The sequence below is a fragment of the Crocodylus siamensis genome, chromosome 1 (assembly GCF_052110815.1).
Source record: "Crocodylus siamensis isolate JL-2025a chromosome 1, ASM5211081v1, whole genome shotgun sequence".
In the NCBI taxonomy this organism is placed as follows: Eukaryota; Metazoa; Chordata; order Crocodylia; family Crocodylidae; genus Crocodylus; species Crocodylus siamensis.
Genome location: NC_143395.1, coordinates 227,016,534 through 227,160,712, shown reverse-complemented (window position 1 = coordinate 227,160,712; position 144,179 = coordinate 227,016,534). Strand labels below are relative to the sequence as shown.

Below are 144,179 nucleotides of genomic sequence, written 5' to 3'. Positions count from 1 at the left end.
CTCGCCTCCAGCGTGCCCACCTCACCCCACCTCTTAGTATCATCAGCAGATTTGGACAGTGTGCTTTCCACACCCACATCCAATTTGCTGATAAAGTTATTGAATGGTACAGGTCCCAGGACCAAGCCCTGGGGGACTCCACTGCCCACATCCCTCCAGGTCAAAAATGACATGTCCACCACCACTGTCTGGGTGCAACCATCTAGCCAATTTGCCACTCATCTGACTGTGTAGGCATTGATGCCACAATCACCTAGTTTTTTTGAGAGAATGTGTTTGGAAACCATGTCAAAGGCCTTCTTAAAGTCCAAGAAGACGACATCCATGTCAATGCCCTAGTGCAGGGACTTTGTGACCTGATCATAAAAGGAAACCAGGTTAGTCAGGCAGGATCTGCCCTCAATGAACCCATGATGGTTGCCCCTGAGCATTACCTCCCCTGCTGGACCCTTGCATATGTGTTCCTTGATAATTTTCTTAAAGGTCTTCCCAAGGACTGAGGTGAGACTGACTGGCTTATAATTGCCAGGGTCCTTCTTCCTCCTCTTCTTGTAAATGGGGACCACGCTGGCCCTTTTCCAATCCTCTGGTATGTGGCCAGAGCCTCACGAGCACTCGTACAGCAATGCCAGGGACCCTGCTATGACCCTTGCCAATTCCCTCAGCATCCTAGGGTGAAGAGCATCTGGACCTGCTGACTTAAACACGTCCAGCCTCTCCAAAATTTTCCTAAGTTGTCTGTGACCCTAGACATGGCAGTACCTCCCCTGGGTCTGTCCATAGTCCTAGTGGGGGAGGTGTCCCAGTCCCTGTTCAGAAATATGGAGGCAAATAATTCATTAAAGAGGTCAGCTTTTTCATTTGCTGCAATCACTGGATTGCCAAGCCTGTCCTGTAGGGGCCCTACGTTACCTGGTGCCACCTTCTTACTCGCTATGTATTTGAAAAAGGGCATTTTGTTATCCCTAATACTGGTCGCTAGCCCTAGTTCCATCTCTGCCTTTGTCTTCCTAACAGCCTCCCTGCAGTCATAAGCAATGGAGGTGTAATCCTCCTTGGCGATAGGCCCTTGCTTCCACAGCTTATACACCTTTTTTGCCCTCAGGCATTCCTGGATGCCTTTGCTGAGCCATGGGGGCTTTTTTCATACTCCTGCCCACCTTGGTACGCAATAGGACTGACTCCCTTTGTGCCCGGAGGATTGTCTCCTTGTAGAACAACCACCCATCTTGGACTCCTATCTCATTGAAGCTCCGAGACCCCAATACCTCTCCTACTAATCTTCTTAGCTCATTGAAGTCAGCCCTCCTGAAGTTAAGGACGTTTTCCTTACTGCTTGCTTTCATCACTCTGCACTGAATAGTAAATTCCATCAGACAATGATCACTGTTGCCCAGGTGGTCGAGTACGCACACCAGGTCCCCACCAGGTTGTTGCCTGTGGCAAGGACCAAGTCCAACAAGGCATTTCCCCTGGTGGGAAATGTACCTACTGGGTTAGGTGGAGGTCTTGTATCCTGGCTAGGAACTTATGTGAGCAGTTGGACCTAGCTGACTGTTCCTCCCAGCAGATGTCTAGGTAGTTTAGGTCACCCATGACAACCACATCCCTTGCCTTTACAGCCTCCGTGAGCTGATCTGAGAATTCCAAGTCCAGCTCATCCCCCTGGTGAGGTGGTCTGTAGTAAATACCCACTATCAAGTCCCTTTCCCCATAAACCTCTTGCATTCTTACCCAGAGTGCCTCAGTTTGCTCCTCCTCTGACCCCTTGCTGATCATTGAGGATGTGTATTGCTTTTTGACGTAGAGTGCTACACCCCCACCCCCACATTTTTCCCTGGTTTGTTTTGCCTGTGCAGCCTGTAGCCCCCAGTGTCCAGTGCCCATTTGTGGGTAGAATCTCACCAGGTCTCCATGAGCCCCACTAGGTCTGGGTTTTTGCTAGCTAGCAGGAGGGTGAGTTCCTTCTCTTATTCCCCATGCTTTGAGAATTTGTGTAAAGGCATTTGAGGCCTCCTGTGGGTGCACGTGCCACCCCCTTGTTCCTAAGCCTGCCCTGGCCCCTATCACTTACCTGGGTACTACCTGCATGAAGGTTCACAGAACTTACTTAGCTGAAGATTCTTAGTAGTTCTATATTCTTAGGCAGATAGGATATGACATTTTCTTACCATTGATTTTTTTATTTAAGGCCTGATCCTAAATCTCTTTACCAGTGGTATAGTAATACAGCCAGGTGCCCAGGGCACAGTGCCAGCAGTGACTTGAAGTTTCCACCGTGCCATCAGGACAATTGTAATAGTTTTGGGGTTTTTTTATACCTAGTTGCCTTGGTCACCACACCCTAGTTATGCCACTGGTCTTTACACTATCTCCGCATTAGACTCACTCTGGTAGTTTCGATTTGCTATCTGTAAACTGCAGTTTTTAAGCATGGCTGATTTTAAATTAACCTCCAATGAACCTGAAATAAATATCTCCTAATTGCTTAGGCTCATTTCTGCAAGATGTTTAAGAATGTGTCTAACTTTTAAGCATGTAAGTCATCTTGTTAACATCAATGGGCATCGTTCCGGGTTGAAACCCATGCTCAGATCTAAAGGACAAAGGGACTTGGTGCTATGGAAGAGAACTCTCATGCTTCAGCCATGGCATTGTCCAGGAGAGATGCCCCTAAGAACAGCCTGTCCTGCTTACGTGTTACAAACACAACATGCACTGGTGAAGCTGCTTCTCCAGCATCCCAGCAGCTGCTCTCAAGCACATCAGAGATTGAAGTCCCAAGAGTGACTGTAGAGGAGATGTCCCTGGAGCAGCTTCAGCAGTCTATTTCTGGGTTGGAAGTGGACAAGTGGGGTGTGGCTGACAACCTGGCTGCTCAGGCACATGGGGAACATTGTTCCCACATTGAAGTGTCTTGGCACTGCAGTTCAATCCAATTCCCTCACTACCTTTACAATGCATTGATGGATTCAGCATCTCAGAAGAAGATGCACAAAAAACAATGTACTAGGGATTTGCCTAATGTAGCAACAAGAAATACTGATTTTTTTTTAATTGCTCAAAAGAAGCAGTCTCATATCCCACCCCTCTTGGTAGTAAGAGATGCTTCCTGGTCTTGGGATTCTGAGCATAGAACCATTTCCTGGAGGTCAATCCTGAAGTCTGGTTCTTTCAGAAAATAAGATATGGGTGAGAGGTATCATTCTTTCTTTCAAAACCTGTCTGGAGATGGTGGTAGAAGGGCCTGTCCCTCACTCCACTTAACTGGTATGTCAGAAGTTAGATCACTCAGACAAGATAAGGGAGATCTGGGATCCACTCCCTACTTTGTATGAGTGGATTCAAACCCACATCTCTGATTCTTTAGGATAGTATGCTATCCTTGTGGGAAGGTGTCTAACCACCTTATAAGCAAACACTCTCTGATTATTTATGTTTGGTAAAGGGGACTTCCACCTCTATCTCATCATCTTGGTCTTTCACTCTGGTGGAAGTCAGTGGCTTACATCTTAAATAGGCTCTGAACAGGTTCAAGGAAGGTAGGACAAGAAACGACTAGCTTGTGGATCCTGGCAGAGCTTAAGTATAGCAGCTTAGCAGTGCCGTACTCACAAGTGAAACTTTAAGCAATTGGGAATGTTAATGTTTAAGACAACTGGGACACCACCTATGACTGGGCCACAGGTATAGACAGCTATACCCTATACAGGAGAGATCATGTAGAAAACGGGTGGGAGTGTAGCCCTCTATGTCAAGGAAAGCTACATGTCCCTGCAAGCTGACATTGGCACCCATGGAGGATGACTGGAGACCCTCTGGGTTAAAATATGTGGGGAACGTGGCACAGGGGACACAATGTGTCTACTAAAGACCTCCTAATCAGGAAGAAGAGCTTGACCAGGAATTCGCCAGGGAATTGACTGAGGCCGCATGCTCCAGGACCATGGTTGTCATGGGTGACTTCAATTACTCGGACATCTCATGGGAGGACCACTCAGCAAAATCCGAGCCATCGCAAAGTTTCCTCTCATGCGTGGATGACCTCTACCTGACTCAAGAAGTCTATGGGCCAACAACTCACTGCTCAACCTGGTACTGGCTACTGGGGATGACCTAATCGGCAACCTAACGATTGATGGGAAGATGGGTAACAGCGACCACGAGCTGATCACCTTCACCATCTGCCGTAAAGCTGGCAAGTCAGTCAGCAACATGGAAGTCCTTGACTTCAGAAAAGCCGACTTTGACAAGCTCAGGAGGCTTGTCAGTCAGGCCCTAAGGGACCATGACCCCAGGGAGATTGGAGTTCAAGAAGGGTGGTTGCTCCTCAAGGGAGCGATCCTCAATGCACAAGCTAAGTCTATTACATCTTGAAGGAAAGGCAGCCCCCCTGGCGCTCCAGGGACCTAGAAGACCTCCTAAGGCTAAAAAGAAAAGCCTACAAAGAATGGAGGATGAGATTCATCTCCAAGGAGGATTATTCTGCACTGGTCCGGTCCTGCAGGGAGCAAACCAGGAAAGCCAAAGCTGCAACTGAACTCCAACTAGCTTCAAGCATCAAGGACAATAAAAAATCCTTTTTCAGATATGTGGGGAGCCGGAGGAAAAGCAAGGGCAACATTGGACCCCTACTGAACCAGATGGGGTAACTGACAACTGACACCCAGGAAAAAGCCAATCTATTATATGGGTACTTTGCATCAGTCTTTCATCAGTCCCATGGGACGCCCATGCCTGCTACAGGACAGAGAGGTCTGGTTGGGGGAGATGCCCTGCCCTCCATAAATGCTGACCTCATGAAGAAATATCTTGAGAAGCTGGATACCTTCAAGTCAGCCAGCCCTGACAATCTACACCCCAGGGTACTCAGGGAGCTGGCGAGCATCGTAGCCCAGCCCCTGGCACGGATCTTTAAAAATTCCTGGCACTCTGGTGTAGTGCCCAAAGACTGGAAGAAGGCCAATGCGGTGCCTATCTTCAAGAAAGGGAGGAAAGTGGATCCGGCAAACTACAGACCCATCAGCCTGACTTCGATCCCTGGGAAGATCTTAGAAAAGTTTATTAAACAGGACATCCTTAAAGAACTGGCTGACGCCAACATCCTAAGGGATAGCCAGCACGGGTTTGTTGGGGGTAGGTCTTGCTTGACCAATTTCATTTCCTTCTATGACCAGGTGACCTATCACCTGGACAAGGGAGAAGAGATTGATGTCATATCTTGACTTCAAAAAAGTCTTTGATCTGGTATCCCATGATCACCTCTCAGAGAAACTGGCCAATTGTGGCCTTGGATCTACCATGATCCACTGGCTGGGAAATTAGCTCCGTGGTCGGACCCAGGGGGGTGTAATTGATGGCAGTCACTCATCATGGTGTCCAAGGCTCTATCCTTGGATCCATACTGTTCAACATCTTCATTAATGATGTGGACATTGAAGTCAGGAGCGGACTGGCCAAGTTTGCTGATGACACCAAACTTTGGGGCAAAGCATCCACGCCAGAAGACAGGCGAGTGATCCAGGCTGACTTGGACAGGCTCAGCAAATGGTCGGACGAGAACCTGATGATGTTTAACACTGAAAAAATGCAAGGTTCTCCACCTTTGTTACCAGATTTGCCCACTACTTTGGGGTGTGCTCATTTTATTAGGGCTAGGGTCTTGGTAATTCTATTAATGTGCTGCTTGTGTTACCAGTGTTTCTATACGGAGCTGTATCTCTCCCCCTGCAAGCCCTCACCCCCAATGGAGCTATCTTGCAGGACTCAGTTCAGTGGGGCTGGGTTCTTCCAGTCCCCAAATCAGTCATTCACACAAACACACACAGATTAATGTGACATACCTGACCTGGCTGGGTTGATCAGCATGGACAGGCTGACACCCTCATATGCCAAGAATCAGCTCATCAGAGCAACAATAACCACAGTCAGACACAAGCACACAGTTAAACAGAATACCTCTGAATCCGGCTGGGTGTCCACAAGACACCCTCATGGGCCAGCATTCAGTTCATTAGGGCACATCTGAGCCAAACTGGGTCAATCAGCCTGTATAAGCTGATCCTTTTATGTGTTTCAAACTCAGCACGTCCCAATCTTTTAGCCTCTTAATGAGCAGACCCCACAGTATTTTTGGGCTTCACAGGGATCTTTAGCTTAGGTAAAAGGAGCGTTGCTGCAGAGCAAGTAGGGGAAAGAGAAGTAAAGAAGGAAAAATATACCCAATTACCACCAGCTTGACTATAAAAGTTATTTATTGCTAAGTAGATGAAATAGATATTGACACTAGTAGTAATAGACATGCAAAGGAAAAACAAACAAAAACAGTCACAGTGTACCCTGGTTTCACTAAGTATTTGGAGAAACTTAGCTCAAGCTTAACTAATACAGTTCAAGTTCAGAAATCTATGCTTAGAGAGAGAGAAGGGAAAAGAGAGAGCTGGGATCTCATCAGTCCAAGGCACTCAGTTGCAAAGCTGACAGGTCAAAGTTTTCAGCACAATCCTTGAAGGGAGATGATCTGCCTCCTTCAGCCTCTCCAGAAGAAAGCGAGTGGTGTCAGCACACACACTGCTGCTTCTTTTACAGATTTTTATACCCCCAATTCAGCTTCTTTTCAAGCATTCTCAATAGTGTAAATCAAATTGTTCTCTCTATTGACAAGGGGTTATCTGGGTGGAACATCTCAGGAACTTGATTGATACTCAGGAAACACCTACTTAGGAGCCAGCTTGACATTCCTATGGATAGCAGATATACTTGATGGGATATTTCCTGGTGTCTTCAGAAACAATAGATTGCAGCATCAGGGTTTTGGATTTTTACTTGCTGTGAACAAGCCTCAGCTTAGCATGACTTTTCCAGATCTTACTATAGTCTTTTAATGGACTTAAGGCACTTATTGGAGTGTTCATAACCTGTTGTGGAGAGGACTTCCACCAGTCGTCTTGGGAAAAGTATGACAACACTTGTGGACAGGGCTCCAACGGGCTGCACGCTGTGATGAACCCTGTACCATTGTTCAAATGTTATCCATACCCCCTCTGACTCGGTCTATTGCCTCAGCATTTCCTAACCCAGCAACCGAGTTTTAGCCAATTAAGTTTACATAGGCCTCCCATAGTGGGACCGGGGAATGTACGGCCTGAGATGCCTAGTAAACTTACTTTTGCTTAGAGGTGTGGGGGGGGAGGGGAGGAAAAGTCCTTTGTAAATCCAGATTAGAACTGGTCTGATAAATGCTGAACTGTGTGTGACAGTTGATTAGCATTTGGAATACAGATTTCCCATCATGCAGTGCTCCCCTGCTTCGCTGATCCCAGAATTCACTGGTCTCTGCTTCAGGCTTTCTGTTCTCCATCTCTCATGTAAATGAATGGTCATCTGGTCCGATCTCAGGTGAAAATGAGACCTAGGGCAGTTGTTTCACTTTTGTCACCCTTATCTGGAGGGTTTTAGGTGCGTCTCTCACTGCTTCTTAATCAGTTTCTGTTTAGGTAGAGGAGGGGGACGATTCTTTGTGAGTCAGACAGTCTGTGTCCTGTGGCAGGGTTCCCCAAGAAAATAGAGCTGACAGGTAACACCTTGGGAAGAAAAACCTGCAGCATCCTTATAGGCTCAGCAGTGCTACGCTGGCTAGCACTATGGAAGAAAGGGACTTGGGGTTCATCATTGACCACAAGATGAATGTGAGCCTGCAATGCAATGCTGTGGCTACTAAAGCGAGCAAAACATTGGCTTGCATCCATAGATGCTTCTCAAGCAAATCCCAGGACATCATTCTCCCCTTCTACTCGGCCTTGGTGAGGCCACAGCTGGAGTACTGCGTCCAGTTTTGGGCTTCGCAATTCAAAAAGGATGTGGAGAAGCTTGAGAGAGTCCAGAGAAGAGCCACGTGCATGATCAGAGGTCAGGAAAAGAGACCACTATGACAACAGGCTGAGAGCCATGGGACTCTTTAGCCTGGAAAAGTGCAGGCTCAGGGGTGATCTGATAGCCCCCTATAAGTTTATCAGGGGTGACCACCAGGATCTGGGGGAGCGTTTGTTCACTAGAGCATCCCAAGGGATGACGAAGTCAAATGGTCATAAACTACTGTGAGACCATTTCAGGCTGGACATAAGGAAGAATTTCTTTGCTGTCCAATCCCCCAAGGTCTGGAACAGCCTGCCATCGGAGGTGGTTCAAGCACCTACACTGAACACCTTCAAAAGCAAATTGGATGCTCATCTTGCTGGGATCCTATGACCCCAGCTGACTTCCTGCCCTTTGGATGGGGGCTGGACTTGATGATCTTCCGAGGTCCCTTCCAGCCCTAATGTCTATGAAATCTATGAGGCTGCACACTCTTGGTGCATGGCTGTCATGGAAGACTTCAAGTACCTGGACATCTCATAGGAAGAGCACTCGGCCAAATCTGAATGGTCACAAAGCTTCATCACGCGCATGGACGAGCTCTACCTGACTCAATAAGTCTATGGACTGAAAAGAGGTAAAGTGCTGCTGGATCTGGTACTGGACAAAGGGGGTGATCTATTCTGTGACCTAAGAATTGAAGGAAAGCTGGGAGACAGTGACCATGAACTGATCACTTTTACTATCCATTGCAAAGGTGGCAAGTCAGTCAGCAATGCGGAAGTCTTTGACTTTAGGAATGTTGACTTTGACAAGGTCAGGAAGAGGGTGAATTTATACCCCACATTGGTGCTGATCTTGTAAAGGAACACCTTGAGAGATCTTCAAGTCACTTGGTCCTGATGGTTTGCACTTAAGGAGCTGGCAGGCATCGTAGCGCAGTCACTAGCAAGGATATTTAAGTACTCATGCTGCTCAGGCGAAGTATCCGAAGATTGGAAGAAGGCTAGTGTGGTTCCTATCTTCAAGAAAGGGAGGCAAGTAGATCTGGGAAACTACAGGCCAATCAACTTAACCTCACACTCTGGAAAGATTTGGGGAAAAATTATTAAAGAGACCATTCTAGAAAAGTTGGCTGAAGGCAATATCCTGAGGGATACCCAGCATGGGTTTGTAGCAGGTAGGTCTTGCCTGACCAATCTCATTTCTTTCTATGACCAGAGGACATATCACCTGCACAAGGGAGAAGAGATTGATGTCATATATCTGGACTTTTGAAAACCCTTTGATCTGCTGTCCCATGATATCATCATGTAAAAATTGGCCAACTGCAGCCTCAGTTACATCACATTTCGACGGCTGAGGAACTGGCTCCAAGGTCGGGCCCAGGGAGTGGTTGTCAATGGAAGTGAATCATCATGGAGCTCCATGACCAGTGGTGTCCTCCAAGGCTCCATCCTTGGACCTATACTCTTCAATGTCTTTATTAACATTGTGGACGCTGTTGTCAGAAGCGTACTGGCCAAGTCCGCTGATGACACTAAACTTTGAGGGAGAGTGTCCACACCTGAGGATAGGCTGATGATCCAGGCTGACCCTGATAGGCTTAAAAGGTGGACTGATAAAAATCTGATGGCATTCAATATGGATAAATGCAAAGTACTCCATCTCAGGGGAAGGGGGCAACCCGCATCACACTTACAGGTTCAGCAGTGCTGTGTTTGCTAGCACTGCAGCTGAAAGGGACTTGTGGGGTGATGATTGGCCACAAGATGAACATCAGCCACCAATGTGATGTTGCAGCGGGTAAGCACGCAAAACTCGGGCTTGCATCCATAGATGCTTCTCAAGCAAATCTCAAGATATCATCCTCCTGACGTACTCAGCCTTGGTGAGGCCGCAGCTGGAGTATTGCATCCAATTCTGGGCTCCATGATTCAAGAAGGATGTGGAGAAGCTTTAGAGACTCCAGTGCAGAGCCACACGCATGATCAGAAGGCAACAGAATAGGCCTTATGAAGAGAGGCTGAGAGCCATAGGACTGTTCAGCCTGGAAAAGCACAGGCTCAGGGGTGACCTGGTGGCAGCCTATGTAAGGGGTGTGCATCAGGTTCTGGGGGAAAGCCTGTTCACTAGAGCACCCCAAGGGTTGACAAGGTCCAATGGTCATGAACTCCTCCAAGACTGTTTTAGGCTGAACATAAGGAAAAACTTCTTTACTGTCCGAGCCCCCAAGGCCTGAAATAGACTCCCTCCAGAGTTGGTGCAAGAACCTACTTGGACTCTTTTAAGAAACGTTTGATGCTTATCTTGCTGGGATCCTTTGATCCTAGCTGACTTCCTGCCCCTGCAGCAGGGGGCTGGACTCTATGATCTTCCAAGGTCCCTTCCTGCCCTAATGTCTATGAAGTCCATGAAACAACTTTGTCATTTAGTGATGTCAGATAACAGGTGAGCAGGGGTTTTTAGAAGCTAAACTTTGCACACTCACATACCTAAATCCTGCTGTAGGCAACTAAGTTCTTTTGTGGTTCTTGGCATACTTTAGTCCTTATAGATATGGGCCTTTGTTGCACTGGGTAATTGGGAATGTCAAGATTTAATGTGGAAACTTCAACTCTGATCTCATGAGATTCTGCCTATTGTATTCCAGCAGAGAAAACAGAAGATGCAGAACAATCCTGTCTCATGTATAATGATGTTATTTAGCATGCGATCCAGCAGCTTATACTATCCAGTGCAGATATTTTCAGCTGAAATAAGTACATAAGACTTGCCATCTCCTGGCACAACTGTTAGAATGTTATTTCTGCTAAAAAATAAGTTCTGTGCCACACAGATATTTCATCGGTCACAGATGAGATCCATAAAAGTAGAAAACTTTTCTCTACTGAGAGTTTGTTCTAGATAAAAATGAGAAGAGAGTGCATTTTTCACCCTAATCTTTCATTCCTAAAAGTTTTTGACATATTAACATATACAGTTCTTGATTTATTTTATATTACAGAATGTCAAATAACATGAATTACCTGACAGTTGATTTAAAGTATAATTTCATGCAGTAAAGGAGATGTTGCTATTATAAATGCCATGGCTCTATTCTTCAAGTATGTTGGTATGTAATTAGTGCAATATTATATAAATAGAAAATTATTAATAATGGTACTATTAACTATTAATCTTAGTGATGTTCTGTTCCAGAAGTGGCTGCATTTCAGCTCTGGGTTAAATACAGTTTATGCACTGTGCAAAAATCTACTTTCTAAAGCACATTGGAAGCATTTTGAAAGAAATGCACTGCATAAATGTTGGAGTCATATTTAAATATAAGGAGTAGTAATAGTACTTGAAATGAATGCATGTATTTTAACGGACAGTGGTCTTATTGCAAAATAACAATAACAAGTTATTTAAATATAGCACCAGTTAAATGTCAGGCATTTGCTGTTAATTATTTCGCTTCATCCCACCGGAGCATCAAGCAGCTGCCTTACAAGACAGCTAGCTACTTTTCAGAAGTAAAGAAGCTCTAGTGAATTAACTGTTAAATGCCTGGATTTGTGAAAATGTGAATTATCTTGTCAGAGAGCGGGAAGTATCTGTTTTCTGGTTAAGAGTAATGTAGGAAGTGATAGACACTATACTGGATCATAAAAACCTATAGGGAAAACTCCAGTTTCTTGACTCTGTTTTCAGTTTACAGTGTCATCTGTAAACCAGATAAAGAAATGTTCTTCTCTGTACTCATAAAGAACAATATAAACTGTGATAATCCTGTAGTTTTTGTTTGTTTGTTTGTTTGTTTGTTTTTTGGGGGGTGTTCTGTTTTCTTTTACTTTCTGCATATTCAAAGTTGATCCCAGTTTCCCAGAATGGAGATAACATCACGAGTGAGTTATTTATGTCATGGTAAGGTTGCAAGGCTTTATTAGCCAAGTTTTCTGCAGATGAACAGTAGAATAGAAACAGAAGTTAACTATAGATAGTCAGTTCTTTGGGATAAAGACCATCCTTTTTTCCTCTGTTTGTCCAGTTCCTAGAGCGTTCACCAGAGCGCCCCAAGGGATGACGAGGTCGAACGGTCACAAACTCCTGCAAGACTGTTTCAGGCTGGACATAAGGAAAAATTTCTTTACTGTCCGAGCCCCCGAGGTCTGGAACAGTCTGCCAGCAGAGGTGGTTCAAGCACCTACATTGAACACCTTCAAGAGTAAATTGGATGCTTATCTTGCTGGGATCCTATGACCCCAGCTGACTTCCTGCCCTTTGGGCAGGGGGCTGGACTCGATGATCTCCCGAGGTCCCTTCCAGCCCTAATGTCTATGAAATCTATGAAATCACAATGGTATCATGGTCCATGGCTATACTAATTCTTTGTGTTGCAATATTAATAATTATACTATTATTTGAAATCCCTGGGAAGCTTCATATCAGAAATGCATATTAGTGCCTGTAGCTATTTTTTATTTTTGGTAAGCCTTGTGTAGTTTGCTACTCAGCAAATAGAAATATTTTATAATTCATTGATGGATGGTTTCATTAGACCTATTCTTCTTTTCCCTGCCCTGTTTATGCTGCATAGTAACACAGGTAAGAGGGAGAAAGGTCAGGACTTAATTATATCAGCTACTTTCCCTATACTGCTGGATCTATTTACAGTAATAGGCACCCTTACGCCCTCACTGTTCCTCTCCTCCAATAGTAGTATGGACATAGGTTTTACTCTTTTTTTTCTTTTTTTTATTTTTATCTTAAATCTCATTCTAGTGGGTGTTCCATGGAATAGCTGAAGAACAACTTGCTTGCTGGGGTATCTAGATTTTGGTACCATGGTAGACCTACCAGTTTCAAAATCCAGAAAGCAAGTAAAGGCCTGAAATGTATTCCTTTTTAGAGGTTATCAGGATAAATTCTGAATTATGATTTATGACTTTTGAGTATTTGGGATCAGCAATACTGCACCAGAGAAGGCATGGGGTGTGGGTTGGGGGGAGGGGGGCAGCTTCTGCCACTGTGACTATCCCAGGAAGGCATGAAAGGGGTGGCCCTGGATCTGCGTGTGGAGTGATGCAGGGTGACCTGCTGCTGTGGGTGCAGGCTGGGGTCAGGGCTGTGCCCGTTTCTTCCTGGAGGTGGGGCTGGGTCTAGCTGTACTCAGGGCAGGCAGCGGTGATGCTGGGTGGGGGGCTACAGCGAATTTTGGGGTGGCTGCAGCCCCTCCCATAGCCCCTTCCCAGAGCTACCGCTTCCCACCCCAAGCACAGCCTGGTCCAGCCCCTGCCAGGAAGAACCCACTGCAGCTCTGGCCCCAGACTGCACTGCAGACCCTGCCCCATGTGCAGATCCAGGGGCACACTCCCCCCATGACCTCCTGGGGTGCATGCTGTGGTGGGAGCTGTCCCCCCCACACCTCCCAGATGAGCCATGGCTCTTTACTGTGCCCTGCCCCACCTTGGCTGGGCAGCACCTGCCCCTTCCCCAGCCCCACTCCCTCCCTCACCATGGGGACCTCAATCTGCCCTCCCCCATGCCCTTTCCTTTACCAGCCGGACCCAGCTGCTTTCCACACTGCCAGGCTGTGCTCCTGGCTCCCTGTGTGCTGCAGCACAGCTGCGTGCATGCACGCAGCAATCATTGTCCACATTAGACAAAAAAAGCCAATTGGTAATACTCTTTAGTTTCCTCATATCAGTACTAATCAGTATGGGACCAATGTATCATTGTACCTCTAATAATAATGAGAAAAGTATGCTAAAGCTACCAAGTGTCTAATACCTGGACTACTGTTTTAGTTCATTATACCAGTCCATTAGTCCTTACAAGTGGGAAGTTTGTGATGAATAACATCACTACAATCCCAAAGCACAGATGCACAACACTATGTGTGCTCTGTGGTGGGTTGATGGGGCACTTCAATTAAAACTGCTCTAATCTGCTTTAAAAGTGATCACGCTGGCCTGGGCTTCAAATGGTGTTGGGAGCACTTTTAACTAAAGCTTGTTTGACTAGCTTTAGTTAAAGTGCCCCCACCACCATTTTGGAGACTGGGAATACAAAATACACATTACGTAGAGGCTGCTGGAGCATGCTAATTAGCGCACTCTAGCAGACTCACTTAATCAAGTCTGCTCCAATAGCACACATTGGAACAGGCATCTGGCAGGTTTATATGTGCCCTATATCTTTCTTCTGAACATCTGCAACAGGAAGTAGGATGGGGGGAAGGCGGGGGCAGGGGAGGCTTCTCAAATAACAGCAAAGAGTTAGTTGGTGCAAAGCTAATTAAATGTTAAAATCAATCCAAGGCTAGAAATGTGAGTCATTATCTGCCATACTAAGATCTTTTGTATTTTTTTATTTAACAACTTTTATGAATGAAAAAATAAAGAGAGCCTCTGGCTGTGAAATTTAAATCTGGGCATGAATCCAAACTTCCAAAAGATCTGGAGTTTTCTGATCTGAGGTTTTGGTTTGCACTATGAGATGTTTTGTCACTGAGTATGAATTGGAACTTTCATCAAATACTGGTTTCTTAGTAGTTGAGATCTTTTCCTTGGAATGCACTCTTCAAAAAAACAAACACAAGTAAAGGAATATTTTATGAAAACCCATAAAAGGCTTGTGGCCAAAACAAAGCACTGAGAATTCACAGCCTTTAGATTATATTCCTGTCTTTATTACCACCTTTTTGTCACATTAAGCAGTCATTTATATTTTCTGTATGTCTGTTCTGTGTAATGGGGCTGATATTATTCATCCTACCTAAAAGAACAAGTAGGAAAAAGTTTTCAGTAGCCCTTGCGATGCAATGATTCTGAGCATTATAGAGACATTTTTTAAAAATAATTTTTAAAAAGAAAAAAGGAAAGTGTATACCTGTAACAGGGAAAGAGGGGGCCAAAGGAGAAAAGTCAGCAAATTCCCCGTAAGGCCTGAACTTTTGTAGGCCAGGGGGGAGGATTACCTGATGCAAAGAAAGACCCTACCAGTGCAGCCAGAGTGGAGGAGATCTCAGCTGCCAAGGGAGGCATCCAGCTGAACAGGAGAAAGCAAGTGGATGGCTGTCGATGGGAGCAGAGACTCTTGGAGGGGAAACACCATGCCCTGGGCTGCAAACCTGCCCTTGACAAGCCCAGCTTGCAGTCAGCTGGCAACAGAATGCAGCTGTGGGACAGGAGAAAGCAATTAGCTATACTTTGGCCGGGGAAGCAGGAAACCTGGTTAGCTTATCAAGCAAGAATAGCTGATTGGGATATGAACACTCTTCAGGAGAGTAGTGAAGGGAGATAAGGGTGAATGCATGACTGACTGGAAGGGCTGCTGCCTGGGAAGAGAAACCTCTGTTGGTGGGGTTGGAAGGAGCAAGTACATGGGAAGCACTAAGGACTTTTGCTTCATGCATAGGCAGGGCCCTGGGAAAGGGGTTATACAGAGAACTATAAACTGAAAGCTGTTTATGTTAAACCTGGAAAAGCCCTAGGGGAATGAGTACACCCAAGAGGTTGGAGAACTGTTTATGTTAGCCCAAGGAGGCCTTGGGGCATGGATGCACCCCGAGGACTAAGCAGTGTTTATGAGAGCCTGATATGGGTCTGCTTTTCCTTCTTTTTTTTCTTTGCGCATTTTGATAATAATGCCCAGCGGACCAGGGTGGCTTTGAAGGGAGGTACAAAGGCTGCAGAGAGTGCCCAGTACCCTGTGTTTTTCTGTCTCCACTTTTCTAGGTCTTTCGTTGGTTTTGGAGTGGGAGGCAGGTGAAAGCCCCTCTTTAAGCAAGAATCCAGGGGGAGAATTGGCGCTGAGATGGTTCAGGGCCCTGACTATATTAAGGTGGGCCGGAGCCTGACGGGGGCTGAACCCCACCCACAGATAGAGAAGGGGTGAGAAAGATAAGGACAGGTCCTGGAACTGCTCAGTTGGACCTGTAGCCAGGGGAAGAGACGCTGGAAGCAAAGTGCCTATAACCTAGGCTTCGGTTTCCTAAAGGCAGCCTCCTGGAACAACATCTCAATTATAACATCAAAATGTGGCAAGAAAGGAGCGAGATTAGGAAGCCAGAGTAAGCAGCCAGGTGCAGCCCAGCCATTAGGGTGCACTGGGCTGCCCCTGTTACAGTACCTCATCGTTAGTGACATACCTGCCAATCTGTGGGAAGGAGTGGGACTGCTGGAGCCCCATGGCCAATTGGATGTGTGGGGACCCTGCCAAAATAAGCCCACAAAAATGGTGGCTGGCGCCACAATCTCTCTGCAAAATTGACCACCTGCCTCCTTGAGTTGGATAACCTCTACTCATCTTGAATGATCTTGAGTTGAAAAAACATAGATGTTTTTAACTCAGAATCTGTTTAAAATTCTCTGCTTTCCCCTGTGTCAAGCACATGGGATCAATTTTTCTGCAAGATCTTTGTAAGAGATTTACAAAGAGACAAAACTGATCTTTGGCAAGAACAAGTGGCCAAGGTTGTCACAAGCAGCTCCTCCCTCCTATCTCTCCACCTCTAGAAGAACCCAAAGCCCCAGAAGAGATACTACAACAGCCTTGCATCAATTATAGTTTTTCAAAAGAGGGGTAACAGTCACTTGGAGAGCCACTACCTTAATAACAAGAGACTAAAAGTAATTTCCTTTCCTGGTCAGCAAACTTTAACAGGGAAACTAATTGTTTAATTCAGCTTTGTCAGAACTGATGTAGCTTTCATTTTACAGGAGGCAGTTTGATTACTTACTCCCTTTATGGCTTCTGGAAAGATACTAGTTACATGGACATCCTTTTTATTGCTTGTAATAAGTTGACCTGGATGTTCTGATAAATTAACTGAATCCAGCCCATATATGTTGGTTTTCTTTGGAAAAGATTGGTATTTTTTGTATGAAGTTCTTTGTTTATGCATAGCTGGAGTGTGCCTAGGGTCATGGGAATCATGCGTCTTATGCTGAGAAGAGTTGCAGCACACCATGTAGCCTTGCTTCATACCATCTTAAACACAGTAACCAAACAACAAGGTTTGTGTATGTCGACACTGCATTTGAACTACAAGCACAATTTATCTGTCTAGTTTACTAGTTCTCACCCTCTTCAGAGCCAGGCACCACTATACCATTTTTTTTAACATGGTGGGGGTCCTTCACTGAAAAGCTGAGCACAGCAATGGTTAACTCAGTGGTTCTCAACTGGGTGCTGCTCCCACCAGGTAAAAATGCCTCGCATGCCTTGTGCGCAGCCAAACGCAGAAGGGCTGCATCACATGCGCTTTCCTACCTCGTTAGAGTTTTCTGATGGACTTAAATCAGGCAGAAGATCCAGCTCATGCTGCAGCCCTTCCCAGACTGGTCCTGCACAGTATCTCCTGGAAATAGGCACGCAGGGCAAGTGGAACTGTCCCACGCACTTGTTTCCAGCAGGACTGTGGGGAGGACCTGACTGCATAAGAAGGGCTATGGCAAAAATTATTTTGTCTGCTTGCTTCAGAGTTATTAGATAACCTTAATGCAAGAAAATTGTGCCACAGGCCTGCACATGGGAAGTTTATCTGGCTACCACCACAGTGACATGTGCATCGCAGCACCCCTGAAAGGGGGGTCTTGCATTCCCTAGTTGAGAACCACTGGTCTAGCTACACTGATACTTAATGGTTTATGCCTTGATTTTTACTTCTCACCCAAAGTGCAGCAGAGAGTTCCTAAATACTGTTCCTAAATACTATGTTATAGCAGTGCTTTTGTAGTGAGTTGGATGAGGATATACTCACAACTGTGCTGGATTGGCTCCAGCCCTGCAATGATGATTGCAGCAAGCAGAGGACAGAAGGTTTCCTTGTGAAAGGTTGATCATTAACTTGATGGTAAGTGTTAACAATCCTGCCATTAGGAATGGCTTTGCTTATTAGCCTTCTGACAGCAGGAAAGTTGGAATGAACCTTGTCCAACCTTCCGACCACCAGGCAGACCTGGCATGACCCACAGACGAATGCCAATTGCAACTGATGAGAGGTGATACAGCTGAAGCTGGCATCTCTTCTAGGGTACCTGCTGAGAAGTTGCATCGGACTGTCTAGAAAATCTATCTCTGCAGCACAGCCCCTCTACTTTCAGATAAAGGCAGGCCATAATCTGGTCTATTTTAGTTAGGAGCACCTTTAGTTCCTTGGACACTAAATGATCTTTTCAGTGAAGTCTCTCCATTTGAAGGATATATCACACTTTCCTCTCTTCACTGTGAAAGATTAAAACAACTATCAGTAGGGATACAGAGATTATGTGGGGAAATGACAATGGCTACTTCTCTGTACTTCTTGTCCTTTCTTGCTTTTAATACTATGTTTTATTTTTCTTTTGCTGTTTCTCCTCACTTCTCCCCTCCCTCCCCCCCAACACCTTTCCAATCTATTTTGTTGTTAAATGATAATCAAATGGGCAGGGGGGTTTCCCCCCCCAGCACTCTGGTTACTATGGTGACTTGATTTGAGGGCAGGAAAATAAATATAGAAAAATAGAATTTGAGTACTGGAAATAGAATTGAATCAAAATTCTTTTACTGTAAAAACTTTAGGGGAAAGTGACTATTGGACAGCAGGGTTATTTTTTTTTCTTTTGTGTGAGATAAAACAAACTTTCTCTTCATAGAGGAGTGAGAGGAAAGAAGACTTTGACCTCTTTTGTTGCATCTGGTTCCTTGTCTCTACAAAATGTGTTTGGAGAATTTTAATATTTAGAGTCAGGTTCTTGCTCAGTTTGTATTTACTTGGATTCCCATAACCTGGAATATCTGGCATGTGGAGAGACTGCTTTTCACTTTACAAAGTAGGACTTGAACAGAATGGGGGAGGGGAGTGAGGAGCTGAAAAAATCGAAGGGCAAACTCCCCATGCTGTGACTTGTTTTTTGTGGGGTTTTTTTGTTTTTTTTTGCAAAATCAATAGTTACCAAATCAGCAGTGCTTACGCTTGCACTTGCAATAGACCGGGTTTGGGAGAAAGAATAAAGTCTAGAGAGAAGCATGGAAAGATTTCGTGCTGCACCTCCTCCCTCCCACCCTCCTACTTCTCTGTGAAAACCACGGTTGCTTTCTGTAACCGTTCCTTGTCTTGTTGCTCATTATGCCTGTGTTGGGTTGAAAACAAGGCCTGGAATTTTTCCCCTGTGTGAGGGAATGGGTTGTCGGAGGGCAGAAGCCATAGCAGGGAGGCTCAGATCTACCTTAGCAACAGGCAGGGCTGCCTCTAGGCAGCAAGATAGGCCTGTGCCGAGGGACCCCAAGTCACTTATATAGGATCCAGTTCCACAGTCCTGGTTGTCTTCCTCACCCCTTAGGAACTGTTTGCCCCAGTTTGAAAGACTGGCTTATTCCCCATGGCTCTTTGTCTGCAAACACATGCCTCCACAGAACTAAACTTGTGGTGCTCTTCAGAGACCAGCACTGCACCAGTCTTCTGCACTTAGAGAGGAACCAAGGATCCAAAATATTTGGACTTTAGACTCAGAACATAGGTCTCTGGAGAAGTGGGTGGATGCCTCCCTCCCGACAGCCTCCTAACTTAGAGGACTCGTGCTTGCTTAGCCTCAATTTCTATGTCTTGTGCGGGGGTGGGGGAGTAGAGAAAACAACACATTAGAAAAACAAACTTTTACTTTTCTTCAGTTCCTCTTATCAATCCTTTCTGTGCCTTGCATACTAAAGTAAAAGGTTAAATCATGCAGTGTTATCAGGCAGGTTAACTGCAGAGGCTTCCTCAGCCTGACAAAGGGTTTTTAAACCCAAAAGATAGCTCAAAAGTTTTCCCCCAACTATTTAAGTCAGGGGCACCACGTAGGGGGTGCACGTGGGTGCATGTGCACCCCTGAGCATGGCAGTGCAAAAAGGTGCTGCTGATACTGTCAGTAGCACCTATGGGTGGTTGCCGCTTGCCACCCTGCTGGCAGCATCACTGGTTGGCATCTGTGGGCAGTCTCTGATCACCTCTGGCTGCCACTACCACTACTGGCGGTGCCTGTGTGTGGTCGCCAACCCGTGCTCAGCGCTCGCCACCCTCCTCCACCCCTGCCCCAACAGTGCTGGCGGCATCTGCAGGAGCTCCTCGCTCACCTCTGCTGGCCTTTCGCTGCCTCCAGTGCAGCCATGCTCCCCCCTTCCCCCAGCCACCAGGGCCATACACTGTTCATGATTTAAGTTGGTCTAATAAAAGATGTCAGATGCACCCGAAGAACCTTGTCTGCCTAGGTCCTTAAACCAACACAGCTACAACCTGCACCCCCATCAGGCAGGTTAAGCATTTACAACTTTATTTTTGCAATCTGTGTTTCAAAATAGTTTCAAAATCAATGAGTTGTGCTTCCAGGAGGATAGATTTGTTAGTTTTCTTTTTAAAATAAGTGTCCATTTTTCCTTTTTAATTCAAATGGATGTACCTTTTATAAATATCGGAACGTGACTAGATTTATCATTCTCTTCCCCATCCTCCTCCCTCTTCTTATTACTCATGTAGGCTTTTGGTGGGGGTGGATGCATGAACAGAATTTTTTTTAGAGATAGCCTGAACTCATCAGAATTTTGGAGATTAAATGGATATGTAATTGTCCAGTCCTAACTTTCAATCTACTTCTTCATTCAAAGTGCCTGTGTGATGCCCTTGTCGTGTATGCAGTGCTGGAATATTCTTAATGAAAGCTAAATTAATTACATGCCAATCCCTCATATTGAAAACAGCTTGGTAAATTGGGCCAAAGGGATTGGTTGATCTCTAAGGTTGAGGATATGGCAGTTAGAGTGATTTTAGAAACCTGTGTAGGAGGAATGGGGAAAGAAGAGAAATCTTAACATTTCTCTTCCTAAGAGAACCCTATTTTCCTTTATGTGCTGCTTATTTCCTGCCTAGCCAATCACAATTAAAATACTAAAATTAAGCCAAGAATCAGCAGGTCTCTTGTATCACGTAGTTATTCAGCTCCCCTTTGAAAACTAGGTACAGGACCTGAATTTCTGGCCATCTGAAGTGATGAATTCTGAATAGGAGGCTTTCTTCACCTCAGCAGAGGCATTTGCACCAGAAGGGTGAGTACCCTGCTTTCCACCACCATCCCAATTCATGACTAGCTCCATATCTGCTTTGTCCTTGCTGTTAGGTCACATGTGGATAGTTTTAATTTGTGGCCAATATTCAGAGGAATCCTCACCATAAAGATACCTTCAGGGCCAAATCCCCAGGCCTCTCTTCATGTACTCTTTCATTCTGTGAGCTGTATAGTTCAGTTCCCTGTCCTATGCCAGGCATCTAGCCCATTCTACTACTTTTGAGTAAGTCAAGGACTGTGAGCAACACCAAGAAAAAACATTCATTCAGTTGGAGGGCTTTGCATCATAGTTTCAGTTAAGGTGCTGAAACATGAATCTGTCATTGTGTGTAAAGAAATATTTTATCTTTAATGGATGTTTCTAGACAGTTATACCTAGGTGTATAACACTACTTAAAGTTATTCAAAAATACCTTTGGGCATACAAATCTTTAAGAGAAGATGGGTGGTCTGGCTACAGTTCCATATGGTACCCTTGATCATGGTATATTTGAGTCCCATGGTTTGCCTGAAATGGGAGAGACTGTAACAGCAAGACTCTGTCTGGTCTTTCTCCACCTTACTGGTTGTATTGTTTCCTCAACACTAACAGAAAACATTGTTCAAATGATCAAGCATTTTTAACATATTCTGATGAGCTACCTATGCTGTGGCTTTGGACTAGTCAGGGAAATTAGAGCTTTGGAAACAAAAACACAAGTCTGGTTAAAGAGATCATGATAAAAAGACTAGACAGCTAGGTTGCTTCCTTTTATATACTCCAAGACATGCAGTATTTGCCCAGTTCTTGGGCACTGCTGGTTAAAATTCTGAGTAACATCTTCCTTACTCAAGTGCCTTCCATGTTCCCCGGTTGTGGGCTACCCAGAATCTGTTTGATTTACCTTTTCAGAAAATGACAAAATAATAATAATAATAATAATAATAATAATAATAAACCATATTGATCTTGATTTGTAGTTGGCCTTAAATGGCTTAACACACGAAAATTTGCTTTTGAAAAGTCTATTACTGTGCATGCAGATGGATTCAGTTTTCTATTATTTGTGTCCAGTTCTATCCTGATTGCAACCGGTGTAAGAATGCATGTAAACCCATTAAGGAGGCAGTGTCCATATATAGACAGGATAGCAACATATATGCAAAATCCACAAAATTCTCTGCAAATTTAAACCTCAATAGGTGTGTCTACATGTGCGTCTGAATGCATGGTTGTTACCGCACAGTTATTTAGTACTTACTTTCACAGTCCCAGGAAAAGTCCAATTATGCACTAGCGGTGGTATCACGGTCTGTGCCTGTTGATGCTATGTCACCATAGCGTCTCGTGTAGATGTGCCCAATGTCTAGTTAATACCTGTGTTTCTACAGAGCAATCTATAAAACATTTGTGATTATATTCAGTTTGAATGGAAGTTAGAAATGCCTCTTCTCTGCTACCCACCAAGAGGTCATCCTGAGCAGGAATTTACCAAAGGAATTCAGCACTGAAAGCATGTTACTACATGGCTTAAAACCCTAAATTTAAAACAAGCACACTATTCTACATCTTTATTGCCTCTTTTTACAGGTCAACACAGCTACAGAACATTGCCTGAAGTGACAGTGATAAATGATGTAGTATTGCTGTTAGTGTGAAATGGACTAGCTATAATGTAATATATGAGCATCTTAGAAACATTAACCAATTCACCAATGACAAATGTGGTGATGAACACGTGGAATTAAAGTAAATGGCCTCATATGTAAGCAATCAATGATTTGTAACAATAAAACTTTACAGTGTGAGTTCTTATATTTTCCACTGACTCAGCCCTTAGAAAATTACCCGTCACTCTACTCACTCAAGTAACTTGGGTCCATTAAATTCTCTTGATTCCTTCTTTGCCAGCCCTTCCCCCTTTGACTTTGGGATCCTTAGTACCCAATCTTTCCCAATATCCTTAATCTCTTTGCCTCAGCAGAATCCACAGTAGTTTTGCCAACTTGTAGTTCAAGCACTCTTTGCCTTTTCCTTGTATCTTGAAGAGCGTAAGTCTATGCCATGAAATACAGTAGTTTTCAAAGCACATTTAATCTAGACCACTATCCCTCAAATCATCTCTTGGTTCACAGAGGAGCATGGGAATGACCAAACTATCAAATCTGTGCTCCAGTCAGTCTATTTTCTTGGATTCAACCATGTCCGGGAGCAGATGTTTCAGAAGGTACAAGAAAGACTTGAGTTACGCAGATGTCTGTTAGTTCTGTCTGTGAAAAAAAAAAATTAATCCTGGCACATGAAGTTTTATATTCTTTACAAAAATATTGCTAGAGCTTACCATTATAACACTAGATGTTCTTCATATCAATTAATTCTTTAATTCCAAATTGGTGCATCTCATCAAATACTCTTCAGACGTATTTGTGTCAAAAAGTCTGCATTTGTACCCTTCCTTCATTTCCAGATGTCCTTATTGCACTTTCACTACTATCAGTCTCTTTCTCAACCTGAATGTTTGACCTTCTGTCACAGGGTCACCCAGGTGCCCTGTTCCTAGGAAGGAATAAGAGCAGCTGCCCATCACAAGGGCAGCTCAGGTGATGGTTGCTGGGGCAACCGTGCTGGTCAGGTGACCAGAAGGGGGCAGGGCCTTTATAAACAGCCCAGGCTGGAGCCTAGTTAGCAGTTCCCGTCTGGCAGCCTGAGGTGCAAGAGCTCTGCAGGAGAGCTGAGCAGAGACAAGCGGTGTGGCCTGAGCACACAAGGGGTTGCACCATGGTAAGGGTGGAGAGAACCCTGACTGGGAGGCCATTGCTAGAGAGCCAAGTGAGCTTAGATCTTATGTTATAGCCAGGAGGCTTGTTGTTGTGTTACAGCCATTTGGCTTATGGTTCTGTTTCGTTACTGTACCGGAGGACCGGGTGAGGCTATAAGGGGATGGAGGAGGCCTCATTTAGGAGCGCCCCAGTAAAGTGGGGGTGCTCCCAGTGCCGGAGTGTGGTTCTACATTGCGGGGTATACTACCCCACCCCTGGGGAGGGGCACAGTGCTGGTGAGGGCACCGTAGTTGGGGTATAAGACCCCAGCCCTGAGAAGGGCAAAGAGGATTTTGGGCCCAGGCATGGCTGAGGCCACCTGAGCCCCACTGGCAAAGAGCACCAGTGAGAAGCCTGCAGGGACTCGTGTTAGGCTCCAAGGGGAGAGCCACACAAAGAGAAGCCCAGGGTGGGTGCCACTAGAGAGATGAGCCCAGAGAGGGTGAGTCCCTGATTACAGAGAGCCCAGAGAGGGCAGAGGGAAGCCCCAGAAGGGGGCGTATACTATTGATAGAAACCCCAGGAGAGGTGTGGACTGAGAAGGATCCCAGAGGGGCTCCCCAGTGCTGGGGACCCCGAAGGGTCAAAGTGGCCAGGTAAGGCTCAGGCTGCCTGAGCCCAACTGGGAAGAGTACTGTCAGTAAGCCCGAGTAGGCTAATGGAGAGAGGGGCGCCAGGTGCGTAACAAGCCCAGGGGCGCCAGGTGCGTGACAAGCCCAGGGGCGCCAGGCAGGGCAGAGAAAAGAAAAGGACCTGATAACGTCCAGAAGAGCTGCGAGCATTGGGGCGTGCTAAAGGGGAGGTAGGAGGCACGCATAGCCCATAAGGCTGGGGTGCACCAGGTCACTCCCTGTGGAACGGGGGACAGTACAAGCATAGCACAGTGTCCAGGGCGATAAGAGGCAGCCTCCCTTATAGAACCATATACCAACAAGACGTGGCAGGTGAGAAGAGAGGGTGCTGGATCGCCTACTTGACACAGTAGGGGGCGCTAGAGGGATCACGGCTGCCCCTAGGCCCCACTCTGTGACACCTTCTTTTTGGGGCTTTTTTATTTCTAGGTCAGATAAATTTGCTTTCTTCTTTCCATCCCTTTCAGTATCTACTCTACCTGAAATGTTTTCTCTTGTTCCTTCACTCTGATTCTTTTTCACTTCTTTACTCCCCTCTTGCTTCCTATTTTTCTGTCCCTTTACTATTTATCAGGTGATTTTGCAGCTGCATTATTTACTACAACCTGTGGTGTGCAACCAGAAAAAAAGAAGGGTGCTCTACCTAGTTGTAATGATGGACAATAGATAACAAGGTTGGATGCTGCTTCCGAATTGTGTGCTCAAATGTGGGTTAGGCCTGATTTCTTCACATATCTCTAAGCCATGATTTACAAGCACTTCATTTTGTTTTGCTTTTTTTTTTTTTTCCCAAGCATAATAATTCTTTTCTTTTTTTTTTTTTAGCATAGTAGTCATGTGTACAACTGTTATTAAACACAGGTTTCACTGTCACTAAGAGGATGTTAAAAGTGTTATTATTTGCTGAGTGGTCTATACATTCTGTGTGGTGTTGAGAGCTGAACTTTGAGGAAAACACATGAGCAATAGCTGCACTACCTGAGGATGTGCTGTGCAACATGGATGCTTGCCACAGGCTGCGAACACTGTTTATTGAAGTCCTATGACATTTTTTCATGACACCTGTGGGTTGGGGACTGGGAATCTAAAATGGGGACAGTTTCAAGACAAAAATGGTGCTAAGCAAACCACTCCAGACTCCCATGAGGAAGCAACAAGGAGTCAGCGTTACACAGAATAAATAAAAATGTAGTGGGAGCACCCACCTGATTGATGGACAGAAGTGAAAATAAAGATCGTGCACAGAACCATGCAGAATGAGAGACTAAACCCAGCTAATCGTAACCCATTCTCCTCAAGCAATTCAGTTAGTGACCTGAAAATAATACAGATTCACAGCCTTTTCTCTTCTGCCATAGTAGCCAGTGACCTTACACCAACATCCTCTAATCTATTGAAAGAAACCTATAAATACACATTAACCGCCCCACCCTCTGAAATTAAAGTATGGTGTGAGAGAGTCATAAATAAAAGCTGTTTTAACATGAATTATCTATCTGCGTATGAAGTTGACAAGACAGAAAATAATGAGATGAAATGTCCAGCAGACATATAATTTAAATTCAATGCAGAACTGTGCAGAGTTGGCTCAGTTTGGGTTCAGCTGCTTTTTCTCATCTTTCTTATTTTCATGTCAGTTTGGGGGTTTGGCTTTTTTGCAGGACTCTTCAGAGTTAGAACTAAACAGTTCTTAATTGCCATTATAAATCAGTTCTCAGATACAACCTTTAGATGTTTATAACTGATCTGCTCTGTAAAGCCTAAATGCTAATGTTGTTAAATAAACGTCAAGGGATTCAGCAGTTTAGTTTGAATAAGTATTCAAACAGTTACCTATTTTAGTTTTTAAGGCTGTATTATTTGAGGATGTCAACTAACTTAGCTCAATCTCACACCTTTTAAAGCTTCAGTCAAAACAAGGCAAATTGTAATTTAACTCTTGATGAGTTTAGCAAGTGCTAAAGTATAGATAACATATTTTCTGAACCTAAGACTGAAAGTGGACTGTAATCATTTCTTGGTGTTATGAAACAAAAGTGGATTAAGATAAATTCTTCTTTAGGCTCCTTCTTTTCCAATAGTTTTAATATTAAAGTGGTAAGCTTGTTTGCTTTACTCCCTATGCTATTTCTTTCTGTTTCACTTCCACTCTTCATTTTCCCTTTTCTACCCATCTGCCGGTGTTCTCTGTCAGACTTTGTCATTGTCTCTTCTTCTGTAGTGACACTTATGACTCCCTCCTTTTCCCTGGGCTAGGGACAAGGGGAAAATGTTATGTACCCAAAAACACATCTGTATAACATACATTTTATTAGATACTCAGCAAAGTAAAGAGCAAGGGTGATCCACACAGCTGATGAGGAGTCTGCCTAAGAATGAAAACAAATGGTCTGTTAGTTTAAAACTTATGCAAACCAATAATTATTCATCACAACCATTTTTTCCTTAGTCATCTTACAGCATGGCATGTGATTTCTCATTATATCAGTTTCCTTTCTCAACTGGCATGTCTCTGCTTGGGAAGGGTAATAATTTCAGTGGTATTGACACAATTCATTAAAAAAATGTTGCTTGTTGAATAGCTGGACTAAGTAGAGGAGTATGTCATGTTAAAAGGTCAAAGTAGCAGGAAACCAGAGAGTTGCTTCTGGACCAGTAAGTAAAATAAAGTATTAAGATGAAAAGCTGGCCCTCAGACTTTTTTCTTGTTCACCCTTATTTAGAAATAGGAGCTATAATTCTTGATATATATATTTTTTTATTGAAGCCAGGTAGTTAAAAAGCTGGGTAATGAATTTGAGTGTTGGATTTGGTTTAAATTTCTATTTATGTTCCTTAATCTTTCAACCTAAAGAAAAACAAAGATATGAGATTTACTCAATGATGAACATTATGGTTCACTTCTAAAATCATCTTTTACCAGAATCTCTTTATGCATTTAACGTCATTCTGGCTGTTGTATACATCTGAGTTTGCTCAAGCTTCATTCAACATCTGCACTTCTACATGACATGTTTGATAACTGTCAACAGCTCATGTTATTGACAGTGGGAAGGGTTTTCTAGTATTACTCCATAAATGTAAATCAGAAAGTATGTTTGGGGAGCACAGCTTGTGAAAAGCAGTCATTCAATTCTCACCAAAAGATTGGTATTTTGGGGTCAATGACATCAAGTTATGTATGTCTACATGTGCAATGGGGTTGTGAGTTTGAGACAATTGCAGCTATGGGTCAAGAAAGACAGCTTACTCCCCACAGTCTCATGACTTCTCTCTACATATTTATGGAAAGTGCTGCTTCCCACTTAGTGCATGGAGCATCAAAGCATTCTTAAAACACAGAAATGACATTCACAGCCCTCGGGTCCTTAGAGCCTGGGCTTTAACATGACATTTGCTATTCCTGATTTCAGAATGCAGAAGTTGCTCAGACCATGTGTGCAGAAAAATTGGTAGCAAATAAAAAACTTTCATAGTTAAAGTAGTTTAGATTAGTTTTCTCACTAAAATGTTGGGTTATTATTAAGTTTAACCTTCATGCGTTCCCATGGGGTAATTTTCTAACCCAGTGCACAAAATGCGAGTCTATCTTAGAGTTAAACAGAAGGTTTTTTAGAGTTAATTAAGACACTGTCACAGAAACTGCAGTGCATGATATCCCCAAAGAACAGCCAGTTTATTACATGGATGGTTTGCTCTCTGTGGGTGAAAAAACTGCCCAGGGTAGTTACCCCTGGGCAGGTTTGTGCCCCAGATGTGAATGTGGTTTTCCATATGGGGTAACAACTTACCCCAAGCCCATGTTAACAATTACCCCAGTGCAATTTCTGTATAAATGGCAGGCCTAAAACTGTTTGACCACTTTGGGTGGATGCATCTGAAAGGCCAGCATTCATTCACACCTCATTCACGTCCACTTCAGGTATCCATGGTAACTAATGGATGGCTTTTGCTCTGCTTTTGCATTTGAAGGGGAACTCACCCAAGTTTCCTATGTTCCAAAGAAGTCCAAAGTTGTGCTGTTGCTGTCAAGCATGCACCATGACCTGTCAGCAGGTGGAGAGCAAAGAAAGCCAGACATCATCCATGACTACAGTAAAAACAAGGGTGGGGTAGGGTGGATAACCGTGACCACTTAGTCCGCATGACCACCTGCAGACAGAAAATCAACAGGTGGCCAATGACACTATTTTTCAATATGTTGGATGTGGCCACCCTCATAATTTGGCTAGGCCACAATGCAAACTGGAAGCAAAGATCACATTTAAGAAGACAGCACTTTTTTTGCAAGTGCTTGGAGAACCGTTGATCAACACACAAATAAAATGAAGAATGATGGATACATGTATCTGTCTAAGTCCGTCAAGTCTGGTATAACTGCCCTAAATTACAAATTGTCACAAGTACACCCGTGAAACATAGAAGATGCTGAATTTTAGCTGATTTTGGATTTTAAGCTTCATTGCAGAACGAGGAAGTTTTTTCTTCCTCCCTGGCTGCCATCTGACACCTCCAGAGAAGGAATTATATCTGATCAACACATCAAAGAGCTACTCAGCACAGCTCTCACGCTCTCATGGACCCAGAGGGACAGCCTTCCATCTTCAGCTCCCTTTGTGTAAAAATAAAGTTTATTTCAACCTATGGGGACTTTTTACCATCTTGTACCATCTACACTTTCCCCAGAGCCTGACGAAGGAACTTTGGTCTCAAAAGCTTGAAGAAAAGGACAGTTTTCTTGTCATTTTCCAGTTGGTCTAATAAAAGGTATCATTTTGGAACCAAGAGTTCTAGTTTTTTGTATGCCAACTTGCTGCAACACACTCCAGTAGAACCTTCCGCAAGCATAAGTGGATGTTGTGATTTTTGTCCAAGGACAGATAACCGCAAAACCTGGAAACAATGTGAAGATTGTAAGCGATTTGCTTGTGCGCACCACAGTACATCACAAATGCTGCTGTGTGAGGAATGCAATATTTAGTTAAAACAGTTAGGAAATATTGTTGGAAGTAATTCTTAGCTTGAAAATAGTGTGAACTGCAGACTTAGCAAATTGTTCGTTCATGTTTTGAAACTCTAAAAAAAAGTTTAAAATTTGTTCATAGTTCTACTTAAATAATATTTTGGGTGCAAATCATCATGAATACTCTTTTAAGCAATCTGTATGTTTAATATATAGGTTTTGGTACACTTATATTGTTGCCATGTTCCATTTTGTTCATGTGGGTGGGGTAACAAGTTACACCATGAGCCCAACAACAGTTATGTTTTCATGATAACAGATGAGGGTTAACTGTAAAAATTAAATCTATGTAAGTGGTGGGGGGAAATAAATTAAGACATTCATGGGTTAAAGCCTTACATCTCAGACCTAATGATGAGTTCAGAAGACGTTTATGTTTTCATAGACATTATTGCCTTTGACACCCCTTTAGCTTCATTGCACTATTTTTGGGGAAAAAAAATTTTTTAAATGGGTACAGAAGAGAGTAACAAAAAGGTTTATGAAGCTGGAAGAAATTATTTGGGTGGGAAAAATTAAGCTGAACAAGTAGTTTGCTTAAACAATACATGACTTATCAATAAGTCTACAAATATCAGAAAGATGTAACCACCAAGAAGAGAATTATTTAGCATAATAAGGGAGCCTTACAAGGAGTAATGGGATGAAGCTAAGTGGAAACTTAGGCTGGATATCATGGAAAAACATCCTGACAGTGAGATTTATTAGCTTAATAATGTCTCAGGGGAAGTGGTGGAAGCCTCATCAGTTGACACATTTAAAACTCGATGGAACCAAAAGTATTAAATGTACAATTTACTTCTGGACAGGATAAAAATGACTGCATGGCTTAATAGGGCGTTATCATATCTAGATTCTGTGATTATATGCATCAGTGTGTGGTCTCACCAGATGTTGCAAGAAAAGGAGGTCTGGCCCTGCTCAGACCTTGGAAGGAAGACCTTTAATGAAATGCTACAGGGTGACAAATGTTGAGCATGGTGTGGAGGGACTATGGCATGCTCATAGCTGAAACCACTCATTAGAAATGCAAGGGCAAAACACTAGTCCCTGAAATACCATTGCAGTTGGCTGTGTTTAGTCTCCTCTCTTGGGCTTCTGCCTCCCTGACTTAAAACATTTTAGGGTCTTAAAAAAATTTTTGAAGGTTTTTTCTTAAAAATAAATAGCAAGGGGAAGATTATCTCCATCTGAGTCTCCTGGTTCCATCTGGGAAAGAACAAAAGTGACTGATGGAGGGTAAAAGGCAGGTCTTTCTTGTGGTATTTCCAGCCAAGTAAAGAACAAGAAAACACAAAAAACTACCTATAAACTCCTTTCCTGTGATGGAGAGATCTCAGATTGGCTGACATGAGAGGCCCGACCAGCTCAGTGAAGAGATCATCCAATTTTAGGGCTGTTTCTCTGAGATGTTCAGTGTCTCTTTTTTTTTTAAAAAAAAAAGATTCACCTGTTGTCAGGGATTCAGTCCTGTACTATTAAAAGAAATGAGATCTTTACTATGGAATTCACTGAATCTGTCTCTCTTATTGAACTTTCTTTCCAAAATACTTCATCCAGAACATGGCATAGCTGTTTTGGGGTTTCTTTATTTCCTTGGGCTGTTACCTTGTTTCATTTGCTGCACAGCAGGCCCCACTAAGCATCTCATAACACAATCAATTAACATTAAAATGAAGGCAGAAAGAATGCTGCTGATCTCCACAAAATATGTTGATTCATCTCCTAAAATTAGTATGATTACTGAACAGCATGTATCAGATTTGGATATCCACATCAACTCCAGTGGAGGAAACAAGTAACATAAATTACCTGTGAACAGACTGCAGTATGCCTCCCCATATTTTGCTGTCATACAGTTCAGGGTAAAATTCCTATGATCAGAGGGACTGTGGGAGACTACATCCAATGCACTGCAGCCCTGAGTTTTCTTCTGCATGCAATGGCTGCTGCTATTGAGCAAAGTCAACTCTATTTAGACAAGTTGCTGAAGCAAAAGGTTTAAAATAACCCTGTTTTTCAGTAATATTCCTATGTTGAGCCAGTCTGAGTTTAGTCAGCAGCAACACTGTGTACTAGCTTGCCCCTTTAGGAATTCCTGCTCAGCTCTGTGTATCAGAGTGGCTGTAAGAGTGAATGTGTTTCTTCCTTTTTCACAGATTATGAAGTTATTTCCTTTCTCCGCCTTCAAATCCTATTGAATGTGCATACCCCCTAAGACAGCCAAAGAATTTGATTTTTCTGTCAACAGCATCCACACCATTGAAATCTAGGTTTTAATGGAGGAAAAAGAAAAGCTAGAGTTCATTTCTTTTTGCCCTGGAACTGGTATTTGTAAGCAGTGACTTCCTAGAGGAGAAAATCCGTTGGATGGATTTTGAAAAAGCACTGAATTACTGATATACTGGATTTACTTGAATATAAGACAAACACTCTATATGGAAATTTTATAAACTTGTTATAATTTTCCAGGTATATAATCTAATTATTGGAGGTTTGTCTTGAATTGTCCCCTTCCCATTGATACAGCAGGCAAAATAAATCTGGGGGGAAGGTCAAGTAGCTCCCTTGCTCTTTATCCCTCCTCCCCAGCTTTTTCCTCTTGCAGCCCCTTTCTCTGCTCCTTACTGTCAAACCCTGGTCTCCCTGAACACATGAAAGCAAGGGGTAAATTTGAAAATATTGATCTTAAAAGAAGCATACCTGTAGTCATTTGCATATACTTAGTTTATCCAGATTTTATGCAATTTATCTTTTTTGAAACTGCAGCAAGTTTTAAGTGCAGGTACTCTGTAAAACTCACTTTTAAGCAGCACTTCTGTGTCTACTTGCATATAGCACAAACTGTGCATAATATTGCACTTGGTGGAGGGCTACTTATCAATTTTGACAAGCTATTGAGGGCTGCATTAGTAGCCTCGCCCCCCAGCCCCTGACCTTTGGCATCAGAAATCCCTCCCCTTGCCCCTGGAAGTATTCTTTCAGCAAGAGGTTTTGTTCTCGTGGAACCAGAAAAATACTAAATTATATTCTAAAAAGCAAACATCTACAGCATTCATTAATTTAATTTTAAAAAATATTTCTGTCCTGACTTATGTGCGTTTGTGTAGAGTACACAGAGGTGATTGCACAGTAGTTTAAAATGAAGTCTTACTCTTGTATATTGTGAGGGGATATAGGTTTGTTGGGGGGGGTATGTGGGGGAGGGTGTGTGTATGGATATGTGGGGTGTGGATGAGTGTGGGGTTTGTGGGGAAACTGGGCACCTGGGCTGTGTGGAGGGATGTGGGGGTGTGCGTGTGAAACTCAGCCTGTGAACACACACGCACACACTCTGCCCCTGCCTAACACACACGTGCACATGCAAACACACACAGTCCCTTCCTGCCCTCCCCTCACAAACACTGTCCCTGCCTGCATACACACGCGCACAAACACCCCCATACCAGCACAGCCCTGTGCTTGCCAGTCTGGCAATGCAGGGGCAGGAAGGGAGTGAAATGGGTGGGGGTGGGTGGGGCTGGGCTGTTCAGGCCTGCTGAGGCTCCCCCTGGGTCCTACTGTCCCTGGCTCTTGTCAGCTTTGACAGGCTCCTGGGGCAGATAAATATTAATTTTCTAAAAATTTTAGGGGCCCCGCAAGCTGGATAGAATGGCCTGATGATCCTGATCCGGCCTGCAGGCTGTATTTTGCCCACCCCTAGGCTAGTTGGTGGGAGTTGGAGTACATTGTAATGCTGTCCTCTAGAATTCTGTAATGGTATTGTTGTTATTAGTTCAGTTCAGTTCACATAATTTAATGCCCCTTGTAACTACACTTTTCAGTGCTTTTTAGGTAATGACTTTTCCCCTTAAATACATGCCAAATGAGTATACTGCCTTCAGATTTCAAGCAGAATTGATTTACCTTCTACCTGATACTGCATTTTACACGCATTGCAAATCTGTGGATATGACTAAAGCCATCACCATGAACCACTTCGTATACAGTGGCCTGCAACAAGTGGATGAGATACTTGGAAATGTTCTTATCAGGCTATACTTGGGATAGATGTAGTAAGTGAGCCCACAAAGGTTGAGAGTGAGAGCAAGTGTCTTTGTCCGTAGACTAAAAAGATAGAACCTAATCATATATTCATCTGTCTCTTCCCTCTGCTTAATACCTTCTGTGGAGGCTTTCTTTTTCTAAACTAAACAGGAAAGGGAATTTCTCTGAAGGTATCTTTATACTGTGTATCTAGCAGTGATCCCCCAGGGATGCTCTAAGCCCAGAATTGTGGCAGTAACAATCCTTGAGGGATGTCCTTTCCTCCCCGCCCAGTCCCTCCTGGGACCTTGCTCTCTGGTATGTTTCAGAGTGGCTGCTGGGAATGACCCCAAAGAGGCTTTACTACATTTTTGGTTTTGGTGTACAAAACAGGGTGAGATATATTTGGAAATGTCCCTATCGGGATCCACTTGGCATAGACACTGTCAAAGTGAGTCCTTAAAGGATGAGAGTGAGAGGAAGCCATGCATGACAGACATTGACTGCTTAATACACTTCAGGAAGGCATTCAAATACAAGAGTGATGGGGATACTACATGATCTAGACTGATGTGCCATGCTGCTGAATGCTGCAACTACTGCTTCAGTTCTTAAACATCTTCTTCCTGTTTTTTTCTTTCCTGCTGACAACTCTTACAAACACACACTCCCGTATTTGACAGCTGGACCCTTTCTATTGTGCAAGGCAAACCCATACACCTCTTCAAATCAATACAAGTGAATGCCAGCAAACAGTGTCAGCACTTTTGTCGATAAAACTTTTTTGCCTAGTGGGCATGGGGGTTGTGCAGAGGCAGGATTCAATGGAAATATGATCAGGTAGAAAAGCAGAACAAAGTGTACATGGGAAACCATGGAAACAATTCCACCCATGAAACACGGCACAGTAACAGTAGAAGCAATCACAAGAGAGATCATCCCACTACAATTATCCATCAGGAATGGTGAGGGGGGTGGGGCAGGGACAGAGTGCCTACACGCACCACCCAGTGCCGCCACCATCTCCCAGGAGTGGGGGAGGAACCTTGCCCTGCTGCCCCCTGTGTCCCCCTCAGTCAGCACCCCAGCCCCCCCTCCAGCCCTGCAGGGAGCAGGGCCAGGGCCAGGGGGTGAAGCCAGTGGTGCTGGCCTTGCCCTCCCCCCCGCTCCATTGTCACCACCTGCAGTAGGGCTGGGGGGGGGGGGGGAGGCCAGTGATATTGGCCTCACCCCCCTGCTCTAGCCACTCCCTCCCTGCCTTCATGGCAGTGCGCTGCCTCCTGTCCAGAATGCTCTAGAAGCACTCTGATTGATTGTTTCAGACAATGAATCAGAGCGCAAATAAAGCATTACAGACAGAGATACAGACTAAGGCTTTTATAATATTAGAATTATTAATGCTCATACTACTGAATATGCCTGGTATCACTTAAAGTGAAGCAAACTTTGCATCTACCCACTGCTGCTGTATGCTGGCACAATATTTTAAGTTTATTTGATTGATTTCTCCTAGAATATCTCAAGGCATTCTGCTGCTATAGTACTGAGCCACTTAAAGGCACCCTCGGTGCTACTGGCCTTCCTTTTTTAACCTTTTACCTTACATGGTAATTAGGCCGTGTCACGGGCTGGGGACCCAGGAGTGGCCGTGATCTCTCCTGGCACCCCTACCATGCTAAGTTGCCGGTCTAGCACCCTCTTTCTCGCCCGCCATGACTTTGATGTTTTTAATACTAATGGGACCTTATTCGACACCCTGGATCCAGTTCTCTTGTCCTTCTGGTCCCTGCTCTACGCGAATGGACTCTGGTGCCCCAACCCTATGGGCGTCGCGTGGCTCCTTCCACCCCAATACCATGCCCCAAGCCTCTTAGCTGTTCCGGACGTTCTCGTGTCTACCTTGTTCCCAAGTGGCCCCTTCCGGAGCACCTCTCACGCTCCCCGCCCACGCCTCTCGCGCTCCTTGCAGTCGGGGCTCAGGAGGCCGTAGCTGCCCCCCGACCCTCCTTCTCAGGGTCACATGCCCCACTGGGCTTCTCTGAATACCACCCACATAGGGCTGGGGTCAAAACACCTCAAACACAGTGCCACCCCGGCACCAAACTGCTGTGCCTTCTGTGGCATGATTGCTGTGCCCTCCCAGGGCACCAGGAACCCCCATGCTACTGGGAAACTCCCCTGAGGCCTCCTCCAACCCCTACAGCCTCACCCGGTCCTCCAGTCTTACACAGACCACCCAACAGAAACTCAAAGCCATAAGCCAACCAGCTGTAACACAAAATAAGCCTCCTGGCTATAACATACGTTCAGCACCACCCTGGCTATTCTCCATCTCCCTGTCAGGGTTCTCTCCACCCTGTATCATAATGCCAATGCTCGGGTGGTTGGTTGGGCTGCTCTGCTCTGCTCTGCTCTGCTCTGCTCTGCTCTGCTCTGCTCTGCTCTGCTCTGCTCTGCTGCAGAGCTTTCACTACTCAGGCTGCCAAAGGGGAACTGGCTCTGACTTCAACCTTCTGTGTTTATATAGGTCAGGCCCTGCCCCCTGGCTGTCAGCTGAGCCAATCAGTTGCCCTAGCAACTTCCACCTGTGCTGCCCTGGTGAGTGGCAGCTGAGCCCTTATTACCATTACCATTACCATTACCAGTAGCGAGCACCCTAGTGCTCTGCTACACACCTCCCCCCTTAAGTTCGTAAACCTGAATACAAGCAGGGCGCGTAAGTGCCCTGCGACAGGCTGTCATATAGATGCTTCCATAGCTCTGAGGCTGATATTGCAAAGCTAAAATAGCTAGATCTGCAGCAGATGGAATGCTTATCTTGGGATGAAAATGCAGATGGGGATGGATCAACTACTCATGCTTACAAATTACATTTTGCTTCCTGGTGTGGTGCCCACACCTGCGAATTGTTGGTAAGGCTCTTGGGCACCATGTTGGATTCTCACTGAGTTGATAAGAATCAGCTTCCTCCACAAATCTGTTGTATGAACATCCTGTACATGAGAGAGAATGCATGTGGTTAAAGTGTGATACAGAAATTCTAAGGGCATGAATTGAGGATATTTGGGGCATTAAAGAGTGGGTGCCAACTGAACTTGTGTATCATGCCAGTAGCAAAGATGTGATTATTACCATTTCACGTGTGCTGCCTGTAGTAATAAAAACTATATTAGAAATGTATTAATAAAATTCAAACTGTAAAACTATAAATGTAAAACTAAATTAAAACTATAAAACTAAACTTTCTTGGATAGTAAGACAAACCAATGATGGGGAGGGGAAACAATGGATTTGAAAAATAAATCTAATGTGCTATGCCTGACAAAGGGTGACTGCACCTGAAAACTTGCTAAGAACTTTTTCCCAACTACTCTGTCTAATATAAGATATCACATCTACCCAGAGCCTGCCTATACAGTCTGAGTGCAGCAGGTAGGGGCTCTTGCACGCCTCCCAGCATGCCCCTTGGGCTCCCGAGCTGCTGAAAATTCCTGAGCAGAGCCAAACAGCCAAATCACCCCCAATTGGCTGGCAGGCACCTCACAGCCACCCCTCTGGACTGGATGTGTTAGTGGCTCCTCATGACCATGAGCCATCAGATGGCCGTCCTGCATATGCCAACCTAGTGCACCCTGCAGCCACTCTGTGTGTGTGTGTGTGTCTGTTTATTTTTCATGGACATCTGGCTTCTGTGTGTGCATGCATGTCCTGGACACCTGTATATCCCTGCTCCCCCACTACTATATTGGTGGTTCTGACCCTGCACTGTGGCAGGCTGTTTGGGTCCGCAAACCCCGGGCCAAGTAGCTTCCTACCCATGCGGATCAAGAGCCCTCCCTGGATGAGTAAGACAGGAGGTCTTTGAGTGCCCCCACCCTGGTATGGGGCTCCAGCCCTGGGCTCCTTTGGCCCTGTGTCCCAGGCCCCACTGCCCAAAACACAGGCTGCCAGGACACTGTCCCCGTTCTCTCCCTCCCCAGCATCCCCCAAGGCATACATCAGGGTATTGATGAAGAGGAAGAGATGTGTCTCATTTTGATCAAATGTTGAAGCTACCAAACCTTTAGTGTGTTTACTAAATACAAACTCTTAAACTTGGAGCCTTCTTCTCAGTTGGGGAAAGACCCTGGCTACACCAGGTGGTTATGACATTGAGGGAAGGAAGGGGATGGGCAGTCATGGAGTTTCAGACTAACAAACATGAAACTTTGGGGTGACATGGGGAATGCTGCATGTGAAATTGCCGCTCCTCAGTTTAATTAAATGTTAGAGCTGCCAAACTATTTGTGTGCATAATAAAGACAAACTGGAATGTTGCCCGCTCTAGAACTTGGACACGAGCCCAGGGCTACCTATTGTTGCAGAGGCTGCACTGCTCCCTTCAGCCCGAATTGGGGACAGTGATTCAATCTATTGATTCAGATCACTGTCCCTGATTCGATTCAGCTGAATTTGAAGATTCGATGCTGATTCAGTGAATCAGCAATTCGGACACAGACACAGATTTAAAAGTTGTTTTTCCACATACTTTGAGGTAGCAGCATGGCTCGTGATCGCTGTGGTGCTGGGGTGCATGGAGCATCCCACAGAAGCACGGGGGGCTCTCCAGTGTGCTCAACAGCAAACCCAGAAGTGGACTGGAAGTACTTCCAGTTCACTTCTGGGTATGCCACGGAGTGCACGGGGGGCTGTGCCCTTCTGGCTCCATGATTGGCCACAGGGGGACCCTGGGTGCCTCCCCCAGTCCAGGAGGCACCAGTTGTTGAGCCAGGGGGGAGCAGGGGACTCCCCCCTGCATGCTCACCAGTGGACCGGGAAGTGGACCAGAAGTGCTTCTGGTGCACTTCCAGGTCTGCTGCCGAGTGCACCCCCCCGCTTCCCCATGCTTCTGTAGAATGCTGCATCTGCCCCAGCACTGCAGCATTCAGAGCCCCTGCTACCTAGAGGTATGTAGAAAAAACATTTAAAGCTGCGTCTGTGTCCAAATTGCTGAATCTTTCCGAGTCTCTCCAAATCAATTCAGAGGGTTCCAATTTGATTCAGAGAGATTAAAGGGTCCTCTGATTCTATTCGGATTTGGAGATTCAGCCACTGATTTGGGCTGAATCTTCACCAGATCAAATCGGGGCCAAAGCTTCACACTGCTCTAATAAGCATCATATTCAGAAGGTCACCAGTAATATCTATTCTTGGGCATCTACCTTAAGACATTGAGCCAGCGTGACATGGTGTGCCAGCTTCAAAGTGCTCAATACCATCACCATTCCTATGGTATATGCCCCAGTAGATTACTGTGCTCCTGTATGGTCTAGAAGTTGCTGCATTAAAAAGCTCAACACTGCATACACACTCATCATAGGCTTCACAACTTATACACACACAGATGTAGTACCTTCACTCTAGGGCATTAGACCAAGTGACATAAGAAGACAGACCCTAACCTCTCCCTTGCTGCCAGGTTTCTGGCCCATGGAGAGCCCAGCAGGCTGGGTAATGTGGCCCTGTGTGTTGGACTAAATTTAGATACTGTATGTGGTAAATGGAAATGAAAGGATCATTCAGAGTAATCCAGTCTGAAATTTATTCCTACAGCATTTTATACTAACACCAACCAAATCCCTCATTAGGCATGATCTTGACAGGGAAGCATGGACCAAGCTGAAAAGACTGAGCTCTGGATATAGATGCTTCAAAACAGCAGTGTACAAGATGAAAATCTTGGACAGACTCCTGTGTGAGTATGATGTCCACAATCAGCACAGCACTTAATCAAAAGCTGCAATCTTTACAAATCCAGGCGGGTTAGATGGAATCTGCACACTGAATGATAATACCAGATAGTGGCTCATAGCTGGCCAGAGGGAACAAAAGTGGGGAGGGGAGGCGGGGGGACAGGCTTAGCAACAGGAGCTTTTCTGACTTTTGTCAGGGACAGCCCCAGGGCAGGGCTGGCCCAGCACTCAGGCAGATAACACCAGCTCTAGCAGAAAGTAGAGCATTGCCCTGGGAAGGAGGGTGAGCAGGGTGCTACAGTGCTTATTGGGATGTCAGCAGAATGTGACCTATAGTGAGTTGCACTGGGATGTGATACAGATGTTTGTTATGATGCTGTAACCTACAGAACTGGAATCTGATACCACATCTGTCAAGGGGTATACCTTAGAGCGGGGTCTGCCATTTTTATAGTGCTTTACGTGCTCTGACCATCTGTTTGCTTAAAGCTGTGGAGCATTTTCTGCATAAGAACTGTGCAATACACATGCTGTGGGAGGTGGAAGAGAGAGGGGTGCTTTAATTAAAGTGAATCCAAGATCCACTCTAATTAAAGTACCCAGAGCGTCATATGTACCAACATGTCCACATTGAAAAATGGTGGCAGGCCACTTTAAATCTTGTTGAATAAGCCTTATTTAAAGCACCCCCAATGCCATTTTTCAGTACAGGGACACTGATACACGTGATGCTGGAGTCTGCTGGAGCATGGTAATTACCACACTATAGCAGACTCGATTAAACGAGTCTGCTCCGACGCACTGTACACACGCCCTGGAATAAGATCCATACTTTGTTGTTGAAAAGCAGAATAAAGAAAAAATCTTCCCTTGTATTAAGTGGCTGAGAAGCAGAAGCTCAGGAGTTCAGATTATTCATTGTTCTGCTCCCTGTGGATCATGTGCAAACTTTACTTTCATGTTCACCCAGCTGAAACACAAGTGGCCAAAACTCCTGTTACTTGATTTCCTTGTGTATAATGCAAACACCAATTACTAGCAGCTGGCTTTTGGAAAATAAAAATAAGGTAATGAAAATATCCAAACAGATCTATTTTTAGGGGGAGAGAAGGATTTCCTTTTAATGGAAAGTGGCTTTTTGATGCAATGAAGAAAAACCTGGAAAAGTCAATTTGTGTTTTAGAAAAATCATTTTTGTTTGAAAAAAACAAAGATAAAATTATGTCAGGTTTTGGTGACCTTGTGTTGTATATGTATGATTTTTCCCCCCTTTCAAATGAAAAATTCTCAACCTTCCACAGCATGAAAATATTTGTTCTAATAATGATGATGATGTTTTGAACTAGTTGGGAAATGCTACTTTTATTTAGTAGTAGTAGTAGTAGTAGTAGCACTAGTAGTAGTAGTATTGTTGTTGTTCATGGGGTTCAGACCTTGAGTTCATGTAACATTTCCAGTGGAAAGAAATCAAGCATTTCTCAGACATACATGACTATTTTCAGGGTTTTTTTAAGATAGCTCCTTAAGGTCTTCAGCACAATGGGATCTTGAAAAAACCTAGCAGAGACAAATTAGCAAAATAGTCAAAAGTACTTGTTAAAAGCAGTTTATCCCATACCATTCTGTGGTATGCATATGCATGTGTATATTATTCCCACTGGATTTAGGACCCAGCCCTTATATTTTTGTTCCAGGCAAGCACAACCCTCAGACTGACCACAGTCTTTCCATTTCATAATAGGCAAATTTATCGATACAGAATGATAATAGAAAAGCAATAATACAAACAATCAAGCTATTCTACAACTACCAATCCTAGGGCTCTCATCAGAGTCAAAGTACATCTGGTCAGGATGCAGGCCCCACTCTGAGGCTCTTTCTCTTAGGTGTCAGCAGTCTGGAGGTGGGATGCCAAGGCCCAAAGCCCCCCTCCAGTGGGGTGCATGAGACAGGCTGCTGGTATCCCCTGGGTCCATGCTGGCTTCAGGGACCCTTCCCAGGGGATGGGAGGAGGAGGAACAGGGAAGGATAGAAAGGAAGAGGAAGAGGGACAGCAAGGAGGGACATGGAGGGACCCTTGACCCTTTGTTAATCTCAAGTCTCTACTTCTGTATTTTCCTTGCCCCTTGATGACTCCTGATGACTCTTCATCCATGGCTATCTCTGGTTGGCTGTCTCTCTGTGGTTATGCATCCATGTAGCCTTCTGAGCCTTCTCCTAATTTGGTCTGTTCCCCCAAAACCAGGACTCAGCCCCCCTGCTGCCCTGGGGCCTCATAGTTGGTGTCACTTATCTCGTGTTATGGGACAGAATGGTATATATGTCATTGCTCCCCAGGCCATGTGTCCTTGTTGTGTTATACGACCTGTCTACCTTGAAGGATATGATCTCATGTTATGGCATGCCCCCCTTAATTCTCAGGCTATGTCCATCCATTGGCCTGGTTGTGCTAGACAGCCTGTCTGCTTCCAGGGCTATATGGAGCTCTGTGTGAGAAACCCAGGCTCTTACAAATCAGTTAACCCCTGCTGCCCATCTTGACCCCTTATAATGCATATATCTATACCTATAAGCCAATTCCCCCCCACCAACCCCCCCCCAGACCTTTAATTGCCATTTCCAAGCCAGCATATATAATTATGATTTATATGGAACTATTATTATTTGTACTGTGATCATGTCCCAGGACCTGTTGCGCTATATATTGTGGAACCACAGAATTTGGTTTCTGCTCAGAGCAATATTCTATGTATGTGGACCTTTTTCCAAAGAACATGGACCTTAGAATGGGCAGTTCATAATCTAGGTCAGAAGTACATTAGAAGTACATTATAGAAATGTAGAAGTGGGGAAAAGAAAGGAAGAAAGGAAGAAGAATGCAGGGGACATTTGTGAGTGAGTGATAAAAACTTAAAGAGGCCTTATCTCAGCCAATATTGTTCTACGTGTTTTAAATTCTAGCCTGGTGGTACTAACAAAAGAGCATTGCCAGGGTAGAATTGGGAGTTTGCCATTAAACATTGATTTTTCCCAGTATCTTGCAATTCCAGCAACACATGTGCTAAATAACTTTTTACTGATGGACTGTGGACAGTTCATGCTCAATGCATCTCTCTCAGAGGTCTTACTTCTTACCTATGGTGAGAATGATGTAATAATTACACACTGGGCTACAGCCTGACAAGGACTGAGATTCAGAGATTTCTGTGGGGGGTTTAAAACACTTTGGTAGATGCATCTTAACTTTTAACTATACCATTGTATATGTCTGGGCCTTTTTGTCCTCCTCACTATGATGTATATAAGTGCCCCATATACCTTTTCCATGTACTTGTTTTTCTATATTTATATTCAGCATGCAATATTTAAAAAAAAGAGGAAGAGGAAAGAATGGGTTTTTTAATATGCCTCAGGTACATAATTGATCTATGAGAACAAATAGGAGCAAGAACAGTATTTCTTTTGGGGTTTATGAATCCCTGAGGAGAATGAAGTATATCATGAAGTGGGTGACAGACTCCAGCCTGTAACAGTGCCATTGTGCACTGCTACAGTAACAAACAGAAGAGCAGGAATTACATTAAAACACCATGTATTGCAAAATAAAACCTCAAAATTGCCTTTACAGAGCAACTTTCATCCTAGGATTACAAAATGCTTTACAAGTGCTCATTAATTAATCAATCTTCACAGCACCCCTGTGAGATAGGTAAGCACTATCATCAGCTTCATTTTGCATTGCATTTTGGAGTTGACTTGTCCAAGGTCATACCGTAAATCAGTGATGCAGGTAAGAAGAAAGCCCAGGTATCCTGAATTTCTAGTCCCTTCTCAAAGCATCTAAATTGCAGTGTCTACTGATTCTCTTGTGGTTAAATCCGAAGTCCTGATTGTGACCAAAAAAGGTCAACATGAAGGATAATGGTGTGAGGCACTGTCCGTGAGCCACATAAACACCTGGCAACCGAGTTGTGTATGGTGGAAACAGTGTTTCTTTACCAATAATATGTTCCATTTATGATCCATCAAAGAAGCAGGTCTATATCCTGCTGGGGGGCAAATTCCTAGGAATGGGGAATAAGGAAGATATTGGAATGTTAGCTTTGGCTATCTCCAACCTCCTAAGATTTTGCCAAGTCTTAGTCTAGCACAGCTGAAGCCTTCAGCCCATGGTATATAAATGACCTCAGAAGAATTACTCAAGATATCTTCAAACAGCCTGATAACAACAGGAAGTTTTGGGGACATCCTGTTGAAGAACGAGTCTTAAATGCCTCAATGCAGAAGTGCATACATTGGAAAGATTATTATGGCATACAAGAAGGCATTGTACTTTCTTACCCATTGTGTGGGAGGTGTTCTTTTTTTCCCCCTTTGCCAAATCACAGATTCAGAAAATAGTCCAAAGATATGGTAAGGCATTCTGTCATAGTGATGAGATTGTTTTGTTTGCTACTTATTGTTCCTAATGCATTTTTTAGTGAAAAAGTAGCTCAGGCTACATGAATGTTGGTAGCATTTTTATATGTTCTTTTTTTTTTCCTGTATTTTTTTCCATATGATTTTTATATGATTTATTTTTATGTATGTACTAAAATGCCACTAATTTATATTGGTTCAAATTGCTCTTCTGTTTGGAGAGAGGGAGCTGGCTGTGTTAGTCTGAACTCACGCAGAAGACAGCTTGGAAACATACTGAGATACAGAAGAATAAATTTATTTCAGGAAGACCACAGAAATAGTAAAAAAAAAAAAAAAAAGAGAGAGAGAGAAGATAGCTTTTAGTTTAAACTTTGCAGCCAAAATTCAAACTTAAAGCCTGTGGCAAACTCTGGAGTTTCTTATAAAACAGGGAGGATGATAAAGCCCTGCTTTTTCCTTGGGCTGTTCCTGGATGCTATGGGCATTTTTGTGTTGTGCATCAACATGTTATATTGTGTAAAAAAAATAATTTCCCTTACTCCCTAAGGTAACTTTAATAGAACTGGAATTCTGGATTCCAGGATTTTTCTTTTTTTTTAGATGTTAGTTTAGAACACAATAATTAGCTCATTAGATGTGACCATATAGAAAGAAAGTACTGTATGTACTGTATGTATCTATCTGAGTAATTGGAAAGTTCTCTTGGAGGCTGTGCCAGTAATAATACTGTGAATCATGGGTGAGTTATTCCTAGAACCCTCCCTCTGCCCCCCTAGAGAAATGAAGGGCATTTATCATACTCAAAAAAACCCAACAAAAACTTGAAAGCTATTAAATGCACCTTCCCATTCATTGGTGGTTTATAATATATTTATATTTAGCATTTGAACTATTCGGTGGGCTTCCAAATAACTTTGTTGATTGAAGATTTCCGGATGCTTTTATAATATATGGCTCATTATCAGCTGAGTAGAATATTAAGAGATGATTCAGTCAGTCTGACTAATGTACAGGAGATGAATCTCTTGAAATCCACTGTACAGAGCAATTGAAATGGTGTCATCTGTTAAAAAAAAAAAGAAAAAAGAAGTTATATGCCTCTAATTACTCAGGATTTTTCATTTTCAGTTTGATACTTTGCATGTCTATAGCATCTTTTCATGCAAATATCTTCTAGCTCCTTATAATCATTAGGACTTTCACTGCTCTAGGTGAGGTATATATGATAACATGATAATTACTAACAGCTAGCTCTTAGGGGGTCATTCTGCTCACTGCAGAAGGAATATTAGGGTGGAACAGAACAGCTGGTTAGTGGCACGCAGCAACACTAGATAAGATTTTAGGATATGAAATGCAAAGTACAGTACACCACTGAAACTACATAACAATTTTAGGTGGGTAAAATAGACTAAAATCTGTTTGAGATGCCAGAGTTAACAGCCTACCCATATGAAAAGTGTTTTGGGAGTTTTCACAACTAGTTATCATGTTCAAAGGGCCATTCCACTAAGAGGCAAAGTGTCTTACCCCCAGAAGGCTCTCGTAGAATAAGGTTTCAGTTCTAACAGTATGTCTACACTGCAGCCCACAGGCTTTGATTGCAGTTCATGTGGATGCACCCAAGTCTGCTTGGTATTGGTAATAATGTAGCCAGAGGTTCAGTGCAAGCAAATCAAGCTCCCCAGGCAGGTAGTCCAAGCTGAGCTGGGTGCCACTGTTATAAGTAGAATAGTACCCTGGAGACATCCCCAAGCTATCAATTCATCCTCTCTGGTGATAACTCCATGGAAAATGCCCAGTGGATCAATTACTATTGCTTCATTTGCTAAATCCTTTAGTAAAGTGAATAAACAATACAGCCATCTACAACTTCTGGTGGGTGTTTCTTTTGCAGGTTGTATCTGCGATAGCCTGCCAACATCATATGAGTCACACTGCAGGTTTGTTTCTTCCCCAGCTTGTTCTCTGTACCTTGGCATGTTTACAGGCACTTCCCTTTTCCGATATTCCCACCTGCTGCTACATTCTTTCTAGCTCCTTGTTTGAACTATGCTGTTTGTCTGCAGGTTTTTTTTTCCTGAAGACTACTGATAATATGTATTTGGGAAATCTGCCTTATGTTTAATAAAAATTTCAACAATGGCAAAAATACCTTCCACTCCTGTGGCTATTTTTATTCATAAAACACACTCATAGGCTTCTAATTTGAGTGTTAGAAGTGGTGATTTATATCAAGGTCTCATCAGAACTTATTGAAACCACCACAAATAAGTCACAATGAATAAAAAATGACAACTTTTGACTTAAGATATTCACTCCATTCTGATTTGGATACTGTGAGCACATTTATATGTGAAATTAGTGTGGTACAATAAACTCGAGTGCAGTTCATGCTGGAGTTTATTTCTCCCAGGCACAGCATTTACATGTGCACCTGGGACCACAGCACATTGAGCCAGGGCACTGAAGCCCCAGCTGGCAGAAGGTCCAGGGGTCAGCCTGCCATCCTAGAGCTGCTCCACCCAGGTTCAGTGTGCTGTGGAAGGGCTGACTGGGACATGGGTGATGCTTAAAGCGGTTCGTTTCTCTGGAGGCCACCAAAATCACAGACACACACTCATTAGATGGCACAAAAGGTGTATTTGCAAATAGGGTCAGAGCAGAGTCAAAAACTCAGATTACTCTGAACCCACCAAGGAATTTTGCAGGCTGTATTTATCTTTTTCCTCCTGGGCACGTGTGCAGAAACAGGAACTCTTACAGCTCACTTCCGTTTCATACAAGCATACATGTGGTTACATCACTACATACATCGCATGTATAGTATAATTAACTACTTAAGTATGCAGGGCGGAGAGGTAAATATGCATCAGCTAATTAAGCATGCTCAGAGACTACTATAGGTCACCAAGAGTTCAACCCCTCCCCCCCCTTTCAAGGACACAGTCAGTTGAATTCCAGCTTCTGTAATCTGTATGAGAAAGGCTAGGGAGAAGCTGGGGGAGAGTCTGCGATTTAGTATAAGAAAAGCTGTGGCAAGGCTAGGAAAGGAACAAAGTCCTTGGCAGTGTTTCTTTCTTATCGGGTGCAAGATGCAAGCTGTGCATTTCTAACAATACTCCATTTCTAACAATATTCCATTTCTAACATGGGGGTGCTACAATGTGAGGCTAGCCAGCAGGCAGCCCCTGCCAGCTCTATCACCATCTCTACACAGGTGCATTGCAGTGGAGTAAATAACTCCTCCACAGGATAGTACTTGTGTCAGGCAGTACTATCCTACAGTGAAGTTAAGTAGTTTACTCTGGCTTAATAGCACCATATATGTAGAAGGTGACACTTTACTGTGAAGCTAATTAGCCACTATGTAGCACCAGATATGTAACGCAGCTATGGGAAAAGGAGCTGGACAATATTCTGTTTCATACATTACAAGCAAAGTGGGGAGTTAAATTCAGAATGTGGAATATTTATTAGTGCATGGTGCGACTGAAAGAGAATAGCTGGGCTTTCAGATCATTTTTCGAAGATGTAAATGCCTACATGAGGTATAGAGCAAGAGCGTCAAAGATACGGCCTGTGGGCCGGATTTGGGCCCACAGAGTCTATCATCCAGTCCACAGGCCGTGGTGTAGACCTACACACTGCACATGGTATGTGCTGGATTGGCCCCAGGCTCAAGGTGCATGGGATTGGGGTAGGAGTGTGTTCCATGCAACACGCAAAGCTGGGGCAGGCATGTGTTGCACGTAGCATCTGGAGCCAGTCTAAGGCATGTGCTGTAAAGGCACCCACACCAGACTGATCCTGCATGCTAGATCCAACAGGCCTAATCTGGACTGTGGGCCAGTATGATGCCTTTCATCCATCCCACATGTCCTAATGAGTGTAACACCTCTGATACAGCAAAATGGAGAATCAGTTTCTTACTTACTTTAAATGTCATAACTTTTTGGGGGGGTTATCCCTTTTCCATTTCATTCACTTAGGTCTCTGCATTTAATTTCCTGTATAAGGAGTGGAGGAGATAACTTCTGACACTTTTAGCAAATGTATCTGTTGCACAGGAATCTTTATTTAAGCCCCTACCACAAAAGCACCTGAAGCAACATAGCTCTTGTCTAAGTTGAAAAATGATCTAAACTGATCCCAGATCAAACACAGTGAAGATGGGGCAAAGAATGAGAACAGCCAAACCAATAGAAAAAGGGTTTAGATGCATTGCAGAAATCTGCAGCTCTATATCTGAGATGTTTCCCTTATTTTTTTTCAGACTTCTGAGAATTTCAAACTTGAAATTTCATTTCTCAGTGAGATCTAGAAAACAGGCTTGAAACTCCAGGTTTTATTCAGTTTAAAGTATGTACGTGAACTTTTCCACCACAACCATATAATTCAAAAGCAACTATAAGAAATAGGGTTGTTTATTTTTTATTGTATTTTGCTTTCTTTGAGGGTCATAGAAACCTAGTGCATAAAGGACCAGCAAGTGATTGGTTTTTATTTTTTGTTGATGTTTTAAAAAGCAAGTCATGTTATGTGGTACAAATACATATATAGATATATCATCTTGCCCACTATAAAGCTGCATTTTAACAATTTCTTTGATCTGTTTCTTGGTGTATCTGACAAATTTACTCCTTTATTTGCCAATAATGCTAGAAAGCATCAGTATCATGGAAGAGCACTAACCGTTTTCCCTGCAATGCACAATGTTATTAGCTTAGCATTAGTATCACTTAGAATTATAGAAAATGAGGGTTAGAAAAGACATCTAGTCAAGCCCTGTGTTCAAAGCAGGACTGTTCCCAAATATATCATCCCCGCCAAAATATATATATATCATCCCAAATACATCATCCCACCCTTTGTCTAGCTAGGTCTTAAAAACCTCCAAGGATGGAGATTCCACAACCTCCCTGGGTAACCTGTTCCAGTGTTTTACTACCCTCTTAGTGAGAAAGTTTTTCCAAATATCTCACCTTATTGAACCTCATGAGATTTCTTCTGGTCCAATCCTCCAGTTTGTCTAGGTCACTCTAAATCGTAGCCCTCCCCTCCAGCATATCTACTACTACCCCCAGCTTGGTGTCATCTGCAAACTGCTGAGGGTGCACTTTATGCCATCTTCCAGGTTATTGATTAATATATTGAACAAAACTAGGCCCAGGACTGACCCCTGGGGCACTCCACTTGATACCAGCTGCCAACTAGACATCAAGCCATTGACTAATACCCTCACAGCCCAATGATTCAGCCAGTTTTCTGTCCACCTTACAGTCCATTCATCCAACCCCACACTTCTTTAGCTTGCCTGTGAGACTGTTGTGGGAGACTGTATCAAAAGCCTTGCTGAAGTCCAGGTACACTACATCTACTGGTCTGCCCATATCCACAGAGCCAGTCATCTCATCATAGAAGGCAATCAGTTTGGTCAGGCATGACTTGCCCTTGGTGAATGCATGCTGACTGTTCCTGATTACCTTCTTCTCCTGCAGGTACTTAGATATGGTTTCCTTGAGGATCTTCTCCATGGTTTTTCCAGGGACTGAGGTGAGGCTGATTGGTCTGTTGTTCCCCAGAACCTCATTTTTTCCTTTTCTTAAATATGGGCACTAGCATTGCCCTTTTCTGATTGCCCAGCTTTCTCTCAATCACCATGAGTTTCAAAGATGATGCACACTGACTCTGCAATCACATAGTTTCATAGTTTCTAGGGTCGGAAGGGACCTGAGCAGATCAACAAATCCAACCCACTGCCATGACAGGAAAGAGTACTGGGGTCAAATGATCCCATCAGCCAACTCCCTCAGCACCCTTGGGCCCCAGGGACTTGTATATGCCCAGCTTTTCTAAATAGTTTGTCCCTGCACTCTTTGTAAGGTTTCTTTAAAGTACAGCTAGCTCTCCTGGACTCCTCTCCCCCTTAGACAGGCTTCCCAGAGGGTCCTACCCATAACTTCCCTGAATGAGTCAGTCTGCTTTTCTGAAATCCAGGCTCTTACTCTGCTGTTCTTCATCCTTCCTTTCCTCAGGATCCTGAACTCAATCATCTCATGGTCACTGCTGCCTGAGTTGCTATCCAGTACTACATTCTCCATGAATTCTTCCCTGTTTGTGAGCGGCATGACAGAAAGAAATGGTGATGGCCACCAGCACAGAAATGGTGGTCACCAGCACTTTCAACAGGAGGTTGTCCCCAACACTCCAAAAACTTCCTGGATTGCCTGCACACTGCTGATATCGCCTCTCAGCAGATATCAGGGTGATTGAAGTCCTCCATGAGAACCAGGACCTGTAGTTGGGAAACTTGTGCTATTTGTTTGAAAAAAGCCTCATCCTCCTGGTCTGGTGGTCTATAGGAAATACCCACCAGGTGCACCCTTGTTGCTCTCCCCTCTAACCTCCACCCAAAGATTTTCAACAGGCCCATCTCCAGTTTCATACTGGAGCTCTGAGCAATCATACAGCTCTTTTACATATAGTGCAACTCCTCCTCTGCTTCTCCCCTGCCTGTTCTTCCTGAACAGTTTGTACGCATCCATGACCGTACTCCAGTCATGCAACTATCCCACCAAGTCTCTGTCATTACAATCACATCATAGTTCTATAATGGTGCAAGGACTTCCAGTTCTTTCTGCTTGTTTCTTATGCTCTGTGTATTTGTGTACAGGTTCCTAAGGTAACTAGCTGATTGCCCTGATTTCTTAGGAAGAATGAGAACACCTCCCCTGCTGCCCCCTCTGGCTTGTACTTCCTCCAGGTCACCCACTTCCCCACGTACCTTGGTGCTTTGGTTTTCCCCCAGCAAACCTCGTTTAAAGCCCTCCTCACAAGGCTAGTGAGCCTGTCTGCAAAGATGCTGTTCCCTCTCTGTCAGGTGGATCCCGCCTCTTCCTAGCAATCCTTCTTCTTGGAACATCATCCGGTGTCAAAGAAGCCAAAGCCCTGCTGGCAACACCACCTGTGCAGTCATGCATTGATCTACAGGATGAGCCCACTCCTGTCTGGGCCCCTTCCCTTGACTGGAAGGATTGAAGAGAATATCACGGTGCCCCCATCCCCTTCACCCTTGCACCCAGAGTCCTGTAGTCACTTTTGATCTCCTCAGGGTCTCCTCTGACAGTAGCATTGGTGCTCACATGGATGAACAGCATGAGGTAGTAACCAGAGGGCCAGATGAATCTCCATGACATCTCAGATCCAGACTCTGGACAAGCAGCATACCTCCCAAGACAACAGGTTAGGCTGGCAGATGGATGCCTCTATTCCCTACATAAAGGAGTCTCCATCCAGCACCGCCCATTGCTGCTTCTTGCTTGTGATGGTCTCAGTCTTTCCCAACTTGGGGATGCCTGCTCTGTCCTCCTCCACGAATGGAACGTGCTCCTTCTCCTGTGTTGCTAGGGCTGCAGATCTGTTCTCCAGGTGAACTGCAGGTGGAGATGAAGATTTCTTCATGCTGCCAGAGTTCACAAGCTTCCAGCATCCACCTTCCTTAGAGTCCATGTCCTCTCCCTTCTTTAGTGCTGCCTTAGGCAGTTCTTCCTTCATAGTACTAGGGTTCTCCTCCAGCATCAAATCAAAGTCCTGCCCTGGGAAGGGGGTGGGGGAGGCAGGCTACCTGCAGCCAGCACCAAGTAGGTCACTAGCCTAAGGGGAGGAAGGGGTATGGGGATTTGGGTGGCAGCTGCCTGAGCCCAGGCCTGCCCAGCCAGCTTACCCTGGTCCCTGGACACCCATACATGGCTGACCCCAATCTGAGGCTGGGCAGTGCCTGGGCCCTGTTGCAGGGCATCTTACAGCATCTAAAATCTTGCAGATTCTCACAAAAGGCTTATGTCTCTTGCCTCTGCAAGACCAACACTTGGATGTGGGGGAAGCCCACCAGCCCCAGCAGGGATGTGGGTTCTGGGACCCACTGCTGGAGCCATTCAGATGCACCAGCTGCACCAGCAGTGCACCCTGGATCACAGCATCCTGCTCCAGCAGCTGGTGGCACTGGCAGAGAAGTGGGAGGTGTGAGAACAGGCTTGGCAAGTGGAGGATATCACTTGGGTGGCGGGATGGGACCGGGTGCAGTTTGACCACTGGGCCTGAATTGGGGTTTGGCGTGGGAGTGCCTAGAGCTACTCCATTAGCAGGGAGATGCCAACAGCCAGGGCACCTTTCTGGGCCTGGTGTCCACATCCATGTCCCCCAACTTGGGTCCTGTTGCTCCACAGCAGGAACCTGCCTGGGCCTGTGAGGAGGTCCTGCAGTGCTAACTGCCCTCCAGACTCCTTGGTCCAGCCCCCATGCTGGACCTGCTGCCACCTACCTGGGCCCAGCCCTCCTACTCTCCCCCACACCATGCGCCTGAAGACTCAGCTGTTTATGAGGCAGCCATCTGATGGGGTTGCCAAGGCCCCTAAACCTTTGGGAGAACATCCTGAGGTTGGGGTATAGGGCACCTGCACCAGGGCTGTGCCCCTTAGGCCCCCCACCCTGGCCCCAGATTATGGGCTTGAGGACCAGAAATATTGTAAATTATTTTATATTTGTAAATAGTTTTCCATTTGTAAGTGGGTTTTTTATTATTGGTGGGTGGAGAGGGTGGTGGAGGGGCTCTGTTGGTTGACAAGAGGAGGGGGCTGAAGGCTCTGTTTGTTGAGGGGAGAGGGGGGAATGATGGAGGGTGGATGTTGTTAGGGAAATAAAGTTTTTTTTGTTTTGAACATATCTAGGTCCTGATTCTGAAAGAGGTGCTGGAGGTGGACAGGGGATGGGGGGGTGTGGGCAGTGGGGCAGGTGGGCTGAAGTGGGGAGTACAGGAGGAGGGGGTCAGCCAGGGCCTCCTGCAGCCAGTGTCCTGGACCCTGCTGGTGGGTGCAAGCCACTTCTGGGGCCATGTGGCTGGAGGCTAGGGCTCCCCCCAGTGGCTACAGGGGGACATGGCAGTACTGGAGGGAATTGGCACTAACTTTAGCCCCGGTTGCCTGCACATGTAGACACCTGCCAAAAATCAGTTACTGCTGATTAGGCTGATGAGTAGTAACTTTAATCATGACTAATTGCATATGTAGATACACCCACTGAGAAGAAAAAGCAATGACTCCTGAGATAGCTAGGACACACAGCGTTATAGTGCAGAAGGCTTGAGCTAACCTATGAGGTCAGATTGGTCTGGATTGTGAAGCCCTCTGGTAGGAATGAAATGGGAATTTTCAATCCCTCACAAGAAAACCCTTGTCTGTTTCACCCTGGAGGCTGTCATCTCTGGCTTATCATTGTATCACTGAATATGCAAGGGGTTGGCCCTGAAGTAAATAGCCCCCAAGTCACTATGAAGGGGTGTGTATGTGTGCTGCCTGCCTGTCTCCCTGACCAAACTCCCACAGAAGTAAACCCTCCTGCCAATCCCAGACATACATCCCAATTACTACTCACATCTAGATACCTCCTCCCACACTCACTACCCCCCCCACCGAGGAAAGACCCTACCTACCCCCAACAAAAAATACAAATATGAAGATGAAATGCTGAATAATGTCCCTCAGGGGAGGAAAGGTGCATGTTATTAATGACAGGTAGAAGGATTCCTGAAAAAAATCAATGTACAATGAGATCAAGTGTTGTTCACACCTATTGTGACGTAAGAGTATACAGCCAAGCACTTACTCTGAAGAGTTCATGTACGTACCAACTTCTTTGTGTAGCTAAATTCATAGTGATATTCAAAATGTCAGTCACTTCAATAAGAAGATTGGCATTTTGATGCTGGAAACACATCTAGGTGGCATGGAAAGAAAAGGAAGCAAATCCTCCTACTCTAATCTCACTTGGGGATGTCTATGATTGTGTGTTGTGGTCAGTAATTTCATGCTAGTTTTCTATTAGAGTGAGTGGGTTAACTGCTGTGGAGAAGTGGCATCCTGCACAGCATATATGCTACACTTGAAGGGGCTGAAAACAGTAATTTTGTTGATCTTTTTATAAAGCAAAATATTTTCTTAGAAGGTGGTTGGCTAGAGCAGGCCAAATTCATTCCTGGTACCACTTTATTTACTTCAGTGTGGTTGCACCAGAGATGAACCTACATCATCTCCTCCTGTATAGAAGGCTACCTGGTGGAAAGAAATGTTTGTATTTAATCTTGACCATGCTTGTGACTTGGTTGTAAAGTGTTCTTTATGTGCTGTCCCTTCTGACACACACTTTTAATTATTCTTAATAAATTCAAATTGGAGCAAGTATTTCAGAGTGCTAGGAACTAAAATATAAGTTATGGCTTCGATCTATGCCAGCCTTTGGAGCACTTGACAGCCTACAATTGAAAGTGGCTGATGGAGACCTCCAAAGTAAAATAAAGAGTTAGGTATTTAATAAAAAAATTAAATTATGCCTACATATTTTATATCTTTAATGTACTACATAAATCATTCAACACATTTTCCTCTGCACAGTGTATATTTGAAAATGTCTTTTCCATAGCGGTTTCCCATGCTCTTTCTTGCCACTAGTCAGAGAAAATGGGCGCAGATGGCTTTATGTTCTGGCTAGTCCTGAAGTAGCTCCACGTGCCTCTCCTAAGCAGCCAGTTCCACCATCATGAGCATGTTACAGAGATAAATTTTCAGGTTCCTCTGGTGTTTGTTAGTACTGTGTCCAGTAATATATTTTTGAGGGTAGTATATGTAACACCTAGCAAGACCAACTAATACTAGATATGGTTGTCCATATGGCTGTCTAAGTCCCAAAAATGAATCAGAACTTATGGCGAGGTGATATATTTTATTAGACCAACTAGATATTTGCAACAACAAAGTCCCAAAAAATGTCACTTATGCACATGGTGGCATTCTGTTCCTACATATTTACACATTTCCTACATATATAAACATACCCCTACATACTTAAACAGCAGCATGTATGTGAACACTTTCTAATCCTGGTCTCAGATTTATTAGCCTTGGAAGTATGTATCTTCAAATCATCTACATTTTCCCATATTGCCCTGACTCCTGCCAATTCTGATCTGGACATAATCTCTAGGTGTGAGAAGATAATTTTGTCTCAGTGATCCATTCATTCCTTGGGTTCTTTGCTAAAATTGCCTCTGTCTAGGCCGGTCAGTGGCACTGGCCTTTGTCAAATGAATCTGTAGTCACTAGGGATTTTCCACTGCTAGCAAATTATGTCACAGCAACCACTGAAAATCCCTCAAATAAGAACAGTTTTTGGTCACTTTTGACCCATGCTGCATTTAAACAGGCAGTAGACTTTGTCTCCGAGTACTAATTCCTAGTTTAATGCAATAACATAAATGAAAGGAAGGTGGGTTGTCACCTCTGTCCCCAGGCTGTCCCCATGAGTGACAAGCTCTGACCTGGTGCTTGGAGATTTTTAATACCTATTGAAATCAGTTCCAGTTTGCCCACCTCCTGGAAGCTGCTCAGAACACAGATTCTGTATAATCATTGTATTTGTTCCTTGCAGAATGACCCTGGGCACTTCAGTTCACCTTGGACAAAGATGATCATGGCATTTGGCCTTTACCCTCTCTTCTCCAGCTTCCAGTGTGTCTTGGCAACAGCAATGCAACTGATAGGTGAGTGCAAACTAATTAACTCTGCTGGATCAGCCAGTCTATAAAGCTACCACTAGTTTTACTTTGTGCAGTTTTTGTGTAGAGGTAAGCTGTGCTTGAAAGTGTAGCATGCCTTCAAAAACACTCAGGCTAATAATGTCCACCTCCAGCATTGCTCTTTTTAAATTATGCTGTCATTCTAGTGCATTCACACTGATATCATACTGCTTCATTGTGAGAAAATCCATTTATTATGAGCAAATCTGTCTCCCATACATACCAATTATTTTTACATAGGATGGATTGGAAGCTGGCCCCATAATTATGCCCTAGTCAGCTAGTCAAGTCATAAACAAAATCTTTCACTCTCTTATTACCTGTTTTCTTTCCATCTATAATTCTTTGCATGCTTATTGGAGTTGCGTGTGTGTGTGTGTGTGTGTGTGTGTGTGTGTGTGTGTGGTATGTGTGTGTATGCGCTTTAATACATCAAGAACTATATTTTTCAAATCCAAATACTTTAAAATGTCGATATTTTTTAGAAGGCATTTCCAGCCGCCCTTCCTGTTTTCTCATGCTGACAGCCAGAGTAGAATAAGCCATCATTAAGGGCAGCAAACACCAGACACAAATTATATTGCTAATTAGCAGAGATGGTTGCTTCCCTAGAAGCTTGCATTTGTTTCCACTGCCATTACTAGGAAGGAAGTACAGCAGGGTATTCCCATCTCAGCCACATCTTTTTATTCTGTTTGCTGTAGTACCTGCAGTCTCTCTGGCTCCCTTGGTATTCAGTTGCTTTGTCCAAATACAGCAGATTAATTTTATAGGATCAATGCCATCTCTGTTGGTATAATGTCTAGCTCTTTTTTAAATGCGCTCTCCTGGATGATTTAATTTATCATTCCACTAGTGATACTAGCTTTTAGCCACTTTCTGCACACAGTCATGCTGCCTTTACTTAGTCACTTATTGAAATCTGTGTGGCACTTCATATGGTCATGTGAGTTTTGCTACATGCAGTTTTTAAATGTTAGATCCTGTGACCTTGTGTCAAGCAAGAAAAGACTCTTCAGCTGTTGGTTAGGGAAGCTGCATGAGCCTTTGCAGTCACTCAGCTTGGCTAAGGTCCTGTTGATATTTGGTGTACAACCATGCTGCCTTACATGTTGGAAAAAAGTCTGTAAATGGTAGCTGAATAGTCGTGCAGTTCCTACTTCATTGCAGACAGAGATTTTTTTGGTCAGAGGCCTATTAGTTTCCAACAATGCAGTGTGGTAAATAGCTTTGTCACCCTGGAGAATTTTTTGAGGCTGCAGATTGCATCTCTGCCCCAGCTTCTTGCAGTGGTGATAGCCTGGTCCACAGCAGGGGCAGAGCCACAACCTCTAGCCTGCATGTCTCTGACCAGAGCATGAAGGCTGCAGATTGTAGCTCTGCTCTGGCCCTGACCAAGGTGCCCCCACTGCAAGATCCCAAAAGTGCCGAGCAGCTCTGTGCCCTGCCCTGCTGTAACCCTGCCAGCATGATTGGGATGGTCTCTATGGCAACCCCAGCCTCGGGTATCACAGTGCAGCTGTGGTCAGGAGCCCCATGGAGACCAGCCCCAGTCACATGGGCAGGGGCTGGCAAATGGAGTCCACTATCTGCCTGATTTGGTCTGCAGGCCAGACTTTGCCCTCCCCTGCCTTAAGGCTAACAACCTCTGACTGTCCCCTGCCTCCACAGTTGTGACTTGCCACTAGAGGGCTGGCAAGTCATGGCTAGCAAATGATATTTAGAGGTTTGCTTTTGGGAACTGACTTGTAAGTAAAGTAGACATTGCATTAGAATAATGGTCCAGAGGGATGGCAAGGGTTAATTGATTTCTAAAAGCCTGTTTGTGATGGGATTTCCTTCAAAGTCCACTATGTCCAAAGCAAGCAGACACACAGGCTGGGAAATTGAAGATATGTACCACATTGTTCTATGACATGAGCGGTGTACCCAAACAGTGATAAGGAGCTGCGGGTCACAGTGCCAAACTACAGAGCCCTAGGGATTTCTAGATTTGGTGGATGGACCAAAGTAGGAGAAACCAGTAAGTAACCAAATTAGGATGTGTGCATGTGATGGGTTTCTGAAACACAGGAATATGCTGACAGGACAGAATGTGGACAGTATGATGACCACAGGTGAACCAATCAGTGAGGCCCAGGGATAAAGAATTATCAGGAGGTATTCCGGGTTTTTTCTGATAAAAAATACCCAATTTTTTACTTAAAAAAGTAACCCAAAATCCATGTTTCCATTATTAAAATGAAATGCTACTAATATATACATACATGCGTGCATGCATACATACATACATACATACAGATATACACTATATATATATATACGGTGGTGTTTCATTTGGATCATGGAAAATGTAGATTTGGGGTTACATTTTTAAATCTGAAAATTGAGGATTTTTTTTCAGAGAAAACCAGGATCCCTGGTTATCTCTAAGCATTATGAGCATGCCTTGATCATGTGTCAGATGCAGGATTGTAAAGCTAATCTTGTTTTTCTGCCTGCTGTGCAACACAAAAGGATGCCCACTTGAGTTCAGTGTACATAAAAGCTTGAATGTGGTTGCTTTCACTGGTTCCCACCCACTCTTGTTTTTGTGTCTTTAAACACTGAGCTATTAACCTGTCAGTGTGGTAGGTGCTGCTGCAGTGGCTTCCCAGCTTATAGATTTCAATAAAGCTCCTATTTAATATATTTGCTGCACTTGAATAGCTTTGCTAACACCCTCCTCAGAATGACTCCCAGTCCACATTTGTCAAGGAGACTAGTGATAGAATTCTTCTAGTAACAATCAGCTCAATAAACGACTGGAACTAGAGTGGTTACTCTCCCAGCATAAAAAATGTCTGTATAACTACCAGGTTAAAAAAAAAAGTTCCTCTTGTAGCCTCCAGAAGCTGTTTTAGAGTGCCCCTTCTCCAGAGGAATGTTCCTGTGGGACAATACCCAGAAATGAAAACAGACAAGAGTCAGAGGTTCTGAGAAGGGTATAAAAATCTACTTGATGTGTTAATATACATGGAGGGGGTTAAACTGTGGGCAAACCAGTTATTTACCAAGTGAAGACCTTTTGAGACAGCCACATACACTCAGTTGATGCTAAGTTGTTCCTTAAACATAGGTCTTTTCCTGATATCAGCCAAGGAGTGGTTTTTTGGGGTTTTTTTGGTCATATGCTAGCCTTTATGGCCAGGTACAGACGTTACACTTGTACTGGTATAAGGCATCATTAGAAACTGGTGTATACCTCTAAGTGAACAGCAATTCATCAACAAAGCTGATCGATACCCATAATAGAACAGGAGTTCAGCACCTACAGACTGGTTTAAAAATGGTGGAATCTGGCCTAAGATCTGCCCTCCCTGCCTCCAAAAGGGAAAATGTATGTTCTGTTTGCTACTGATCTAAGCTATGCCCCTTACAGAAGACCACATAACTTAGATCATTTCCACCTTGGACTTTCTGAATGTCTGTACTTAGCTTATTTGTCCAAGTACTCATAGGAGAGGTGGGAATCAGTTAGTATAAATGGCTCTCTGTGACCCTTAGGAACAGATGTATCTGTTGAAAGAAAAACACCAAAGAGCCAGTGTTCTTGAGAAAGAGACTCCTTAACCACCAAGACTCCTTTTCCTTTTGCTTCCACACACACACAATTTCTGTGTAAGAATGTTTTTCATTTTTTTTCTTCCTTTATATAATGATTTTAAGATTAGCTAAAATTGGATTCTTGAATCTGAACCGTGACAGGGGCAGTTGTTTTTTCCCCTAAATGAGTAGGCATGTAAGATTGGGATGCAAAATCCCACGTTCAATATTTTTCCTAAAGTTTGGCTCTGGGTTTGATGTTAATCTGCCTTCATTTTTTGACCCAAGATGTAGAAAATACCATATGAAGAGCCTGTGCAATGCCAGCACCTTTAAATCAGAGCTATAACAGTATGCCTGTTTTTTACTACACACATGCAGATCCAGGTGCCAATCCAAAGGATGTGCAGCAATGTGCTTTCTGACCTTATGACAGAAGCTGCAGTTGGAATTTTTTAAGTTCGGAAGAAGGTAAGAATTCCCCTTTTCCTTCCCCTCTGTGCTCAGAGGCACGTCCCTCCCCATCCCTCTTCCCACAAGTGCTACTGATGCTTATGTCCTCCCTATGAAGGGAGTTCTACAGCTGCTCCAGCTGGGCTGTGCAGGGGTTGAGCTCAGCCCAGGACAATGGCAGCAATGGGGGCAGGTGGATTCCTCTTCCCTGCACCTGCTCCTAGCATGGCAAGGAATACTTGGGGGGGGGCAGGCAGGAATGGGGGCATCAGCAGTGGCAGGTGAGGGTGGGGTGAATGGAAGGGGAGGGGCCAGGGAGGGAAGAGGGGAGGGGAAATTCTTACGTGCTTTGGGATTTTAAAAAGTGCCCCACTGCTGCTTGATCTGCGTGTCCCAGTGCAGGGGTTGGGGGAGGAAGCTGAAAGTGGGAGGGTGCAGCCACCCCAGCAGCACCAGTCACTCCTCCCTCATCTCCCTTTGTCAACTCCTCGATCTGCCCTTGTGTGCATTTAATTGAAAAAGCCATGGAAGCTCTGTAAAAACTCTGTTGTGGTTATTGCGGTTTAGAAACAGGACTCCAAGGAATAATTTTTTTTTACTTCATTATTATATTTTATTAAGTTCCCAGAACTTCAGAGGAGAAGTTTTCAAGCCAACCCATGGTTGTCAGCTTTCATGATAATAGTCAGGTTGGAAAGTTTCTCAGCCTGTCTCCCCCACATAACACAGTACAACACTTGCACATGGGGAATGGATGCAGTTTGTTGTGCAGAGAATCATGTTTTTATATGTGCATCTCTTTGCCCCCCCACCCCTATCATTGTATTTGTCTTATGTGCTCAATAATACAAAACCTCTGTGATATAAATTAACCTTCTGTAGGATTCAGTTCTGTGAAATTTGGGATTAAGGGAGGCTGAAATAGTGGAGAAATCACTGGACAAATGGCATATTTGTCCATTGCCTAGTACTTCTTAAATGTTTTATAAGGGTAGGAAGAGCTGTCCATGGGAAGCACAAATCAGCTGTTACCATGTTACTGTCATATCTGCATCCTCCTAGCATGCCACAAGTTACCTACATTACTGTGACTTTCCACCTGAATAAAACCGGGCAAAAGTTGTCATGTTTTTATTACACTTGCATGGCTTCAGAAGCACTGACATACAGCACTTACATTGCAACAGCTTATATCAGTATTGATATAATTGTTCCATCTGTCTATACTCTTTAAGAGTATACTGGGCCAATTACAAAGGAAACTTAAAGGGTGCCTTTGTCCTGAGGCTTCATCCCTGTGGAATCTGAATGCCCAGGAACACTAGAAACTCAGGTTAGTTCATCTGCAGATTCCTTTAAAAATATCTACAGGGAAATGTGAAGTAAATGGTGGCAGTCATGCCAATAATAGAGTTCAGAATTTTTTTTTTTGCTGGTATTCAATTAACCGAAAAAAAGTTATCTGAAAATAATTTGAAAATGAAGCTTGACTTTGATAAGTATACTCAATTGGAAAAAGGAAAAAATGGTTTATTTCAAAATGATGCTTTTGCTAAGACATTGACCTGTTTTTTTTAAAGAGATTAAATGACCTGAAAATGATATGAAAAGTTGATCCAATTTTTTTTTCAATTTGTTTAAAATGAAAATTATTTAATGTTACATTTAATGTTGACTTTACCCAAACAGTCTTTGTTTTTCAGATGTTTCTCTTTGCTGGTAAACCAAAAGAAAAAAACGGTGTTTGCACAGTCTTAGATTGGACAGTTTGGATAGATGATTTGGCTAATATATAATAGAGGTATATGCTTTCTCTAGTACCTCCTTTTTTAACTTGATTGGATGTACAGGTTCTCTGTGGGGAACAATAATCTTCCCCTCCTCTTTTTGGTTCAGCATAAAGACTCTGAAAATCTGGGTTTAGGACTCCATGGGGTAGAACTACTCATATTTGGGGTGGCTTGCCTTGCTACGCTTCTTGGGTGCAGAGGAAGTCTCAGGAGGTAGACCAAGATTTATCAAGGTCCATGGGAAGATGCATAACTCCCAGTACGTGAGCAGTCTCTTGAAGTCAGTTTATTGAATTCTTCTGCTTGAGCACTTTATGAATTAGGGCTGTGTGACAGGATGTGCCCTGAAGGCTGCTGTCACACTCTGTGTGGACCACCCTAGTCTTGCTTCTGCTCCAGGTCCTTAGTATAACTCCTCCACCCCCTTTCTATCTCATCTGCCACATCTTGATGTTCCTTTTCAGCTACCCCTGAGTCCTGGAGAGAGCTTCTTGATGCCTAGCAGACCCATTCAGTCTCTGGGCGCTCCATCCATCACCAAGCCCTTGCTTGTTTTTTCTGTGGGTGGCTTACATAAAAACTCTTCATACCCTGTGGGCATGACTTGATTGCACTGGTCATAGCTTGTGACCCTAGTAGCCCAAACTCAAGTCTTAAGGACTCTAATCATGGCCTCCATCCTCCCCTGTTGCCACACCCATGACTCACATGTATCATTCAGTTGTCTCCCATATAGGCTTTAGTCCTCTTGGCTTCAGCCTGCAGGTTACTCTTTCTGTAGCCCTCTGGCCAGATCCCACCTGTTCTGGTCCAGCTTCTTGGCCTCAGCCTCTCTTTTTCTTGGTGATCAAGTTCTAGCCCCAATCTCCCTCTCTCTCTCTCTCTCTCTCTCTCTCTCGCTCTCTCTCTCTCGTGCCCCACCATTGGCAGGGCCAAACCTGGAGTGCTTTTTTGGTACCCTTTTGTGGCCTCTTAACTACACCTATAGCCACTACACTTACAACCACATATTACAATTCTGATCACAAAAAAAAAAATCTATCCCATTCAGGTCCTCACAATACAAAGAATAACCTGAGCTAAATGTATTCCCACTCTGGATGAACTAAGAACACAAAAAGAGTCTTCTTTGCCTTTGTATAGCCAGGGATCCCCCTTACTGGGAGCTTCTCATTGTTCCTCAGCCAGAGCTAAAATGACCCTGCTGGCTTAAGAATGAGTCTCTTATATCTGTAAATCCCTCCCTTTCCCAGCTAACAATCATTTGATGTGAGCACAGTGATCCTTCATTAATCTGTTCAACTCTGCTTGGATTTACTACACCTTTGGCAGGGCTGTTGGTGATTACAGATAGTCTGTCTCCTTTTTTTCTGTGGCTTCTTGCCTCCAAGAGCTTTTCCCTAGTGGCGTTATTGCTTGCAACCCTATCCCTTTGGCCCACAAAGTCCTTACCCTTAAAAGGCCCTTTCAGGTTTTGCTTGTCCCCCAAGTCTTCTCCCATTAATAGGGCAAGGGTTCCCTGTTATAGGATCCAGAGAGCAGAGGGTTGGGTTTGGCCAACTGTGTATATTCCTTCAAAGTCCATATGTTTTTTACAGTCTCCACAACATGCTCTCTATATGAGCTAGCAAATGATCATACATTATTTCCAAGTGAGGGCCTGTGAGTACAATAAGTCTACAAATGAGAGTGGGGCAGTATAAACCTTTCAAAGTGGAGCCAATTCATTTCAAAACAGCAGCAAAATAAAAACGGTGGACTACTCGCTCTGCATATAGACAGTTACAGAAGCCTGAATTTGCCTTCCTATACATATTGCCCTTCCTCTCAACTCTAATAAAAAGATCTCTGAATACACATGACCTAATACACAAAAATGTTTAGTACCTAAATCCCCTGTTGATTTGACTTCAACATATATGTGCAGCTTTTGAAAACCAGGCCCCTATTATTCAGGGGTCTAAGTCTTCAGACCCTTGACTTCAGACTCTCTGGTTTGCAAATATTGGCTGATCTACAAAAGCCCACTAAAATGGTCCTTAGTAATACACTAGGGAACCTGCAAAGCCCCAATAATCTGAACCAGTAATTTTTCCTCATTTTGGCTGGTTAAATCTTTATTGTGTTCAAATGTGATTTGTTTGAATGGTAGCTCAGGTAACCCACATGGTAGTGATCCTCAAATGATATTAACAAGGTATTTTTGGTTAAAGCTTCATATGGGAAATAATCTTTTCAGTCCAAATAAAGTCTAGGTTGTTTTGCCTTTTAGAATGTATTTTTTAGGTTTATGTTTTAGTTTCCAAAAATCATTTGAAGCAGTTAATTTCTTGGGATTAAAGATCTGCCATTTCTGTTTAAATGAAAAACAATTATGTAGCTCAGTGATTATAAAAAGCGGGATAAATTAATAATGTAAAGCTCTGTGTTCTCTGATTTGCTGTCCTTGCCGCCTCTTCTTTGTCCTTGAAGGCTCTGACAAATCTGATTGTCATTTAATTAGCTACCCTCTTTCTCTCTCCGTCTCCCCCTCTTGTAGCTGTAAGTACATAAATACACATATCTATATTGGTCCATGGTAGTAAACTTTGCCACTAATATTTTACAGGTATAAAGCAGCTGCGTAAAGAGCTGAGCTAGATTACATAACTATAACAATAATTAAAAGTGGATAAAATCAGTTGGAAATTTTTTATTATTTCATATGGTATAATCTGCAGAATCACAGTGCTGTGCATTATTTATTATTTTCTGGTCGTACACTGAAAACCATGGTGTTTATTACTGTTCAGAGCATGATTTATAGGGATGACTGATGAACCACGGCACATGCAGAATGCCAACTTCTCAATTTATTGCATTGCAAAGTAAAGGACTAAAGAAGGGCTGGTTCCGGGAAGATAGGAAGCAAGTTGGAAAGAGGGCATAGTTGCCAGTCCTGTATGTCATAGACCACAGCAAGTCTGGAATTAATATATTGAAACTCTGCGGTATGCAATAAAGCACCCGCTTTTATTGACCCATAGCAAATTGGCTGTGAGGTAGTAGTCACTAGCATTTCAGAGTCATTATTTGCATTACTGGTACGGTATGATGTAAGGAGGTAAATGTCTGTGTGAACAGGTAACAGAAAATGAGTCTTTCATTTACCTAAGCATAGTGCCCTGCATGTCTGTAATCTTTGCACAGTGTCAAAAAACAAGCTGACTAAGGAGTGAGAAGATCACAGAATGGGAGTAAGAAAATAAATGACTCTTCTTCCAAATCCTCAGATCCTCCTCTCTCCCTGTTGGCATACAAATCAACACCTCTTAACAAATACATTCAACCCTGCAGGACTGTTGATGGAAAGGAAATTGAGGTCTAGTATTCCAACTGCCCCTTCACCGATAGGGCCTGGTTGGTAGGACATCTCAAGGCTACAGAAAAACGAAGAGTGGTATAAATGCTATTAGGAATGGGACTCTGACAGGCTCCAGTGAGTCAAATCCTTGAGAATACCAGCTCCAGGAGGTCACATATTGATGACAAATTCTCAGGAGCAGGGGGTGGAGCAGGAATGGACCAGAATGCATGGATCTTAGTTAGTGTGCCAGTGGGACTCTTCCACTGGAACTGGAGTCACCATGCAGTGTCAGCAGGTGGACCTCCAATATACCCAATAACCCTGGTGATTATTGAAAGGCAGCATAATAATTTTAAAGTTGTTTTTTGGATTATATGTGAATGGGTACGCTGTGTCTGATAAAAGGGTTAAGAGATAGGTGTACAGCTTGCCCTTTTCTTGCTTACACCTCAAAACACAAAAATTACTACTTAACAATGTCTGGCTATTTGCAACGGTGCAAATACAAATTCTTACTTATACCAGCTGAGGAGACTCAAGATGGGGGAGAAGGGTGGCACACAAAGCTATGCAAACTGGCAGTAGGTCATCCTGGTTTTGCTGAATTTTCCCTCATCTGAACCCTATACCTAGAGATGGTTTGTTCAGTATTTTTTACAAATATTCTCTAATTGGGTTTATTCAAGTGTCTTTGGTTTCACAGAAACTTTTGGAACTGTTCCCTTTAGGATTTTGAAGGTGTCAGCGAAGAGTTATAACTTTCCTTGTGAAAGTTACAATTCTGGAAGTGAGGACTTCTAATCTTTTTGCTTCACTATCATGGAAAGCTGCTTGCCACTGTCATGTTTTCATTTCATCTTAGTTTATGGTCTTCATAGACAAGGCTGCTTTTTCCCCTGCAACTTATCTAAAAAATGCAACACAAATATATCTATCACAAAAGCACATTTAAAACATTTGGTTACATCAGTCACTACTAATAACATTTTTAAGCTAAAGCTATGATATCATTAATTTGGATTATCCATTGTAAGGGATTCTTGTACAATTTCTTTCAGGACTTGTACTCTGTATAATTTGCTCTCCTTACTGGTTTATCTGGACATAGTGATTGTTTCTGTTACTTTGCTGACCAGAATAATTTTTATACCGGTAAAGGATTCACTCTGGTCACTCAGAAACTGGGTTTTTGGCCTTCTGCTTTAATCACACTTCAACAGCTTGGCCTAGGCCCCTTGGAAATGGCCAATGTTTGCAATGCAGGCATGTGATTGTTGTAGATGTCTTTATAGAAAGCCAGGCTCTGTGTATTCCCATAGAACTTGATCTAAAACAAATTTGAGACTCGCTCACTGCCACATAGCCTCTGTGGTCACATCCTTTAGGAGACAAGATGTGATGAACCAACAGAACTACCAAACACTCTAGTTAAAGGATAGAACAAGCTTCATATGAACATTTTTATTTTTGCATTGAAACGTAACATTTTCTTGGAAGTCTTCATCCAGATTTAAGTTTTGAAATGTTGAACTACTCTCTAGTTGGTCAATGCAACTTAGATTTTTGGCAAAAGTTTAATCCCTGTCAGAAATATTGATAGAAATGCAATAATATACTTAGTCAGAATTTGGAATTTGAAAAAAAAAAAAAGATCAGCTCTTCTAAGCTGTTTTTCATGTAAGTTTTCCCTTTATATTTGTTTTCCATGGACATGCTGGATGGAAGCTTATAATGTCAATCTTCCCAAGTCATCATAACGTACCAATCAGTGAATAGAATGTATCCCTCTCCAGCTCAGTTACAGACCCATTTAGGGAGTACTTAAGCTGTACCAGCTCTGGGTTGCACTTCTAGAGCCTCTCCAGTTCAATCCCTTCCATGTTGGTGACCATGACCTAAGCACCAGTATTAATGGTGGTGGGGGGTGTTCTTCCTTATTGCACAGTTCTGCTGTGACAGGTAGTTTTGAATTTTATTCCAAGACCATCTAAGAGAGAACATGTTAGAAGACTTCTTTATCTGTGCGCAGGTTAATTATGGTTTTTTTGGATCTCTCTCTGATTGATTGTCTGGCACTTAGGTAACAGCATGGTGATACAGTGTCCTGCGTAGTATGCTACCAAGCTCCTGTCTTCCTCCTTACATGGGCAAAACCCTGAAATGTGCTGGTAGGGCCACTCAGGGGTCATTCCCAATGACTACAGTCAAGCATACTGGAGACCAAGGTCCAGAAATCAGCTTCAGAGGAATGCTCCAAAGAATAAGACTTCTGCTGCATTTCCAGCAGGAGTGGATGGTTGGAACATGATTGGGAATATTCTGGTGGGCCAGGCTGCCATTGCAGTGTAATTAAACCCTTATGTTCTTTGTACTGTTCTCTTTGATTGGACATTGTATTGAACAAGGCAGAAGAGGACACTGAATAAGAAAAGTCTATAAACTGGATAAGTCTAGTTAAAAAATAGTTAAAAGACTCTTGTTTGGTTGGCTTTGAAAAAGGTTGATAGAAATGAAGGTGGCTGATCAGGAGGCTCTTTGGTCATCCCCCTACTGTGTTTGAGCTTGATTGTTGTTTGCCTGCATACAGCGTACAGGATTACTAGGAATGAACAGCACTATACTGCATGTCAATAACTCTGCACACTCAGCAAGGTGCTTCTGAGTATAGATCTTTGTTTCTAATCTGCTAACTAGACCTTGGATTTTCTTTGTTCAATGTTGTCTCAAATGTTTTGAAAACTTTTAATTAATAGACAAATCTAGCAACTTTGTCAAGTTCATCCATTTATGCTGGATACCCACAAAACTGGCTAAACCTCCTAGTCTTTTCCTAGTGCAATTATTCAGTCTATGATATAAGATGAGATGGATTTCTCTTCTCCTGTGGTTGTCTTGTCATCTTTTTTTCCAAAGTCCTCATTGGGCATACAGCAGGCATATTTCAAGAAATACACAAATCTCATTCATTCATTCATTCATTCATTCTACTATTCATAAAGAAGATCACAAATCTTTTTATTTCATATCCTGGGAACAAAGATGGACATCTCTCTGTTGTCAGGTATATATTTTTATTTCATTATATTACAACTAGTGATAAGCAAACATCAAAATGTTTGGGGGCTTACTTAATTATTTAAAAGACTAAGTGCTTGTCCAAATGCATTCAGACTTCTGAATGAAAAACCAGTATCTTATGTCCAGAAATGTCTGGTTTAAATTGAGGTAGAGGAATTCAGCTTCTTATGCTAATGAAAACCAGGAAATGCAGAAGTGAGAAGATATTTTTTTCTAAAATAAAATGGCCAGAGCTATTGTTACTAATTGCTGCCCTGGTTAGCAACCTCAGCTGAGACACCAGAAACTGAGTGTACATAGACTAAGTACTGTAGTAGACAAACAATGTAGAGTGAATAAATTATTCAATTAATTTAGCCTTTTTTGGTTTTGTTGCTCATGGGAGTGGATTAGTTTCCTCAAACTTATCTAACATTCAAATTTATTCAGTAAAACTCTTTTCTTCTTCTTGCCCTCTGGAATGATTGTAACTATTCCAATACTGAGCTGAGTCACTAAGTTGCAATCGTGCAGAAAAGTCACAGATGTCTGTGCCATTTAACTACAATGCCAGACAGAACTGTAACTAAGGCACACTCTACCTACTCCACATTCATTACACACTGAACAGGAAACAATACTGGGTGCATCTACACGTGTGCTTTAATGTGCAGTAGACTATTTTACTGTGCATTAAGCATCACTACAAAAGCATGCATATATATTACTGAGCAGCTAATGTGCATTAATTTAGTACCTCACATTGGAGGTACTTAATTTAATGCACCTTTGAAAAGTGCATTAATGCATGTGTAATGCATTATAACCATGTTAGTGCAGCACTGAGAAGCAGAAGCCAATAAGCTCTATTGAAAGTAAATACATTCTCTGAGATGCAGGGCTTACTGGGCACATGCAGCACTTAAAAGGCATTGAAAGTTCAGTTTCCTTTTTTATTTTATCCAGGAAGGTTCAGCTATCTCTATCATCAAGTTTCAATTGCATGAAAGGGAAAAGATATCCTTTTTGTCTTTAATGAACATGCAAAAAACAGAAGAAGAAACTTTTCTTTTATGGCTTCTGAAATTCTTCCTGTCATGTTAGGTGCAGATTTTATTTACAAATACACAAGAAACTACATTAATACCTGAGCGGCATATCTCAAGCAAAACGGTAAGGTGGCATGTATTCTTGGAAAAGAATATCAGTGTTTTGGAACTTGAGCAGATAAAACGTGGGATTTAGATTCCAGCTTCTGGGTATAGGAAAACCAGTTTGGAGAGATGATGGTAAATCCTGAAGTTATGCTCATTTATTATATTAAATGTATAGACCTTCTTAAGGACTGAATTAAAGGTGACCTGGACTTTCAGAACTTTGGGGGAGAAGCTGAAGTTCTTTGCTTCAGTGTGATATAGAGACAAAGTCAGTTTTAATATGAAATTCCAGTCCCACAGACATCTTGGTCTAGACCTCTTCTTGATTCGTCCTTGATCTGTTTGATTAATTTAAGCTTAAGTTTACCTGCCTCTTGATTTCTATGTTCCAACTTCAAATAGCATTTGGTTCAGCTGTGGTTAGGGATTTGTAAGGTTGTCCCTCAATGTTAGATGAGTGGCTTCATTAATTCCTTTGAGGTACCTGGAAGGTTGCCATTTGGTGAGAGGTGATTTTTACTGGGGATATAAGGTAATTTTTCTTACCCATGAGGAAAATGAAGGCGTCTTTTACCAGAAAAAGAGTTTTGGCTGCTGGAAGGGCATGTTCATAGAATCATAGAATAGAAGTAGGGTTGGAAGGGACCTTGTAGATCTTCAAGTCCAACCCCCCCGCCTGGGCAGGAGAAAAAACTGGGCTCAAATGATCCCAGCTAGGTAGGCATCAAGCCTCCTCTTAAAGACCCCCAGGGTAGGAGCTAGCACCACTTTCCTTGGAAATTGGTTCCAGATCCTAGCCGCCCTAACTGTGAAGTAGTTCTTACGGATGTCTAATCTAAACCTACTCTCCAGCAACTTGTGGCCGTTATTCCTTGTTATGCCAGGGGGCGCTAGGGGAAACAAGGTCTCTCCCAAACCCTTCTGGTCCCCCCTAGTGAGTTTATAGATTGTCACCAGGTTCCCCCCTCAGCCTTCTCTTGTGAAGGCTGAACAGGTTCAGGTCCTGTAGTCTCTCATTGTAGGGTCTGCCCTGTTGTCCCCGGATCATGCAGGTGGCCCTCCTCTGGCCCCTTTCCATGTTGTCCACATCCCTCCTGAAGTGGGGCACACAGAACCGGACACAGTACTCCAGCAGTGGCCTGACCAGTGTCTCATAGAGGGGGAGGATCACCTCCTTCTCCCTGCTAGAGATGCATCTGTGCACGACAAGGGCCAGTTAGCCCTGCCAACAGTGACCTCACATTGTCAGCCCATGTTCATCTTGGAGTCGATAATGACTCCAAGATCCTCTTCTGCCTCTGTGCTCTCAAGAAGGGAATTTCCCATCTTATAAGTGTGCTGCTGGTTACTACTGCCCAAGTGCAGCACCCTGCCCTTGTCAGTATTGAAATGCATCCTGTTTTTGTTAGCCCACCCCTGTAACCTATCCAGGTCTTGCTGCAGTCTTTCCTTCCCTACTAGTGTGCTCACCTCACCCCAAATTTTGGTATCATCAACAAATTTAAACAGGTTGCTTTTCACCCCATCATCCAAATAGCTGATAAAGAAATTGAACAGCGCAGGCCCAAGGACCAAGGCCTGGGGGACTCTGCTGCCCACTTCTCCCCAGGTCGAATATGACCCATCCACCACCACCCTCTGAGCGCAACCCTTCAGCCAATCTGCAGTCCATCTGACTGTGTAGGCATCAGTGCCACAGTCACCCAATTTTTTAATGAGGATGGGGTGGGAGACGGTGTCAAAGACGTTGCTGAAGTCCAGAAAAACTACATCCACAACAACACCTGCATCTAGCGCTTTTGTGACCTGATCATAAAAGGCAATCAGGTTGGTCTGACATGACCTGCCCCTAATGAAACCGTGCTGGTTGCCCTTGAGCATCATCTCTGAGGCCGGCCCATTGCAGATGTGCTCCATCATGATCTTCTCAAAGAGTTTCCCTAGGATTGAGGTAAGACTGACGGGCCTATAGTTGCCCAGGTCCTCCCTCCTCCCTTTTTTAAATATGGGGACCACATTAGCTATCTTCCAATCATCTGGCACCTGGCCTGAGCATCACGAGCGCTCACAAAGCCATGCCAAGGGCCCTGCAAAAACCCCTGCTGGTTCCCTCAACACGCTGGTGTGGAGAGCATCTGGACCCACTGATTTGAACACGTCCAGCCCCTCCAGAAGCTCTCTAACCCAGTCCTCCCCAACCCGAGGTCTGGAGATGTTCCCCTCGAATCCATCTTGCATCACAGTGGGGAAGTCCTGGTCCCTGCCCGGGAAAATGGAGGTGAAGAATTGGTTAAAGAGGTCTGCTTTCTCCTCTGGCACAACCACCAGATTGCCCAGAGGATCTTGCAGGGGCCCCACATTTCCCAGAGCTTTCTTCATCCTCCCTATATATTTGAAAAAGGACTTTTTGTTATCTTTGATTTTGGACTCAAGTCCTAGCTCTATGTCCGCCTTAGCTTTCCTGACAGCCCCCCTACAGGCCCGAGCAGAGGAGGTATATTCCTCTTTGGAGCTAGCACCCCCCTTCCACCAGTTGTACTCTGCCTTTTTGGCAGTCAGGCATTCCTGTACATGCTTGGTGAGCCAGGGGGGCTTACAGGCACTCCTGCCCCCCTTGCTTCTTGTTGGGATGGTCACCCCTTGGGCCCAGAGTATCGTCTCCTTAAGGAATGACCACTCATCTTGGACACTGAGCTCCCCTGATCTTGAGAACCCCAGCGCCTCTCCAACTAATCTCAACTCGTTGAAGTTAGCACTCTTGAAGTCTAGGGCTACCACCTTGCTGCAGGCCCTTGACACCTTGAGCTGTATGGTGAATTCCAGCAAGCGATGATCGCTATCACCCAGGTGGTGAAGGACCTGGAGGCCCCTTACCAGACCATCACCTGTGGCCAGGACCAGGTCCAACAGGGCATTTCCTGTAGTGGGACTGTGCACCTCCTGAATTAAGTGGAGGTCCTGTATCTCGGCCAGGAACCTCCTGGAACAGTCTGACCTGGCTGGCTGTTCCTCCCAGCAGATGTCTGAGTAATTTAAATCTCCCATGACAGCTACATCCCTTGCCTTAAGAGCCTCTGCAAGCTGGCCTGAAAATTCCCGGTCCAGCTCCTCCCCTTGGTTGGGGGGTCTGTAGTAGATCCCCACCGTTAGATTCCTCTCCCCACGGCCCCCTTGTATGCTGACCCAGAGCACTTCCGCTTTCCCCTCTGACCCCATTTTGCTGGCAGAGGACGTGTATTGCTTCTTGACATAGAGCACCACACCCCTGCCTTTCCTTCCTTCTCTATCCTGCCTGTAAAGCCTATAGCCCCTAATGCTAACTGCCCAGTTGTGGGATGAATCCCACCAAATTTCTGTAAGCCCTATTAGGTCTGGGTCTGAACTGGCTATTCTGAGGGTGAGTTCCTCCTGCTTATTCCCCATACTACGAGCATTGGTATATAGGCATTTAAGGCCCTGCCTAGCTGCGTGTGCCACCCCCCCCCCCCCGATTTGGGAGACTGTTTGGACCCCTGTTTCTTACCTGGGCACTCCTTGCATTTGTCACCTGTCTGGCTTGAGTGTTGTTTCCTTGTCTTCCTGTGGCCCCCTCCCCCAGCGATGCTAGTTTAGAGCTCACCTGACAGGTAGCCATGCTCCTGAGCTGTGCATGGGCAGGCAGACAGCAGGAGGGGCTTTCCCCCAAGTGGGGGAGCAGCTCTGACTATCTCCTTGGGGTGGTAATCCCTGCCTCCCCGGGATCCCAGCAGGAGGGTCAGGAGGGGGCGGGGCTGCCAGCAAGCACTCCTGGCTTAGCCAGAAGACCTGATTGGCTGAGGGCACAACCGCGGATACCCAATGTGGGATTGGGATACCACCACTGAATGGACAGTGCAGTTAAATGCAGCCTTAGGTTTCTCTGTCAACTTCATTTTGGGTAGAGAATGGCAGAGGTAGGAAATTATAGGTAAATGCTTATAAGAGTGTGTGAAAGATATAGTCCCCAAAGGATGTGCTCAAATGTAGAAATGCATTTGGAGCCTACCTAGAGATTGCCCTGGAAAATGAATTGTTGAAACACAATTCTAATATTACTGTCTTGCACCAGAAAACTTAGAGAATGGTTATTTCAGTCTTGATTTTGAAGACTTAAGAGTGTTAGATAGTTTGAATAAATGTCATGAAATCACCTCTTTGTTGCATATCTAAACAGAACCTCTGGGCCTTCCAAAGGCCTTAGGTTACTAAAATGATATTGTAATATAGTTACAGCATGTTTATGTTCACCACCCTTTCTCTCAAGCAATGGTTTAAATTCCCAGTGCAATTACTAAAATTGTAGTAACCTGCATAGGACTTGAAGGAAACAGAATTGGCCATAGAGAAATGCTAACCAATGATACTATCTGGAGGCATTTCTCTGGGGTTAATTCACTACAATTTATTAAAGAAATTCACTTTCACAATATTTATGCCAGTTTTGTTTGCTATGTATGTTCTACCAGTATGTATAGCAATTGTCAATATAGCAATGAATATCTAACAAATATTGTAGTCTCAAAATAATTTTTAAATTCTTAAGGTGCCTATACACATGTGGAGAGACTGCTTTGATGCTCTGTAATGTCAGTGTGTTGGAGCAGACTCAGTTAATAAAGTCTGCTGGAATGTGCTAATTAGTGTGCTCCAGCCAGCCTCCACATCTCATGTATCAGTGTCCCTGTGCTTCAAAATGTTACTGGGGGTGCTTTAACTAAAACTCATTCACTGAGCTTTAGTTAAAGCACCCTTACCACCAGTTTCAAGTGTGGGAACTCTGATACATGAGATGCTGTGGGCACTTTAATTAGAACAGCTCTTGGAATTGCTCTAATTAAAGTGCCCCCTCCCCCCCATTCCTGGAACATGTGTCAAAACATCTTAATTTATGAATGTGGAGGAATGACATACCCTCCTGCCCCCTACAGTGGGCCCATGAGCCTTGTATACTGTTTTGCTCAAAGCTGTTTTCTTTCAAAGTTCCTTTTGGTTTGTATTCCTTCCCTATGCCTTCCCTTTCCAATCATTAAAACTATCTATTGGAGCAAGCCTTATTGTACATGTTTGAGAGGGATTGGGCAAGCCTTTTTGCTCCCTATGCACAGCTGACTAAGGGAGGCTACCTTTCATTTTTCAAACTAAAGTAAGCACCCCAAGATTTCACAATGGGTCAAGCACCCTGAAGGTCTACAAGCTGTGTACCCCTGGGAAGCACAGAGCCTGAAAAAAGGCAAGGCCCTGGGTGATGGCAACGATTACCCCAAGCTTGCAGGTGTGCTCCAGGAAGGTGGTTGGCCAGGAGTTCATGCCCCTAGGAAAGCATCTGAAGCTTGTTTTTTGGTGGGGCACAGTGAGGTGGGTGGCTCAGCACTGAAGCACCCCCTAATGGCTTGCCACAATGAGTATTTCCACTAAATTATTGTTTTAAGGGATTATACTTGTCCAGTCAAGGAACTGAAATGATCCAAGTGACTTGTGTCCAACCAGAAGAGCTGAAATTTCAAATATCAAAATTTCACAAGGTTCTATGCACAGACAAGCTACAGATCAAAAGATAGAGTGTAAAGTTATTCAGTGAATAATGGGAATAATGAACGAATCGGAGTAGAACACAATTCCTTTCTGGACACTTTGCAAATGGGAAAAGGCAAAATTGATTGCATGCATTATTTTCTTATCAGTTATTTGCCTCCATCTAGGTATAACTAGAAGTGGCTTATAATTTAAAACAAGTAAAGTGATTTTAAAACTAAATTAATTCTTATTGTCCAGGAGCTCTGCAAGAAACATTACCTTTCAGTATCACATTCCACAGTTTCTTAAAATATATACCTTCAGTTTGCAAGGTTTTAAAATGTTTAAGTGGCCTTCTTGGTTCTATGATCAAATGTAGGAGTGAGGATGAAACAAATGAACTAGCAGAAGGCACCTAGATTATAACTGACTACTGGCAATCATTCTATCAATCATTGATACATTTAAATATAGAAAGAATAAAACAACAAAAAATAAGGTGCTTAAAAATAAAAGGTGACTATGTGAAACTCATTTTTCTTGATGCTTAGAAGTCTCAAAAAATGCTAGAAAGAGTTTGTGAAATGCCTGTTGATCTACACTGAGAACTATGTGTAAAAGTTCTGCCCAAGGGGCATTTTTCCCCCAGAAAGTTCTCAGTTCTTGAAAAGAGAATCTTAGAATTACAGTATTTCCTACATAACCATTTATAGTCCTCATCTCCTGATGCTGTAACTATTTCTGGGTCCTGTATCTTGGACACTCTTTGGTTGGGATGGGAAGTAAATAGCAACTCAAGTCAGGTACTATAGCTTCTTTGCACTCAGTTGTTATTTCTAGCTTTCTCTTCCTCTTACTTTTTCCATCTTTGATTCAAGATTAAAAAGTAGTAGACCATGAAGAAATGCTGTAGTGTTAGACTTCATATTATTGTAATTTTTCTTTCATGTGTGTTATGAATTTTACTCCTTTAAAGGCCCACCCCCCCGGAATCTGTTCTGGTTCCATATGAGTTCACTATAGATATGAGACAGAAAGAAAAATATAACTGCTCAAGATAGTTGTATAATTTTACCTGCATGTCATGGATATAAATATGACATATTTTGAATTGGTCACCTTAGCAATACAAGATACATCACTGGAACAGATACAATCCCTGATCACTGTGCTGCAACTGCATATAATTAGACTGCTTGGGCATGAGTATGCAAACAGTTATGAATACTCTACTATATGCTGCTAGAGCCAATGGCACTACATACTTTGACCTCGGTACAAGGCAATAAATGTTTTCAGGAGTTAAGGATGCCTACGTAGGGAAGTTACTGTACTCCATTCCCAACAGTGTCCCCACATTGACTCTAAGCCCCTTGGAACATATTCACTTTATAACATGATGGAATTTGTTCCCTGATCCCAACAATCAGGCCTCCTGCCTTCCCACATGTACATGGCGGGACATATGATTTTGTGATCAGGGCTCAGAATCCCAGTCATGCCATTACTTCTTGCCAGTGCAGGGAGAACCTGGGATTATGATGCCCCTGTACCATCTTGTAGGAAGTTGGATGCCTAATAAACTGGTGCAGTCCTGGGGCTGTAGTCAACAATTTTTTATCTCAGCCTCAAGACCACACCAGAGTGTTGAACATGCTCTGCTGCGGTCCTAGAGCTGAGATTGACAAGTTTCCAGAGCCCTGCCATGCAGGTAGTATCAGGCTGTATGGCAGGGTGTGCCCCACACCTTCAATTTAAGGTACAATGGAAACCAACCAAAAAATTATTCCACATATTTGTGGAATAATTTTGTGGCTTATTTCCTATTTTATGGCACCATTAATGGCCTGTACATGTGGCTCAGTTACTATTAAAGACACAATTAACTGGTTAATCACATCATAAGTGTGACATTTGCCAAGGGCCTCTGTATTCTAACAGTACCTTTGTGCAAGGTAGCCTCTTTCACTGTCAAAGTGGAGCAACCTATCTCACACTAATTGCATACTAAACATGTCCATACAGGGTGTTAGTACAGAGTAGCCAGTGTGCTCTAAATGCACACACGACTCAGTAACCTCCCCATGTAGGTAGACCATGAGAATATAGTGCTTGATCCATAGGCCATTGAGATGTTTCTACTGTTAGGCTGTAAATCCAGGTAATGCTTTTGTAAAAACCTGGAATAATTTATACCTCTTCCTTCACCTGCCGTGCTTGTATCAAATATATGCCTATGACTTACGTAGTCTAAATACTGGGCTAGATAAGATCAAATGAGACAGAGAATAGAAAAAGAATAATTGTGATGTTACTGAGTGCATCTACATGTGTGCTTTATTGTGCAATAGAATAGGCTACTGTGCATAAAATTGTCACATCAAAACAGTGCTAATACGCTAACACTGAGTAGAATTAGTCTACTGAGCACTAAGTGTCACTGCAAAGGTGTCCGCTTTTGCTGCTGCGCATTACAGTAATCTAATGTGCCTTTATGCACTACCTCATATCAGAGGGCACTTTTACAGGAAGGCTGCTTTAATTAGAGTGGCTCCTAGGGCTGCTCTAATTAAAGCACCACTGTGTCTCCTGTATATCTGCATCCCCGTGATTAACGCTGGCAGTGGGAGCACATGAACAAAGCTTGTTCAACAAGCTTTAGTTTAAGTGCCTTCACCACCATTTTTAAGTGCAGGGATGCTGATACACCAGATGCAGGAGGCTTCTGTGCAATAATTCCAGCATGTTGGAGCAACCTCCACACTTATGTATAGGTGCCCAGAGGTACTAAATTTAAAGTGGAGTAGCAAAAGCATATTAATAAACACGTAGATACACCCACTGAGAATTAAACTGGGCTGACTGCACATGGCTACACTCATGCTTTACAGTGCAGTAGACTAATTTACCGTGCAGTAAAGTGTCACCATCTACAGGTGCATGGCAATTAGGCCAGTGTAGGCTAATGTACTGTGCCATCAGATAGTCCTGTGAGACACAAACACAATCTGATGGCATAGTAAATTACTGTGCTTAAATACACATGTAGACAGTGACATGGGCACAAATTGCACCCGATCAGCTGAGGCAACAGGGGCTAGACTCCTGCCTGCTGTCAAGCCACATAGCAGCTTCTGAAGCTGTGTGGTGCAGACAGCTCTTCAGGTACCTAACGCTACCACCCAGACCCTATGGCTGGCCTGCTAAGGACCCTGCAAGCCTGAGCCTTCCCCCTAGGCACCATGCCCCACTGTTGGCACCTGCTGCCAGCTCTTTCCCAACACTGCCAACCAAAGCCTAGGGCTGCCCCTCTGGGCAATGTGCCCTGCCACTGTGGGCATCTGCTGCCAGCTTCCCCCTGATGCTGCCACCTGGAGCCCAGGCCTGACCCCCACAAGGCTCGTGCCACCACATTGGGCTCTACACATGCTAACACACAGGGCCCAGGCTCAACTGGACTCATGAAGAGATGGCAGACCTCATTGCCATCTGGTGAGATGTTCAGCCTGGATCTTGCTCTGGCTGCTGCAGGGGTACAGAGTAGGCCAAGAATATCCCTGATCTAAACATCCACCCAGGCTTAATTGGCTTGTGACCTGGCTGCACATTTAGACGCTATTCCGGAGAGTAGTTTATTGCACAGCAAATGGCTGCACAGTAAATTCATGCACATAATTTGCATGTGTAGATGTGTCCATTGTGTCCAAATAAAAGTTATTTGGAGTTTTGATTTACTACATTTAATGCTTTCATGTCATATTGTAGGCTGCCTGATCCTGCTTTCAGTAACATCATGGGGGCAGGTTGATGCTGCTAACAGTTGGTGCCTTACCATAAAAGCCCAAAAATCTTTTTTCCATGATTCATGAGAACATTGAATTAGTTACTCATCAAGAGTTCTTGGACAGTCACTGAAGATCAGGACAACCTTTTCAAATCCCAAATGTTTGAGAAATTTTAGCATGAATGATCATGCATAAAAAGTTAGAACTGGGAGTGCATTATTCATTATTTTTCATGCTTCTGTTTAATTTGTTTCACTCCTTCAGTAGGAACAATGATTTGCTTGTCAGTTTTACTCGATGAATAACTCCAATGAATAGTCAGTGCAAAGAGTCCATATGGAACACTGTCTAAAATGTGTTTTTCCAAACTGTTTAAGCAATATTAATACATTTAAAGAATCTTTGAAATAGCTTAAGAAAATTTTGCCAACCAAAAATAAGTCTAAGAGCACATTATCTTAACTGTATAGGGCTGCTTGATATTTTCTTTTTTCCCCAAAGTGGAGAATAGCAATTAAAAAGGTATATATTTTTCACAATTACTTTTACCTTCAGTATATCCATTTAAAATATTTAGTACTTTGGAAAATTTTAAAAATCTGAAATGTTGATGATATTAAATCAACAGGAAAAGGACACACACTTTCACATCCTTTCGCCAAAAGGATCTGCTTTCTTTATTTTGTTTTTTAGTGCTGTCTATAGGAATTCAAACAGTGCCATTCCGGATTCACAAGGAGTATTATTTATAATGGATAGCTTAACCAGATCTTGTACTGCTCTCTTTCACCAGCTCAGCTTTTTTAAAAAGATATACATTTATGCCTCACCTGCTTGCTTTTTGCTCCCTTGCTTTCCATTCATATGTGCATTCACATTCATGTCTAAGGTAGAGGTCTCCTTCATGTCAACAAAGACATGCTGATATATCTATACTAAGTTAATTACAGTCCAAGTTCAAATGGATATTTGCTCTGTGATTTTTGAAGTACCTTGTGGGTAGAATTTCCTGCCCGCCCCCCATGCCCATAGGTCTCTGGCAGGTCAAGTATTTAGTTCCCAATGGACAAAAGAGTCATCAGTCAACTGCATGGCTTCTGAGTTAATTAGCAAACAAAATTTCTGATCACTTCAAATATATTTTCCTCAAGCGCATCTTGCTGTTCTTTGGTTTTCTTCTCTTCACACATAAAGGAAACTCCCTTCAAAGGCAGCCAGTGATCTATCTTTGTATTCCAGACCCCCTCGCTCTTTTAGGAGCATTCAGAATTAGTCCTAGGAGCCAGAAAGACCTGACATTTAAAAAGGTCTTGACATCATTCAGCAAATCTTGCCCATTACTGGACAAGTGCAACCAAATCCAACAATGGGGCCATTGTACCCTGCCAATTTGACGTTAGCTCTGTTTTAAATTACTCCAGCCCTCCCCACATGACAACATGACTTAAAAGGTCATGAGTTTATTACTGGTTTTATACCATGCTCTCTGACACTGATCCTTACAATGACTTAATAGGAAAAGCAAATGTTCAGCAACAACAGAAAAATATACCGAAAATAATTTAAATGCATCTAAGTCTCAAGTATTGATTGACTGTGTCTGATGCTTTGTTCAACTATAGTTTATATTTTCATGTGGACTGATTTCTGCAGACTATTACTGTACTAAAGGCTGTTGCTAGAGTCTGAGCAATCATCTCTTCCATAATTTGTTTTACACTCTTCCCTTTCATATCAGTTTGTCTACTCTTCCATTTGGACTGCTTCTTTGTTTTCTTCACCCAGTTTAACCTTTCATGCTGTCCCTTTTGCCTGGAACAGCTCCTCTACTTTGTATATGCCAAGTCACCTTCCTCTTTGCAAAAACCTCTAAAGACATGTCTGTTCTGCATTCAGCTCTAATGCCACTGCTTTTCTTTAGTATTGTATCTTTAGGTTGCAAGAGCCTAAGGGAACTGTTGTTTTATGGCTGCACTTAGGAAATGATGGATAGAATCATAGAGAAGTAGGGCTGGAAGGGATCTCCAGAGGACATTTAGTCCAACCCCCTGCCTGAGGCAAGATCCAAATCATCACATACAAACTAATATCTAAACTCTACATATGATGGCCATTAACCCTGACACAACATAGATCTAACATCCTAAATTGCCACAGGTAAGGTAAAGAAATCATGGCAGAGAATGTCCTGCTTCTACGAAATGTCAGTATATGCTCAAGAGCTCCTAGGTAGAGGGCCATGCCCCCCACTACAGAGGAAGGCAAAACCTGCCACAGTGCATACCAATGTGACCATAAGGTAAAATTTCTTCTTGATCCCAAATATAGTGATGGGTCTGACCCTGAGCAAAGGGGCAAGAGCCTCTAGTCAGGAACCTCCAGCTTTGGGCCCAGCAGGAGCACTGGCACACTGTAGTCAAAATCCCTAGCCTTGGCTTGTAGCCAACTCCCAATGCTCTGAGAAGGCTGTAACAGCTCACACTGTCTGATCAGTATGTGTTAGGTCCAGTAGCTGTTGAACTGGCCTGCCTCTGGGCTTCCCCAGTCTATTCTATACCACCAATCTCACCTGCCATAACTTGCTCTTAAAGTAGAGTTCTTAAAGATTTGGGGAGGCTGCCGACAGAACAAGGGCTGACCACTTCCAAGTGCTCTGTAAAACATGAAGTCTCCCAAACTTGCAATCCCTGTTAGGAACATCATTCCACTTTGAGCCCTAAGAGCATTAATTGTGACCTCCTGCCTACACCATAGTCATGCCCGTGCCTCCCTGGCATATTTAGGAGGTGTCTCACCTCACTTATGTCTAATTTGTCACTGCATGTAAACACTTGTTGTGGTTTTAGCCATTCCCCTTTTTCTAGCTGGGTTCTCTCTGCCTCAGGCCCACTCTGCCAAGACCAAGCTAGGAAGCTCCAACTCCACCAATTTCCAGCTTTTCTATGGCATCTGCCCTGTCTGGGGCAGGGCACTATACCTCGTTGCACTTCACTGGTGCATCACCATGGCCTCCTCCCCCTGCAGCTACACTTGAAGTCCACCTGGCAAAGTTCAACATAATCAGCTTCCAAGCCACCAAATTTCCTGGCAGTCTAAAAGATAAAAAACTCCCCTGTACTTGCATGGCATTGGGGAGCTGCTGCTTCCCAGGTAGGCAGATCTCTCACTTCCTCCTGCCTAACTTCTGTTCTGGCTTGTGACACACCTGAGGGCACCCTCAGCCAGCCTATTGCCTGACTTCCCCTCTTTTCACAGACAAGTTTAATCTTTTAATTAATAGATGGCCCTTCATAGATTTCATAGTCATTAATGCTGGAAGGGATCCTTGAGTCCAGCCCCTTGCCCAAAGGGCAGGAAGTCAGCTGGGGTCATAGGATCCCAGCAAGATAAGCATCCAATTTACTCTTGAAGGTGTTCAATGTAGGTGCTTGAACCACCTCCAATGGCAGGCTGTTCCAGACCTTGGGGGCTCGGGCAGTAAAGAAATTCTTCTTTATGTCCAGCCTGAAACGGTCTCGCAGTAGTTTATGACCGTTCAACCTCATCATCCCTTGGGGCGGTCTGGTGAACAAACGTTCCCCCAGATCGTGGTGGTCACCCTTGATAAACTTATATGTGGCCATCAGATCAACCCTGAGCCTGCACTTTTCCAGGCTAAAAAGCCCCATGGCTCTCAGCCTGTCGTCATAAGGTCTGTTTTCCTGACCTCTGATCATGTGATTGGCTCTTCTCTGGACTCTCTCAAGCTTCTGCACATCCTTTTTGAATTGTGAAGCCCAAAACTGGACGCAGTACTCCAGCTGCGGCCTCACCAAGGCTGAGTACAAGGGGAGAATGACGTCCTGGGATTTGCTCGAGAAGCATCTATGGATGCAAGCCACCGTTTTGGTCACTTTATTAGCCGCAGCATCGCATTGCAGGCTCATGTTCATCTTGTGGTCAATGGTGACCCCCAAGTCTCTTTCTTCCGTAGTGCTAGCCAGCATAGCACTGCCAAGCCTATAAGGATGCTGCAGGTTTTTCTTCCCAAGGTGGAGAACCTTGCATTTTTCAGTGTTAAACACCATGAGGTTCTCGTCCGCCCATTTGCTGAGTCTGTCCAGGTCAGCCTGGATCACCCGCCTGTCTTCTGGCATGGATGCTTTTCCCCAAAGTTTGGTGTCATCGGAGAACTTGGCCAGTCCACTCCTGACTCCAATGTCCACATCATTAATGAAGATGTTTAACAACATGGGTCCAAGGACAGAGCCTTGGGGGACCCCACTGGTCACAGGACATCATGAAGAGTGACTGCCATCAATTACTACCCTCTGGATATGATCACAGAGCCAATTTCCCAACTAGCGGATCGTGGTTGACCCAAGGCCACAATTGGCAGTTTTGCCAAGAGGTGATCGTGGGATACCAGATCGAAGGCTTTTTTGAAGTCAAGATATATGACATCGATCTCTTCTCCCTTGTCCAGGTGATAGGTCACCTGGTCATAGAAGGAAATGAGCTTGGTCAAGCAAGACCTACCCCCAACAAACCCGTGCTGGCTATCCCTTAGGATGTTGGCATCGGCCAGTCCATTAAGGATGGCCTCTTTAATAAACTTTTCTAAGATCTTCCCTGGGATAGAAGTCAGGCTGATGGGTCTTTAGTTTGCCGGATCCACTTTCCTCCTTTTCTTGAAGATAGGCACCACATTGGCCTTCTTCCAGTCTTCGGGCACTACAACAGAGTGCCAGGAGTTTTCAAAGATCTGTGCCAGGAGCTGGGCTATGATGCTCATCAGCTCCTTGAGTACCCTGGGGTGTAGATTGTCAGGCCGGCTGACTTGAAGGTATCCAGCTTCTCAAGATGTTCCTTCATGAGGTCAGCATTGATGGAAGGCAGGGGATCTCCCTCACCTGGACTTTCCTGTCCCATAGCAGGCATGGGCGTCCCATGGGACTGATGAAAGACTGACGCAAAGTACCCATTTAATAGGTTGGCTTTTTCCTGGGTGTCAGTTGTCAGTTGCCCCATCTGGTTCAGCAGGGGTCCAATGTTGTCCTTGCTTTTCCTCCAGCTCCCCACATATCTGAAAAAAGACTTTTTATTGTCCTTGATGCTCAAAGCTAGTTGGAGTTCAGTTGCAGCCTTGGCTTTCCTGGTTTGCTCCCTGCAGGACCAGACCAGTGCCTGTGGCTGTGTTTTCTTAAAGGGACAGTCTTCTGGTTCACTGTCACAGGTCCTCTTTCTCTACTTTCCTGGTCCCTACCTTTGTCCCTCTCTCTCTCTTTCATCCTCAGCTGAGTAACAGAGTTAGGGTCCCCTGTTACAATGCTTAAAAACACCCTGACACATGGAGCAGAAAAGGGGTAGCTGGGGAGGGGGGGAGGAGGATGGCAACCAGTAAAGCCCAGAAGCATTGGAAATACCCATGGTAGAACATAGGCATAGCTACACCTAGATCATCCCTGACCAGTGGCTAGTTAACCTCTCCTTAAACACCTCCAGTAATGGAGAGTCCACAGCTTCCCTAGGCAGTCTATTCCAGTGCCTCCCTCTTCTAAGAGTGAAGAAATGTTTCTGGATGTCCAATCTAAACTTATTTTGCTGGAACTTCAAGTCATTGGTCCATGTCCTGCTCTCTGTAGCAAGAGAGAAAAGGTGCTTTCCATCTTCTTTGAAGACTGCTATCATGTCTCCTCTTAAGCACCTCTTTCACAAACTGAACATGCTGAGCTCCTTCAGCTTCTTATCTGATTTACCTTCCAAGCCCTTGATCATCTTCATTGCTTGCCTCTGGACCTACTCTAAGTTCTCCACACCCTTTTTAAAATGTAGAGCCCAAAACTGCACTCAGTACTCCAAATGAGGCCTAACCAGTGCTAAGTAGACAGGCACTATCTGATAAGTATATGACATAAATTTACATATGGCATGCACATTCTATTATCTGTTACTTTTCAAGTGTTCCTAGTTGGTCCAAATGGGATTATGTCCCCAGTAAGATGCATGTTTCAGGGACACAGAATCTATCTCTAAATAGTTAACAGCAAGGATAATTAAGACATATAAATAAAGCATATTTTTGGAATTAGAGCTAGGTTTGCTGTGTTGTTTGTGGGTGTTTCTTTACCCACAACTTAGTGAACCGGTCTTTTGGCAGTAATCTTTATTATATAGTTGGCTTTCTGCAAAGGGCATAAAACCTTTAGAAATACTCACTGGCTGACTCAATTATGACAATTCCACAAACCTTCTTATCCTGGAAGGGAGTCAATAAAGAGCTGGAATCCAAGGGGTTGACCGTATCCAAGGAAGCAATGTGTGTATAGAGACATCAAACATTCATGTTTTAACTACTGTTGCAAGAGACAAGGATTTCTTAGGGTGATATCTTTTACTGGACCCCAGGGAGCCAGGCACAGCATAGTGAAAACATTCTTGTGCATAATTTGATTTCAGCCATGTAGTTGCCGTAAGAGCGCTTGGCACACTGGATCAGGTATCTAACATTTTGGGATAGGCATGTGTAAGAACCATGGATACTTTTTTTTATAGTGGGAGTTGATGATAGTGTCAGTGGAGGTGTACTCACAGGTTAGGCATTTCTTGTCAAGGCAAGGCTGCATCCCATTCAGTGTCTGTTGGGCAGTGGAGAGTTTGTTTCTGATGATGATTTGGGGTGATTAGGAAGCCGTTTGAAAGCCAGGAGCAGAGGGACTGGGAGTATTTTTCTCAAGGTCTGATTTTTACCAAGTACAGACTGTAGTTATTTGGTTGGCAGTAGGTAACTACTAGGCCTGTGCGAGTCAGCAGTGATCCAATCTGGCTTTGGATCTGGCCGCTTCAGGTGGCCACAATCCGAGCCGGAGCTCTGGACTGGGTTTCTGCCTCTATCTGGCCAAAGTGTCTCCGAAGCTTTGGAGCTGCCTTGGAGATATGGCTATAGGGTATAATGGGGAATCAATGAAATATCTATAACTTTGTTGGTTTTAGTCCTGTTTCTGTGAAACTTGCAGGGATGGTAGACTCTGCTGGGAGCATGAAACCTGCCAAGTTTCAAGACGATCGGTGCAGGGGTTTGGGGGGAACTGCCCCTCAAGCTGCAGACAAGCAAAACTCGTGCCATGGGTGACACTGCGTGTTAAGGCACGGGGGAGGGGGGGCGGTGACAGCTGCAGCGGTGGTGACCCCTGCTGTGGCCACAACGCCTGCCAGCTGTGGAGGAGATTGATGCAGGGGGTTCTGGGGCCCTGCACCCCTAGCTGCTGACAGGCAAAACTCATGCCAAGGCGATGTCTGTCTTGGGGCAGTTGATTGTCTGTATTGAGTCTTTCCTCTCCTTAGCCTAGTTATGCAGGTACTAACTGATGCTAGTTAAGTCATTGTGTAGTAGCTAGGTCCTGTGTATTGAGCTGGTCCCTGAGTGAAACGTGATTGATGGATTGGTAACTGGGAACACAGCAGCTTTGCAGCCAGGCCTGCAGCAGTGTCTCCCCAGAGACGATCAGTCCCACAAGCACCCATGTCACGAGTTTTGCTTGTCCGCAGCTTGTCAGGAAGTGCTTCCCAAACCCCTGCACTGATCTTCTTGAAACTTGGCAGGCTTTGTGGCCTCAGTAAGAGCTACTACCCCTGCAGTTTTGACCCCGCTTTGTTGTAACAAATGGACAGGACAGGAGTTTTGTTTTCAGTAATTTGGGGTACAGTTACCCCAAAACCCCTGCACTGATCTTCTTGAAACTTGGTAGGCTTTGTGGCCTCAGTAAGAGCTACCATTCTTACAGTTTTCACCCCACTATGTTGTACCGCCTAGATGTGACTTGAGTTTTGCTTTCAAGAATTTGGGGTGCTGTTCCCCCCAAACCCCTGCACCAATCTTCTGGAAACTTGATAGGCCTCATCCTCTATGCATAGTCTACCACCCCAAATCAGACAAAAACAACAAAGTTACAGATATTTTTTTGTGTCCCCATTATACTCTATGGCCGGATCTCCAAGGCGGCTCCGAGGCGGCTCCGAACCGCTTTGGGAAGCCGAATGAGGCAGCGCTTTGACCCAGACGTGCTGCTTTGGACCCTGAAGTGTCTGAAGCTTCTCTGAATCTGAAGCTGTGTCCAAAGCCTCACACAGCCCTAGTAACTACCAGGACAGTATAGTTACAGGGAGTTTTTAAATACTATTGTACTATTTGGTCATCACACTGTGAAAGTGAAGCAAAAATACTATGAGCTCAGGATAATATGTACTCAAAGCAACAATTTACATATTTGGATAAAAAATATCTCCACCACATTTCTGTCTGTATTATATTTTATTTAACCAATTAATACATAGTCTATGGCCTCAACAATCACCTGCAGGAGTTATGAAGATTTTGTTTCTTCCCTCTTTGAATGCGTATTTTAGCTTTTGCTTTTATTTTCACCTTGCTCTGAAACACTGAAGACTGGCCCCAGCTAGTCAGGGTGTGCAGGTTCCTTGAGAAGCCACTCAGGTGCATAATCGCTGGGGGTCAAAGTGAGCAACTTATTTGGGGTCGGGAAGGAATAAGCAAATGTGCACATTTTCCTTTTCCTCCATATGTGGGGGCTACTGTTTAGCTGAGCATATTTTATGTAATTTCCTGCCGTTGCAGGGTCTCAAGGTATTGGTGGCACTTTTGTCTCTCCTGCTGCATTTTTGTGGCACATAGTAATTTTTGAGCTGGAGTAGGTGCTCATTTGGGATATTTTGGATTTAAAGTCTATTTCAGGTTTTCCTGTGATGGCAGGGAACTGGATCCAGGCTCAGGGGGGACATTCCGGTCACATGCTCCTAAGTGTCTATAGGAGCCTTTTAAGGAAACGTTTTACTGCTTCTCTACCATCTATCTAGCTCTACCCTTGGTAACAGTCATGATGGTGCAAAAAAAAGATAAAGAAAATCTAGATGATATGATAAGAATGGTATTCCTGTACAAATGCCACCACAGCTAGTACTGGTAGAGCTGTGATGGTAGTACAGTAGTATGTTTCTCAAAAAAGCCAAAAAGTAAACAAAGGCTTTGAGCCAAACTTTGGTGCTCTTAATACCTGAACTAGGCAGTTGACTTTCCCAAGATCCATTAACTTCAGTGAGGGTTAGGCCCTTCTCCACATTACACATTACACTTAAGACATCATTAACCAGTTAATCACATTTTTAGCTGTGACCCAGCCCCACATTCAATTAATTAATGGTGTGATAAAATAAGCCACAAAGTTATTCCACAAAAAATATGTAGTAACTTTGTGACTCATTCATATAACACTAGTAGTTGAACATGTGGCCAAGCGCTTTCCTGTGTCTTGGAGCCCCATCAGCTGCAAGGGTGCGTTACCTGCCACCTTGGCTGCAAGTCCCACAGCTGATGTGGGTGGTAGGGGAGCTGTAGGAGCTGGCTACTGGCTGGTGCAGGGGGAGCTCAAGATCTTGATCCTGGGCTCCCTCTGCCCCTGAAATAAGGTAAGATTGGATCTGATGCTGGATGCCACAATCACACCTCCTGCTATGTATGTGTGGATCATGCATCAGATCCTATCACACTTTACCTGAACATCTAGAGGGACCCTTAAGAATTTCCTGCCCTTTGGAAGACTGGGTTCTTGGGCTGCTGTTTCCCTATTATATTTGTTCACAGTGTTCCTGGCAGCTTGTGCATTGAAAGCAAAAAATAAAATAGCATTTTTTTTTACTTAAAAAAAAAGTAAAAAGCAACACACAAAGTCTTGACTTAGCTTCACATTTTTTCAACAGAAAGCTTTTGTGATTTAAATACCAAACATTAATTTATAAAATTGAAAGAGTCTTTTTCAGGGATTTTGTCCTGTGTTCTGATGTCACCTAGGGGGTACATTTCCTGTACCCCCAGGGCAAATACAATCAAAGTTCATCCACGTCTTTGCTCCTCCCTCCACCTGCACTTGGAACAGGAAGATTAGGATAGTGCGTAACCGTTGCAGTGGCCTGCGTCAAGGCATTGGGTCTTGCTGTTTTCTTTTTAATGAATATTGTTATACCATTTTCAGCGTAGCAAGACATGTGACTCATGGCAGTGAAACAACATGTCATTAATCCATCAGACTACTGAAATCTGTTCAGTAAAGAAAAGTGCATATGAGTAATAATAATGAGTAGTGGTTTTTGAATGCATAGGCACACGCACACACACACAGTGCAGCCTTTGTAGCTTAGCAATAGAAACTGAATGACATCTGAGCTACCCCCTCCTTGCACTTATGGATCTAGTTTATCAGGCATCCCACTGGGCGAGTTTTCTCCATACTGTTCTGCCTTGGCTGTGCCCTAGCCCATGACATAATGATAACCCTTGGTACTTACAGAATGCCTGTCACCTCAAGATCACAAAGCACTAACAAACATAAATTAATTCTTACAACATCTTTGTGAGGTGGATAAGCATTATTATTATGCTTAGTTTACAAATAGGTGAACTAAAATAGAGTTGTTAAGTAACATAGTGAAGGTCACATATTGAATCAGTGAGTTGAAAACAGAAGAAGCTTAATCTCCGATCCTGTGTTGTATGATTAGAGGCTTGCAGAGCAAGCCATACAAGGAAAGGCTGACAGATATGGGACTGTTCAGTCTAGAAAAGAGAAGACTTTGGGGGGGATTTGGTGGCAGCTTACAAATATATCAGGGGAGAGCATCGGGGCAAGGCAAGCAACTATTCACTAAAGCACCCCAGGGGAAAACCAGGAGCAATGGTCATAAACTCCTCAAAGGTTTCAGACTGGATATAAGGAAAAACTTCTTCATGGTTCATGTGATCAGACTCCCAGCAGGAGTGGTGCAGGCACCTACCCTGGAGATCTTCAAAAGGAGATTGGACACACACCTTGCTGGGATTATTTGACCCCAGCAGTCTTTCCTGCCCAGAGCAGGTGGGCTGGTCTGGATGATCTCACAAGGTCCCTTCCAGCCCTGAACTTCTGTGAATTTGACTACTAGTTTAACATGCAGGGGCTGTAGATAGAAACTGGAAAGGTCCAGAACTTACAGTCAGCGTAATAAATTATAGACGCAGAAAGGGGTAATAAGAACATTTTGGAAGACTATTATGTCTAAGACATAAGCCTTTCTTTAACTGATCTTAAGGCCACTTATACTAAAATACTGGTTAGTGGCATTCCAGACCTGCACACTCAAGTTCTATTGTGATTTTATACATAAGGCCCAAATCAAAACTCCTATAAAAATGTTATAGGTGTCTCATTCATGCCTCAGTCACTTTGGTAAAAATATTACAAGCACAGGAGAACATTGTAGGATGCTATAGTTTTTGGACAAGATCTTCATCTTTTATTAGGCAAACATCCTATTGGCTTTGTTGGAGTTTTGCCTGAGTAAGGATTAGTGGAGATTATAGGATTTTGTACCTACTGTTTATAGAAAGAAAAGAATCCTTGATCATCATCATTGTTTTCTGGTTTAAAAGAACAGAGAAAACCGAGACCGACTCACTTGTAGACATGGTCACCTACAGAGATAAATGAATATGCAAGACGGAAAAGAACAGGGAAGAGGACCTGATTCATTTCTGCATTTCTGTATTGCTGCAGAAAAATTTCAATGATGTTTCTGCGTCAGTGTCAAGCTAGCACAGAGTAAGAAGATGTAGCCCGGGCCCTAAATCCACTGGAGGTAAAATAGCTCAAATCTTTCAAAATGTTTCTGTTTCATCAAAGTGGAAAAAAAAAGTCATGTCTTACAATATGTTTTCCTTAGTAGGAAATCATGTAGAGCAGGGCTGTCCAACTACTGGTAGTCCACAAGGGATTAACATGCAGCTTTTGGGCTCCACCAGGTCACAGAGGCCCCTTGATCCTTCTGCAGCAGCTGCCAAATTTAGATTCCCTCTCCCTCCTTTCATTGCCTGACCCAGACCCAGAAGGTGGAGTGACACAGTGCAGTCTGCAGTGCTGGGTAAATCAGCAGTTCAGAGTGCTTGTGCAGCTCAGCACCACAGGGAAACCCAGAGGGTGCTGCAGGTGAAGCAGGGCACTGTGCTGTGCAAGGCCAGTGGGTGGGGAAATGCCTACCTGTTATACAATCCTGATAAACCATCCTAAATGGATTTGCTTTGAATTTTTTCTGCTAATGCCCCTGCTGTGAAGTACCATAACCTTCAATAGCTTCAACAACAGTAGAGGGTGCTCAGTATATGTTTTAGTGCTCATTAACTTCAGGCATTTGTGGCCATTGCTTGCATGGCAACATCATCTCCTTAATGCTGGGGTCAAATGTAACATAGACAGGCTTGTTCTTTTGAATAGCATTGCTAAGCATGTTAAATGAGTTCTTCTTTTTTCCCTCCCTTTACTACCCACATTATAAATCCTTTTTCCAATTGGACTTGGGCTTGAGCAACCAGCCCTGTTGAATGAAACCAAACTGAAGTAACTTTATAATGTGCAGGCTGCATTTCTATGAAATAAGGATAAATCAAGGTGGCTTATCTCTACTTCTCATTGGAAAAAATTCTAATGTTTTTTATCACTTTTGATGTGGAAATTGATACAAAAAGTGCTACAGTGACAGTTTCAAGGTACTAGAAACTCCCCTTATCAGCAAGAATTGTCCTGTAACTATTCATCCTGGTCATTCTCATTTAAATTGCTTCAACAGAAAGGTTCTGTAGATCACTTTGCATTTTTATACTACATATGAAATGTTTAATTATGCATGTTGAACTTAATACAACCCCACCTGTATGTTTTCTAAGTGGCTTCATATTCTCGAAGACACACACACCCTGCTGCACTTTCTGATTCAGATTTGACCTCCTCCGTTTACAACACATAAGCCCTATGTGAATCTATATATTACAGATGCAGACATTCAAATGCACTGGACAATTGTATGTATTGTATGTACATTTCTTAAGCCAGGGTTAGCCATTCTTAATAAGTGATGTGGAAACAATGAAGCTCAGTTTCCTCAGAGGTTTCAGAAACTGAACATAAACTATTCTTCCCAGTCCACTGGGTTTCTATCTTTTAGTTGAAAAATAAAATAAAATAGAATAAAATAAAATAAAATGTGTTAGGTTGTGGTATGGCAGCCAGGTAGTTATGATAAGCCTGAGTTGCTCACTGCTTGGGAATTTAAACAGTTACTAAAATTACTAAAGCAATGAGGGTATGGTTCCCCAGGCTATTTTGAACACTAGTATTTTAAGGAGGCATAATACGAACTAGTATCCCTTTTAATTAATGCATTTATTAACATTTTGGGCTTCCATTGAAAGTCAAATATTGTTCTGGGAGGGAAGAGAGAACAAAATGGCAGCCTATTGAAAGTAGGCAGGGCTTTGGGGCTTTTTTGCACTGTAGAGATCTTGTATTATCATGGTTGTATTATCATAATCAACTGAAGTGTTTCTTGCTTAGTTACCTTTTACTTGATCTACTCCTTCACTATATTCTTTACTACATTCCTTCACTATATAAGGTACAGAGAAAGGCAACCAAAATGATCAGGAACCTGGAGCAATACCAGGGAAGAATAAAAAGGCTAGGACTCCAGTTTGGAAAGAAGGCTGAGGGACTAGATAATAGAGATCTATAAAATCATGAAGGGTATGGACCAAGTAAACAGTCAGCAGTTATTCACCAAGTCTCAGAATACTAGAACTAGAGGGCACCCACTGAAATTAGTAAGTGACGGGTTTAAAAGTAACAAGAGAACATACTTTTTAATGTGTTGTTAACTTCATTGGCATAGGAGGTGGTAGAGGCATGTAGCATCGCCAGGTTCCAAAAGGAGAAGAGATTGATGTCATATATCTTGACTTCAAAAAAGCTTTTGATCTGGTATCCCATGATCACCTCTTGGCCAAACTGGCCAGTTGTGGCCTTGGCTCCACCACTATCCGCTGGCTGGGAAATTGGCTTCGTGGTCGGACCCAGAGGGTTGTGATTGATGGCAGTCACTCATCATGGTGCCCTGTAACCAGTGGGGTCCCTCAAGGCTCTGTCCTGGGACCCATACTGTTCAACATCTTCATTAACGATGTAGACACTGGAGTTAGGAGTGGACTGGCCAAGTTCGCCGATGACACCAAACTTTGGGGCAAAGCATCCACGCCAGAAGATAGGCGGGTGATCCAGGCTGACCTGGACAAGCTCAGCAAATGGGCAGACGAGAACCTCATGGTGTTTAACACTGAAAAATGCAAGGTTCTCCACCTTGGGAGGAAAAACCTGCAGCACCCTTATAGGCTCGGCAGTGCTACGTTGGTTAGCACTACAGAAGAAAAAGACTTGGGGGTCATCATTGACCACAAGATGAACATGAGCCTCCAATGCAATGCTGCAGCTAGTAAAGTGACCAAAATGCTGGTGTGCATCCATAGATGCTTCTCGAGCAAATCCCAGGACGTCATTTTCCCCTTGTACTCAGCCTTGGTGAGGCCGCAGCTGGAGTACTGCGTCCAGTTTTGGGCTCCACAATTCAAAAAGGATGTGGAGAAGCTTGCGAGAGTCCAGAGGAGAGCCACGCGCATGATCAGAGGTCAGGAAAACAGATCTTACGATGACAGGCTGAGAGCCATGGGACTCTTTAGCCTGGAAAAGCGCAGGCTCAGGGGTGATCTGATGGCCACCTATAAGTTTATCGGGGTGACCACCAGGATCTGGGGGAACGTCTGTTCACCAGAGCGCCCCAACGGATGACGAGGTCGAACGGTCACAAACTCCTGCAAGACCGTTTCAGGCTGGACATAAGGAAGAATTTCTTTACTGTCCGAGCCCCCAAGGTCTGGAACAGTCTGCCAGCGGAGGTGGTTCAAGCACCTACATTGAACACCTTCAAGAGTAAATTGGATGCTTATCTTGCTGGGATCCTATGACCCCAGCTGACTTCCTGCCCTTTGGGCGAGGGGCTGGACTCGATGATCTCCCAAGGTCCCTTCCAGCCCTAATGTCTATGAAATCTATGAAATCTATGAAAATCTATGAAATGGAAAAATTTGTGGATGATGGATCTATTTCTGGCTCTAACAGAATGGTTGAAGATGTTTCCTCTGGCATCTCTAACCAAATGATGGTTGATGCCAGGGAGGGTATTGAATAGTAGGGTAGCAGGACCATGCCATGTGACTCCTGCCCCCTCTCTGGCTCCTTGGCGTACCCTCCATTTTACTTTTCTGCCACACCTTGATGGAACTATTATGGTGGTAAGGAAGGCTGACCCAGGGTCCCAGAGTTAGCCCCAGTTCATTTTAGCCAGATGGTACCTCTCATACCCAACTGGCCCCATTCTTGTTCTTTGGGCTTTCCTGACCCTATCACTGCTTCAAGGCACCAGTTATGGGCTATATTTGTGGTCTCTGTCCTCCCCTGTAGTCATACCCATGCCTCACAGATGTTACTCTGTGTTCATGTGGAGAAGGCCCTCAGGCCCCCAGTGCAACTATTTTGTGCTCAGGCCTTGAATCTTTGTTCAGGCCTTAGCCTTTCTGGCCTTGACCTTTTTATTCTGGCTGCACCCCTCAACCCAGGCCATTTCCCTGGACCTTGGCTCATAGGGCCCAGACCCATCTTGCACTTGCATGGTCCAGGTCCCTAGCTCCATCTTGTGCCCCAGGACAGCCCTAAGCCCTTCGGGTCACTGATCCCAGGCCAGCTTCATTATATCAGCCCTCAGCCCTCTAGGTCCCTGATCCCAGGCTGAGCTGCTCTTATTAAGTGTCCTACCAGGTACCCTTATATGGTCTCTGTACCTCCCCTGTAGCCACAACCTAGTCCCCTAGTATCTATCTTAAACACAACATAAACACAAGTATACTGTTTTACAAATAAAGTCTTCCCACTCTGAAAGACTGTTTCCCACAGGCCATACCTCCCTTGGAGCCTTCTCATCCCAGCTGTCTTGTGTGGCTTGGGTGCCTGTCCATATGTCTCCTTCAGCCCTTCTCTCTCAGAAGCTCCTCTCCCCATAGTACACATGGCCAGACTGCCAGCTTGGCTCAGGCACTGGGCTTATATGCCCAGAAGCCCCAGACCTACCTGTCATATAGCTCCCCAGCCACATACAGGGATTTCCACTTGGGCTCGATGGCCAGCCTGCTTTCTTCTGCTGTGGCAGGCAGCTGCTCTCCACTGTTAAAGTGACAGGGGCCTTAGCCCCTGTTACAAAAGGATAACTCTCTCTAAAGATATCAGATTTGTTGAACTCCCTGTCATTTTCAGGCCAGGCCTCTCTGGGTCTGCTATGTGGTACCATGTAAACCAGTACAACCTGTTCCATGGTTGGGTTGTCGGCAGCTAAACTGGCACCCCCACCTGGGCTAGCCTTGGGTTAAGAGCATGTGTGGACACCCAGAAGAATTAAAAACAGGATCTGTCAAAGTGTGGATGAGCTCCCTGTGAGCCAAGAGCTACCCATACCTGGAGAAGAGATGGGCACCACCAGGTCACTTTGTCTGAAAAATCGTCAATGATGTAAAGCAACTAAACTAACTTCATGCAAAGTGGAGGATGGTTATTACAGCATTTAAGTTATCCCTATGGTTGCAGCAGGCTTGGGGATTGACTTGACTTAACTTGCTCTCCCTGTTATTGCACTCACTTCTGCCACTATTGGAAACAGGATACTGGACTAGATTGACCATTGATCTGACCCAGTACAGCACTTCTTATGTTCTTATTCTATCCAGAGTTGCTCCTATTTCCCCATACCTTGTTGCATTGGGGATGGACAGTAAGATATTACTGGGTTGCCACCAAGTCTACCTAATAGCTGTAGCTGAAAGAACCACTGTTTTATTAACTAAAGTACAATATCAATGATTATCCAGGCTTCCATGTTCAAAAGTCTTTGGCAATTTAGGGACCAACCCCTGAGAGGCCTGATTTTCAGACAGTTGGATAAGAACAGGTGCTTGAAAAATCATGCCCCTTCAAAGTGTTTCAGACTAGGCACCTGAAACACAAATCAGTTAGGAAAACTTTTTTGGGTATATTTCTTGGGACTATCACAAGGGAATCCCTGGCTTTGGCCATTTTAGTGTACGAATAAGTACATAACGGGGCACACAAAATGGCTGACAGTAACTTTATCTACCATTTAAATAAAATGTATCTCCCTCTCTTTTATCCCTGAGATACTGGATTGCACAGTGCAATCTTGGTCAGGGGCATAGGGGTGAGGAACTTGTCACTTAGAAAAAAAGAAGCTTTACAGTCAAAAGGCGAACAAAGCAGCCAGTTTCCATGTTATCTAGCAGGATTTTATGAAGAATCCATAAATCATGCTAAGATGTATGCAGGGGTCAACACCTCATAAGATATTTTACTTCTTACCTACCTTTGAAGAGGACGTTTGATGGACCACTCTGATTTTCAGTAGTAGGTCACCCTTCTGATAAATCCAAAGGTGAGGATACTTCCCAGCTATCCTCCTACTAATCAAAACTACTTCTGAGTGTCCCTTGCTCCATCTGGACACTACCAGAAGTTTTGTTTGTTTTATAGATAAATGAAATACTAGATTTCCCATAATACTTGACAAAGGAGGAGAGATTGGAGAGGCAGAGCCAAGAATTGCTTTAACAATGCTTTAACCAAAGCTGGTTTTCTGATGTCCAAAAATGTTTTTCTTCACTTTAACATTCTTTGAAAGTAATATTCACTAAAACCCTTGATATGTGCCTAAAACTTTATTATTACCCTAATACAGTTTGGATCTTATGCAAAGCTGATTGACTACAATGGACCTATTGATTTTAATGAGTTTTTGATAACTTTTCCCCGCTTTTATTCTGTATTGGAATATATATGAAAATGGGTAATGTATCCTTTTTTTCCTCCTGCTTAATATCTGGGATTGTCTCATGATTATTACAGTTGTATTATGGATTTTTTATCCTTAGCAGATTTTCTCAGGAGACATTTCCTGGTTTTGCATGAATTGAAATTGGATGATGAATTTTAATATTTAAATGTGTAATGTTCTTTATCTATTGTGTTATATCTTGGGAATTCTTTGATTTTTCCCTCCAACCTCCAGGGTTTCTCATCAACTGCTAAGTTGATAATTACACCTTCAATTATTCACAAACCTGTTGTTGGATACAGAAGTGTTTGTATGATCAGCACTGCAACGTTGTCGTCTATTTTTCTTTTACCTTCTGCATATTTCATTGTTCTGACTCAAAGGATTCATATTTGCTCCATCGATGGTAATCTGATATGACAAGAATACTTCTGAATTAGAAGGATTTTTTTTTTCTAATTGAGGGAGGAAGAAATCATTGTCAAACTTGTACTGTAATTATATCCCCACCAATGCATCATTTAGTTCAGTTTTCTTTTAGCAGAGCTGTATATTTATGGACTAGCATACAGTTATGTTTTCTTCTAAGTGTTATGAGCTGCATTATTGTTGAAGATTTCTGGACTTCATGATTTCTGGACTGAAACCTTTTTCACTTCTCCTATCACTTTTGTCATTCATTGATTTCCTAGTTGCTGATTCTGAAAAAGTAAGAAGTCAAATATTATCATTAGCAACAGTGAATATAATTAGTAAGTCAGCTAACTGGTAGCACTCCCACTACTGATAAAAAAGCCATCAAGAAGCAGATATGTTATATGTGAGGTTGAAAGTGGAGAATCAAGATGAACTGTTTTCCTGTATTCATTTTATCAGAATATCAACGAATCACAGAACCATAGAAAATGAGGTTTGGAGGGGACCTCAGAAGGTCATCTAGTCCAACTTCCTGCTCAAAGCAGGACCATCCCCAACTAAATCATCCCAGCAAAGTCTTTTTCTAGCCCGGTCTTCAAAGCCTCCAAGGATGTAGATTCTACAACCACTCTGGGTAATTTGTTCCAGTGCTTCACTACTCTCTTCCTGAGAAAGTTTTTTCTAATATCTAACCTAAACTTCCCTTGGTGCAACTTGAGACCATTGGTCCCTGTTCTGTCATCTGCTGTCACTAAAAACAATAACTCCATCCTCTTTGTAACCACCCTTTGGGTCTTGTCTTCTCCGGACTAAGTAAACCCACTTCCCTCAGCCTTTCCTCATAAATCACATGTCCCCTTACCATTTTCATTGCCTTCCACTGGACTTTCCCCAATTTGTCCATATCTTTTCTGTAGTTGGGGTGGGGGGAGAAAAACTGGACACAATACTCCACAATAATCACTTCCCTTATTCTTAGGCAGCCCAGGATGCTGTAAGCCTTCTTTGTAACAAAAGCACACTGTTGGCTGATATTCAGCTTATTGTCAAGTGTAAGCCCCAGGACCTTTTCTGCAGATGGACTTATAGACTATTCACTTCATCAAGAAATTTTATATGTGTACTGTGTGAGTGTCTGTATACAGTATCCCCACCTGCAAATAAACATAGAAAAAAAAGTGTTGCTGTGTATTGGGTGACTGCAGGGTGACAGTCATACACTAATGTAACCACAGAAAAGGCAAAAGTGATTTAGATTGTATAATCATGGTATTAGTAATTCTTAATGTTGTTATAAAGGGTAGAGTTGAGACATATTCTTGAATACTGTATATAGTTCCAGTCACTCATGTTAAAAAAAAAAAGGAATTGAAAATGGAGCAAATACGAAGAAAAGTTATTTGGCTGATCTAAAGAATGGAGAGTTTCTCTTCCAAAAGAAACTAGAAGAGCTTTGGCTTACTACCCAGCATGGCAAAGGCTGCAAGGGAATCTGATTATTGTCTATAAATATATTATGTGGGAGGTAAGTACCAGGGGTGGAAAAGAGCAATTTAAGCTAAAAGGTTGTGTTACCCCAAGAACAAATTGGCATAAATTGGCCATCAATAAATCTAGAATGGAAATTAGAAGAATGTTTCTAATTGTTAGAGGACTGAGGTACAAGAATTGGAGAAGTGGCACAAAACAGCTTCACCGTACATAAGATGTAGCTTGATAAATATATCAACAGAATTATAACACATTACTTTGCAATAGCAGGAGATTGGAATCACTGCCCCAGTGCTCTCTTCCAGTTCTGTCTTCTATATTTTACCTATATTCAGTTTTTGTACAGTTTCAGTATAAACCCAATCTGAAGTTCCTATCAGTTCTGAATGTGATCACAGACAAGTAAGAATTTTCCATTCAAGAGTTACACTTGGTTATTGCAGTTCCCCATAATTAAAATTACTTGTTTATACACTTCTGGTTTGACCAAAGTTCTCTTGTGTTCTTAAACTAAAGTACAAATTGAAAACCGTACGGACTGGGATTTTGTGTAAATCAACCCATAGCCATGTCCATCTTATCTGTCCATGAATATATACAAACATACATGTGCCTCTGGATTATGAGATGGATGGCTTCATGTGACTGTGCTTTGGCTTTTGCTGTTTTACTCTTCTAATGATCATTACTATTTTACACTTCATGCTTCTCTTGATCACTTGAGGTCCCAATGATAATAAAGCTAAACTTGGTCTCCTTTTCACTGTTAAATAATTATTTCCATGTTTCATGATTTATAAGTATACAAAATAAAATTGTGCAGAATCCCAGGCCTACCATTACAATTTTTTTTAAGTTTTAGGGGTACATATTTATCCACCATACAGCATTGCCAAAATACACACAGGATCATGCAAAAAACCTTCCTTTTATAATCTTCATAAGGCCCAGTTCCTTCCTTAAATAAACCTCAAAACGTTTATTCATGCTTTTATCACCTTCAGATTTGTTGTAACCATGGGGCTGTATGAGAAGCCTGCTATAAAATTTCATCTTCTTTTGACTGCTTACTTATAAATGTTTCAGACATGTTTCATATTAAACTGTGTTCTATGGTCTTTTGCTGGCCTAAGGGTGTTTTTCTTTTCATCCCTTTATATATAGGTGTAATTCAAGGAGTTGGCTTTCACCCATACTTAACAGTTAAATATATTAAACTTATATATATTTAACAACACTTAACAGTTTTTATTCTGTCAATTAGACCCTACAACTAATTCTTTTGGTCTGCGGTAGAAACTGAGAACCACAAAAAGAAATGTCAGGTTGAATAAAATATTTCATTTTGCTTTGATGTGTTTTACAAATTTATGAATAGTTTTACTAGGCCCAACCTGCCAGCTCTCAAAGAGGGGAGAAGTCATCTGTTTGGAGGAAAAGAGGTGGGACACTTTCATTTGATACCCATTAACTGTGGAACACACATCTGTCCACAGCACCATAGAATCTGAGACTGTTAATCTTCAGGTGTGAATGCAAATCGGTTTATTTACATTTCTTGAGGGAGTGGGTTAAGTAGAGAAAATGAGATTGACATTGTCAATCTCTTGTATTTTTGTGTATGAAACTGTGCATGCCAGTGCACTTCCATATTGTGATAAGTAATTATCTTATATTAATAAATCAAGGAGGAATGTGTAAATCTGCAACTAGATCTGAGAATACATGCACATAGTGTTTCCTTTGTTTAGAACTATCTGATCCCTATTAAACCTATTTAATCTGTTTCTTGCTAAAATGCATGTGATGTATGTAGATTATAGAAAGATTTGAGAAATCCAATGGGAAGTGATAATATCTGCCACAAAATCAGTCATGGAGCTTTAGAACACCGTAAGCCATCCCAGGGCACACCTGCAATGGTGGCACATTTCTCTGCCAACTGGTCACTTTTGCTCTAGCTGCCCAGGGTGCTGCTCTAAGTCCACACTATGGGAACCTGAGCTCCCCTTGCAGCATAGATGCAAAGCCACTCAGGCCTCAGGCACCCTGTTCCTGGACACTCCCTGCTGTGCTAAAACTCAAAACCCTGGCTGGCAGCAGAAGCCCTGCCTGGGCTGCAGAGCCCAAAAGAAATGTAAAAAAAAAGAAAAAACTTATATAAGGATTCACTCCCTTGTCCTGAGGCAGCAGCTCCTTTGATTCCCCCTTCCTCCTTCGGGGACTCCCCCAGGGACAGCCACAGCAGCTCTGGCTCTCCTCCTCTGGCTGCCCTGTTGGTCTTCTTCCCTTCCCTCTTATCCTCTCCCAAATCCCTGGTCCCCTGCTGCTACCTGGCAACCCGGCTGATCAAGTATGTTGGGTGCTGGGAAAAGAAGCAGCTAGCTGTCTGTGAAGGATGACCCCACAGCCCCCAGAGAGGTGAAGGGAGGGAAGGGCAGGGACAGGAAACCCCTACAAGGGCCAGGGGTGCCTGGGTCATCCTACCCCTGCTCTCTTTCTAGTAATGGGGATGGGGGCCCCATTGCAAACATCAGTTGAGTTGCAGGAACTAAAACTGCACAGGAATTAGGAGTACTGAGCCTGCTGACCCAAATTTATAACAATGTAGAGGGATGGAAGAGCTATGATTTTGAATACAGTGGAGCGAGTTTTTGCCAGTAGAATGATGAATGATGAATAAAAGTCTACCAGGCCCTTGGAGAGATTTCCGAAGTCTATCTACCCACAGATGGAGCATAGGGGTCTATCTTAATCAGGCAACACAAGCAAGATGACAGACCTTCAGTAGACTTTAGTTCAGCGTACTGAACTGTAGATAGCTCTTAACATTCTAACGTGATTTCCTTCTAGGTGTTTCCCTTCACATAACTCAGAAATAACTTGCTTTTTACTGATCACCAGGTTCAATAAACACAGGCATACAATGCATTAAAAAAATAACAACAATGAGTTTTACTGTGGAGCACTAGACAACATCTTCAGACCCTTTGTCTTTCTGTAATTTACTAGTTTAGCTGAGGGACCATCTCCCAATTCCAAACTTCATTAGTCTCTTAAGTAAGGCAATAGCTCTAAATTGTAATTTCTGTCAATACAGGTCTGATTCACATATTACTGGGCCAAAAAAAAAGGGAAAACACTCTCTTTCCTTCCTTCTTTATAATTTGACAACTCTAGGCATAGATTCTTTCTAAACAGAGACCTTTTCATTTCAAGAAAAAAGTCATGAAAAGTTTTCAAATGGGTGCATCTACATGAGATGCTCACTGTACAGTTGACTAATTGTATGTGCAGCAGATGTCTCAGTGTCTACACAAGAGCCTCTATCAGACTAAACTAATTTACTCTGCAGCAGGACAGTGTTGTAACTTAAGTACTATTGTGCTGCAGAGTAGATGATACACTGCTGGCTGGGGCATGAACGTGCTTCATTGAGGAGGCTGCCTGCCAGTTAGCCCCACACTGAAGCTCCCTCATGCCCCAGGCAGCTGCTTTGCAGCATGTTGATCTGGTGGAAGTAGCCCCGGACAACCAGGCTGACCCCTTGAGCCCCCTGTCAGCCAGGAGTGTTTCGCTCTACCTCCACATCCAGCGCATGAAATAACTCTGGAGTTTATTTCTCCAGAGTTAATTGCTCCCACATGCACATTCAAATAGTGAACCCAGAAGCAGTTAACTCTAGAGCAATAAATTCCACAGTTTATTCAGGCGCCTTAATTGCATGTGTAAACATGCCCAATGGTGAGAGGGTCTTAGCATATCTGATGTCTTAGAAAGTTAGTATCTATTCAGCCATACGCTTAAAAATCCTACAAAAATAATATCATAAACAAAAATTTTCTCATGACCAGCAACAACTCTTGCCATACTGCAGAGATCAGAGAGAAGACAGTTTGAAGAGGCTGAAGTTGGCACAGTATGGTCAGAATTAGACTAACTTGTTAAATGGGTTCAACCTTAATGAATTATTCATTATTTTTCTTTCATAAACATTCTGCCTGTATGAAAATGTATATGATCATGCAGGACTCACACAGAACCATTAAACCCCGGTGACTTAAATAATGTGAGGCTTTTCTAATAAAACTATTGGCCATAGTTGACATATGAGCAAACTAAAGCTCAAAAAGTGATTTAACATAGGAGGCAGGAGTTGTGTTACAGTATAGGAAAGAAGAACAATCAAAACCTGATTGTCCTCTACTGATGACTGCATTGTACCTCTAGGGAAAGCCCTCTTAAACAGCTATTTAACAATTCCTGGAGTAACACAGAGTTAGAGTAGTGGCTCAGGTCTGGCAGGTCTCTGGTGCCTAGAGTGTGATTGGGGATAAAGGAGAATTCCTGCAATACCAGTAGAGGCCAGTACAATCCCCTTAACTATTTGAGGTTAGACACCAGAAGCCATGCCAAGGGTCAAGTAGACATAAAGATGGTGTCGAGTCAGTTCTGGCCCAGTTCTCTACTTTTTGCTGGGTGTTGCCATATCTGAAAAATTGGTCCCTAGACATAGAACAGACTACTTGTATGCTCTCCAGTGTAATTTGAGTTCTCTAAACCTCAGTCTCCTTGGCTATACAATAGAATAATGATTTCCCTATAAAACACTGTTTTTAATGGGTGCAAAGCATTACAGGGAGATGCTTGGTGCCTCAAGGGGCCTAGAACTCTGCTTGCTGGATCTCACTGTTGTCCTTGAATAAGGCAGAGGCATGAAAGGCCTGTGACAAGGTGGGCAGCTCTTAGATTCATGGTGAGATCAGAAACTCAGCTTTCATTAAAAAAAACCTACATATGTTTCTAGCCTGCCTGATTCTACAGGGAGTTCTGAGAGGTGGCCAGTGGCCATCCTTTCATTCACCTGAAATCTGCAGACACCTCAATCAGAGGTACAGCTTACAAATCTACATGTTCTATAAGTTCTAGAAAAAGAGGGTAATGGGGAGTGAAGAGGGTGTGATGCATGTTTTCTCCAGTCAAAAATAAACTAGAAGCTGTACTAATATGTTAGGAGCCTCGGGCTGTATTATTCAGTTTAAGATTGAAGGATTGAAGCAAAAACACATACAGCTTATTGGAAAGAGTTCAGACCAACCTTCAGGGCTATGAAATAAGAACTACATTACCCAGAGCAGCTGACAGCAGAATTGCAGAACAAAGGATGGCTTGGTTGGTGGAACATCCAGAACATTAAAAAGAAAAAAGCACCTGTGGAATGAAAAGTTTTGAAGGGATCCGGTAGATTACAGTGAGCCATGAAATCAAATGGCTCCCTCAGCACTGCCTGACTAGAAATGCTGCTGCCACTACCTAGCCAAAGCTTTTGGTAGAGTGGGAATCATAGAGATGAGGGTGTACAAGTGCATGCCCCTCCTCCCCTGCCTTTGGATCCACCCCTTGACCCTCATGGCAAGTCTCTTGTGAGTTCACAAGGACATTAGATAGCCTTCATTCAGCACTGTACATGCTTAATCTTTAAATCCTATACCTTTGAGCTATCTGTTTTCAGGATAGTTTTGTCTGACTTCCGGCTAAGATCTAACTTCTCCAAGGAAGGGATTTTTCTGCTGGTGGAGGGGGGACTACTTCAGAGAGCTACCACTGTATGCATATATATAACTTATGTAACGTAAAATGAAGCAGAAACTCCCACTTACAAGTTATTACAAATTCTGTACAATATTTCATGGTAGTGATGTGGTCATTGTGCTGCGCTTCCCATTTGTAACTTCAAGTCAATGAAACACTTTATTTAAATATTGTGCACAAATATGCTTGCATACATTGAAAACAATCTTCAAATATTTACAGCATACTAACTGATAATATTGCAATATATGAATTATTAAGACTGAAATGAGTTTCATTTGATATAGTCCCATTGCTCTAAATGTATTCATGATTGTCTTGAAATAAGGCCATACACTAGTGGGATGTTCACCCAACCAATCAGGCACCAATGTTTTAGGCCCCAATCCAGTAGAGCACTTAAGCACATGATAAAGTATGTTACTTGGTCAGGATTTTAATGCTCCAGTATATAAACATAACCCTATTTCTAAAGGCAAATAAAATATAACTTTATAGTAGGTGATGAGATTCAGTTCTAACATTAATATGATACTGTTTGATTCATACTTAAGTGTGAAAGCTCTTGGAACCATCCGTACATTAATGAAATTATCATTTCATGCACAATGTGTAGCCACTATTGTCTCCCAAAAGACATCACAATATTGACTACATACCTTTACATGTCTCTTTAAGAATACATTATTGGCTACTACTTTCTGTTTGAGAGAGATACTTCTGATCTAACATGAAAACAAAGCTAAAGGATAATTGCAATAACCCACAGCAGAATGCAGCATAACTCCCATTGAAACATCTCACATTCATGTGGGTCCCCCGTTTTCAGTGAACTTTACATACCAATTTGATTAGCAAGTGGAACAGAGCAGCTACATTAAATGAGTAAGGATTTATCCTTTCAATCCCTCTTCTCTATCTGATACTTTGCAACCTCTGTGCAGCGTTTTAACCTCATGATTCAACTGTAATGATGTTGTGCATTCCTCAGAGATATGTTTAATCTTTGTACTTAGATAAGTTCTTGGTTTAACATTACAATATCAGACAAGCTGAGAGAAGGGCTATGCATTGAACCTGAGTGGCATATCAAATGAAGTGTATCTTTTGCCCTAAAGTTAGCCCACACGGTTCTTTTATAAATCACTTATCCTATGTCAACTAGGCCCAGGATCCTTGTGCAAGAACTCAGCTGACTAAAAGAGATTCATGATATGTTGCATGTATAGCATCATGGGCTATATTCAACCATTTTGCAAATATTTTCACTTGGCCTAAGTCATTCGTGTGGCCCCCCACAAGGTAAGAACGATTGACTGAAGACCCAAAACTGTTCAATCCTTGTCTCTGAGCTTAAATCCACATGTAGCCACTTCAATAAACAGCTGATTATCAGAAGTTTTAACACTCACAGTCCAAGGGAAGTAACTGAGTAACTGGAAGAGAGCAGGTGAAACAAGATCCGAATTGTGTCTTTATACAGGCTTGCAGTGTGAACTTGAAAAATCTTTTCAAATTCTCTGTGCCTTAGTTTCTTCAGGTAAAAGGTTGTGTTGTGATGCTAACTTAAAATTTTTGTAAGATACTTTTAATTCTGGATTGTCTCCACAGAAAGAAGTATTATTAGTTAATTCTTGACAACACAGTGTAATGTGCTCTAGTTATTTCACAAGCTGCACCAACATCAAAACCAAAGGGACTATACCACTCCAACAAATCTGATGGATCAGAATTGGGAAATTAGCTGGCAATTTCCCTGTGTTGCATTAAGAAAGAAGAAAACAAACCAAAAAACACCCCAGTATTATTGGCCCAGACTTTTTTTATTTTTTCACATGAGTAGAATTTGGAAAGAGAAGCTGTTTTGCACAAGTGAAAACTGAAAGGGGTGATCATGTTAGCCTGCTTCATCAGGACATAAAGATGTTTGGCAGTGAAACAAATCAACTCCAGAAGTGGGATTATCATCAAGGGAGTGAAAAGACACGTTTAAGACCATTTTTTATTAGAGGTGAATCTGAACCTAGTCCTTGAGTGTAACAAAAAAGGATTTCTTACTAGAAAAAATATAGTGAATTTCCTTACAGTTGAACCTTGCAGTTAATTTTTAATAATGAAAGAGTAAATGGCATCTCTGATATATTAAAACCAAAATCTGGGTTCCACTGATGTCAGTTTAAGTTAAGGGAATCAAGATTGTGCTCTTACTGTTAAATGGTCAATGGAATAGAGTTAAATAAGACAAAGTAAAAGACAGAATAGTAGATGGAATAAATGTAGGAATCCTTTGGGCAATCTTTCGCACAAATGAGTTGTATCAGGAGAAGGAACAGTGATTCTATAAGATTGTTATCAGAAGAATAAAAAAAAAGGACAAACCTTAACTTCCTATTGCCACTGTCTGTCTCTCCTTCATATATTTCTATCTTTAACTCATCTTCCTCCATTTATATTATGACTACACTTACTTGCCTAAGTGTTGTCAAAGGAAAAAAAAGGGGGAGGGGGGAGAAGACCTCTCTTTTCCAATGTCAAAAGTAGATCACAAATGTACATAAGGGCTGTGGTGACACGGCAGCAGACTCTGCTTCCTGGCTGCCCCAGTAGTGGTATGTCCTTCTGGCTGCTACTGCCTCAGCACCCTGGCCTGGCCGCCCCACACCCACCACTGGGAGAACCGGATAGAGTGGGCAGGTGGCATCTCCATGGAGACTGGCTCAGGATCCATGCCAGCAGGGATGTGGTCAGCTGGGAAGATGGGATGGGGCTGCAGGTGGGCAGGGAGTGGCATCTGGAAGCAGGACCAGCAGGCAGGGCTGGGCCAAGGACAGGGATCATGGGGCAGTGATAGAGAGGGGCTGGGGCCCAGGGCAAAGACATTGTCTGCTGCCCACCCATCCGTGTGATGGGTGCTGGTCCATGGGCAGGAGCAGGCCAGAAGTGGATTTGGCTCTGCCCTGGGCCCCAACCCCTTGCTGTCACTACCCCGTGATCTTGGCCCCAGTTCTGCCTACCCATCCCACTCCTAGATGCAACTGTTTGCCCACACACAACCCCATGCCATCTGTCTGGATGAGTGTACCCTACCCATGGCAGTCTTGGCCCACTCTCCATGTAGATCTCAAAGCTGGGGCTGGGATCACCAGGTGGTGACAGCATAGGGATGGGTCCTGGGGCAGAACCACTTTGGGAGTTTTGGTGATCTGTTGTAAGGGAGAGGGTCCTGACCTGGCCCACAACAGCTCAGCAAAAGCCCCTCCAACTCAAATAATTTCCCACCCCTGTCCTGGCGTATTGTAAACTTGATGGTCCACAAAATGTATGAGAGGTAAGGGAACATTTTGTTGATATCTTTAATCAAGTGCTTATATAGTTGGGAGAGAAGTTTGACAAGCTTTTGGACACAAAGTGCCCTTCTTTGAAGCCACGTCTTCTTTCAGTCTTGAAGAAGGAAGCTTTGTGCCTGAAAACTTTTCGAATTTCTTTCCTAACTATACACTTGGTCCAATTAAAGATACCACCAAAAAACCCTTGCCCTCTTTTGATAAGTCATGTTCACAATAGCTTTGCCTCCCCCTGGAGTTCTCCCCATTGAACTGGAGTGTCACCTATGAAGTTATTCTCCCTGATTATTCCTGGTGTTAACCATAGAGCCAAAAATCATTATTTTTCTGGAAGGAAACAAAAACAATGTAAAACTCCAGCTCTTAATTAAACACCCACAGCATTCACAGGAAGTTGCTAACTGCCATTTGTGGGACCACCGTGCCAATCTTACTCACATTATGGATTTCAGCTGGTTAGCTCACAGGAGTAAGGCAACCTGGATTTTGGCCCTACAAGACACCATAAAATCCAACTCCACTTTCTGATGGCTCAATCTTGAACATTTTTTGTAATGCATAAAGTAATTGATAGGATTGGTGAAGAAGTTTGTCATGTGTGTTTGATACTGGCCAGGCTTGAAGATAAGCAGTGGCATAGCTCAAAGATCATTTCTTTTTCTGACAACTTTCTCATTTGCCACTTGTTCTTTGAGTGAAAGGGAGAATTTTCCAGGATTCGTAGTCTTTCTTTGTACCATTTCTGTTGACCTGGTAGTGGAATGAATGCCCTTGGTTAAAACCTGGGATAACCTCTCATGGATGTAAATCAGTGTAGCTTCACCAACATTAATACAACTACTAAGATTTAGACCAGCTGCATGTTGGGCCTCTAAAGTTCTGAGGAGAATATTAGAGCTGATTTATATCAGACATGGAAAATAGTTTGTCTGCTAAAGCTATTTTAACCAAATACTGGAACTATGCCTAAAACAATAAGCAGTGTCCTACATTTGAACTGAAACATTCATGAGTTACTTTGCTTTACTCAAAAGGTTTACTTAAGTTTGCTGCTGTGGTGCCAATTCAGAGCTCCTTTCAAATAATAAACAGCTGACATGGTTCACAATCTCATCAAAGTAAGTTGGATTTCAGAGGAGACCAACAAGATCATAATTTGCACTAACATAGTTTCTTCCATCCAAAGAGTTTAAAGTGCACTGTTTTATTAACTCTAAAAATCATTTCGTATGGGCAGGTAAGCATAAGTGGTAAGCCCACTTTATACACAAGCACACAATTTACCATGAGGTGAAAGTGGGTAGTGGTATGCTGCTTTCACAAAGCTATCCATGTGTATTCTCATACTCCATCATAAAGGAAAGCAAATCTGAAGCAGCTTATCCTTCAACAAAATCTAACACTGCTGTGGGATAAGACTGTATACACGAGCAGCTGGCCTAAAAAATCCCTACCTCTTTTTATTTCATGGTGCCATGGTCATGTGCCAAAATCCATAGTTATACTGGAGCCGAGAGATCTTTAAATTACAAAGTCAGATAGAAATCAGTAGCAGTCACAAATACTGAAAGATAGCCTGAATCTCATCTAGCTCACTAATGACTTGACTCTGTGACTTCTCTTGTAACACAATCATATATTGTACTTAAAGGCAGAGAGTTACTCCTTGCACATCCATGGCATTACTCAAGACAGTAAACAGATCCCATTTCCAATCTACTATGACATAAACAGAGCAGGTTATGCTGACACAGTCAGGCCAATTGATTGCAGGAGAGATTTTCTATTAGTGTGCCTCCAGCACTCCTTGCAAGAGGTAGCCTTTTCACCATTTGGAAGCCTCAGTGCACAAATCTAAAAGCAGACACCAAACAGAGCTTCTGATTGAAACAGTCATCAACTTATGGGCTAAGAGACACGGGCAACTAGTGCCTCCTGATCCTGGGGGGGCACCAGTGGCCAATTGCCGACTGGGCAGCCAATTGCTGTTGGGGGGGCAGGGCTCCCCAGTGGCCAATCGCTGTTGCTGGCAGAAGTGCTGGTGTCCCCACATTCTCAGGAGGCCACTGGCCATTGTTCCCCACTGCCCAGCCGACAAAGGCCAATCTCAGGGGGAGCACATGCCCTTCCCTACACATTGCCAATGCTAAGAGATGTAATTCTAGTGTGCCGCCTAAGCTGTGCTGGAAATTTGATATAGAAAAGGGCATGAGATGTACAAAGCAAAAACACTGGGCATGTCTACATGTGGACTTTAATGTGCAGTAAACTATTTTACTGCACATTAAAACATTGCGTAAAAAATGTACAAATACGCTAATGTACAGTAAAATAGGCTACTACACATTAAACATCACTAAAGAAGCATGTAATTTTTCTACTGTGCATCAAGGCAGCCTAATGCACATTCATTTAGTATCTCAACATGCATATACATGAGTGGCTAGGCCGCTCCAGCACGCTGGAATTCCAGTGCATTGGAGCAAACTTGATTAACTGAGTCTGCTGGAGCATGGCATTTGCTGCACTCCAGCAGCCTCCAGCATTTCAAGTATCAGTGTCCTGCACTTAAAAGTGGTGGCATGGGTGCTAACACAGGAGACATAGTGGCACTTTAATTAGAGCTGCCCCCTCCCAGTCCCAGAGCATGTGAAAAAGTGTCCTTACATTGGAGGTACTAAATTTAATGCATATTAGGAGAAACCTAATCAAACTGGATTAATCATGTTTGTTGGAGAACAAAAATTGACATGCTCCAGCAGCCTTGCAAGTCACATGTATCCACATCCCAGTATGTGTCTGCACTGAACAAATGGCAGCAGAGCACTTCGAAATAAAACATGTTCGATGAGCTTTAGTTCAAAGCTCCCCGCTATCATTTTTTCAGTGCAGGGACACTGATACACATGACTCACGGGAGCTTTTAATTAGCTTGGTTCACTAATTGAAGTACCCAGTGCCTCATCCCAGAACACATGTAAGAATGCCCTAAAAGTTGTGCTATTTATTTAATGTGCATTAAAATAGACTAATGAGCAATAAGTGTCACTTTAAAATGTGTTTGTAGATGTGCTTGGAGGCTTCTCCGATGCACTGTAATTACTGTGCTCCAGCAGCCTCCCACATCTCATGTATTAGTGTCTCCATGCTTCAAAATGGTGGTGGGGGTGGGTGTTTGAACTCCCACCACCCTTTTGAAATGTGGGGATGCTGATACACAAATTAGAGTGGCTCTTGGAGCTGTTGTAATTAAAGCACCCTACCTCCATCCCTGAAGCATGTATAAAAGTGCCCTGTGCATGTAGTTAAAGTGCTTTAAAACAAGTTAATGCATATTTTCCTATTAACTCACAATGGAGGTACTATATTTAATGTACATTAAGTAAAACACATTCATGCACGTGTAGATGCACCCAATGAAATGGAAAAAAGGCCCAACCTATCCACTGATTTAAATGGCATTGGATCAATCCTTTCCTAAGGAATGCACATTGAGTTACAAACAAGAAAGACATATCTGAATCCAATAAGGGAGTTTTTATATCAGTTCTAGCACTCAGAGTAGTTGATCAAAATACAGGACTCCCTGGAGAGGCAGGAGAGCCACAGCACTTCAGATATCAAAGAACAGTTCAGATTGGGGTACCTAGTGGTTTAATAATATAGAAAAAAAGTTCTCCCTCGCTGCACTCATTGTACCTATTCTGGGGATCAGTAGAGGACTCGGCTCCCAATAGCCAGCATTTTTCACCCATAAGAGAATGTCTTCTGAGAGTTAGAGGAAAAACATAATTGATAATTTCTCATATTCTTTAAAGTGGGGGGATCACCCTGTGATTTCAGTCTGCCCTATTATTCAGGACCTTTTAAAATGAGAAATAGATTAAATAACCAGAAAACAGAGGGAACAATCTTGCATTTGTGGGGAGATGTTCTATATCTGTCTTTTCCATTTCAGCCTTTTATTAATTGTATAATTTTAAATTACTCATATTATTTTCTAATAATCTTTCAGACACAAATTAATTATCCATTTAGAAAATTTCCAGTAGAATTATATTTTGCTTGTTCCAGTAGAAATTTTTGACAGATTTCTGTTAAAGGCAGAGAATAATAAAAATCATGAAGTACTGAAATTGTGATGATACATTTCCTATTACAAGGAAGAGAATTTAAAAACAGAATAAAATTTGAACTCCATTCTTTCTTCATTTTCACTTGGGTAAACCAGGAACGAGTACAGTGACATCAGTTCAACTAGAGAAGTGAAAACCAGCAGTTATGTTGGAGGTATAAGCAAGTCCCCAGAACCAAATTCTGTTTTGAATTGTACTGGTTTAAATCCAGCTTAACAATGAAGTTTTATCTCTGAATTGACATTGGCACAAATAAAAGCAGAATTAGAGTGACTGTCTGTTCTCACTTACAGTCATATAAATCCAGAATAATTTCATTGACTTCAATCAGGTTACTCTGAATTTATTCAGAGAGCTGAACTTGGCCAGTTTCTCAGATGACATAAATCTGTATAACTACACTGATGTCACAGAGATTTAAACAGGCTGGAGATCTGGGCCATGAAGTTTAAATTAGCCAAAATAGGAAATCTAAATTGTTTGCTAGATGCACTAGAGATATAGGGAGAATTGAATTATGCAATGAAAAGAAAGCCTATGTAGCTTCAACAAAGTTGATCACTGGTTTATATGTATATCTATGTATATTCAAACCTTCATGAAAATTTAATGAACCCAGCCTTATTTTTCTACCTTGGTTTCAAAACACTGTCATGACTTCACTCAGTGCAAATGTCTTTCTCCACCAGAGCTGTGTGTTTTATATTAAATAATATTCAAATTAGATGCAGAAGTCAGAATCATACTGTAAGGTAATGGTTCTTTTATCCACATTTTATCTCCTAGCTATAAATTTTATATGTTAGGTTATACAACTCCCAATAGATCTTTGTATAAGAGACCTCAATAAATCTCATCCCATTCAATACGGAGGAAATTTATTTGTTATTTGTGTCGTGTTTTATTAGTGCCCTGCAGTTCATTTCTGACATTGGAGAAAGTGTTCTCTTTGCCAAAAAATGAAGAAGCTTTGCAGCTTTAATTTATGGTAAACAATACATTTATTATTTTTTTATGTTATGCATCTTAATGCAGATATTCAAGTGTATGGACATATTTTTTTGAATGTACATCTCCAAAGCGAGTGACATAGTTGTATTTTATGTCATCAATACGAGCTTCATAAATCAGCAGCATTTAAACAAGTCTATATAGAAAAAATATTATGGAAAAGAAGCCTTTATTTTCCCCCTATTTGATGTAAAAGCCACATAGCAATGAGATGGATGGATAAAGGGATATAAACTTCCTTTAGTTTTCAATCTCTAGACACTGCATCTGTGTGGTACATTGTGCCAAGCAATACTAGTGTCTCTGCTGCTGTTGTGTTTCAAAATTGCTTTGTAATTCATGAGTTATGCAGTCATCTCTAGCTTTTGGAATAAAAAGGTAGATTCATTCTCTTGATATATATATAATGGATAAAAGAGTATTCATTTTCTTTTTCTCTCTCTATAATGGATGGATGAAGGAGAAATCTGGCTGCCAGCTTGTGAAAAAAGCAATATTTCACCATTATGATATAAACAGAAGTCTGTATGGTAGGGCTTTGAGGACATAGCCTTGAAATATTACTTCAAAAAGTTTAAGGCGGGGAGAGAATCAAACATCTGCTGCAATTTTAACCAGTAGGATTATGGTACTCAAATAAAAGTAAAGTCATATCTGTGAGGATTGGTTAACTTTTATGTGACACCAGTCGAACAAGTCTGCTTTTAACTGTCCGGTAATCTATCCTCAAATTAATGTCCCTGCAACGATTGGATTCTCCCAATAGATGCCATCCAAATTCTGCTTTCTAGAACATAAAATGTGACTAAAATTAGAAATGGGTGTACATAGCTTCACAGTTCACTGTTACGTGGGTATTGTCTTATTGTCTTCTATAAATATACGCTATGGCAAAATTGGTTAAATAATATATATTGAATTACTTTGTTTTTCAAATATTGCCATAACTGTAGACTAAATTATCTAATATTTTCAAGTGCTATAATGCAATAAATATATGTTCACATTTAATTTCAAAGATGATGTTGATAATCTCTGAGATTAGAAAATTCCATATAAAAGGATGTCACAACTTTGCAGGACAAGGTGGCTAATTTTCATGGGAAAAGAGGGGATAGCTAAATTGTGGGCTTTCGTTCCTTGAGGATTGTTGATTAATGAGCTCAAAATAAAATGAAGACACAATTGAGTCCAGGTGCTTGAACACACCTACATTTTCAAGAAACCCTAGAAAGAGGTTTGAGTTTAAATTGTAATTCCGAATAGGTGAGTTACATATGGTTTTATATTACTTCATAACCTTTTCCCTCAGCTCCTATTGGCATGCATTATATATAACTATATACATTATATACTGTTAGAACATGTCATGGGGAGTTACATAAGATGGACAAATGCTTCTGGTGCCCAAAATGATGCCCATTATTACATTATACATCATTCCCTGGAAAGCATTTAAAGTTGGGGAAGTGGGATAGTAGTCACTTTCTTTCCTAAATTATCATATTGTGGCTCCTGACTTGGATTATTGCTTACAGTCTAAAAACTCCACATCTGATCTGCAAGCTCTAAACTGTGTGTTTAGTTATTTCTCCCACCATAGTGATGTTGCTACATCAGGCAATTAGAAGCAGTCTAAAAAGCTCTCTTCCCACAAAATGCCATTCTTGCAATAGGATTTGCAGAAACTCTGTAGGTGATAATATCCAGAAATTCTTTCCATTCTCCCCTAAACTGCTGTTAGGATCAAAAGAGAAATATAACCTGTTTATGCATCTGGATGCCATGAATACTTGAGTCCCAGTCATGACTCTGATACTTCCCCCAGTGTTCTTGGATAAGCCAGTCTCATCTGTTCATTCTTTAAAATCAGGGTAATAACTCAGAAGGTTACTAGGTAGTTAAAATAACTATATCCTCACTGATGCTTCAAAGTGCCCTTTGTGCAAAAATTTTGGGTCCAGTGGAAATTTTTCATTGAAGTTGGTTTTCCAGAAGAAAATTTGGCTTAATTTAGTGAAATCATTCTCTGGAACTGCATTTTGATTTTTTTATAATATTCCTTAGAAATTGGGGGAAGTGCTAAAATGGTAAAAATGTGGCATTTTTATGTTTTCAAAATGTAAAGTTTAGATTTTCATTTAGAACATGTTTTCACTTTGAAAATTGTTACAATAAAGTACAATTAAAATTAAATTAAAATACATCAAATTGAATGAAATATTTTGATTGACCAACTGAATATATTTTTCACAATTTAACTCTACAGACTAATTCAAAATTTAATTCTTTGCCTCAATTTGGATGGAAAATATTCAAAATTTCTGGGGAGGTTTTTATAGTCCAAAAAGTCTTTTTTCATCTAGCCTTAGCACATGCTCACCTTTTAGCTGTACATGTTCTACCGTGTCTCAGACCTTTTATATTTTAGGCATGAGTTGTTTGACTCACTCTTTTGGAATCTTTTAAAAAAGGGGGTTAATGGAACATTTTACAAATGCAGTGTAACAGGACGTGGCAGTGTTGTTCTTCTTTTTCGGGTTTGTCTTTTTTTTGGTTGGAACTCTATCTTCCTTTGTAAGAGAACCATCCAGCCAAAAATATTTCAGAATGCCCCACATAAAACCAAACTATGAAAGGTGCATAATGAGCTCTTGCAATTCCTCTCAAAAGTAACTGGAGTTGCTGGTACTCATTCCTTTATGCTTTGGTCCATAGCATGGATCTGCAGATAAATTCTATCCACATATTTCTAGTATGGTGTAGGTGAAATGTAATCTCTTTATCTCATTCCATCAGCAACACTGAAAATTACCTAAAACAAAGTCTAAGCCCTAGAACAGGAAAATAGACTTTCCATTTGGATTGGATTGGCTGGTTCTCTGAGTTACTCTGCTTGAATCATAATAATGCAAGGAGACAGAAAACACATTTCTTTTCTCCCTCCAGAGCTATGTTTCTTTTTTTTCTCCAAACAGTATTTTCTATTCAAGTGTGATTATTTTCTATTTATTTTTCATTTTTACATTATAAGTTAAACTTTTTGCAAAACGTGTGTGTTTCAGCTCAATATTTTAGTGTGTATTTCCACATGTCAAAAAGACCAAACTCAGAACAAAACTAGCTTGATTAAACTGTTTTGTTTGCAAAGGTCGAGCATGTCCCTATAAGACTGCTTTGCACCAAAGCATCTAAGGCAAAACCTCTAACCTCTGTCAAGGAAAAAAAGAAAAAAACAATGGCAGTCAAGTCAACAGTCTTGCTTTGAGCACTGGGGAAACTTTCACTAGCTGCATTCTCTTTGGGGCCATTAGAAATATACATTACTTTCTCACTATCATTAACACTAAGGGGAAGATCCTACTCTGCTTATTTGGTGCCTGTGTGGACCTACAGAATCCTGATCTACCCTATTTAAATCCCTGAACAACAATTAGTGCAAAAGATAGCTGGTCCTCCTGCTGTTCACTGCTCTTTGTTGCCTGGTCTTATGGCTGAGATACTGAAGTGTTACAAAAGTAGGCACATTAATGTTTTTCAGGGACTTGAGCAGGGTAGAGCAATATCACACTTCTCTGCCTAAAGCCATTTAGGCACCGGGCATGACAAGTAATGTTTTGATAGAGCAAGAGAGGAAGGCGTGTAAGGGTGTAGAAGCTTAAAGCCCTTATTCCTACCAAGCTGTTTTGTCTCTGTACTGTGCCTTTAGGATGGTTTCCAGCAGTCCTCCCTCTCCTACTTAGGGCTTTCTTCACATCCTTATTCTTTTTTTAATGATTTTGCTTCTTTTCCTAGTTCCTTAGTTCATTTGCTCCTAGTTTCAGTCTTTTCTTTCATTCTTTTCCCTTGATTTCTCTTCTGAATGATTAAATTTACTTTTGCTTTCATGATCCTCCCATCCCTTCTCTATCTTCCTTTCCCTCCTTTCATCAACTTCCCTCCAAAATCTCTTATTTTTCTCTTCTCCATTTCTCCTCCCCGCCCCGCCAGCTTTTTTCCTCTCCATTTTTTTTCACTCCTACAAGCCTGTTTCAGGACAGCCAGTGGTGGATTAAGATTTACTGGGGTTCTGGGCAAACAGAAAATTGGGGGTCCTCCACCAGGTGAGTGCAGGTTCCCCCTGCACTTGCCGGGCAGCTGTGGCTGGGCCTGCCCATCCTCCTCAGCATGTCCAGGGTGAGCCAGGGGATGCAAGTGCTGCTGAGGTGAAGGTGGCCCTGGCCTGGCCTGGCCTGGCTCTTCTGCCTGATGGATATCACACAGCTGAGGCTGCAGTTCCCCCCTCCCTAGTGCCACAGGATGAGCTGGGGATGAGGCCATCCTGGTGGTGGTGGGGAGCATGAACTCTGCACCACCCCCAGCTGCCTTTCTGCCCCTCTACTGGCCCAGCCGGGTGGGGTTGACCCGTCCTGTCCTGTCCTGTCCCCTGGTGTTAGTGGCTGCCTGCAGATGGCGGGGGTGCAAGAGCCAGGGCTGCCCATGGAGCCTACTGGCAGCAGATGGCTCTGGGAAGCTGCCACCACCTGCAGGGAGCCTCACACCCACCCCTAGCCCCTGACCCTGGCCCAGCCAAAGGGAAGGAGGCACACACTGCCCACCCCAGATATCCGTGGCCACAATGCCTGCCTGAGCTGTGCTGCCCCTGGTGCCCCAGGGGGGCCCTCATTGGCAGGGACGCCTGGGCCCAGGCCCCATCGGCCCATGTGTTAATCTGCCCCTGAGGATAGTTCCTTTACTCAGGAAAGCAATTAAGCTCCTGCTTAGGTCATATAGAAGTCTAGTAAGCATGTAGACATGGGGGAGCACATCTATACAAGATGTTCACTGTGGAGTTGCGTAATTAGCTCAGCAGTAAATGTCTTGAGTCTACATGTGCAGAGTAGTACTTTTAAATACAAGTATTACCCTACTGCAGAGTTAGTTACTGGTCAGCAACACATATATAGACGCTGACCTGGGAGTAAATTGCTCCCAGTCAGCCCAGGTAGCAGGGGGCCACACTCCTTCCTTCTGCCAGGCCACAAGGCTCAGCAAGGCCCTGGCCTAAACTGCTCCTCCGTGGCTTAATTTGCTGCTGCTCCAGGTGCACATGAAGACTCTGCATGCAGGAATAGTTTCCTGTGGAACAATTTGCTCTGTAGTTTATTCAGTCACATTAGTTGTACATGTAGACATGCCTGGGGTGTTCTAAATCAGAGTTCCAGTTTGTTCATAATTTTTTTCTTTGTTCCTCCCCATCCACCCTTCCTTTTCGTTTTCTTGTTATTCAGCACTAGGACTGTCACAGCTGAAGCTTGTTACTCTGCACTGAACTGTTCTGACTGGATTTTGGTGGGCTCATCTGAGCACAAGCCCCAGACTGCCCAAACCATAAGCATCAAGCAGTAGTCACTTGAGAGCATCCTATTTTCATCTGAGGCTACATTGCTCAGGTAAAGGGAGGTGAGGTATGGTGAGATTTGATCAGAAATCAGAACAGTTTACCAATATCTGCCACGTTATAAATGAGACGCAGGCAGATTACTCAGTGTGTAGATAATATAGGACAAGTTTTTTAACTGCTAGGTCACCAGTTCAAAACCACGAGGGTTGCCAGTCATTACTGTCTGGTAGCTGCATGGGACCTATTTGCAATAACAGGGGGAGCGGGGAAGGGTCTCACTTCACTTCACATATAGAATCTAGCCCATCCATGGAAGGAGTTCGAATCCTTGTTGGCAACTTCTATGAAAGAGATGAGGACACAGAATAATTAACCTCTCATTTTCTCCCCCGACAAGCAGCCCATCCAGCCAAGACTTGAGGTACATTGAAGGGCAGTGAGGGAAAGCACTTACCTTGGCACTGAACACTCAATCCCTGTTTTATGGAATACAAGAGGTCTGCAGAGTCCGGGACTGTCAGTGTGCCAAAAACAGAACAGATTTAAAATCCTTAGATGTCTTATCTATTTCATCAGAATAATTATCTCCTGGATGCTCTTTGTACAACAAAGGAAATTAATTAGGAAAAGTTAGATACTATAATACACTGTGGTATCTATGAGGACTGCGGGGCCTCTTGTGCTTTGTGGTAAGATCAACAGAATGGAAACTGCTATCACATTTTTTTAGGAAATAGCTGGCCAGAAAGGTAAAATAAAAGGATAGAATCTGCTTAAGGAAGCTCTTCTGCCCGCTGCTCTGCCTCTCATTATATGTTCCCTTTCAGTAAGCTGCAAAGCAAAGTCAATATTTGTGCATAACCTAATGTAGTTGGGCCTTGGACCAGGATTTCAGGTCCACTTAGTAGTACCGTAATCCAAAGAAATATAAACACACATGCACACAGATATAGCCAAATAATTGTAGGAAAGTAGGGCTTGAAGGAGCCTCATGGGGTCATCTAGTTCTACCCAGGCAGGATCATCCCTGGCTAAACCTTCCCAGTCAAGTGGAAAGTCCACAGCATTTCTGGGTAGCCTGTTCCAATGGCTGACCATCCTCACAGTAAGAAAGTTCTTTCTCATCTCCAACCTAAATTTCCTCTGCTGTCGTTAGAGGCCATTATTCCTTGCCCTGTGCCCTGCAGCCACAGAGAAAAAGTTATCTCCATCCTCTTTATAATCACCCTTCAGATATGCATAAAAATGTCTGTAAGAAAAATTAGTTCATGTCATCAGGTATAAAGGAATTTGCTATTTCAGTAGCAGTTCCCAAATAAATGCTAACCAGACACATTAAATTATATGAATTGGATTAAACAATATCCCATGTCATAATTCTAAATTACTTTTTTTTTAAGATATTTAACTTTTCCCATGAGCAACTGACTTTAAATGAGGTCCTGAGAACTAGGGGTCTCTCTCTGTCTCATGCGCATAAACCCAATGATATCAAAAAATGCTGGTGGGTGACTGAGAGCAGAAGGTGATCCTGAGAAGGCCAGGTTAGGAATCCTGTTTGTTAGAATTACTTGTACAGCAATATTTTCATGCGTGAGGCTGATGAATAGTTCAGAGGCTTTTTTTTTTTATTCCTGGGTCTAGTTGAGCATCTACAAATTGAGTGAAAGCAAAACTATACAGACTTCTTACATCTGCAAAACTGAATTGGTTGACAGTGAGGCTAGTACTTGGCCCTTTTGCATATTATTTCTTCACCAATAATCATATAAGACCATATAGGACATAATAGGACTGATTAAAGTGACCATACAAAGCTAATGTGAGGCTTTGCTAGCTGATATTATTAAAATGAAACAGTACTAATTAGAAAAAGACCCTTGTGGGACAACAGACACTGTTAAATATATGGCAGTTACTTAAGCATGGCATCCAGTCTTCATATTTTTTTAATACTTGAGGGAGTATGACCCTGCTAATGGAGATTTCTACCACTGTAGCACAGTTAATAGAGTTTATACTGTATTTATATTATTTTTACTGTCAGATCCAAATGGAAGCTTTACTGACAATGTATAAACAAGATAATAATTTCATGTTAATGTAGAGAAATTTCTCTGAGCAAATGAAATCGAAGTTACAAAGTATGACATCATCCAGAAAACTGGCTTGTAAAGGAGAGTACTTTTTAGCTGAGATTGCTGTTCCAAATATTATCAATAAACTAGGAAGGAAATGCAGACACAAATACGATAAAGGCATGAAGCTAATGTTCATAATATGATTTTTTTTTTAAAAATGGTTTTCTTAAGTATCGATGAAGTCCTTTTAAAGCATAACCAAATTAGCTGTTGACTAGATCTGGGCTGCAAATTCATTTTCTCTCAAGAGCAGCAGAGTCTTTTAAAACCACAGTCCTCCGAAGGTACCTGAGTTCAGAAGATTTCTCAGTTCTCTTATTAAACAGTAGGAAAATGCCAAATAGGAAGACTTCAGAAGTGAAGAGTGAAGGGAAAATATGTGAAGGGTTGGAAGATTTATCAGCTTGTGTGTTGCATCATTCTCCCGAAGAAGCATAGGCAAAAATGAAATGAAGGGAAAAAAAGAGCTGCGAACCATGATGAAGATGATTAAAGAGAGTACAGAGCAGCTGTCAAAGCAAATATCAAGCAACATTAATAACTTTATAGCTCACCACGAGACTGTCTCAAATATTTCCAAGAAAACAGGAGTCTTGCTGCTGCACAGGGTAAATGAGACTAATCATCAAGTACAGACCTTTAGGGGCTATTCTCTGTCCCTATATAATCCAGTGTAAATCCAGAGCAGATACATGGATTTGAATAGGGTTATTGTGGATTTACATCAGTAATTGAGAAATTAATTTGGTACCAAGAATTCTTCTAATCAGGTACCTCAGAAAAAAAAAATCTTCCTATTGGAAAAGCGGTCACAGTTTTGGGGGGAATATAAATATGGGAAAGAAAATTTTATCAGGTAAAGGTGGGGGAGAAGAATTTACAAGAAAAGCGCAGTTAGATTTAAGAGTTGGTCAACTCCTTGCTCCCCCTACCCCACAAAAAGTTATGGCCAACTTTCACCTCATACAAATTCATAGGTAGCTTTAAGCTAGCTTTGTAGCTTTAAGCTAAAAATAGAGCCTTATTTGTTTTGACTCTATAAGTAAATGCCCTTCCCTAAGCACCACAAGGAGGATCATCTCAGCGATATCTAGGTCTCTCTCCTTAGCTGGAACTCCTTAATAAAGATTTTAGGGGATTATTCTTTTGATCAGATCTGTTGCACCCAAATGATCACTTCATGTAGATACAGAAAAAAAATCCAAAGAGTCAGACATAAAACAGAACAGTAAAATTTCCATCCTGGAATGACACAGCAAATTCTGTTAAACCTTTGGAGCTAACAAGGACTAGCCAGGTCATAAATGGCTAGTTAAGGAACTGACATTCCCATGAGCTATTACACTTTTCATCAGTAGTTGGTGAAAAGACATATCCCTTTTTATTATTTACTATGTCTGATAGAACTATTTATTATATCTGATAAAAAATTGGCCCAGTTTTGCCATCAGAACCTTGGATAATGAATGCTTTGGACCAATGGGAGTTTATATTTCAAGTGGTTCAAACACAGAGCCCTTATCCCGATTAGTTCTTTTGGGTGTTAAAAAACACATAATGATGATGATTGTTGAGTCATGCTCCTAAAATTGCCCTGATATTTATAACAGTGTAACGCTATTGACCTTGGTAGCATTCTTCATGCTTGGCATCAGCTTGGGATCAAAATCACAACTATTGCATCCTCCCACCCCTTGATTCAGTCTGCCAAAACAACACAAACAGTGAAACTTGTGAAATAGACAGTATTTGCAAGCCCGGGGTCACTTATTGTGACATTTTCTCAGGGTGGCAAGGGGTGGGCCTAAATCCTTTCCAATAGGGAAACAAAATCCAAAATTCTCTCCTCAGATCTGCAGTATGAGCTCAACTGATATTCTGCTCGCTCTCCAAGTGTGGGATCTCCTTATTGACCAGAGTTACAGCCTAGCTTGAATATGATTTTTTTTGGTTTTGTTGAATGTTCCAAAGAGAGGAAAGAAATTCGCACCTTTCTGAGCACCCAAGGTAGTGATTACTCAGGTGATGTGTTTCTCTTTTGCTTATACAGCTCAATGGGGGCTTTTGGAGGGAAGGATCAGTCTGGAAGTGATTTTTGCTTCAGAAAATTTTCTCTTTGGAGTAAGGAGGAGAAAAATCATTTGCGTGTGCCTCCCCCCCAGTACCTCTCAGCTCTAAGTGAATAATGTTAAGGCATGTGGGACTGTCAGGTAGAACTAGGCAAATAAGCTTGAATAACCTGCAGTAACACCAAATGAGCCTAATAAAGCTTGTTCTGACAAAGCAAAAAGGGAGTTTTGCTTCTTAGCTTGTATTTACTATGAGAAATTCACTCTTGTGTGTATCCATGTATAGTGATGACTTGGATATAATAGATATGATCAAAAGGGAGGGTGTCCAATTCATTTATTAGAACAGAAGACTAGTAACAGGAAAGAAAAACATATTAGCTAACTGAAGGCCTTGTTACATGGCAATTTTAGGTGGCTTCTGGAGCTCTGAACCCCTGGATTGGCAAAGCACTTCTTATTTGGCTTTAAGTTTTGCCACTCCAGGGCAGGATTATCTCTAATCCACCTAATTTTGCTCCTGTTCAGTTAAGGTGTGGCCACTTCAGACAGCTGTTCCACCCAAGTTGAAGTCTTCCAGCATCCCAGAATGCAGCGGCCCATCCTGAATCAGGGTGAGCAGGGATGCCCGGGTACATCAGGGTCAGACACAGCACCTTGCACCCCCAGACATCAGGCAGAGCGAGGGTTGCAGCCCCAGACTACCTGGAATCCACACCCACCCGGACTGGCTCATTGCTCCCACCAGATGTGGCATGGGGGAAGAAGGGGCAAGCTCTGGAGGAAAAAAGGATTGGGCCTCTCCGAGCTCACATGGCAAGCCAGGCCAGGCAGTGGTAGGAAGCAATGCAGCCACCAGAGACAGAGCTTTCTCAACCGAGTAAGCAAATTCCAAGGCTGCAGCTTCCCTGGGGCTCGCTTGTCTCACTGAAACTGATATAGTGGGTCCATACTGAGAGCAGAGGTGTGAGGCTTAAGCCCTGGCAGAGAGTCCTGGCTTGGCTTTGTAGAGCTGCGGTAGGTCTGTGCTGAGGCCAAAGCTTAAGTTTAAGTTTCAGTGAGACCAGAGAACATGAAGGAAAACTGATTCCCTGGGTTTATAGTCTCACTACAATTGACACAGTAGTGGACCTGCTTTCTGCTTGGCAGGATCAGCAAGCCGCTTCTGCCCTTACCTCCTAGTCCTGACCCTGCTCACCAAGCCTCTGGTGGCAAGTCACATCTCTGTAGGTGAAGGACAGCCAAAGAAGGATGTTTGCTTTAAGGTACAACTACCCCACTAAGCTGAACAACACTAAGTTAATTAACACTGTGCACCTTTCAGCATATCAAGACCCTAAAATAAAAACTTGGAGATACTGAAAATCAGGCAGGTTAGCCATAGGTAACAATAGGTAATGATTTTCTTATATGCATATGATGAGAGCAGAGTACATACTCCTACTAAGCATTATAGTGGCATTTTCTGTAGGCCTTTTACTGGGTGCATCTACACATTCATTAATGAGCTGTGGTTACTGCAACTTAAGTTTAGCACCTATAATAACATAGTTTTTTTGTGATACTTATGCTCAGTACTTATTCTACTGCAGATTACCATGGCTTTTGCTATGACATGTTAATGCACAGTAGAATTAGTCTACTGTGCATTTAGTATCACATATTGACATGCCCACTCTCATATTTGTTATATCTCTTTTTAAGTCCAGAGGCTTAGCACTTTTTAAGATTAGCACATTTCATGATATACCAAGTTTCTGATTATGTCTCCCACACAAACAAATCTTCCATAAAAATATGGAATAACATTTTTGAAAGCATCTGTGTTGCTTAGGAGCACAAGCGTAAGATTTTCAAAAGTGCCTAAGTCCCATTTTCTAAAGAGATTTGAGTCATTGAGGAGTATAAACTACGTTGATTTCAATACGACTGAAATTGTTAAGGCAACTTTTTCAAAAGTGCCCAAGTGATTTAAATCTCTAGGTTAAAAAGTAAATGAGGGGCGCAAGCCCTGTTGTCTTCCATATGACTTAGTTTCCCCAGTTTATTTTTGATAATCAGACTAAGTTACACAGAAACTTCTTAGACTTTCTTTGTAAAACAGCAGGCATGTCTACATGTGCTATGAATTCAAAGTAGGCTTATTGCAATACTGTGCAGTGAGTCTATTTGGGAACACATCTACATGTCCTCCCTCTTGGATGCACATTTGTTACTGTCCTGAAGCAGCTAGGGTGAGTTCCATCCTGCTTCCCACCCCCAACCCCCTCCAGTGTTAACCTGGGAGATGACAAGGGGAATGGGGTGGGTATGAAACCATGAGAGCTCTGCTGACTGCAGCAGCAACTGTCTTCAGACCCCATGCATATTAGGAGGCAACCTGCTGTGCAAGGGGCCAAGAAAGAGATGCCCCTGCAGTGGGCAGAGCTTCCTGGCCCCATGCTCATACAGACACACAGCTGCCAGCAAGCCTCCTGTTGAGCAGGGTTTCCCTGCCCAGCAGCAGGTTGCTGGGAGCTGTCTGGGGTGGGGGGCATCTATGGGTGAGTATCCTGCTGAGCAGGGGGGATGGGGCTCACCAGTAGCTTCCCTGCTCAGCATGGAGACAGCTTCTCTGAGGATGGCAGGAGCAGAGGCTGGGAATCCAGCCCCCACCTGTCCCTTGGAGCAGCCAGCTCTGTGCAGCGCTGCCTGCTTTGGGGAACAACCAGGGACTGGGAATCCAGCTCTCCCTGGAGCAGTCAGCGTATGTGTACAGTAGATACTGTGCAGTTAGATTGCTACCTGTATTAATAGGTAGTAGCTAACTGCACAGTAGACTAATCTACTGTGCAATAAATATGAGCATGTGTAGATGGTGAAGCATTTTATGTAGATACACCCAGCTAGAATTTTTGATCATGTAATTTAGGCATTGTTGACTTAGTTATACATTAAAAGAAAAACACAACCAGGTAGACTAGATTGAGAAGAGACATAAGCTTATGTAATACATATATACCTGTTTGCATGCATTTACCTATATTTATCTCCACTTGGTTCTTTCACAGAAATTTTATGTAAAGATTCATTGTTCAAACACTATACAGGTGTCCTTCTGAAGCTTCTGTACACTATGCTGCCTTTATTTATTCTTCATATTTTAAACACTAGACAGAAAAAAATATCTCAAGGCAGTGACAAAGCTTTCCGAATTGTTATTATCGCAATCACAATATGATTATCATTCCTTCTACTAAAAGCGATCTCCTGGGTAGATGCTTTGGACATCATCATCAGACAAAGTACAATACCTACCCTTGGACTTCAGATCACATGATAAAATGCCTAACCTAGAAACTACATCTTTCAAGAGTTAGAAATATTATTATTCTTGGTCTTCTTTCACTATCCCAAGGCTTCTAATCCTTTTGTGCATTGTGTTTTCTCTATATATGCTGTAAAAGAAGACACAGCAGAGCATTTTGTTTGTGAGTTTTTCTGTTGACTTCAATAGGGACCAGATCAGTGGCTTGATCAGAAAAATGCAAAGAAAACACCTTATTTTTGTAACAAAAAGATAAGGATATGCAAATGCCTTAATTGCTATTCAGACTGGAGGGGGAAAGAGTATTATTCACTCTGTCAGCTAGGTTTAGAATAATTAACACAAACAAAAGTTTGGGGATCAGGAAAAATATCGTTCTCTTGTTTGGGGAAGGATTACTTCTAAGAGTACTGCTAATCAGGTTAATACATTTATGGTACTTTTTGGGGGGTAAAAGGGATTAGGTGAGAAGAACTAAAGAGATTTGATATGGATACCATATTTGGTAGAACTTGTAATGAGATTACTTTAAAAAGGCTGTCTTATGCATAGATTTGAGCAAATCCAGAGACTCTAATGAAATCATGTATTCTCTCTCCAGTAGGGTAAAGTGTGCCAGTTCAGGACTGTGGGAATAACATTCATTGGACTCTGATTAACTCAAGGACTTTAGCAGTACCCAAATTGGTACTTAGAATTTCATGTGTCTCAGAAGTCACAAAGAAACATTGTGGAGACTGAGTAGGGAGTCTCTTCTGCACCATGGCAGTGCATATTTATTTCCCAACAAACATGAAAGTAAATTTCTTGGGTGATGTTTTAATTTTCCTTTTGCAAAATACAGAGATTTTTATGGTGGATTTTTTTACAATAAACTTGGAGTTGAATGGATGGTCTATTCCTTCTGTTCATATGATTTTAGCTGCCTAAAGCCACAGGATATGAGGTGGGTTATTAGATATGCCTTTCCAAAGAGGAAATGGTAAGACAAAAATGGCCTGCCTGAAGTTACAGTTTATAGATTAGAAAAAGGCACAAACAATTAAAAGACAGAGACAGTTAGGGCAAATTACTTGCAATCAAGCTGCAGCTAAATGAGCTTCTTGATGAGGAAACCAAATTTATGTTGTTTAGAACCAGGGAGAAATGTTAAAAGAAAAAAGTTGAAGGTGAGCAAAATGTTAGCACAATTGGATTTAGATCGGTTGATAAGAGAAATTATGGATGCAATTAAAACTCTGGGCCTGAACTTAAAAAAAAAACAAAACTAAGGACAGCTTCCCTGTAAAATTCAATGGGCCAGATCCTCAGCAGTTGTAAATTGGCCTAGTTCCACTCAAGTCAATGGAGTCAGGCCAGTTTACACTAGCTGAGGACCTGGCCCTATATGTTTCTTTCTTTCTGTTTCTCTGTGGCGAACAACCCAACAATCAATTCTGACATTAAGCAAGCAACATTTGTCATTTCCAGTTAAAACACACAGCTTCCAAAATCATATGTTTTAACAGAAAAAGACTTCTAAATTTGGTAGTGGTGAGGGGGAAACAACTGTAATTAAATGCTTTGTTTCTCCATTTTCATAAACGTGTGAATTTACCTTTTTGGCAGCTCTTTCTGTTTTAAAGTCCATATGTGTGTTCAGCACAGAATGTCACACAAACAACTGAAGCCATGTGAAGGGCTCCAGCATGAAGCACTGCATATTTGTTTTTATCCCTGCATACATTTATGCATTTAGCATCGTGTTCATAAGTCTCACTGAAGGCTCAGTATTGTCTACCTAAATCTGTCTGAATTGATTGACTTTAAAGATTTTTTTACATTTGAAAAGACAACAAGCAAGGCTATCCTTCATTCCCAGTTTTATTGCACTGGAATGTTCAGTGTAACAGGTGGACAAAAGTAAGGCATAATAAGGATTCATATTGGCAGTCAGAAAGTATAAGTAGAAAAAAACAATACTCTGCTTATTCTGCTCATATTTTCCCTTATCTTGATTCCTCCCTTCCTTTTACGTATAAAGTTTTGCATGATAAAAAAAACAAGAGAGAGTGAGAGTGAGACACCAAGTGTATGCCAGGAGTGAACAGTTCTGAAATGAACACAGAAGAATCTGTTTCAGATAGGTCCTCTGCAGTAGTTTAAGTTCCCAAGAATACAAGTTCTAACAAAGGTTTCAAAGCAAGTGTCCCTGTCATATTTAGCACAGTAAATGAGGAGGCTGAATTCCCAAAGCTCCACAATCTTCTCTGCATTAAAGCAATAAAAAAGAATCTGTGCATCATATTCTTTCACTCAACAAACAATGTCCATCATCTGGCAAATGTATTGAAAAGGAGAAGCTATGAAGCCCTGGTTAGTTAGTAGAAATTACAGCTATTTGAGATGGAAGTCAATATCAAAGCAAATACGAACGAACATATTCTTTCACATACAACATAAGACTCTCCTTGTTTTTGAAAAGTAGGATGAAGATCTTTCCTTGTAGTAAGCACTGGGTGCATCTACAAATTCTTAAATGCACTGTAGTTACTGTGCATTGTTTAGTACTTGCATAACCAAGTAGTAAATCAGTAAGCAGTAACTGGTGCTACTACACAGTAACACCGGTGCATGGGTTTTTACGAACACTAACTACGCAGTCGCCCAATATTACCATGCAGTAGTGTATTAGCATGGGTTATTAGGCTACTGTACAGTTCATGTCTCATGTAGACATACCCACTGAGTAGCAGCAGGTGCTGCTCATGATTCTGGTCCCTGTTGATCACTGCAGATTCTACTTTTGGGTTCCTCAATAATTGGCAGCACCTGCTCTCACTGTTTTTCTTGCACATATAATGCACACCCCATTTTCCAGCATTTGTCTTTTGGGGAAAAGGTGCATGTTTTATATGAAAAAATATGATAATTGCATATTTTCTGCCAGTTTCATACCAAGCCAATCTCTTCCCCATTTTTCTTTTTAGTATTGAATTTTGAAAATGCCAGCCAGGTTTTGCAGACATAAAACGTTTATTTTGCTGGGGATATAGCAACAATGGCATGAGTGGGCTGGTTCCATTGCTTTCCTTTCTATAAATGAGGTTGCCATTTTATATGTGATGTGTATGAAGGGAAGTGGGTTTTAATTGAAATCTACTCTTGAGTTTGTGTTAGATTTAATACTGGATGAGTTTAGTTTTATGTTTCCACCAGGGAAGTGGCCAAAATGTCATGCAATCAACAGTTTTTATTAAATATCAGCCTAACAATGACAGGTGTTTTGCAAGGATAGATTACATGAACATCAAAGTATCATCATAACAACATTACTGAAATCTAAATCAGAATCAAAATCTCAGCAACAATTTAACCTTATGTACAAGCCCTGTTTCAAATGCGATCTGGAGCAAGGTCTGAAGTACCTCCTTATTTGCTTAGTTGAAGGCCTAGATCCTAAGTCTTTCATAAATAACAGAGAGACGAGAAAGTCAGCTGGATTGAATAAGGCTCTTGTCTCTTCTATTATTTACTGCCTCAAAGCAGACTTTAGGGTCATTTGAGCTTAGTAACCTATCAGGCTCAGATAGTTAGGTCACACTGCAGTCATAGCATAGAAAACATGTGCTCTGGGCAGTCATGTTGCATCCTTCTCTTGATCCTTTCCTCTTACCTTCTCAATTGCAAGCTCAGAAAGACAGCAGAGAACCAGGCAGTATCATGGAGTGCAAGGCTTTCTGGGAATCCTAGTTCCCTAGAGTGCCAGTGGAACTCACTTCTGCCAGGGGGAAACTTTTACCCTACTTTTTTGCCATCAAAATCCATGTCCAGTGAGCAAAAAATGGGGTTCAGTTTTTACCCAGCAGCAGCAAACTCCACTACTGCTGATTCCCAGAACACCTTGTCTGTATCAGCAAAGTGTGTCGTAGAACCAGTGGGGCCAAGCAGTGAAGTCTTGACATGAGGTTCCCCACTTCATCCTTCTGGAGCCCCTCCCTTCAGTAGCATTACATTACTGAGTTTCTGTAGCCAAACGCACACAAACAGGTAAGGGTTGGTGATGCAGTAGCTGCACATCTTTCTTTGACTCCCCAGTTTGAATTACTAGGTACATATATATAGTTAGTTTGACTTGAGAGCAAAGCAGCCTTCAACATCAGTCCAGAGAATATCTGAAACTCATGCCACTGCAACCCTTACAAGATGGTGTAATAGCTCTGCCACCAGAGCCCGGCACCTTTCCAACTATCATAGGGTTATTATGGATCACACTATTACTTTGAGAGCACCAAGGGACAGTGTAATTCTTTTGACCAAATGGATAATAATGACATTAAGGTCCTCTGAATTTATAGTCCAGAAGCATTTCCTCTTTACTATCCTTGTTTAATCCTATTTAGATTATTTTAAGACATTAGGTTTTTTTTATTGCATCATTTATGTGGAAGTTATATTCTGTTTCCATGTCGCTGTTTTATAAATGCCCTTAGGAGTAAATTCTTTAGGAATAAAGTCAATACAGCTAAATTTATGTATTTACTCCTACATTACATGATACCCTGTATTTTGAAGGTGTAGAGAATGATTACAAAAGTCATAGGTTCCTTGGGTGATGCTTTATCCCCATTAACCCTGCTAGTCTATAATCCTTCATTTATCCTTTTTCAGTCCAGGGTGGAGACTACTGATAGTGGGAAGAGATGGAGGGGAGGATTTGCTTTTAATTCCCAACAGTCTGTGAAGGGCAACATCTGCTGGCATGAAGGATTGCAAGTTAGGTGAGAAGTTAGGAAGGAAACTCATTTTCATTACTTGTGACTTTGGCATTATTTTAAATTCCCCAGAGATGAAGGGTTGGATGATTAGACAGTTAAATAATGTGGAAAGTCTAATGGCTTGGAACTTCTGGAGTGAAAATTTGGTTCCTCATTTCTATAGTAGTCTGCTATCTGAGAAAGTGAAGGAGACTTTGGTTAACAGAACTGCAGGGAGATATCAGGAGTCAGATATTAACTTAATGACAGAGACATAGTGTGATAGCTCAAGGAATGAGGTTTCATGGAGAGAACTACTAGGATCCCTCTAGAGAACATTTACATACCTTAGCCCAAATTTTCCCTTCCACTGTACATCAGGAACTCAATCCACAGAAACCCTTGAGAAACAGAGCAAGGAAGGATTATGTAATAATGTTCTTCCTTCCCCAGCTTCTCTCCCTCTGTTAGCACTCACTAGACTACTGTCCCTAATTTTCCTCAAGCACAATATATGAACTGGGGAGTGATTAGGGAGTCTGGGGATAGGGGGAGGGGGAAGCCTGAGTATTCTGGACATCCACAGAAGAGCAGTGCTATAAAGCATCTATACAACAGGCTCCCAAATGCCAAATACCATGTAACTCAAGAGAAGGGGTGTCTTCTGTTATCCTTCAGCAACTTCTCAAGACAAGGAGGAAGATCAAGAGAAAAAATGTAGATCAGGAAAGGAGAAATTTCCAGTAGTAGTTTTAATTGTCATTCACAGAACAATGGGGCTTGTACAAGTGATGATGGGTGCTTGTACATGTGACCAGAAGTACCTTTTTGTGTGGCTTAAAGGTGTCACACTTTATATGTATGTGAGTTTTGGGTGATTTAAATGAGTGTGCATTGACATAAAGTCATCTCCATCCCAATGTACTTTAGTTTGTGATGATGCAACTTGGAGCACTGCAGCCATTGATCTGTCACATGTACATGGTAATTCACTGAATGATGTTTGGTGAGTCCCTTGTTCATGGGGTGTCACTACAATTCTTGTGTAGTGAGTCCCCTTGCCCACCAAACATCGCTACAATTTGCAGGTATTTGTGTGTAATGAATGTTTTCAGACACCGGTGGGAGCCCTGCTGAACACTGCTGACTGACACTAAAACTTGCAACAGTCACAGAGCATAGCTTATGCATGCCCAGCACAAATCCCCAGATTTTGCCTGGCAAAAGCCATGAGGAACCCCTGCTCCTCTCTACCCTGCACCTCTAAAACATCCCTTTTCAGCTGGCTGCAATGTAATTGTCCCCCTAACGCCATTAATTCACTCGCCAGTTTTATGTAAACCCAGCAAAGAGTTCTGCATTCCTGCATGAGTATTAAGCACGCCTGCTTTATAAATAGAAGATGAGTTCTGCTCAGTAGTTCAGACCATGTCCTGCTGGGAGTGGTGCCTGGAAACATGGGTCACTGGGTAGCCTACTGTGTGCCATGCCCCTATAGGGAGCCTGAGGGCAATCAATGAGGGCCTAACTCTCAGTACATGGCTCATTGGGTAGCCTGCTACTGTGCCATGGCATACACAGGGCTAAAAGACCTATCAGGGCTAAAAGACTTCTAGAACCAGTATGCCTATATGTGGAGGCACCTAGGTGTGACGTGATGAGTGCTGTACTGTCCGTCTCGATTGGGACCCCCCCCTTCCCTCAACTCTTCTGCCACGACTTGGTGTTACTACATGAAAAAGGAGGGGTTCAGTGGTGATCCTCTTCTTAGGGACCCCAGTGATGGAGGTACTCATGGTCTTGACATGATGTTCCACAAGGCTCCGCCTCCCCTACACCCCCTCCACTCACCAATCGATTGGAGCCCGTGTTGTCCAGCCATGCCTGGTAGACCCTGATGTCCTGGGGGACTGGCGTCAGCATAAATTCCTATGGGCTAGCCCAGCTGTTATGGCTGCTGGAATCCCAGCCTCAATTGCGGTCGGGTTAGGCTTCTGTCTTCTCTTTTTTTTCTCTCTCTCTCTGGTGTCCTCCTCCTCACCTCTGGGAGGAACGCCTCTATGAATTTGCTTAGAAATCAGATGTTGCGGGGGCAGGAGATGGAACTGGCTCCTCCCTCCCAGTCTAATGCAGGGGCACAGCTTCCCCTGCTCTGGATGCCAGCCCTGAGCTGGCTGCAAGGCTCCTGTCAGCCACTGGAACCTCACCACGCCAGGCATGCTCCTCACCAGCATGCTCCTCCTCCTCCCTGCTGCTGGGTTCTGGCGGGGCATTTCAATCTTCCCGCAGTGGCATCTCTGGGTGCCATAATTGGCTCAGGGTTTCCCTGTCCTGGAAACAGCTGATTGAAGAGCCGCTCCTGCTCCAGTTGTGTGGCAGGAGGTAAGTTTCCCCGGGTGGGGGAGGGGTTTGTTTTGTCAGCATGCAGCTCATGTCTTCTCTAATGCCTGTGGGGGCTTCTTGCCACCACACCATACAAAGTTGTCACTGGTGCAGAGCCACCCTCCCTGCCTTGACCCTGCCTGGTGCCAGCATGTCTCATGTCCAAATTTTTCCCAGCAATAACATAGAGAAAGAGGGATGATTCCCTTGTCCCTGTAACCTCAAGACTTATACACTGAGTGCACAGATTCCTGGGGTACCCCTTTTTGATCAGAGATGTCTGACATTTGCGGGAGAACAGAGTTCTCAGTCTAATGGGACCTTCGCTGAAACAAAGAGTCTGGTGTGGTTGGTGCCGTACCCTGCATCATGTACAAGTTCTTCTGCAGCCCATGAGCCAACTGGCACATCTACCTTGATGTTGTCAGGAGAATGGGTGAGTGGGGGTACAACAAGACAGCATTCCAGTGCCATGTCAAGACAAAGATGCCGCAGACTGCTTTCTGCAGAGATATCACTAGAACACAGCAGCTGAGCACCCCACTACGTGATGTAGCCCATTACAGATACCTACAGCCTCTAATGGAGGAACTGGATCACCATGAAGGCACAGGGACAGAGGCCTCCAAAGCATACTTACCCGCTGAGACATTGCACTGTGACTCACGGAGGCTCCAGTGGAGAAGATAGTGGCAGGGTCTTGGTCATGTCACTTTCTGCTTCCTCCAAGGAGGATAGACTGCAGAGCTCAACCTCAACACCCATTATGTGAAGCCCTGGGGACCATTTAAGTTATCTGTCATCTGAACTGGCAGCTGTGATTAGGCTGGGCTGCTGAGGTGAGGGCAGGGTAGGGGATGATGTAGAACAGTGCTTTAAAGACCCTGGCAGTTAGTGGGCAGTGAAGGGAGGTACAAGGCAATACACAGCAGGGAGGTGCATCAGTGCCCAAAGTGAGTGGCCACTTGCTTGAGCCACTCAGGACCTGGTACCACTCACTCCAGGTACCCTTCTCAGTCATTTAGGGCCAACTGCTTCTTATCCACTCACAAGATTTGCTGAATGCATCTTTTTAGAGCACTAAGTATCCTTAATTCACTCTATTTCACATGTTTCTTAATTTCCAGCTCCGCTTGCAATGCTGCCACTGAGGACATGCAGGCTACCGAGGAAGGATGTTGCCAATACACACACGGGCAGGATTGTGAATGCCCTAAGGGACTGTGAGCATTGGCTGTGCAATAAGGTGAGACTGATCCATCTGGCTATGGACAGATTCATGGCCATCCAGTGTGACAGGAATCGCTCCAAGTCCAGGAGGCATCCCCACACCCAGGAAGACCAGCAAATAATGGCTAAGCTCCTTGCAATGATTCTATGCCTGCTAGTCATGGGCCCTGCTCCTGCCCAAGAGCGGGACAGGCCAGTACAGATATGTGCTCTGCCATCCACCAGTTTGAAGTAAAGTTTGGAAAGTCGACCTTAGAGTCAAGGTCTTTTAGTTAGAAATGGATATTGCTTAAATTGATTTTTTTTCCACAAATTATGCATTGTTAAGGAAGTAAAAAGAAATTCCTTTGTTGTAGTAATTATATGTTGTTATCTTATAAAAGCTGTTCTGTGGTTTGTTTAATTATGGTTAATATTTGTAAATAAAGTTTTCTATTTGCTTTGTTCAGTTCTTCACTTCATGTTCTCTGTATGGAAGAGGATGTGTAGAAAGGTGGGGAGAGGGGGTTTGCTGGCTTGTAGGGTGAGGGTCTGAGTTGCTGATGGGCATGCCTGTCTTTCAATAGTGGCAATTAGCAGTTAGTCAAGCCTGCTGGCCTGGCTAGTTTTGAGAATTTGCTTTGTTCTCCTCCACTGCCAATCACCAGCTGAACTCCTAAGTTGTATGTGTAGAGAAAATATTGTGTGCTTTTACACGTGACAAAAATTGGCCGCTTTTGTGGTTTAATTGTGTCACGCTGTACATGTGCATCATAGTGGATGCAGCTTACCCACTTCTGCCCTAGCTCATGAAGCTATACGGAGGACAAGTTACTGACTCGCAAAAGAAGGTATTCAAATACTACCTCAGCAAATGCCAGATGACTGTTGGATGTGCCTTTGGCCATCTGAAAGCATGGTGGAGATCACTAAACTACAAGCTTGAAGTGGAGCCAGAAAACAATACAACGTTCACTGTGGCAGCCTATGTGTTCCACAATATTTGTGAGACCAGCAGGGAGGTATTCAGTGAGTCCTGGTCTGAGGAAGTGCAAGAGGTAGTGGCCAGAATTGTGGGCAGGCAGGGCATGGTGCTCCCTACAACCAACATGCAAATGCTGGTTTCATAGATTCCATAGACATCAGGGCTGGAAGGGACCTCAGGAGATCATCGAGTCCAGCCCCCTGCCCAAAGGGCAGGAAGTCAGCAGGGGTCATAGGATTGGGAAGCCCCTGTGCAGAATTGCCTAGCCACACACATTCTGGCTTCTGCAGATGGACAGGATGCTCTGTAGGCCACCAATCAATCAGCATTGAACACTGAACCATTCCGCAGTTATCGTTGAGTGTTTCTACTAATACAAAAAAAAGTTAGTACATTATGTCTAGTGTGGGGGTCAGGCTGTGGTTGCTGTGATGGCTGGGGGGAGCTGAAGAGGGCTGAATTCTACAGATTTTCCTTTGTGTGTATGGGGGTGTGAAATGCGGCAAAGACATTCAAATGCATTACCTACTGGTGGTCACATTAACTCAATGCCCAATATGCATACAAAGAAATAAGAAATTCATGGGGTGCTGATTTGTGCACATATTATAAGCCCTCAGAGAATTTCAGCACACTGTTTGGAGAGGGAGGAGGTGATAATGAAGCGGTTCTGTACTCCTGTCTGTCCAGTCAGAAGGCCGCGGTCTCTTGTTAGCCTGGGTGGGGAGCTTGGATGGTCAGTATGTACATTTGAACTTGGCAGGCAGAGCAGAGCATGGGGACAGTCTGAGGAAATCAGGACTTGGGAAACTATGGGAACAGAGGCATGGTGAGCAGTGTCTAGGGATGGAAGAGGAACACTGAATGAAACAATGACCTCCAACAGTGTAGGAATGTGAATGCAGGAATCTGGGTGCAGGAGGGAGGGTTCCAGGTGTTTTGCGGGAGTGGTACCCCCTGTGAGATAATGCAGGGAGCGCATTATCCGAGTTCCAAACAGTGCACCACAATACTCCAATATGTGCATGAAGATATATGTAAGAAATTCACAGGGTGCAGATCTGTGCGCATATTATAAGAGCTCAGAGAATTTCAAAGTCCTTTTCACAGGAGTGGTTGTTTGAATGAAATAAAAAAAATGCAGATTTACACACAAAATAAAGTTTACTTGATGGCATAGAAATAGTAAAATAAAAAAATAAGAATAAAAATAAAGGTAGGAATGAAAAGGATAAGAATAAAATAAGAATAAAATTAAGTATTTGGTGTAATTTTAATTTTTTTAAAAAACTAAAAATATGTGTGAAAATTAATTAAATTAATTAAATGACAATTAAATTAATTCAGTTAATGAAATAGCACCACTTTCAGTCATCTGTACATATCAGCAAGCTGCGAGCTATAGACATCAGTGGTCTGTACTGGGGATTAGTGGTGTGCAGAGCCCCCTGCTGTAATTTAGTATGAAGAGATCAGTGGGGTGGATTGTTATGCGGCACCCCTTTCAATAATTTACTGTGAATAATGCACTGAGAATTCATGACATTTAAAACTGATTATGTGTTAACAGTGACAGAAAAATAATCCCACCATTTCAATTTAGGTGGCATAGGATGCAGCCCTGAAGGACTAACCCCCCATCACAAGGGCCCCAAGTGACTATAATGCAGGTACTGCAAACAGACTAAGACAAGCTCAGAGTATCCTTAGGTCATCAAGGCGCCCTGCCACCTTTCAGTGGTGCATCCCTGGGCACTATCCTGTCTGAATTGTTTTATGAATTAGTAAATAGCTTTATAGTATTTTATTTTGAGAACATGATAGAAAGTCCAATGTACACCAAAATACGAATGACGTAGGCTTAGATGTGACTATTTAAGAGCAATAATTCTCAGAAACTGTTGTACTTTCGCCTCATTGCCCTCTCCACTATTGCTGAAACTGTTTAATTGAGTCACTCAGAATGTAGGATTTACCTTAGCAGGTTTTTATAATAATGGCACTGGTAGCTTTTTCTTCTAAATAGCATCTCCCAGCTGAGGACCTCAAAGCATATTTAAATGGGCAAAAGGTGAATGATACAACTTTAGAAGTCTTCTTATTTTGTCCTGCTTTGTTACAGATCCAGGATAAGGCTTTAATAAATCAAAAGCTGCTGAAATATTTACATACAATGTAGCTCCATAAGAACTGCTTTCACTCAAGTCAGGAATAGAATTCAAGTCTGAATACCAAACACCCGAAACACATGGGGCATTCAACCTGGGGTTTCTGTTCAGTTCATTCTGGTTTCTTGGTAGATCTAGGGGGGGTTTTCAGGTCTTTGTGAAACTCTGCTCTCCCTGGAAAACATAATTGTCTTAAGCTTCCTAATCACTATGGGATTTTGCAAGACTTTGCTTACCAAAAATAACTCACTTTTTCTCTCTAGCAAAATCTTCTGCTGCCTCATGGGTCACTAAGACACCCTACAGCTCATCCTTCTCTGAGATTTTTGATACCATGCCCATGGGAGAAAATTTGTTCAGGGTGTGGGTGTGACTGTGTGAGATTGTTTCATGGTGATGAATTTACGAGACTAAAATAGAGTGGCTATCGCTCTAGGAGCCTAGCTGTACCTGAGTGGTTTCAGAGGCAAAAGGGAGGGTAATGTGTAAGTTCATGGTTACAGAAAAGGTGGGACAGTTTCTTGCCAGGCAATAAGTAGTCTTTTCTTATACTTTGGCAAAAATAGCTTAGTTTGGGGAATGTGTTTAACAATTCACAGAATAACTTGGGTTGTTGAGCCAAAAAATTCAGTCTAGGAGACAAATACTTGTGCAAAGAAAAAACAATGGCCATTCAGGGCAATCCAGGAATCAGGACTATTTAGTGATTTTTTTTTTTAATTATATTTTTACTAACATTCAAAGACAGAAAATTTTGCCTTAGCAAAATTATAGGAAGTGCGTTAAGACAATGGCAAAGATAGTGCTGTACTGAATTGTCATTGTAACTACATGTAACTTAGTAGCATTCCACTGTTTGCATTCCTCTGTGATATTCTTAACAGATGTCTCCAGATTTAAGATAAGCATAAGCCTTGCTGGGTAGGGCTCTTTGACTTATCTCTATCAGTTCTACTGCATCAAGTTAAAACCTGTTCTGTTGTTTGAAAAAGTCCCCAATGTGGTTACTCTCTCTATTTGATATCCTACTCTGTGCATGTGCTTTCATAGCATTTGATAGAAGTAAGCTTTTGCTTGCACAAGCATATAGATCTCTGATTCATTTAGCCTGTAAGGTGTACCTCTACCCTGCCTTCTCCAATGTGTTCATTGGATATTTCTAGGACTAATAGCATTTTACTCTACACTTCATAATTCACCTTTAAATGTATATACTATCCATATCAAGCAAGGCAAAAATGTTGTATTCACTATATTCTGCTGGTTGCTGTATTAGTTCAGTTACTAGCATTTGTTTAGGTACTAGCAATCCTGTAGGAAAGACAGTAACTTAACTTTTGATGCAGTCTTCCTATCCAGGAATTGATTTAAGTACAGTTTCAAAACTTCACACAGCTTACTAAAAGTTGAGATACGATACGTAAAAGTTAGAAATGTATTTTAGACTGAGTTCTGCTCTAAAATGCCATCAGAATCAGGTTATCTACTCAACAATTTGAATCTTAACTCTTCTGTGGTAAAATTATAGTCAAGTGCTTTAAGACAGCACCAAAAGATACTTCTGCACTGAATTATCGTTATAACTACATGCAACTTAGACACGCCATAGGTTTGTGCTGTTTGCATTCCTCTGTGATATCTTTAACAGATGCCTCCAAATTTAAAATAAGCATAAGACTTGCTGGATAGGGCTCTTTGACTTATCTCCACCAGTTCTCCTGCATCAAATTTGTGAGCCTATAGATCAAGTCACTGAAAAATGTACTTAACCTTAAGCTCGTGATTCCACTGAAGTCACACAGTCACCTACATGGGCAAATGCCTTGTGCATTCTATTGATATTGACTGTTACACCCAACTAATGAGTACCCGTGAGGCCAAAAATAATTTGGTATGAAAAAATGTCAATGACAACTAAATGCAGTCATGGAATCTACCATTTACTAGAGAAAAAGGCTTTTTAGTTGCATTTGTTGTCTGTGGATAATTTACATTCTAATGAAAAGAGACGACACTCATTGTGTTTTTGTGCCAACCTGAAAAAACATTGCTTACTCAACCATGTTTTGTAAATAAGTTTGGGAGGTAAAAAAGGGAAATGGATATTCATGAAAATTATAATGTGTTCTTGATTTATTTTCTTTACACTTTTTATTTTGAAGATGATATTATGTTTCTTCTGCTTGCTGAAGTCTCCTATTTCTTATGTATCTATCCACCTGATTTAAACAGAATATTTTTATTGCAATAGGCTGCTTAAATGCTTGGTTTGCTACCATAATATATATACACAATTTTCCTCAATATGGTAACAACGTAAGGCTTAGACTTAAATAAAAGGACATGGGTCTCATCAGAGGAAGTTTATTTTTCCACTAGAGGCTAATATTGAAGCCCGATATGTTCTTTATCACTATTTCAGATGTTCAGAACAAGTGTCCTAGCCATTTTCTGTCAGGTGCACCTCATAGAAAGAAGAAAGTATGGAACAGAAGGCTGTGCCATATCAAAGGCATTAGTCTATTGTTTGAAAGGACTCTACAAGATGCAGCAGCTTTTCCTATGAAGTAGCCAACAGACTTACTAAGAAAATCTAATGCTCTTCTGAATGTTACTTTAGATAAGGCAGAAAAATTTTCCTAATCTAGTATAAATTCAAACAAACCCTGGTCACAGCTGTGCCTCAAACCAGCTGGAAATGAATATGCTGAAGAATGAATTTCATAGTTTAAAATGTTACAAGCATTCAATTTTTTTCAAACATGCCCAATGAGTTTGGGTAGCCAAATAAGCATTGCTACTGCAGATCTCGTCATGGGATTGATTTTTTTTGCTCTGAATACCATGTTCTTTGTTAGCCCTTGTCTATTGTAAAGGCTTTTCTGTATGGCAGGGAAGTAGTAGTCATCCTATCTATCCCATATATAGCTATATGGAATTAGTACAGCAGAAAGGTATATACACATGGAGAGAGAGAGAGTCAAACCTTGGCTTACAGGTGTGCAAACCTTAGGTCTAATTCTTTGGTTGCAGAATAAATTACTTCCAGATGAAGTCAATGGAAGTTACTCATATCCTCTGCTAGAAGAATTGGGCCCTTGAGTTCTGGTCTTAGGATATATTGAGCTAAGCTGACATGACTGGAGAATTAATGACAAACATAACTCTTAGGGAAATGTTCTGAAGATGTCATTATGTAAATGTAGGGATGTGGAAGAATGAGTTCCTATTTTTGCACTTGGTACTTACTGGTGGTTTTGTATACAGTGTTATTTGCATCCAAGAAGCACACTGAAAAAAAAAATTAAATGGACTGTTTTGTTCAAAGTTAAAATATAGCAGGTACAAGTTCTAAACTATTGGAAGCAGGGGGAGAAAGGCAATTTTCTTAATGAGTTATAACATACTTCTGGTATTGATAAGAAGAAGTGAGAGTAGTGATTAGGGCTTTGTGAAATTTCACCAACTGCTTTCTTTCGATGCTGTTTTGACTTGTTTCGAGCTCAGAACAGTGAAATCAAAATGAAACGAAGGGCTTTGAAACAGCCTTGAAACAAAATGAGGGCAATTGAAAAGTTTTGAAAGTTTGCACCACGGAGATGCTGGTGCATCTTTTCAGGCACCACCCCCTTGCCCTTGCTTCCCCTCAGCCTAGCAACAGCAGGACTGTGCCCAAAGGGAAGTCTCCCTCTTGTTCCAAAGCCCCTGTCCCCCCAGAGCAGAGGCAGGCCACCCTGGAACAGTGGGGAAAAGGTGGATAGAAAGGGTGGTGCCTTGCAAAGGCAAGCATTGGGGAGGTGCTTGCTGTGAGTGGCCAGCCCTTCTCCTTAATTGAGCAGCCAAGGTTCAGGCGGCTCATGATGCCCCATCATACCAAGTGCTTGCATGCACCACCTTCAGCAGGATGGTGGTGCCTTCCCTCTATGAGGTATGCAGGGAGTACTTGAGGGAGGAGCTGCACAAGGCAGGTCTGCAGGTAGCCTTACACTTCACCTCAGACAACTGGAGCAGCCGGGGTGGAGATCATGTATACTTCTCCCTCACAGGGCATGGGTGTGACCAGTAAAGCCGTCAGTGGGTGCTCCTTCAAGCTGAGGTGCTAGATGAGTCCCACTTGGCAACAGAGATCATGGGGGCCATGAACCACTTGGTGCAAGGGTGGCTCATTGGGCAGGGCAAGCTCACCCATGGGTTCATGGTCATCAACAGTGGGGCTGATATGGTCAAGGTAGTCCGTTGTGTGGCACACAAGTTCCATCTCATTGTCAGAGATGCCTTGGAGGAGGGCAGGGTTGCTGGTGACAGCACCAGCACCACCAGCAAGCTCATTTTGAAATGCAGGAAGGTGGCAGGCTACTTCCACCATAGAATCAAAAGGGGCAAGATGCTGCAGGACAAACAGGCAGAGATGAACATCTCACAGCACAAAATCATGCAGGATGTGGAGACTCAATGGAACTCCACATACCTGCTGCTCAAGAGGCTGGTGGAGCAACAGAAGGCCATCCATGAGATGGCCTTGCTCAGGGAGATTGGGATCAGTGGCCCCTTTAACAGGGCTGAATGGGATACCATTTCCCAGATCTAGGTGGTCCTCAAGCCCTTTCTTGAGGCCACTGAGACCCTCAGCACTGGCAATGCCCTCCTTAGCCAGGTGATCCCTGTAGTGAAGGAACTTCAGAACCAAATGGAGACCTTCCAGTGGATCAATGTTCCTGGCTTGGGCAAGCTGCTGTCACCAGATGTGCAGGCACTGATGAGGTGGCTGAAGGAGGGCATCAGGGAATGGTTTGATCTCTTGCAGTCCAGTACGGTCCATGTGCTGGCTGCCATGTGTTATCTGAGGGTGAAAGGCAATGTAAGCAGCCCCCAAAGCCTGAATCAGTGGATGGAGGTGCTGATGAACAGAGTCAGGGAGGCAAAAAGGTGGAGGCCAGGGGACATGGAAGAGGGGGATCCACTGTCTCATGCTACCATGCCATCCACCAGCCAGTCTCCTCCACCACAGCTGCTGCCAATGTGGTCCAAGAGTATGGCTTTCATAGTGGGGTCCAGAGGCACCAGACCCCACCATTACGCACATAGTGCTCATGCCTTGGTGGCTGCCTATCTTGTCAAGGATGTGGAGCCACTGTTGTGCAACCCTTTGGCCTACTGGGCAAGCTACAGCCAGATGTGGCCAGATCTGGACACATTTGCCAGGGAACACATGTGTTTTAACCAATTTCTGGTGATGTAGTGACACCCCTCCATACCTGCTTGGATCCTGTTTTGATGGAGCAGCTGGTGTTCCTTAAGGTGAACCTCTTCTGCTGGGGTTCCCCAAGCTCCAGGTGCAGATGGAGTGAATGCCACCCTCCTCACTCTGTCCATACCTATTTCCTCTTTTCCTTTTATTAAAACTATTTAATACCCTGCTGTCAGAGCTGGATGTGTCAATCACTGCATCACCAGTCAGCAGGGGAAGAACATGTCCCTGCTGAGCTCCCATGCCAGGGCAAACTTAGAGGTATGGGCTGGGGCTGTGGGGAAGGAGGAAGCCGCAGGTCCTGTGCATGACCACTAAAACTGCACTCTGCCAGGGTTGGGAGGCCTGGTAGGGGCTGCCGGTGGTGTGTCAGCCTCAGGAAATGCCAGGACCAAGGATCCCCCTGGTAAAAGGTGGGTAGGAGATGCCATAACTTCCAGCCACCACATGCATGCACACAATTCTGGCTGGGGAAAGCCCAAACCTGTCATGTCTTTGAGAAGTCTGAGGCTTGCTGGTTGCAGGGGAGTTCTGAGGTTCCAGGTGAGCTCAGCTTACCTACCTGGGATGCCAGATTTTGGGTTGAAAAAAAACCTTTGTCAGGCTGAGGAAGCACCTGCAGTTGGCATGTGTGCTATTCCTGAATGCAAGGAATAGTAAAGAAGCCAGAGGCTGGCATGCAACACTGGCAAGAAAGCCAGTCAGTGAAAATGGAAATGGAGGCAACAGGGGGTGAGGGACAGGCTGGCAGGGGGGAGGAGAGAAGGAGGATGTAACAGTGCAGGTAAATGTGCAGAGGTACCTGGGGATTCAGAAGTCCGGCAGGTGACAGTGTGTCAGAATTTCAATGTCTGTATTGAGTCCATGAGTTTCTGTACCTAGGAGGTTGATGAAGTGCAGTTCATAGACTCATCTGTGAAAAGTAGTTTGTGATTCTCTTGAGGATAGACCCAAAAAACCTTTTTCTGCCAGTGCCTTGTCCTTAGCCCGACACCCCTAGCACCTGTCCCTGGTCATCTGATTGGAAGGACACATATAAGCCCCAGAGCTGGGGTTGGCAGGGAGAGTTCTTTGGCAGCTGCTGGAGAAGAAGCTCCTGTAGGAGAGGAAAGAAAGGCTCTGTCACAGTTTGGCTGCCTGAGATGCTACTGGTGCTACTGTGCTGCTTAGTAAGTTCTTAACTGTTGACATTTAAAGTGGTGGACTAAGATAAGGCTGTAGGGGAGGAGGAGACCCCACTGGGGCACACTACCATGTCATGTAGAGGTGCCAGCGCCAGTGAGGGCATGCCTTAGCGCACACACACACAGTCACACGTCACGAGTTTTGCTTGTCAGCAGCTTGAGGCGCAGTTTCCCAGAAATCCCTAAACCTATCTCCTTGAAACCTAGCAGGCTTCATGGCCTCAGCAGGGGCTATCATACCTGCAGTTGTCAGCCTGCTATGCCTTAACGCACACACGACCTGAGTTTTGCTTGTTAGCAGTTTAAGGTGCAGTTTCCCAGAAACCCCCACACCTATCTCCTTGAAACTTGACAGGCTTTATGGCCTTAGCAAGGGCTACTATCTGTGCTGTTTCCATCCAAATCTGCCAAAAAATGACAGTTTTAGGCAGTTTTGTGCTTCCCCATTATAGTCTATGGGCAAAACATAGAAACAGTGTCGAAACAGTGAAAGAGTTTCAATTAAATGAAATGGAACAGTGCTTCGAAATGAAACTAAACAAAACTCAAAATGAAACACTGTCCCATCAAAATGGCAAAAGAGAACCTGAAACAAAACAGTGCTGTTTTGCAAAGCCCCAATAGTGATATATATGCACCATCTCCCTGGTACTATACAAGAGGGCCCTTTTGAGTACACCTCCCCTACTGGATCCTGCTTGCATGAAACTGTGATCTACTTCTGGAGGGACTGGATGTATTCAAATCAGCTGGTCTGGACAATCTGCACCCTCGAGTACTGAGGGAATTGGCTGAGGTCATTGCGGGACCCCTGACATGGCTTTATGAGCACTCATGGTGCTCTGGTGTGGTGCCAGAGGACTGGAAGAGGGCCAGTGTGGTTTGCATCTTCGAAAAGGGGAGGAAGGAGGACCCGGGAAACTATAGCCCAGTTAGTCTTACCGCAATCCTGGGCAAGCTTTTTGAGAGAATTATTCTGGCACATGTCCACGAGGGGCCAGCAGGGGAGATTATGCTTAGGGGCAACCAACACGGGTTCATTAGCGGCAGGTCCTGTCAGGCCAACCTGGTGGCCTTCTACGACCAGGTCACCAAATCCTTAGATGCAGGGGGAGCAGTGGACGTAGTCTTCCTGGACTTTCAGAAGGGTCAGACTTGACGATCTGCCCAGGTCCCTTCCGCCCCTAGAAACTATGAAACTATAAGTCATACATGGGAATCTCTGTGTGGTGCTCTAGAGATCCCTGGCTGTGCTGTGCTTGAAAGTGGCCTTTACTCTGGAAGCAGTTCCCCCTCATTCCTGTATCTGGTGTAAGTGGATGGGATGGGCACATTTGAGAATGTGCCTAGGCAAGAATGATGAGCACTAAGAATTGGCATATCCCCTGAGGACTAGTGAAGGCCTGGGAAGACAAATGGGTCCTTTTTGTGAGATGGAGGCCTTTCTGTTCATTGAGTGACCTCTTGGAGTGTCAGAGAAAGGCAGCCCAACATTTTATTTCAGGGTAAATGAAGGTGTGGAAGAAGCTGTGTAGAAAAGAGATCCCTTCCCAGGGGATTTAAACAAGCACTAAAAGTTATCTTCAACTGTTTCAGTCTTAATACAATAAAGCTCTATTCTGTCTCTCCTGGGAAGGGTTTTTTTTTTTTTTTTACGCCTGTATAATCCTGCCTTCCATTCAGAG

The 144,179-nt window shown here is 43.0% G+C and overlaps 1 long non-coding RNA gene across 1 annotated transcript; it reads left to right on the top strand.

The window, feature by feature from the left end:
* The first annotated feature begins 55,039 nt into the window (after positions 1-55,039).
* On the top strand, positions 55,040-133,243 carry LOC149874227 (uncharacterized). Its single transcript, XR_016439908.1, has 3 exons — positions 55,040-55,151; positions 59,154-59,243; positions 132,828-133,243. It is a non-coding gene; the product is annotated as an uncharacterized LOC149874227 (long non-coding RNA).
* The last annotated feature ends 10,936 nt before the right edge of the window (positions 133,244-144,179 follow it).